The following is a 103,275-nucleotide window of genomic DNA, read 5'->3' on the forward strand; positions in this document are numbered from 1 at the left end:
TCAAATGCCCGTCAAATTAATATCTAAACATTTTTGAGAATTTTTAGAATGTAAGCATTAAGGGATAACTTATTATCGAACATATATGCAAAAATGTGTCTGTTACATTGGATGTATCAAAATTAGTGGCCAAATTAAATTTCTATCAATGTCACCCCGGGCTATCAAAGTCACCCCAGTTTACGGTACTACATACTATTTCTTTGTACAACGGTAAAAAACACGATTAAAAACCATTTCTGATCACTTTTTTCATTTTAATGCAAAAAAATATTGACATAGATAACATTTTTTCGATGGATCAACTATGGTCCCCTTGGAACGAGCTATCAAGTAGGAACTTTTCTGCCAAGAAGGACCGCGAGGTTAATTTTTCCAAATTGATTTAAAAATTCATTTTAAACTCTTTGTGGTCGTACAAAGGGTCATTGTACTCAGAAAAATAAGCTTTATCGCTGTAAACAAAAATATCAGCAATCTAAGCTTCATTTTAGGACCCTATTCTGTCGTGAAACTACTTACTTTTCGAGCGACGAAGTGGTCACTTTTCTCTACTAAAAATCGCAGAAGATAGTAAGATTTTTCAATATTTTTTTGTTTTGATTGGTGAATTTACTTAGCACATGGATGTTTGGTATAAAATTCCATTCAAAAGGCGTTTTGGAATTGCAAAAAATGTTGTAAGTTACTCTTTTTGCAACTTGTCGCATAAACTACTACAAAATAATTACAAATATAAAATAGTAGTTTATGCAACAAGTTACAAAAAGAGGATTTTTTCAGCACGAGTCGTACATTTATCCAACGAGGTTCACCGAGTTGGATAAATACGAAGAGTGCAGAAAAAATCAAGTTTTGCAACGAGTTCCATACAACATTTTTTGCAATTCCAAAAAACACACACTGAGTAAAATTTTATGTCAAACTTTCATGTATTTTGTCAATAAATCGTTTAAATAAAAAAAAAGTTGAAAAGTGCTACTTTTCGAAACAAGTGCTGAAAATTTCAACTTTTCAGCACCCATTTGAGTGCTGAAAAGTAGAACTTTTCAGCATTTATTTTGAAAAGTGTTGCTATTCGATTCTGTTATTTTTGGTACAGAAAAGTAGGCTATTTCGTCGTTCAAGAATGATAGGAAAAGTAAGTAGTTTCACGACGGAATTGCAAAAAAAACTTTTAATCTTGAAAATTGCGAAAAAATATATTTTTATAAATTGTTAAAAATAAAAAAAAATCTCATAATTTATAATAATTCCAAAATTCAAAAAAGCCTTAAAATTTAATCATTCTTAAATTCTTCAAATTCTTAAAAAGTTTTAACATGTTATAAGCTTAGAAAAATTTGTAAAATGCTTAAAACTTTAAAATGCCATAACTATTTCAAACCCTTTAGAATTCTTTTTATTTACTTTCAAAATTACATATTATTGTTTTTATATTTCACGATATTAAACAGTTTTTTTTCTTTTAGGGTGTTTTTGAAAATCCCTGGATTTAAGACGGTTCAAGAAAAACTATTAATAAGCAAAAACATAATGTTTATTGGTCCCTTGAAAAAAACTTTGGTTTTGCTTTTGCATTCTTCAAATAGTTTTTCAATTGTAAACTAAAAAGATTAAATTGTGAGAAATCTTGCTCACTTGTACATAGGCGCATTGGTTGTTTGAAAAGAAATCTAGAAATAATTGTAGAATTTTTTTTCTAAGTTTTTCTTAGCATTTTTATTTAAAAGATTGTTTAATTTCAGGATATTTCACGAAAATTTACAAATTTCGCGATTTTGACGCTCTTTGTAAAATTGTAATAATTTACTGATCCCAGTTATTTTCAATAGATATGATAGGTATATGACGGTTCATATTTTTTTTGTTTAAAATTTAATAAAATAGTTTTTTAGATGATAAGAGTTGATAATATTGAGCTTAATTAAATAATGCCTCAGAACAAAGATTTTTTTTTAAATTTTAAAAGCAAGGCTTACTTTTAAAAGGCTCAAATAATGCGATTAAAAGCTCTTTTGGAATGTTTGTCGTAATTAAAAAATTCTGTAATTTTTTTGAATCGATGAGAATATTTGTATGATGTAAGCAAATTGCTCATTTTTTCAAATTAAATCCCAAAACATGCAGTTATAGATGAAACAAAACACACAGTTAATCCTATGAGTTGGAAATTTAATCTAGATTTTACTAAGCTAAATGTTGGCAAATTTGCAAAGCAAGATCGCGAGTACCTATGATATACAGCCTTGAGCTTGTACCGCAACAAACCCCGCAAATTTAAATCCCAAAACACAAAACCGAACCGAAGTTCTTTTGTTCCATTTAAATCGCCTCACCCACTCTCACGCACACACTTCCATTTCGTACGGTCCGTTTTGTTTTCCTTGCTCCACCTTGCTCTTCGAGTACGTACGTCCGTTCTCGCTTCCCTTTTGTTCCTCTCTCACGCTCACTCTCATTCACGCTGCCCGAGACGAATCGTTCACCATCTTTTTCATTCATCCGTTCGCGCACGCTTGTGTGGGTGTGAGCAAGTGCGTGCGATGGTGAAGGTGGGGCGATTTATGAAGTGGGGTGGTATTTTTGGCTGTCAAAGTTGATACATTTTAAGTAAGTTTTAAAATTTGTTCACTAATTTATACAAGTATTGATTTTTTTTAACAATTTTAGTTAGTTTAATTTAGAGTTTAGTGTTATTTTGAAGATTTTACTGTTTTGCTCGAAGTTTAGACCCCCCAACCCGGACACACCAACACACCCACCCCAGTGTGAAAAGTCGTAAGTCGAAAAGTCGACATCCGCGCTGGTGTTGGTGTCGAATTTTCGGGTTGATTTCCAAGAATAAAGTGCACCACACTGTCCGTGTGCCGCATTCGTCGTTTGGCTCGTCGTCGAGAACCTACGCCGTGTGAAATCCGCTGCCGTGTTCCGTGCCGTGACAACCCGTGCGTGCGTGCAGTGCCAACAAGTGCAACCAGGAAAGAACTTGCTCCGGGAGGAAATTTGGGTGAAAACGAAAAAATTACGAACAAATAAAAGTTCTGGACCCCTTCCAAAGGGTGAGCGAACATCGTGCTGTAAGTGTGCGTGTGTGTGTGTCTGTATTGCGACTCGGGTGCCGAGTTTCCGGGTGGCCACCGTCGTGACGTAGATTCCGTGGGGCACAGGTGCCGCCTGTCTGCCTGGACCGACCGAACTGTCATCGCGAAATTTGTCCCTGAAATAATACAGATCCAAGGAGCCAAAGAAGGTGTTTTCTTCTTGCTCACTCCGCTCTCTCTCACGTCGTCGTCGTCGCCGCCGCCACTCCCGGTGTGGTCTGTTCTGTTGTTGTGTGTGCAGTTCGGTTCCACTTTTGCCTTTTTCGACACAATCACAAACATCGTCCAAGGAGGCGCAGAAGCAAGGAGGTCTCGCACGAAGAAAAACGTCAGAGAAAAGAGTGACAACAGGGAGAGAGAGAGAGAGAGAAAGCGAAAGAGTTCTCGCGAAGCAGTAGCAGGCCAGGCCAACAGCAGGAGTTCCTGTCCTGAAGTAGCAGCCGCAAAAAAAAAGTTGTAAGTGTGTTTTAGTTATTTTTCTTAGTGTTGTACTGCTTTCACGCACACGGCCATAATGAGAGTGTCGAGCGTGCACTGGAATAAATCCACCCACAAAAAATAAAAACAAAACCGAATCAGCGGGATTTGAACCAACGACCTTTCGATTAGGAACTTGACATGTTATCGCAACGCTGTGCTCGTCCCAGACTTGTGTTGCTTATTTTATCAAAATTTTACGCAGAAAATTTAATTTTTGTTGAAAGAGCATAATAAAGTCAAACTGTCTAATTTTTTTACTACATACTTTTTAACCTTCATCATAAATAAAAAAAATCTCGTATAAATGATTTCTTTTGTCGATCAATTTTTTTTTCAATGTTTATTTTTATAGGTGTTTATTAATTTCAGTGTGTAATAGAGTTGACCACAACAAATTAAAAAAAATGCTTTTTGGAAATATAGCAGTTCTCTACGAAATCGGCCGATTTCGACCATTTTTATTTTTTGTATTTTTTTTATTTGGCTCAAATTTTGTGAGGGCCTTCCCAAGTCTCCCCACAATTTTGGCAGCTGTCCATACAAAAATGATACGTACATATTCGAAAATCTGTAACTTTTGAATGAACTTTCTGATCAATTTTGTGTCTTCGGCAAAGTTGTAGGTATTATAGGTTGAGGGCTTTTGAGAAAAACAAAGGTACACGGAAACAAAATTTGCCGATTTTTTATTTTAAATTTTTCTCACAAAAACTCAATTTCCCAAAAATTGCTATTTTTTGATTTTCGAAATTTTTTGATATGTTTTAGGGGACAAACACTCGCAACTTCTGAGCCATAGTGAAGTATGGTCGAAAAATCTGCCGTTGAGTTATGATTTTTGAAAAAAAGCGATTTTTTGAACTTTTTTATGTAAAATTGAATTTTCAATCGAAAAATACTTTGTGATAAAGGGCTCCGTTTTCAAGATATAGATATAGTTAGATTTTAGCGGAATATTTGCAGTTTTTCGATTTTTAAAAATAGTGACCATTTCTATTTTTTTTAAAGTTCCGAAATTTTGCTAGAAAATTGTCTAAAATACATTGAAGATAAGACCTCTGCTAGCTGAGATACAGCGGCTCAAAGGAACAGGAAAATTAATGTTTTCTAAGTCTTACCCAAACAACCCTTTGTTTCGGTTCAATTTTCAATGTTTAAACATGAAATTTTCCGATCTTATCAAAAACAAGATTAAAAAAATAATAATCAAGACTAACATTTTAAAAGAGCCGAACATTCAATATTACGATTGAAAATTCAATTTTACATTAAGGGACCATCCACAAACCACGTGGACACTTTTTTTGTAAATCCCAAACCCCCCCCCCCCCGTGGACAATTGTCCATACAAAAAAAAACTTTTTGGAGCGTGGACAATCGCCATACCCCTCCCTAAGGTGTCCACGTGGTTTATGGATGGTCCCTAACGAGAGTTACGTAATTTTTTTTTGTATGAAATTTCGATTTTTTGAAAAAAATAAAAATTTACCATGCTTCTTTATGGCTCAAAAGTTGCGGGTTTTTGTCCCCTAAAAATTTGAAAAAATCTTGAAAATCAAAAACACGTATTTTGGGAAAATTTAGTTTTTGTGAAAAACAAGTAAATTGAAAAATCGGCATTTTTTCCGTGTACCTATTTTTTCTCAATAGTCCTCATCATGCCGAAGACACCAAATTGATCAGAAAATTCACTCAAAAGTTACAGCTGTTTGAATATTTGTATGGAGACTTGTAAGGGTGAACCAATGACACGGAATAGCTTCTTTGATAATAGAGAAGGCCTCCACAAAGTTTGAGTCAAATAAAAAAATACAAAAAAAAATTGTCGAAAGCGGCCGATTTTATAGAGAATTGATCATAGATAAAACTTTTTCCACATTTTCTAAGAAATTTTTGGTAATGAAAATGTCTTAAATCTGCATATTTTTGTTTGTATATCTGTTTCAATAAAACTCAAAAATTGTTTAACAAAAAACATCATCTAAAAAGACAGAAGTTGATTAAAAGAGGTGGTTGAACAAGCCAAATACTATCAGAAACAAACATAATCGAAACATAAATGGAACAATAAATTATAAAAAAATAAGAGAAATTTATAATTTCGAATAATGTTTTAGCCAAATGTGAAAAAACACATTTTTTTCAAAACTAACATATCTAGGGAATATTCTCGTATATCTGGCACGTTAAGCACTCGCTCCTAACTTCATCCAAATAGCTGATTTTCACTACTTTTGTAAAACTATTGATAGAAACCGGCTTGCTCACTTCCCATTGAGCTATTTACGACTCGATTTCAGTTGGAAACACTTTTTATGAGCTGTAATCGAACGTCAAAGTGCTGATATGGCTCATTAGAGGCACGATGGAGTTAGATGCCGTTCCCCTACTCAGCCTAAGATGTTCGATAACCTATCATCAAGGGTAGATCTTTGCGGAACTTGTATGATTTTTTTTCGTGGTGGGATTCCCCGAGAATCTCGAGATAAAATTTGGGGATTCCGCGGGTTATCTGTGAATTTTGGAAGATTTTTGTTGGGGCAATGATTGAACAAGTTCCAGAAAATGAGAAGACACATACCTGATTAAATCAAAATATCTCGACATTCCAAATTGACTCACGAAGGTTAGAAAATATAACTCTATGATATTTGTCCCTTTGGATTTTTTTCGAAGTATGTTGAACAATCATTTATTTATTTTTGTTAAAAAAAATTACTGGATAATTTTTAAAAAAACTTTTTGTTACACTATGTAAAATTCATCTAAGCGAGCATTGACAACTGTCTTACACTTCATACAAAGAAAAAGGTTTTGAAGGTGTCCGTTACGTAATAATCTAATAATCACAAGCAAGGGCTGTTATCTACACTTCGCGTCACAATATCAATGTCCGCAATCGATACGGTTGGCGTTCCTGGTAATTACAATTTGTGATAACAATTTCGATGGACCCACGTTAGAGTGACGTTTGCGGAAGAGTTCAATACTTTTCGCTTATGCTTGTAGCTCCCAATCCAGAATTGGGTACTAAAGCCCTATGCCAATTTTTATGTACAACGGTAAAAAACACGATTAAAACCATTTCTGATCACTTTTTTTTCATTTTAATGCAACTTTTTTTTTGACAAGACAACATTTTTTCGATGGATCAACTATGGTCCCCTTGGAACGACCTGTCAAGTAGGAGCTTTTCTGTCAAGAAGGACCACGAGGTTAATTTTTCAAAATTGATTTAAAAATCCATTTTAAGCTCTTTATGGTCGTACAAAGGGTCATTGTACTCAGAAAAATAAGCTTTATCGCTGTGAACAATAATATCAGCAATCTAAGCTTCATTTTAGGACCCAATTATGCCAGGAATTTTTTGTTCAATTCACAAGATTCGAGGGAACAAGCCGGGGTTTGATCCCCGAACCTTCAGCTTGTGAGACAAAACGAAGCAGGATAATTCAAATCCAATGTTTAATCATAAAGTGTGATGGTAATTTTCAATTTAAGCTCTCTTGAGTAATTTTCAATCAAATCATGTACTTATTGATAACAATCCGTAAAAATGCTAACATTGTTTACAATGTTTTGCCTCGCAAAAAAATTAACTGTCTTCTTAGTGGATCAAGCAGTCCTGCTCTGAAAAACACTCCCTTCGTCACCTTTTTTTGCCAAGAATCGCCAGCGGTAATCTTATCGCCACCCCAAATTGCCTCCACCAGAGATAAGATTGCACCTTAAAATTGTGACTCAATCGACTCTATTTTCGCGCCTGGTTCGCAACACCGCGCGGTTAGTATGTTTGCCTTCAAGCTCTCACCAATACACTCACAAACCGCGCGCGCACTCACTCCTCTTAAGTAATGTGAGTGCCAACCCCTATCGCGCGCCGCGCGTCCGCTGGATATAAACTATAAATAAAGCAAACACTCACCCGTCACGCACACACGCGCGCGTCGCAGCAGGCCGACATCTACTAACGAGCAATTCATAAACTGCGCCTTCGAAAAGAATAGAAACAAAAAAAAAAAAAAACACGCGTGCAAATATCGAACGCAGTAGGCGAGACTAATTTTGTTTTGATTTTTCGCCCTCTCTCTCACTCTCTCTGCCTCTCGCGATTCCTCTCTTGCTCTCTCGCTTGCGCGATGCGATGCAGCAGCGGTGGGTTTTTCCAACCTTTCGGTGCTGTACTGACAGTGTTGTTGTTGTTGTTTACATGTGTTTTTGTGGGTGTGTGTGTGTGTGCGCGCGCGATTTGACCTTTAGCCTTAAGATTGTGTAAACACTGATGCGTGAACGTGAAAATTGATTTTTGTTGGGTTAAACAAACGCTTCTTTTTGGTTACTTATTGTTTTCAGTGCACGATTGACAGCTGTCAAGCGTAGAAAAAAAATGGAATTTTTGGCCGCAAGATTGGAATCTCTTTCGACCTTTCGTTTCCGGCATTCTCCGGGCACTCTCATTTTGCGCTGTAATTTGCCGTAATTTCGAGCTCATCAATACACGTTGCCAATGTAATAAGTACACAGCGCACGTAGTTACCCGCAAATGTTTATGTTTTGCCGTGTGTCGTGCCAAAATTGGCGTCGGGTAAACGTCCCCATTTCGGTCGACGTTTTTGAGCTGTCAAAGTTGCACGCTAACGGAATCCTAACTGAAGTTGAGTATAACTCACCACTTTTGCTGCATGGGCTTGGTTTAAGTAACGAAACAATTTAAAGTAGTGCAAGTCAAAACGTCACCGGAGGGCTCGTCGTCGCTCAGATCGTCAGATTTTCAAGTGCAGCAGCACAGCTTCCCTTCCTTAAGGACAGAGGGAAAAAAGCCATAAAAAAAAACAAAGTTTTTAATGACCGACGAACAAACGAAGCTCAATGGGGCGAGGAAAGGCAAAACAAAAGCTAGGAGAAAAAAAAAAACAACAACGAAGAAGATGTCATTCTGTTTCTGCTCTCCCGGCCCGGTTGAACGAGCAATTTCGAGTGAGATAACAATCGTGTTTATGGGTAATATAAGGATGGGCTTGTTAAAGGTGCATCTTCTAGTCGAGGTTCAACTTAAACACACACATGCTCGAGGAGGGGGTTTTAACTGGGGCACAGTTGAAAAACACAATTTTAAATATTGTAAATTTTGAAAATTTAAAAAAAATGAAAATTTGGCAAATTTTGTAATTTTTGTTTAATTTGTAAATTTTGTAAATTTTGTAAATTTTGTAAATTTTGTAAATTTTGTAAATTTTGTAAATTTTGTAAATTTTGTAAATTTTGTAAATTTTGTAAATTTTGTAAATTTTGTAAATTTTGTAAATTTAGTAAATTTAGTAAATTTAGTAAATTTAGTAAATTTAGTAAATTTTGTAAATTTTGTAAATTTTGTTAATTTTGTAAATTTTGTTAACTTTGTAAACTTTGTTAATTTTGTAAATTTTGTGAATTGCAAATTTTGTAAATTTTGTAAATTTTGTAAATTTTGAAAATTTTGTAAATTTTGAAAATTTTGTAAATTTTGTAAATTTTGTAAATTTTGTAAATTTTCCAAATTTTGTATTTTTTTTGAATTTTTCAAATTTTGTAAATTTTGTAAATTTTGTCAATCTTGTAAATTTTGGCTAATAAATCGAATCAGTCTCAAATATTATACAATATTTTTTACAGTGCATCGATTTCTCTGGCTGAGAGCACTGCAGTTTGAGTGCACTTTTCCAAGTGGATGACTCTGTGAAGTGATGCCAGTTAACCCTCAAGTGACCAACTGGGGATTTTTTTTTAAAGAATTTAGAATTTATTTTTTGAATTATTTTTACTGCCATTAACTTAGCGTGTGTTTCGATTTTAAAATCAAACAAATTTTCAAAACAATTACATTTTTCCTCCAGCAGCAAAAATGGGCTTCTGGTCACGGTTTGTTTTTTGTTTTCTTTTTTTAATGATTCTTGTTTTATCATATTCTCTTCCCAAAACCGAGAACGGAGCTCCACCACTCAGACAACACCCGAAACGAGTCGAGTCGAGTGTGTCTGTGCAGCCTCTGTCATAGTGCTGTTGGCTCTTTTTGAAGTATGCTGAATAATTAACGAAGGACGATGACGACGACGGCGGACTGCCATGGTGACGATGACGTTGGGAACGTGGGTGGTTGACGGAGAGTGAGAGCGAGCTAAAATGTGAAAATTGGAAGGAAGCTGGCTCTATTGTTGGCAGTATGAAGTTTTATTGACAGTTGGAAGCCCCTGCAGCAAAAGTGGCTTAAACACAATTTTTTGGTGTTTTGTTTCAGCGTGTACCTTGTTTAAATGTTTTTTTTTCGTTTGACGTTTTGAAATGCCAGAAATAGGCTGGTCTACCCTAAACCAGCTAAACCCGATAAGTCAAGAGTATGGCTTATTGTAGAGAAGCTGTGCATATCGTACAGCTCCAGACTCGAACGAAACGCCAACAGTGAACCTGTTTGGTTCTAATTAATTCAATCAATTGTGTCAATGGAGAAGGTCTCTCGGTTGTTTCGTTAGACGTGTATCGTCTGTGACATTCGATGCATTTTGCTGGAGGTAGTCATGTTGCAAATGAGCGATTATTTGCAATTCGTCTTCGTACGGATATCGATTGGGATGTTGAAGGATTTTACAGACAAATTACAAAATTTACAAAAATTACAAAATTTACAAAAATTACAAAAATTACAAAAATTACAAAAATTACAAAAATTACAAAAATTACAAAAATTACAAAAATTACAAAAATTACAAAAATTACAAAAATTACAAAAATTACAAAAATTACAAAATTACAAAATTACAAAAATTACAAAATTACAAAATTACAAAAATTACAAAAATTACAAAATTAAAAATTACAAAAATTACAAAAATTACAAAAATTACAAAAATTACAAAAATTACAAAAATTACAAAAATTACAAAAAATACAAAAATTACAAAAATTACAAAAATTACAAAAATTACAAAAATTACAAAAATTACAAAAATTACAAAAATTACAAAAATTACAAAAATTACAAAAATTACTAAATCTACAAAAATTTCTAAATCTACAAAAATTACAAAAATTACAAAAATCACAAAAAATACAAAAATTACAAAAATTTCAAAAATTACAAAAATTACAAAAATTACAAAAATTACAAAAATTACAAAAATTACAAAAATTACAAAAATTACAAAAATTACAAAAATTACAAAAATTACAAAAATTACAAAAATTACAAAATTACAAAATTACAAAATTACAAAATTACAAAATTACAAAAATTACAAAAATTACAAAAATTACAAAAATTACAAAAATTACAAAAATTACAAAAATTACAAAAATTACAAAAATTACAAAAAATACAAAAAATACAAAAATTACAAAAAATACAAAAATTACAAAAAGGACATAAAATACAAAAAACTACAAAAATTACAAAAATTACAAAATCTACAAAAATTACAAAAAATACAAAAATTACAAAAATTACAAAAATTATAAAAATTATAAAAATTACAAAAATTACAAAAATTACAAAAATTACAAAAATTACAAAAATTACAAAAATTACAAAAATTACAAAAATTACAAAAATTACAAAAATTACAAAATTACAAAATTACAAAATTACAAAATTACAAAATTACAAAATTACAAAATTACAAAAATACAAAAATACAAAATTACAAAATTACAAAATTACAAAATTACAAAATTACAAAAATTACAAAAATTACAAAAATTACAAAAATTACAAAAATTACAAAAATTACAAAAATTACAAAAATTTCAAAAATTTCAAAAATTTCAAAAATTACAAAAGTTACAAAAATTACAAAATTTACAAGAATTACAAAAATTACAAAAATTACAAAAAATACAAAAATTACAAAAATTACAAAAATTACAAAATTTACAAAAAATACAAAAATTACAAAAATTACAAAAATTACAAAAATTACAAAAATTACAAAAATTACAAAAATTACAAAAATTTCAAAAATTACTAAAATTACAAAAATTACAAAAATTACAAAAATTACAAAAATTACAAAAATTACAAAAATTACAAAAATCACAAAAATCACAAAAATTACAAAAAAATTACAAAAATTACAAAAAAATTACAAAAATTACAAAAATTACAAAAAATACAAAAATTAAAAAAAAAATAAAAAAGTACAAATATTACTAAAATTATAAAAAGGACATAAAATACAAAAGTTACAAAAATTACAAAAATAAAAAAAAAATCAAAAATTACAAAAATTACTAAAATTGTAAAAATCATAAAAATTACAAAAATTTCAATAATTAAAAAAAGGACAAAAATTACAAAATTTTGTTCCAAAAATCCAACTTATATTGCTACGCAACTCTGGCAACCCTGCCGTAAAATATCACTACTTTAAATTAAACGTGGATTGTTGAAAATTTTGATAAAATTTTATGGTTTGTATTTATTTACATTTCAGTAGGTATGTGAGTTAGTTGGATATTCAAAAAAAATAAAAAAATCTGTCAATCTGGTAGCACTGCCAAATGATTTCGTGTGTGCAAAGCTTTCAATGAAATAAATATTAGTTTTCGATCAACATTTGGGAATTTTCTTCAAATTTGTATCAGCTTAGGTTGGAAATGAACCAAACTCGGAAAAGGAACCCTCATGTTGTTTCATGATATCCCAATATTGTGGCTGCACATGAAACTAAAACATTCCGTACATATTGCGAATTGTGTGCACAATTTCCGACGTGCCATTCTCCACTCGGTCCCCGGCTCTGTCCCCTTGGCACCTGACATTTTCGCTAGTGGGCTTCCGGAAGCGAAGATCACAGGGGAAGAAAGCAAGCAAAGAGCATTTCAGGGAAGCCAACCTGTGCTTTTGAAGCTGTCAATATTAATTCCGACATTCCTGGCCCCGTCCATCTTTCTTTTGGAAACTGAAAATAGAACCAGTCGGATGGCTCCATTACACGAGCCAGAGTTGCATCATCATCGTATTGATTTTTCCAGGCTTTATCACGATGAACTCCGAGTGTGTTGGACATAATTAATTGAGGGATGAGCCTGATTTCCGATAGTGAAGGTACTTTCAGCATTCGAGGGAATCGACTTTTCATCCTAATGAAATTCAGCACTCGGCAAATATTTGCAGAAGGACGACCTAGATTTGCCCAGGAATATTTCCACGAAAATTGAGTGATTTTATTGACAGCTTTTACCTTTTACCATCCCCCAGTCCAAACACATGTCACTCACACCGACTGATCAGATTCCGAACCGACAGAGAGAAGAGGATAATTATGTTCACCAGCAGTTCTGGGAGGATCATCCCCATCACGATTGGGAAGCCTTCCAACAATTGGACCATTGTTTGCCGATAAGAGAGAATTTGTGATGAGGCAATTTCCCGAAGGCTCAATTTTACGCAGCAAATTACATTCCAAAAAATAAATAAACGAGAAATTTCGAAATTTATTGGCTTCAAAACATTAACTCGAATTTAAACCCCGCAAAATTTGATGCAATTTCGATCACGCGTTTCCACTAAAAATTCTCGAAAAAAAGTCAATCAAAAGTGCGGCGGGAATTTCGCAATCAACGCCGACCCATCTCCACGTGGACTGCGGAGGTGGAATTTTGCTCATGGTCCACGTGTGGAAGCGAGTCAGCACGGTTACGAGTGTTAAAAAAGTACCTAAGCAAAATAAGAGTCTGACTTCATAAACAAATAACAAAATTTGTAAAACTTTTATAATTCATAAAATTCTTAAAATTCCTCAAATTCAAAAAATTCTTAAAATTCCTCAAATTCATAAAATTCATAAAATTCATAAAATTTATAAAATTCTTAAAAATCATATTTTTTTTTTAATTCTTTAAATTCTTAAAATTCGTAAAACTCTTAAAATTCTTAAAATTCTTATTTTTTTTAAATTAAAATTCTTACAATTCACAAAATTCTTAAAATTCTTAAAATTCTTAAAACTCTTAAAATGCTTAAAATTCTTAAAATTCTTAAAATTCTTAAAATTCTTAAAATTCTTAAAATTCTTAAAATTCTTAAAATTCTTAAACTTCTTAAAATTCTTAAAATTCTTAAAATTTTAAAATTTTAAAATTCTTAAAATTTTAAAATTCTTAAAATTCTTAAAATTCTTAAAATTCTTAAAATTCCTAAAATTCTTAAAATTCTTAAAATTCTTAAAATTCTTAAAATTCTTAAAATTCTTAAAATTCTTAAAATTCTTAAAATTCTTAAAATTCTTAAAATTCTTAAAATTCTTAAAATTCTTAAAATTCTTAAAATTCTTAAAATTCTTAAAATTCTTAAAATTCTTAAAATTCTTAAAATTTAAAATTCTTAAAATTCTTAAAATTCTTAAAATTCTTAAAATTCTTAAAATTCTTAAAATTCTTAAAATTCTTAAAATTCTTAAAATTCTTAAAATTCTTAAAATTCTTAAAATTCTTAAAATTCTTAAAATTCTTCCAATTCTTAAAATTCTTAAAGTTCTTAAAATTCTTAAAATTCTTCAAATTCTTCAAATTCTTCAAATTCTTCAAATTCTTCAAATTCTTCAAATTCTTCAAATTTTTCAAATTCTTCAAATTCTTCAAATTCTTCAAATTCTTCAAATTCTTCAAATTCTTCAAATTCTTCAAATTCTTCAAATTCTTCAAATTCTTCAAATTCTTCAAATTCTTAAAATTCTTAAAATTCTTAAAATTCTTAAAATCTTTAAAATTCTTAAAATTCTGAAAATTCTGAAAATTCTGAAAATTCTGAAAATTCTGAAAATTCTGAAAATTCTGAAAATTCTGAAAATTCTGAAAATTCTAAAAATTCTGAAAATTCAGAAAATTCTGAAAATTCTAAAAATTCTGAAAATTCTGAAAATTCTGAAAATTCTGAAAATTCTTAAAATTCTGAAAATTCTGAAAATTCTTATAATTCTTAAAATTCTGAAAATTCTGAAAATTCTTAAAATTCTTAAAATGCTTAAAAATTTTAAAATTATTAAAATTCTTAAAATTTTTGAATTTCTTAAAATTCTTAAAATTCTTAAAATTTTTAAAATTCTTAAAATTCTAAAAATTCTTCAAATTTTTAAAATTTTTAAAATTTTTAAAATTCTTAAAATTCTAAAAAATCCTTAAAATTCTTAAAATTCTTAAAATTCTTAAAATTCTTAAAATTCTTAAAATTCTTAAAATTCTTAAAATTCTTAAAATTCTTAAAATTCTTAAAATTCTTAAAATTCTTAAAATTCTTAAAATTCTTAAAATTCTTAAAATTCTTAATATTCTTAAAATTCTTAAAATTCTTAAAAATTCTTAAAATTTTAAAATTTTAAAATTCTTAAAATTCTTAAAATTTTAAAATTCTTAAAATTCTTAAAATTTTAAAATTCTTAAAATTTTAAAATTTTAAAATTCTTAAAATTCTTAAAATTCTTAAAATTCTTAAAATTCTTAAAATTCTTAAAATTCTTAAAATTCTTAAAATTCTTAAAATTCTTAAAATTCTTAAAATTCTTAAAATTCTTAAAATTCTTAAAATTCTTAAAATTCTTAAAATTCTTAAAATTCTTAAAATTCTTAAAATTCTTAAAATTCTTAAAATTCTTAAAATTTTTAAAATTTTTAAGATTCTTAAAATTCTGAAATTCTTAAAATTCTTAAAATTTTTAAAATTCTTTAAATTCACAAAATTCTTACAATACTCAATATTCTTATAATTCTTAAATTTTTTAATTCATAAATTTTATCGACTTTAAGCTTATCGACGATGACGGACAACATAAATATCATGTTAAATTTTCAAATGCTTTTTTTTAACAAAATGCTCAAAGTTTCACAAAATACCATATTTTTCAAAAATACTGATTTCAAAAATTTGCAAAAAAATGTTGCATCCAGTTATTTTTTTTTAGTTTTTTTTTGTGGGTTAAAAACTGAACTTTTCTAAAATACCGTATTTTATTAAAATACTAAATTTTTCATTATTGCCAAAATTTAGTATTTCGTATCAAACGAAACGTCTTTTGGTATGCTTTTTAACTTTTAACGGTTTGAAATGTTGGTAAATTCTTTCGCCGAAATTGGCAGCAGGCTGCCAAATATGAGAATTTGAGTATTTGAAGTCTATTTGTGAAAATTTTCGTATTTCATTTAAAAAAAAAACTCAAAAACAGTGAAAATTTCGCTTCGTTTGATATTCACATTGTGAATTATAAAAATTTAAGTACATTAAAAAATACAGTATTTTGTGAAAATGTCTGTATTTATTTTTTTTAAACTGAAAAACAGTGAAAATGTTTGCAACTTTTGTTTGCTTCTTTTGATACAATGATTGCAAATTATAAAAAATTGAATGTTTTAAAAAATAGGGTAATTCGTGAACATTTCAGTATTGCATTCAAAAACTCTAATACAATGAAAATTTATGCAAATCTTTCAAAAATATTTGCAACGGCCTTTCAAATTTTTCCAAAATATTTTGTCAAAAAAAAAAAACATTTTAATTTTAAAAACTTTATGCATCGTTTATTTTTTAAAGATTGATCAGATCTGGCATTTTTCACTTAAAAAAATGTTTTAAAATTCGTTGAAAAACTAGGATAACAAAATATTCATAAATTCATCGATGTTTTGATTCATCGATCGACATTTTAAATAATATTTGAAGCATTTTGGTAACTATGTTTCCAAATTTAATAAAATTTGACATATTTGAATTTTAAGTTGCCCTTACCAATATTTTCCAATTTTTAACCTTTCGAAAGAAACAGAAGTTCAAGTCGTTTTTTTCTAATATTGTGTAATTTTACCACTTTTCTGGTGTAATGTAACTTTTCCAGTCTAAATTGAGGTAAAATTACTTCATAAAAGAGTTATTATTCAACCTTCCAAAATTACAGCTTCTAAATTTATACCATTTTTACTGTGTACAGTATTTTGTGGATATTGAAGTTTTCTTTTTAAAATACTGTATTTCTAGAACAAAAGTGAGCTCTGATTAAAAGAAAAAAACATATTTTATTTTTTTTAAGTTTTCTTTGGTTTTTATTTGCCTTAAACTAAAAAAAAACTAATGAAATTAAAATAGTTTTTTTCATGATTTAAAAAAAATCCTGTTTTGTTTTATTTTCCGAAAATACAGTATGTTCACCATAAAAAAGGCATCGACAAATTTTTTCTCAATTTTTAAAAACGGCATTTTGTAAAAAAAATGCATTTAAAAAAAGAAACTAACAAATCAGCGTTGCTGAAATCCACATAATGTTCAAAAATTTCATAAAACAATATTTCAAAAAAATCAGGTATTTTGTGAAATTTTACTTTTTTACGCTAAAAACTGAAATGTTGTGAAAATCCATTTAAATTTGTGCCTTCTATTCAACGGGTACTAAGTATTGTTGATCTTGATTTTAAAATACGGTTATTCTGAAAACTTGCTGAGATTTGAAAAATAAATTTTCAAGCATTTATTATAGTTTTTAAATAAATCCAAGTAAAATAAGAAATAAAAAAATGAGATTATAAACGAATGAGAAAAATTGAAGAAACTAAATAGAAACAACGAAAAAAAAAACAGAAAAATGAACAAAAGTAGGCAATACTTAGCAAGAGAAAACTTACCTTCTCAAAGCATTAAACTTCAATTTTATTCCTCACAAACGCTAGAAGAGCCCTTCCCTATTCACAACCTTTCAACTTTTGCAAAAAAATCGTTCCAGCGTAACTGCACGTGATCCACTTTGCCCCACTTACGCGAGGATATCAAAGCTTGTGTTGTGTAACGGTTTCGGGAATCGAGGACGAGGACCTGCAGCAGCAGCAGCAGCACCGGTCCACCTCGAATGACGTCGACGAAGCGGGACGGAATTTTCCTCTGAAAACCATTCATAACCCGGGCACCATTCATAACTTCATAACTGCAACCCCGATTTATAAGTTATGAAACTGGAAACTTGTGAAAAAAACTGTCAGTTTTTCGTCAAATGACAGATTGTTGCACGCTCGCAGGGGCTTACTCAATTTTGAGTTCAATTTTTACCCAAAACTTTTTGCAACGTTTCAAAAATGAAAAACTCCAACCAATTTCACGGCGACCCCCCGCGGAGCTTCACCATCAAAGGACCAACGAAACCTGGCAACGGCTCCTCTCCAGGGGAGTGTCACGATGACGACGACGGGGGGGATGATAACGTTGTCATGGACCACCACCACCCGACGTGACGTGGCGTGGGAGGGGGGGGGGACCTACCTACTCACCCAGTGAGCGACCCCTGAATGGCTGCAATCGACAGAACATAAGAGTGATGAGAGAGTGAGTGACCGAGTTTTGGGCGGTTTCCTGGAAAAACCGAACCCGAACCGAATACGATAACGAGCTCCGGATTTTCGGAAGTTCGCCGGGCTCTGCTTTTCGGCAAAACCGTTCCGGGCGCAACTGGTGGATTCTGGCGAGGAGGGGGGCAGGGGCGTCCGGAAATTGCAAAAAAAAAAAATCTAATTTTGATAATTTAAGTTACTAAAATACAAAAAAATACTAGCAAGTTGAAATATTTCAAGAAATGAAATATTTCAAAAAAAAATCAGATATGAGACAAGCCAACCCTTCTAACAAAGCTTGATTGTGGAAATGTGGGACAGAAAAACCGCTTGGTTAAACAAAAAAAATGTGTGAGGCAAATCAACCTTTTGGGCAAAACACACCTTTTAGCAATATGAGACACGATTGTCACGAGGCCATATCAATTGAGGTCACTTTGAGACAAGTTAGCCATTTGGTCGTTGATCTATTTAGAGAATCATGGGACAAGAAAATCCTTAGGTCATAGATAAATGGGACAACTCAACTACTTGGACATTGTGAGAAATGTTAGACAATACTAACAGCTGAAAACAAGCTAACGATTTTGCTTTTTAAAGATTTCTTCAATATGAGACAACTTTGCCATTTGGTCCTATAAATGGGACACGATTGCCAATTGACCAAACAAATTTCGGTCAATTTGCGACAGGTTGGTAGTTTGATCGTAGATCTATTTAGAGAATTATGGGACAAGAAAATCTTTATGTCATAGCTATGTGGGACAAATGAACCATTTGGGCATAGAACGATTGTGAGAAATGTGGGACAAGACTAACTTTTGGAGACAAGCTAACGAATTTATCTTGAAAAGATTTTTCGACAGCTTTTCGTCTTTTGAAGATTTTTTCAAAGTGAGACAACTCAGCCATTTGGTCATACAACGATTTGAATCAATTTGAGACAAGACATTCGTTTGGGCACAGCTGATTGTGCAGATTGTGTGACAGCTCCAAAATTTGGCCTTAACACATTGAGACCATTTGGCTAAAACCCAAATGTTGGAAAAAATGGGACACGATTACCATTTCACCATACAAATTCAGATCAATTTGAGACAAGATAGCCATTTGGCTGTTGATCTATTTAGAGAATCATGGGACAAGGAAATCAATTTGAGACAAGTTAGCCATTTAGTCGTTGATCTATTTAGAGAATCATGGGACAAGAAAATCTTTAGGTCATAGATAAGTGGGACAACTCAACTACTTGGAAATTGTGAGAAATGTGAGACAAAACTAACAGCTGAAAACAAGCTAACGATTTCGCTTTTAAAGATTTCTTGAATATGAGACAACTTTGCCATTTGGTCATATAAATGGGACACGATTGCCAATTGACCAAACAAATTTCGGTCAATTTGCGACAGGTTGGTAGTTTGATCGTAGATCTATTTAGAGAATTTTGGGACAAGAAAATCTTAATGTCATAGCTATGTGGGACAAATGAACCATTTGGGCATAGAACGATTGTGAGAAATGTGGGACAAGACTAACTTTTGGAGACAAGCTAACGATTTCTTCTTTTGAAGATTTTTTCAATGTGAGACAACTCAGCCATTTGGCCATATAACGATTTCAAGCAATTTGAGACACGACATTCATTTGGCCATAGCAGATTGTGCAGGAAGTGAGACAGCTAAAAAAATTGATTGAAACACGTTTGTTAGAAAAATGGGACACGATTGCCATTTGGCCGTTGAAATTAAGGTCATTTTGAGTCAAGTTAGCAGTTTGGTCGTAGATCGATTTAGAGAATTATGGGACAAGAAAAAAAATTCCTTAAGTCATATATGTGCGGGACAACTCAATCCTTTGGGCAAAAAATAAATGTGAGACACGTGGGATATGACTAACTGTTAGAGACAAGTTAAACAGTAGACCTTTTAATGATTTTGAGAATAGTGAGACAACATATCCATTTTGCCAACATTTTTTTTTAATTTGAGACAACTTAAACAAGATTTCAAGCAATTTAAGACACGACATTAAATGTGGGACAACTCCAACTAGATCCATTTCGCCACATAAATAAAATAAAAGTGAGACAAGTACACAACTTGTGGGACACGACAAGTACACAACATGTGAGACACGACAATCACTTGGTCATAGGGGAGTAGTGACTGTGAGACAAAAAAAACATTTGTGCATAGAAACCCGTTAGTCCAAGTCAAATTTGCTGTAAAGGTGAGACAACCTGACCTTTTGGGCGTGCAAAAATTGCGAACCAAGTGGGACAAGAAAACCATTTGAAGACGGCAAACTTGTTGGAAATTTGAGACAAGTTTTATTCTTTTTTTAAGAAATGTGGGACACTAAATCAATTTTACCACATAGGCGTTCTAATAAACGTGAGACAAATCAACATTTTGGACACAGCTCAAATGTGAGCAAAGTCAGACACGACAGTGTCCAATTAAACATTTGACAGCCAAATTTAAAAAAAAGTGGGACAAAATAGTCAACTGAACTTTTTTTTTTTTGAAAATGTGAGACAACTCGACCATTTTGGACATGTTAACTCCATAGCTCGATTTGCATAACTTGAGACAAAATACCATGAAATCCATTTGGCTACAGAAGCATTTAAGCAAATGTGAGACTAATAAACAATGTGGACATTGATCGATTGTGAGAAAAGTGGGACACGACAGTGTCCACTTAACCTTTCCGCAATACCAAAATTGCTAAAAATGTGAGACAAAAGAATCAATTGGACATGTTTTTTTTAATGTGAGACAACTAGACCGTTTTGGACATGTGGGACATGATAACTATTTAACTTCGAAAATGTGGTGAATGTGAGACAAGTTAACCATTTGGCCCTCATAGCTCGATTTGCAGAACATGAGACAAAATACCAAAATAACAAGTTGTTTTATCACTTTGCACTTTTTTATAAAATGTGGGACAGGAAATCCATTTGGCCACAGAAGCATTTTAGTAAATGTGAGACAAATAATAAATTTGGACAAGGCTCGGTTGGGAGAAAAGTGGGACACGACAGTGCTCAATTTACTATTTGGCAATACAATGATTGTAAAAAAAGTGGGACAACTCAACAATTTTGGACATGTGGGACAAGTTATCCATTTGGTCATATAATTATTTGCTGGGACAAGAAAGCTAATTGGGCAGTATTTTTTTATGGTGGGACAACTAGATCATTATGGACATGTGCGACATGACAACCAATTTACACCAGAAATGTGGCAAGTGTGGGACAAGGTAGCCGTTTGGCCATAGCTCGCTTGTGAGGACTGTGGGACACGACCAACATTTGTCCAAACTTTGTTGAAGTGAGACAACCGTACAAAAACAAAACAAAACACACGATGCCTAACAAAAATCGCACGATGCCCAAGTGGTTGAGTTTGTCCCATTTTTCCAAAAAAAATATGCTCAAATTGATCTTTTGTCCCAAATTTCCCACATTTTTTCTTTGGTTATCGTATGGTTGTCTCACCTTTAACGGATCATCTTTTGTCCGGACGCCCCTGCCGAATCGATTTCCGAAGGATGAAATTTTCCCTTGCCTTTTCCTCCCAGAAAAAAAAGGACCGGCGACATAGCAACAGGCTGTTGATGTCCTTGTTAGCCTCACTCTCCCTTCCCTACCACCCTAACCTCAAAATCAGCTGCTTCTGGCATTAGCCGAAAAACACGACGAAGGAATTTTCGTGTCGCTCGTTCGGAACCGACCCCAGCCTGGTTCGCTTGTTGTTTGTAGCTGTTGCGTATCATTTCACAAAGGTGGGGGTCGCGGGAAATTTTGGAGAGATGATGTAATTTGGGCTAGGATTGCCGCCGGGGCTAGGAACGCTGCCTGGAATTGTTGTCTTTCAAACTCCACGGGGAACGCAATTAGCCGTGTGGAGGAGAAAGGATGACGCTGTGAAAGGTTTTATGATATGTCAACATTTTACGACATTTGACCGGTTGGTTCCATTTTCGAAGTGGAAGGATTGTCTGTGGGAAGGAGTTTTGGCAGGGTGAGACAAGGTTGGACTTTTGGACACATTTTTTTTGTTGGGAGTTTGATTTGTAAGTTCTACTAGCCAAAAAGAGATTGTGAGACACGTTCATCTATTTGGTCATAGTAAGATTGTCGGAAACGTGGGACAACCGTGTTTCGTCCCAACGATATTTGGGACAAGTGGGACAAGGCAACCAGTTTATTTGAAATTTGATGTGAGACAAGATAACCATTTGGACAACACAAATTGTTGCTACTGTGAGAAAACACAATCATATTTTCGTCTTAAAAATAGTTGGAGCGTGGGACAAGTCAACCATTTGGTCATTAATTTTTGTTTGGAAAAGTGAGACACTCAAACAATTTGGCTTAGTGTGAAATGTGAGACGCAACATTTATTTGGCCACATTGAGTTTTTCGGTTTGTGTGAAATTTGGGACAAATCCAACTTTTTAAATTAAAAATTGTGTGGGACAACATAGAATGTTGAAAATGTGGGACACGCCCACCATTTGGCCACCAAATGATTTGGTTGAATGTGGGACAAGATGACCATTTGGACATTTAAAAAAGTTGCTTCTTTGAGAAACACAATCATATTTTCGTCTTAAAAATAGTTGGAATGTGGGAAAAGTCAACCATTTGGTCACATGTATTTGACATTTGGGACATCGAAGCCGCTCGACTATCAACAGATTTTTTTTTGTTAGTGAGACAAGATAACCTTTTGGACATTGAACGATTGAGTGAAATTTGGGACAAACGAGCCATTATGCCGTAAGTGCAAAGGTGAGACAAATCAACTGTTTAAATGAAGAATTGTTGGAAATGTGAGACAACCTATAGAACGATTGTGTAGAAAAATGGGACATGTCAACCGTTTGGTCACATGATGATTATGCTGAAAGTGGGACAAGAAATCTTTGGACCATTGCACGATTGGGTGAAATTTGAGACAAACAAACCATGTGACATTTGAAAGCTGTACAAATCTGAGACAATCTTGAACGATAATTGATGGAAGTGTGGGACAACTCATTGGGACAAACAAAAAACAGAGAAAAAGGGAAAAATGTGAGACAAGCCAATTTTTTTTGAAAGTGTGAGACAACTCAAACTACAATTTTGAGAAATGTGGGACATTACAGCAATTTAGTCGTAGCAAGGTTGTAGAAAATGTGAGACAAGTTATGTCATTTGGTCACATTGGGAAAAACAACTCATACATAAAGTGTCAAGTAAACTATTTGGCAAATGAAAAATGTTAAAGTTCAAATGAAAATTAAAGCAAATACAATCAAGTTTCCGTTGTTGAATAGTGGATGCTGGGACAACTCTTCAATTTGCCACTAGAATACTTTGTGAATTATAAAATTATTCAGCTTGTTTCCTTATAAATTTGAAATTTTAAGGTTTTCCCCAAACGAGTTGAAAATTTGCACTTTCCACCGAAATCATCACCATTCAATCAATTTCCTCCCAGTACGACCACAACCAACATCGAAAAAATAACAAATTATTACCAATTCATGAGTCGAACCTCCCCTCCCTCCAATCAAAAGGGAGCAATTTGGAAATTTCCTCTCAGTGTAAGAGCCCCTGGTGGTGGGGGAGGAACCAAATTCTTCATTTAAAATGATAATGAGTTCTCGAGCCTCTCCGGAGGAAAGCACCCAAAAAGCGGTCGTCGTCGCTTTCTCTACTCTAGGTAAAAGCAGAATTCTTTCTTTTTTTTGTGGAATTTCAAGCGAAAAATTAATTGGATTCCGGCGCGCGGAATGCGAAACCGAACGCTGCTTTGATTTCGACGCTGCACGCTTATTCAGGCGTGGGCGACGGTTGAGTTAAAGCGGCCACTTTTGCTGCATGGGCCGCGAGAGCTGTCAGTTTCGTGCACGCTGACGAAATCGAAGTCAAAGTTGGGTTGAAATCAAGATTTGTTTGAGGGAAAATTTAAACTTAGACTTTCTTTTCAAAAATTTCACACAGGAACCGGAAACGGTTCCTTGCCTCTCAAGTGCCGTACTTTGGCAACAACCATCGGAGCAGAACGTGTCGACGACTGCGTCGGTTTGCGAGTGTGAAATCAGATGGAAATTGCTATTCGGGTGGTATTTCTCTATCACGCGTTTCCGTTCGACTGAGCGTGCAATCAGTGGAAAGCCGATTGCGGCCGCAGCCTCTCCGGTTCCGTGAAGGTGTGAAAGGGATCTTCCTTTTAACTTTGACACTTTCGGGAATAGATCTTCTGCGGAGATTTCGGCGTTTTCTGGGAAGTTGGGAAGCAGTTTTAAGGTTCAATTTGATGCCTTATGAAAAGTGAATTGCTTTTAAAAACAAATAAGAGTGTGAAGGTGACAGTTTTGAAATGTTTCAACTGTTCTGAACGCTCTTTTCAAATCAGTTGTGAGTTGTTTTCTGTCAGATTTCGTAAAAATGGAAGCTACTTGCACTTTTTTCACTCATTTCTTGGTGAAATTTAGCTTGAATTTTGAGTGAAATTTATATTCTCATTTCTGAGTAGGTTCGGTTTTGAAACAATCTGGGTGAAAATTATTCTCAAATGAGTTTTTTGAAATGAGCGTGTAGGTTGAGATTGAAACATTTCACTGAATGTGTAAAGTGAAATGTTTCAAAATCAAAAACAATATTACTCAGTTTTCTGAGTAGGCCGAACCTACTCAGATTTGAGTAATGTAGGCATCTGTCAGATTTAATTTTCGATAAATTCTGATTGAAATTTACTCAAATCTGACAAATTTCCACTCTACTCAATTCTGGGTAGGTTCGGCTTTGACAAAAACTAAGTAATTTTGAACGTGCGTGCACTTTCGCATCCTTAAGGAAACGTTTCATCAGCCAATATTGACAAACCATAGTAGCATTGTTAATTTGATTTTGGTTAACCGTGGAATATTTTCTTGAAATATTTCACACACAAAACTGTGGTAGCAAAGTATCCACCGCGATCAATTTTTGACAGTTCGACGCCAACGAATTATTTCAAGAAAATTTATTGCGGTCAACCTAAATTAACAATGTTGATTGAGAAGCTCACGCCATTCGACTTTGTTTTTACAAATGAAGAAACAGGAAAATAAGAAAAATGTTTTAACAATTCTTCAATCGTATTTCAAACAAAACACAAAAGTCTCGTCCCCGTGACCTCATCAAAGTCGGAAGAAATTTTTCCGGTTCGGGGAACCGGAATTTGATTATTACCTTCTGGCCACCCTCCTGCTGCTGCCACTCTGCCCGGTGTCAGATCCTGTCCGGCTTGAACTGAGTCGGGCATTGTTTTCATCTCTGGACGGTTGTCAGGACGACGATGTATCCTGCAGGGCAGTGTAATTTGCCGGATCGTGTTCCAAATCTAGAGTTGGAGTGTAGGGTAAAGGGAGCAGGGTTTGGTTCAGTCAAAAATACGTTTTTTTTTTAAACAGTAAAAATGCATTGAACGTTTAGAGAATTAATTTTCTTTTGATTCCTTGTGTAAGATGTATTGTTAAACCTAAAATTTTAGTGGATTTTTTGAAATGTTGTTTTTTTGAAAACGTCCAATACACCAAATTTTCAGTTTTTGTTTTTTGAGTATTTTTAATACCCCTGACTCAAGGCGATTAAAAAACACTCTAAAAGCTTAAACTGGAAATTTGATTTTTTGGACCTCATAAAAAAATAAAATAAAAAAAATCCAGATGTCATGTCAATGAAAAGTTTGTCGGGGATTGACACTTTTTCGCCGAACGTCATTCTGACATGCGCCATTGGTATAATTAACAACAATACAACTTCGTGGTAGATTTTCATGAAAAAAATCGCTTGCTTTGAACTGTCAAAAATATACAAATTCATTTACCACATTAATCACACAGAAAACTGTGGTAGATAAGTATTTACCGGTATTTACTGCGTTAATTTTTTGACAGTTCGACGCCTACGAAATATTTCAAGAAAATCTATCTCAGTTAATCAAAATTGAGTTGTATAGTAACGCTTACAATTTTGGTGGATTTTGTGGAAATATTTCATCGCACAAATTTAACGGCACATGTCAGACTTACGTTTGTCGAAAAAGTGTCAATTCTCGCCAAACTTTTCACTGACATGACATGAGAAACCTTACCGATGAAACATTTCAAAGCAATAAAAAAAATCTATTTTTACAATACAACTCAGTATTGTTAAACTGATAATTTTGATGGATTTTTTGGAAACATTTCATCGAACAAAAAAAGAGGCATACTTCAGGCCGATCCCTGCCAAAATTATCACCGACCTTGCATGCGACAACTTACTGACGAAACCAACCAAATTATCAGTTAAACTATCCGGCTCAGTTGATGAATATAGAATGAAACATTTCATTCGGCCAATTTAACGCAATATGCGGATCATTGTGGCTAATTTTTGAAACATTTCATCGAACACTTTAACCACCCCATGTCATGCTGACATTTGACATAACAGTGTCGATCCCTGCTAAGTATCCCACCGTCATGGCCTGTGCATGCTATCAGATGAAACGTTTCAAAATATTCTACCAGATCAATTCTCATCAAATCCAAGGCTTGCCTTGAATTGATCATTTTCGCAGATTGTTTTTCCGTAGCCTAAGCATTTAAGGTTACGTCTTTTTGAAAAAAAAAAACGTAGAAACGTTTGACGTGAATCGAGTTTTGACGTCAGGTCGACGTGCGTAGTTGAAATATTTCATCCAACAGATAGTTTTAAATGTTTGGTGATACAGTTTAGTTTTCTTTAAATCGAATTTTAAACTCAGGGTGGTCACTCGAGTCGGGAAATCGGGAAAAAGTCAGGAATTTGTGATTTTTTTTGTGTCAAAAGTCGGGAAAAGTCTGGAGTTCAAAGCATACATGTTTAAAAATTATTGTAGGTCTCTTAAGGTGAAGCCGTTGATCGTCTTCAAAGAAAATTGATCATCACTATAAAATATTCTGTATTAAATTCAATTTAACGAATTTCAGCACAAAAAGAAATCGGCATGCGCTGGTTGCTGCCTTCTTGAAGCCCCTGAAGGATTTTTTGACCTAAATCAATTGTGCTTCAAAATTTATATAATTTTGTGGCACAGTCATTGACGTCCTAGTTGGCAATCCTTGATTAATGATGATTTCCATTACTTTACTAGGAATGGGATAATCGTTACCAAAAGGAATCAGCATGTGTAGGGCACTATTCTAAACAACTTGTTGAAAGAATTTTGTCAAAAATATTGAAAGCGACGCAAAATTTATATCTTTGAACGAAAAATCATGACAATGATGGAAGTCTTCACATTAATAGATTTTTTTTGTAATTTCAAAAAAATTATATTTTCAGTAACTTAATTTAAATTTAAGATTTCTTTCACTATTTTAACCTATTTGAGGCAATAAATATTGGATGATTACTTGACAAGCATTTGACACAAAAAAAAATTTGAATCAAATATTTTTCCATATGTTTAATTTCAAACTTTTTGTGAATATGGGTAAATAACTTTAAATAAAGCTTTTCAGTTATCGGATAAATTAAATATCGAATAAAAGTCATACATTTTGCGTTATCAAAACTACTTTAAAATATTAAAAAATATTGAAAATTTTACGTATTTTGGTTTAAGTTATTGCAAATATTTTTAAAGGATTTGTCTTTTCAATCATTTCGCATAAAATTATTGGTTAACATGGGGTCTTATCAATCTAGCTTTTTGATTAAAAAAACAATTAAAACATTTAAATACTGACATCGCGCTAAATCAGCATTGGCTTAAAAAAATACGAAATATTAAAAGGGAACCTGATAATTTTTGCTAAACGAACTACAGATATTTTGATATACTTCGATATACTGTTATCATGTTTAATGCGATAAAAATAACTAAAATTTTGAAAAAAAAAACATTTAAAATTCAGTTATTTTTATGTTTTTCATCATCCTCTTTTTAATTTCCAGTAAAAACCAAGTATAAAAATCTTAATGTTTGACATTTTTAAAAATAAACAATGAAATTTTTTAAAGACTGTTTGTTAGTTTTCTCTCAAAATCATTTGCTTCTAGTTTTGAATTATTTTTTTAGGAATAAACGTCATGATTCGAAATCCGGAGAAATATCATCAGGATGTAGCATAAACAGTCAGTTTTAAGAAAATGCATACAAAACATGTATTTTCTAACAATTTTTCATCATGATTTTGAAATTAAAATAACTTGTTGTGCTTCGAATCCCGGACACTGGTAAAAGCTGATTCGAAATCCGGACACTCGATTTTGTTTATGAGTCGCACGAATTTGGAATGTTAGTGAATGGCATTCTTTAGGTCTCAAATAAACTGTTAACATCAAAACAATCGATATTTTATATAAAAATTTGCTACAATTTAAGGAAATCAAAACCATAAATTTCTGCTTTGCCTTGCCGATGCTTCGGACGCCTTTGAAATATTTCAGTAAAATGTTTCACATTTTTGGTAAATTTCTAATTTTATTTTATTTAACTGCTTTGGTATTAACTACAGCTTTCAAACCAACTTTAATTGAAAGTTGATGTTAGAATTCATCAAATAACACAGTGTTGACATTCATAATGAGATTTTTTATCCAAATAATTGATAAAACAAGATGAGGTGTCCGGGTTTCGAAGCGTCCGAGAATTCGAATCATGACATTATTTTTTTCTATTTTGAACTGAAAATTTTAATACTTTGTTTTTTTTTTATTTCTTTAGAAATTTTGTTCGATGGTTGAATTGACTTTTTATAATGAGCTTGGAAATCGTACATAAGAAATGCCTATTGGTGCTGGAAAAGTCGGGAATTTGAAAATGGGATTTGAGTGGTCACCCTGTAAATAATTTTGAACGTTTGTTTTTAATTTGGATGTTTGTTTTCTCGATTTTGTTTTTCTTTTTTATATGAGTTTGATTTTTTTTTCTTTTTGACCTGACATTTTATCCTGTGGCTTCAGCTTGAGTTTAAGATTTTTAGTTTTTTGATTTTTTTGGCTAAAATTTGTTTTAGTTCTGAGCTGGAGTTTTTTTTACTAGTTTGTTACGCTTGAAACGTAGATTTTTTGTTTTTTATTTAACTTAAGCTTCACCTTAAATTTTTGGACTTCAATTAATTTTAATCCTTTTTGAACTTTAAACACATTCAACATGCGTTTTGGACCAGGCTTTTTCAACATAACCCTCTACAACTCAACCCCGTCTTTTGACGGCCTTCGATTTTTGATCTTTAAAAAGAATTGGAAAGAAAAACTCTTAAAATTTTAGAAAATGTATGGGTTGAAAGTTTTATTTGTTTTATGCGACGTTGCCAATGTTCATAAAAAAATCTTTTTTTAGGGATCAACTTTGGCCGTGTTTTTTTTACTAACATTTCCTATATTTTAAGTAAAAAGAAGTATGCATTATTTTTTCAAGTGCCCCAGACTATTTTTCTACGTATTTTTTTTTACAATTTAAATGATAATAGTTTTATGGCAGAAAATGTGAAAAACAAGCAAAAAATTGAAAAAGTGGCTATAAAAACATGAAAAAATTAGATAGACAAAATGTAATGATGGGAGGTGGTAGAATAGGCCAAATACTACCAAAAACAAGCATAAACTTAACAAGATAAATGCAAATTAAAATACTAAAAATGAAACAAGAAAAGCATCAACCAAGAGAAGTGAAGTTTTTCGTAGAACAAAAATTGCTCAAAATGACCTCCTGAACACGGAAAAATAAAAAAAAAATCGAAAAAAATTGGGCATTTGAGGGTTAAATTTTAGATTTCACTTTTGAACTTGAAATTTTTATTTAAACCGATTTTTGAGCTTTTTGTGCAAGTTTTCACTTTTGAATTTTGGCTTTAATTTAAAGTATATTTTAGGACTTGAATTAGACTGAGATGATGTGCTTAGGGAGCGTTCATTTATTACGTAACACAGCTGAAGGAGGGGGAGGGAGTCGAGGACCGTGTTAGGGTCCATATAAAAAAAATAAAATAAAAAAATGTGTGAAAATTTTGTTACAAGTTGAAATCTTTTTTGCGTTACCTAATTAAAGAACGCTCCCTTAGAGCTTAAAAGTTCCAAATTGTTTTTTTGGTTTGGGCTTCGGTCTTTTAGCTTTTACATAAATTTTTATCTACACGGTAAAAAAATCATGGTTTTATTACATCTGGAAGTGGGTACATCTTTTATGTTAGAAAAAATGTGTAATTTTACCTCCGAAAACGTGTAATTTTACCACTTTTCTGGTGTAATGTCACTTTTTCAGTCTAAATTGAGGTAAAATTACATCATAAAAGAGGTAATATTCCACCTTACGAAATAACAACTTTGAAATTTACACAATTTTTTTATGTGTGTAAGTAAAAAAATTAGTTTTAGAGTTGTTTTTTTTATGTAAGTTTCCAAACTTTTGAATGGACTTAATTTTTTTCGATTTTTGTTGGTTTTTGGACCTGACACTGACCATTAAATATTGAAGTTTTGAAACGTAATTTTTATCATAATTTCTTAAACCTGTTGAGCTTTGCCTAAAAGAAATTTAAACTGTGAACTACGATTACAATTTTTTGCTTGCATTTTTTGACAAAGTTGCTGGCTTCATTTTTTCACTCATTGACTTGAGATTTCAGCATAAAGTTGTTAGATTTGAGTTTGGAACACGAAAAAAAAAGATTTCCGGAAAACATGAATATTCTATTATGAATTGGTAAATGGACTTTTTCACGATTTTGTGATACTTTTCAGGAATTCATGAGCATCATTAATGAAATCGTGAATAAATTTTCATGAATTTATGAATTATACTCATGACATGAAACTTTTATGAAATCATGAATATCATTCATGATATTCATGATATCATGTCAATCATATTCATGATTTTACGAACCTTTATGCATGCATATTCTTGATTTAAAGATTTTGGACTAGTTAATTTTGAAAAAGTAACTTTGACTTGCCGAAAATAGCTACCCTTACCCTTCATTTCCTTCACCCGAAAAAAAAACTTTCTCGTCCGGACAAACATAATATGCAAACTGAGTGAATAATAACACCCGGGATTAGATTGGAAAAGCGGCTGGATTATATTTTCTTTTTTTTTTTCCTCGCCGTTCCACGTGGTCCATCCTGCTGGGCAGTGGGCGCCGCCGGTCTAACCCAAAAAAAAAAAAAAACACTGGATTTCACGGGAAATTGGTGTAATAATCTGCGTCCACGCGCGCTCCGGAACGCCACCATCCGGGCTTAGGTCCAATTTCGGACGTTTTTTTTTGTTTCGAGAGGAAACCAAAAATGAAGACGCTTTCTTTTCGTGGAAACTCTTGCAAACTTTTCCTGCGTTATTACGGTTTGATTTGTTTTTTTTTTTTGTTTTCGTCTCTCAATGGTGCGAGTAATTTATTCATCGCAGATTTTTTTTTTCTCCTCCTTCGGAGGACCTTTCCGTTTCCGGGATGTTTTCGTCGGGTCGTCGTATGGAAATTGGCCACCTGTTGAAAATCGGTCCGGTTTCCGTCGTCGTCGTCCTGTGATACAGTGATTATGATGATGGGTTTTTTTATTTGCTTCCCTGTTTCAGTTTTCTTTGGTTTTTTTTCTTCTGTGGTTTAAGGAGGGTTTTCCGGGAAGAGTCGGGCAGGGTTTTTGGGCCCGGTGTTTATCTTGGAAGGAGGGCAATTTTTACGCTAATTTTTACATCATTGTGTTGTTTTGTTGTTCGGGGGGTGAAAAGTCCCAGATTACACGCTGGATTAGAAGTAACCTTTTTCTTTTATTGCATTATATCAGTAAATTGAGTGTCATTTTTTTAAGTTCTCGATTACGTTCAATTTAGATAACAGCCTCATACAAAAATTATTAAATATCACTACGATTCCTTTTTTGAATTAATTTAAAGACATTTTTTTTGACTAATTTTTGTCGTCAAGTATTACTCCATAATCATGAAAAAAAACAAATCAGCATCTTTTGTATCTTTATTGAACGCTATCGGTACTTTACAGCCCACAAACTTGCAATCGCCTAATCAGTCAATGAACCATGGCTATGGGCGCCGTTTTTTATGGCTAGTCATAATTTTAGTATCGATAGATTATGAAGTGACCATTTGGGACTTATAACTTTTATTGCATCGTAAGGATTCGTTTTACGGGTCATAATAATGAAATTTAAATAAAAAATATTCAATTATATAAAACAAATAAGCTTTTTAATGCTCTGAGATTTATGTCATTCGATTTTTTTTTGTATTTTTAATCCGGCTGAAACTTTTTTGGTGCCTTTGTTATGCCCAAAGAAGCCATTTTGCATCATTAGTTTGTGCATATAATTTTCCATACTAATTTGAAAATTCAAAAATCTGTATCTTTTGAAGGAAGTTTTTGATCGATTTGGTGTCTTCGGCAAAGTTGTAGGTATTAATAAGGACTACACTGAAAAAAAAAAATGATACACGGTAAAACATTTTTTGGTGATTTTTAATTTAACTATTTGTCACTTAAACTTGATCTGCAAAAAAAAAAAAAATTTTTTTTATACGTTTTAGGGGACATCTAATTTCAACTGTTCTGAATTTTCCAGGTTGTGCAAAAATCGAGTTATGAATTTTTGAATCAATACTGATTTTTTTTATTCAAAAATTCGAAATATTGGTCGCAAAAATTATACAACTTCATTTTTCGATGTAAAATCAAATTTGCAACCAAAAAGTACATTTTCCAAACAGAAATTTTGGTAAATTGCACCATTTTCAAGCTATAGCAATTTTGAAAGTTACTTTTTTTTATAATATTCACAGTTATTTTTTTAAATTAGTGAACATTTTTGGACATTTTTGCAAAACTAGTTTTGAAAAGCTGAAGAAATTCTCAATATTTTGCTTTTTTGAACTTTGTTGATACGACCTTTAGTTGCTGAGATATTGCCATGCAAAGGTTTAAAAATCGGAAAATTTATGTTTTCTAAGTCTCACCCAAACAACCCACCATTTTCTAATGTCGATAGCAACTAATGGTCCGATTTTCAATGTTAAAATATGAAACATTCGTGAAATTTTCCGATCTTGTCGAAAAAAATATTTTAAATCAAGACTAACAAAAGAGCCAAACATTCAATAGTACGCCCTTTTGAAATGTTAGTCTTGATTCAAATTTATTTCGAAGAGATCGGAAGATTTCATGAATGTTTATATTTTAACATTGAAAATCAGACCAAGTCTTATTTTTTTATTGACATCAACTTTTTTTTATGAAAACAAAAAAAATGTTTTGACTTATTTTTGGACTAGGGATGTGAGGGGAATCGTTAATTGAATATCGCAATTTTTAGTATTGGTTGAGATTCCAAATTTTTCTAAATTGATCAGTTTTTTTTTCAAAAAGTTTTATCAGAAAATTTAACTTTTATGAAAATAATAAATACTCGCTTTTTTTTTATTTGCGAGTTTACTTTAAAAGCAGGTTGGCCACTCAAGTCGGGAAATCGGGAAAGTCGGAAAAAAGTCGTGAATTCGCCAAAATCCGCCAAAAATCGGGAAAAAGTCGGGAATTTATGATTTTTTTGTCAAAAAGTCGGGAATTATAAGCATGCTTGCTTAAAAATTAGTTTTTTAACTCTTGAATAATTTTATAATATTTTGTACAATTCTCAAATTGAATTCACTCAATTCTGCTTGAATAACTTACTTTAAATTTAAGGTTCTTTTCACTATTTCAATATATTTGAGTATGAAAAAGCTGTTTAAGACATTCAAAATCTTAATTAATATTGGAGTCTTTGACACAGATCTTCATAATATTTTTCATGAATCATATGATCTCTATAAATTTTTTGTTTATCATACAAGAGGTAAAGTTAATGAAAAACTAATAAAAAATAGAGCCTAATGGCCAGCTTAGAGTTATGATTCTATTTCATTTTGTCACATAGATTGAATGAATATTTGCAAACAGATTCCAACTTAAGTTTGGCAATGGTTTTTTGGTAAATATTTTTAATTGTTTAACTAAATTCTTTAAGTAACTAAAATATGTTTTTTTTTAATGTTGCCGTTAAACTTTTTTTGTGAGTATGGTTAAATTACTACTATACATAAAGCTTGATTTTTAGTTTTTGGAAAACTTAAATATCGAATAAAATCCAAAATTTAAAAACTTTTTTACGTTTGAAAACATAAAGAAAATTTTTAAATTGCAAAAAAAATAATCCAAGAAATTTAGAGTTATTGCAAAACTGTTTAAAAAAATTGTCTCTTCAAACATTTTGCTTAAAATAAGTGGTAAAACATAAAATCATATCTAACTGAATGTTTATTGAAAAAAAAAAAAACAGTTAAATACTGACCACTAGATAAATTAACATTGATTAAAAAAAAACAATATCAAAAATTACAAAATTAAAAAGGAAACCAAGCATTTTTTTTTAATGAATTTCTTGACATTTTTCTAAATCCTTTGAATGAATATTTTTTGCAATTATGTTTTAATCATTCTTTGATTTAAAATGATGATGAAGTTTAAAAAAAATAGGAACGAAATTTTAAGTTCAGTTATCTTTAACATTTTGTCATTTCCAGTTGAAACAAAGTATCAAAAACTTTACTTTTGCCAATTTAAAAAATAACATGAATGTTAAAAGTATTGTTGAACTTTAGATAATTTTTTCAAAGACTAATTGTTTGTGTTTCTACTCTGAATCATAATAATGAAGTTTGTGAAGTTTTTTTCAATTGTTGTTTAGTTTCTGTATTTATAAAAAATGCATATATTTGGATTATTTTTAAATTCATTTATTTTTTTTTCGGTGGTTAATATTGACTTTTCTTATAAAATGTTTTTTGTTTGAAATCATTCTTTAGATGAGAAATGCGTTTTATTTGAGCATTCTGGAAAAATCTGGAAAAAGTCGGGATTTTGAAAATGAGATTTGAGTGGTCACCCTGACTTTATTTTCAATAATGCGAGTTTTTTCAATCATTCAAGCGTGTGCGTTCCCTCAAAAAGGTTGATGAGGTTTTCTTTTTTAATTTCAAAGATATTTTTATATAATTCTTTCAAAATAATATCATCTGGTTTCTGGATGTTTTTCTAAGTATTTTCATGCTTTCTTACGTGAACTTTTTTAAAGTTCATGAAAAATTAATGAATTTAGACACATAGAAGGTAATTTTAAAATTGTCTCAAAATAATTTATGTTTTAATAAATTTTTTAATTTTTCAATCATCACCAGACTGGATTTAAACATTTTTAAAGAATTTTATTTTTTTAACTTTCTTATTTCGATGAGTTTTTTGATTTTTTTCCATTTTGAATTCTAAACTGTTTAGTATTCTATTTTTATGATTATTGACTCTAAGTCTTCAAAACAACTTAAAAAAATTATTCAAAAACCAAATAATATTACTTTTAAGTAATATATTCAGTGATTTTTAATATCTCTTTTTGTCATTTTTTTTCATTTTTTGATATGTTTTAGGGGACATCAAATGCCAACTTTTCAGAAATTTCCAGAATGAACAAAAAATCTTTGACTGAGTTATGAATTTTGAAATCAATACCATTTTTTTCAAAAAATTGAAATTTTTTGCAACCAGAAAAATTTCAACTTCATTTTTCGATGTAAAATCGAATTTGCAATAAAAAAAACATTAGTGAAATTTTGATAAAGTGCACCATTTTCAAGTTATAGCCACTTTTTTGAAAATAGTGGCAGTTATTTTTTTTTTTAAATTAGTTATCATGTTTGCCCACTTTTGAAAAAAAAAAGTTTTGAAAAGCTGAGAAAATTCTCTATATTTTGCTCTCTTGAATTTTGTTGCTGAGATATTGCCATGCAATGATTTAAACACAGGAAAATTGATATTTTCTAAGTCTCACAAAAAAAAAAAAACAAAATTTTCTAATGTTGATATCTCTGCAACTAATGGTCCGATTTTCAATGTTAAAACATGAAACATTCGTGAAAGTTTCCGATCGTTTGGAAAACAATATTTTCAATTTTTTAAATCAAGACAAACATTTCAAAAAGGCCTAACATTCAATGTTTTTAAATAGCATATCAAAATCTTTAGCGCAAAAAATAGCTTTTTAAAGTAATTTGAAAATGTTGACTTCTTAAGTGTTTAATAGTAAAAAAAAAACAAAAATTTATCGTGTGCCTATTTTTCGCAAAAATCAAACAAACCTACAACTTTGCCGAAGATAGCAAATCGATCAGAAAATCTGTTTTTGTAAATTTCTTATCTTTTTGTAGTTGAAACTGTTGTTTTTTTTCAAGCTTATTTGTTGCATCTTTATGCATTTTCAACTACCGTCCAAATGTTTAAACGACATAAATTTCTAATCCAACTTTCTTTTCCAACTCATTTTCAGCCCCTGACAAAAATCGAACCCAGCCCTAACCTTCAATCACCATAATTACGGTAAGTCACTTCTTTTACAACACACACACAGAAAGCCACACTTCGTTCGAACGTTCCGACTTTTCCTCCCCAAAACTACTTCGGTGCGCGTGTGTAATGTGGAAATTTTCCCAACAAAAAAAAAAACTTTGGCCCTGGGAAAAGCCCAACTTTTTCTCCCCACATGCTGGGTGTTGGATGTTGTTTGCATCAGGCCTGTCAAACGCAACCAAACTCACCAAAAGTGAACAAGGGGAGGGGGGAAATAAACTCCCGCAAAGAAGGGCCGGAAATGAACACGTCAATCACTCGATTGGGGAGGGAAAAACGGCGAGTACAAAAGTTTCTTTTTTTCCTTAAGGAGCCACCCTATGGGGAGTGGGGTGGGCACCCCAAATTAATATTTCATTCGTTTGCAGCGACCAAGTCGGTACAATTTTGTTTGTTTCTTCGCAAGTTGCTGCTTTTTTGTTGTTGCTCGAAATGCTTGAAAAAGCTTCGAAAATAAGCTAGAATGTGCGTACGTTCGTTCGTCCAGAAGTTTTTCTTGCGTTTCATTTTTGTGCAATTTTCTGGAGATGGTCGAACATGACGAGGTTGATTTGATTTGACAGCATCCAAGGAGGCGATTTTTTGGCTCTTTTTTTTGCTGGTGCTGTGGAAGTCAGTGGAGCGAAAGCTGAGGTTAGATTTTTTGTCCTAGCGTGTAGACAAATTGCCACTTTTTGCATTGCATCTATTTTAATCAGCGTTTCTTTCATTTCATTTCATTTCTTTTGAAATTTTACGTCGGTTTTTATACTTAAGATGTCCCTGGTAACCCTAATACTTTTGTAAAGAAAAAGAAATTTAAAAAAAATCTTATTTTAAACCAGATCAAATTCATTTTTGTCTCGTAAGAGGGCCGTCCATAAACCACGTGGAAACATTTTTGGAAATTTTTTACTCACGCTTTGTGAGAACTACTTGGGAACAATTATCCGTATAAAACATTTTTTTTGTATGGAAATATGGACATTCGCAAGGGGCCATCCATAAACCACGTAGAAACTTTTTTGGTAAAATCTTAAACGCCCCCCCCCCTTCCTTCGTGGACTTGTCCATGCAAAAAAAAAACATTTTTAAAGTGTCCACGTGGTTTATGGATTTCCCCTCCTCGTGTGGCCACGTCGTTCATGAATGGTCCCCAAAATTGCGGATTGAGTAAATTTCCACTGTTACCAACCTGAAAATTTGTTTTTTTTTTCATAAAATTATTTTTATTGGGTCCTTTTCGGTACTGGGACCTGGTTATTGTATGAAAATTTGTCTGACTTAAAAAAAGAAAATTAAAAAAAATCATTACATTTATTAATTTAAAAAAACTAAAATATGGATCATTCCAGGTCAACTGGATACACTTTTGGACTCGAACTTCACCGATTTTGACCAAACTTGGAGGGAACATTAATCTCTTTGATAGTTAACAGAAATCCCAAGTTTGGTGCTGATTGGATCATCCCTTTTGGCACCGCCCTCTTTTTTGACGATTTTCTAAAAACTTTTTTTTTCTTTCAATCGTAACCTTTTTGAGCAAAAGACCTTCTACAGGTTGCATTTTATAGAAAATTGTCCCAGGAATTTTATAAAAATAAAATTTTAACCCTTAAATGCCCCCTTATATTATATTTTAACTTTTTAAGTATTAAAATTCAGTTTTGACCAATTCCTTATATTTTTATTTTTTGTATGTTATCACCATCGTGTTCCCCGGCCAATTTTACATAAAAATTAATGTTAACCTCAAACTAAAATGAACTACTGACGAGAAACAGTGATTTTACTGAAAAAAGTTTGATTTGTCCTATGAATTCAAATCCGAAATAAGTTTCTCACATATAAAATCCGATCTATGCGGAATTCATCTCTTTTTGTTGAAGAGTACACCATGTACTTCCGAGTGCGGCGCAAAATCAAACTAAAACCGCTGTATCTCGCCAATAGTTACTTTTAGTTTGAGGTTTACATTGATTTTTATGTAAAATTGCCCGGGAAACACGATGGTGATAAAAAAAATATAAGGAACTGGTCAAAACTGAATTTTAATACTTACAACGTTAAAATATAATATTAAGGAGCATTTAAGGGTTAACATTTTATTGTTATCGAGTTCCTTGGACAATTTTCTATAAAATGCAACCTGTAGAAAGTCTTTTGCTCAAATAGCTGGTTCAAAAATTTTCAAAATATTTTTTTAAAAAGAGATCCTACAATTTTACAAATGTTTCCTTTTTAAGCATTTGGCAATAGAAAATGTGGGGATGTTTAGGGACCATTTATAAACCACGTGGAGTCTTTTTTGGAAATCTGACTTTAAAAACTGAAATTTTCTTGTTTCTTTTATTCGCTGTATTTCAGCAACTAGAGGTCCAATTTTCAATGTCAATGTTAATGGAAATTTTTTGAACCTTTTGAAAACAATATTTTCAGGAATGGACAATCATGGACACTTTTTTTTTAAATCGAAAATCGGAATTTTTTCAGTGAAAATTTAACTTCAAGGGGCTATAGCTTGAAATTCGTGCATTTTATTAAAAAAATCTGTGAAATATTTTATGATTGCAAGTCTAATTTTACATAATTTTTTTTTGAATTAAATTTCTTTTTTTTTTCAAAAAAAATCATAAAAAATCATGCATGGAAAATATGATTTTTTGGATTTTTTTTTTTGTGAAAAAAGTTTTTTTTTCTGTCCTCAATCCTTAACATATCTACAACTTTGCCAAAGACACCAAATCGATCAGAAAGTTTCTTGAAAGGTTACCGATTTTTGGTTATTTACGTACCATTTTTGTATGAACAGCTGCCAAAAATGTAATTGGAGACTCGTATGGGCATAGGGAAGGCCGCTTATAAAGTTTGAACCAAATAAAAATTAAAAAAATAATGGTCGAAATCGTCTGATTTCGTTGAGAATTGCTCAAAAGGGACCCTACATAAACCACGTGGACAATTGGATTTCTCAAACCCTCAACCATACTGAAAATATTTTTATTTGTGGACATTGTGGACAATCAACATCCCCTCCTCCCTCCCCCTCTCCTATTTAAGTAGTTACGTAGTTTATGGATGGCCTCATATGGGCATTTTTAAATGTAAATAGTAATTTTGTTTTGAAAAATCGATTGATCATATTAAAGCAAAAAATTATTGAGCTTTTTAATTCCTTAATTTTAATATTTAAAAAAAAATTAAAGTTCTTAGATCGGAAGCTTTTGCCATCCCTTCAATGCTTTTTAATGCAAAATCTGGATTTTATTTTGTATTTTTAATTTTTGGTTAAAATCTTAAAAATTTTAAATATATTGTTTTAAAATAGTAAAAACACTTCAGTTAATTAATTCAAATAAAAATTTCATTTTTTCTATGTTTTTGTTCATTTTAAAAATTTCTCTAAAAACAGTAAATTATTTTACTTGGTAAAATGATTTAAAATTATTATTTTTTGAATATTGGAACTTTAGTAAATTAACAAAACTTGACCAAATTGACAAAATTGTCAAAACTGTCAAAATTGTAAAAATTGTCAAAATTGTCAAAATTGGAAAAAACTTAAAAATTGTAAAAATTGTAAAAATAAAATCAAAATTGTCTAACTTTAGTTTGTGAATTTCATCTTTTTAATGTTTTTTGTTTTATTTAAAAATTTCTCTATAAACAACTTAAAATCAGTTAATTATTTAACATGGTAAAATTATTATTTTTTGAATATTGTATTCTAGTAAATTGACAAAATTTGACAAAATTGACAAAATTGTCAAAATTGTCAAAATTGTCAAAATTGCAAAATTGTCAAAATTGTCAAAATTGCCAAGATTGTCAAAACTGTCAAAATTATCAAAATGGACAAAATTGTAAAAAATTTCAAAATTGTCAAACTTTATTGTGTTATGTTTTTATTGAACATGTCAAAAAATTTCACTAATAATAAAGAAAGAAACAACTTGATAAAAAATCATTCTTTCAACATTTGTTCAATGTGGGTTACTGATTTGCTAGATCTTTTTGTCAATCATTTTGCGAATACCCTTTTGAAATATTGCTTTCTGTGAAATTGAGTAATTTTTGTGAGCTTGGCTCAACCCAAATGTAAAAAAAAATGTTCAAAAAAATGTCAACAAATATCACGTGTTCAAATATTTTTAAAAATTTGCAATAAAAAAAACAGTTCTGGGCTTAATTTCTTCTTAATTTTTTCGTTTAAAATTCAAAAAAATAATAATTCTACATTTTGACCACCTTATCCCACACTCCTGCCCCACTGTGGCTTAATGTTTGCCCTAACAAACTTATCGTTCCGCTGCTTTCTTTGCCAACTTGTACAAATGTACACATCCTCCTGCTGCTGCCACTCCCACAAGATCAGACGCAGGCCCCAGGAAGCCGGAGCCGGAAGCTACTGTCAGAAAAAAGGAAGGAGAAGGAGAAGGGTCGACCAAGCACCATTTTCCGTCGGAAATGTTTCACAAGAAGCCCACCTTTTGCGAACTTGCTGCTCAATTACAGGCAATTTGTGATTTAAACATTTTTTGCTTAAAAAAAGCCTTAAAATTCAAAATATTAATTTCTTGCCGAAATTTTCAAAAAATGTTTTCACTGTGCAAGCCAGTGTCGATTCCATTTTCCAAGGGAGATTTTCCACATTTTAAAGTTCGTTCGTTCAAGTAGAAGCAAAGAAAGGCGAAGGAGACCCTCTCGAAGAGGATTTGCCAAAGAAAATTGAGAACCGAAAAAAAAATGTCGGCGTTTTACTGGCCTCCCCTTAAAAGTTACCTTCTTCACAAATAGGTTTAAGCCTAATGGTCGTCGACGAAAGTTTGGGATCCCAGGTCTGATTTTCAAGTGGCTTGAAATGAACTCTTCACGGTGAAGCACGCTCTAAGGAGAGTTGTCCAAGAAGCGATAAACGTGTATGTTTCGTGGGGCCACTTGGCTAATATTTGCGAAGCTGTTCGACGACGCTTTTATTGGATCAATGGCGAAGTTTTGAAATTCTTCTCCGGCGCGAGCGCGGAGCAAATTGGTTCGACAACTTTGTGCTATTTTAAACCATCAATATCCGGCGTAGCTTTGAGTGGAGAAAGTAATTTCCTGCTAAAATTACCGGTCGAAAATTAGGCTAAAGGATGGTAAGGATGTTACATAATTTCTTTAAATTATTTAATTTATTTAAATTAAAATTAAATTTTAAATTAATATGAAAATGAAAAAAACCTTCTTATAATATTCTATCAAATGTGTTTCAAATAACATAGAAGAATAAAATTTAAAATTCACGTCATTTATGAACATCCCTAGTAAAAATTGTCAAAATTGACAAAATTGTCAAAATTGCCAAATTGTCAAAATTGTCAAAATTGCCAAAATTGCCAAAATTGTTAAAATTGTCAAAATTTTCAAAATTGTCAAAATTGACAACATTGTCAAAATTGTAAAAATTGTAAAAATTGTCAAAATTGTCAAAATTGTCAAAATTGTCAAAATTGTCAAAATTGTCAAAATGGTAAAAATGGCCAAAATTGCCAAGATTGTCAAAATTGTCAAAATTGTCAAAATTGTTAAAATTGTCAAAATTGTCAAAATTGTCAAAATTGTCAAAATTGTCAAAATTGTCAAAATTGTCGAAATTGTCAAAATTGTCAAAATTGTCAAAATTGTCAAAATTGTTAAAATTGTCAAAACTGTCAAATTGTCAAAATTGTCAAAATTGTTAAAACAGTCAAAATTGTCAAAATTTTCAAAATTGTTAAAATTGTCAAAATTGACAAAATTGTTTTTGTTGTCATTTGTAAACTTTGTATATTTGGTAAATTTTGTAAATTTTGTAAATTTTGTAAATTTTGTAAATTTTGTAAGTTTAATAAATTTTTTTAAATTTTGTAAATTTTGTAAATTTTGTAAATTTTGTAAATTTTGTAAATTTTGTAAATTTTGTAAATTTTGTAAATTTTGTAAATTTTGTAAATTTTGTAAATTTTGTAAATTTTGTAAATTTTGTAAATTTTGTAAATTTTGTAAATTTTGTAAATTTTGTAAATTTTGTAAATTTTTATAAATTTTGTAAATTTTGTAAATTTTGTAAATTTTGTAAATTTTGTAAATTTTTTAAATTTCGTAAATTTTGTAAATTTTGTAAATTTCGTAAATTATTTGTAAATTTTGTAAATTATTTGTAAATTTTGTAAATTTTTAAATTTTGTAAATTTTGTAAATTTTGTAAATTTTGTAAATTTTGTAAATTTTGTAAATTTTGTAAATTTTGTAAATTTTGTAAATTTTGTAAATTTTGTAAATATTTTAAATTTTGTAAATTTTGTAAATTTTGTTAATTTTGTTAATTTTGTAAATTTTGTAGATTTTTTAAATTTTGCAATTTTTTGAAATTTTGTAAGTATTGTTCGTTTTGTTCGTTTTGTTCATTCAGTAAATTAACAAATAATAATTTTGTGATTTTTGTTGGTTTTTGAAACAATCTTTTTCGAATCCTATAATTTTTTTTTGCGAACCAGTGTTCCCTGCGCTCAACTGTGAAGCTTTTGATCCTTATTTTCTTCTGCATTTGCTTAATCGCTCTCTCTCCTTTTTAAAACCCAGTAATGGTTCCAGGCATTTTATTAGCATTTTTTCCACCAGGTAATTAGTAGCTTTTAAATTTTGATTAGCTTCACTCGTTTTGGCCAGGTGAAATCGCGGAAATCCATTCCCCTTTCCGGCAAGTAATAAAAATTAATAATTTTATGACTTCTTTTGATGTTGATGTTTGAAATTGACAGTCTGACAACACTGGTATGCTATTTAAATACTTGAACTAAAATTTTGAATTTGAAGAAGTTTTTTTCAAAGAAATTTTCCAGTTTCGAATGTTGCAAGTTTTGTTTAAAATGACTTCAGAAAAAAAAAATTTTTGAACAATTTGTGAAGATTGTTAATCTGGCAACACTGTCGAAATTTCGAAATTTGCAGACATTTGCGAAACTTTTAGAACTTTCTATAGACAGATTTTTAGTGAAAAGAAAATTGCAAGAAATTTTTAAATTAATCATCAAATTTGACGATCTGGCAACACTGTTTGAGGTCGAAAATTGTTAACAGAAGTCTTCAAATCGCTTTCCCAAAACAACTTCAACGGCACCAATTTGATTTCGAAAAATCGCTCAACAAGTCCCAAATTCGTCTCAAATTTGTCAAACGATATGTTGACAAAGCCCGCAAAGTTAAGGGGGGATGGAACGCGTTCACAATTACATTAGGCTTCCCCTTCAAACATAACCCCAAAATTGGGCAGACTGATAGGTTTGTGTTTACCCAGCCGGGGAAAGCCTCCACACTGTAGCTTCTATTTTACCCTGCTAGAAGAGAGGGTCGAGATGAATATTCTGTTTTCTAAATCAACAAATAATCACTGTAATGATGCTGTTGCTTCTCGTTTTGGGGCGGTGGCAGGCGGCCATGTTCTCAGCTCACAGTTTATGTGTTCAAGATGATGACGACGATGATGATGATGTTGCCAAAATACACACCCAGAAAATTGTGCGTGGGGCTCGAGTTTCGTTCGGGGGTGGTGGAGTGAGGTTTTAACTCAACAAATGTGTGATAAGTGGCTGGAAAAAGGTTCACGGAAGGACTTGGAGCTCAATTTTCATGAATTTTTCGATCTCTAATTTAAGGTTATGTTAAATCTCGTTGGTCTACCTTTTGGCTAGGCCGGCGCCGGTATTGGTCAAAATCGCGTTTTTTTTTGCAATTCAATTTAAACCTACCGTGAACGTTTCCATCGAGACGAGCCTCGGAGCTGGAAAGAAAAACAAGCTCTGACAACATAATCTTTGTGGGGGGAAGGGGGAGGATTCTGTGAGCCACCCCTCTTCTATACCAACACAACAAAATATAAACACAAACACACTCAGCCTGCCTGCCCGCCTGCCAGTTGTTGCTCTTTTCGTTTGAGCTTTTCCTAAAAAAAGAAAAGAAAAGCAAAAAAAACATGCGAAAAAACAACCAGACAAAGTAGAAAGAAAACAAACATGCCTGTAAGTGCACCGTCCGTAAAAGACGTCACGATTTATTAGGGGAGGTGGCGCAAACTTCCCAATAATCACCCCCAAATGGTCAATTTCGGTCGCAGGCAAAAGGTCAATCGTAATTCCCGGCACATCTTTTTCTTTCCTCTCTCGCCGGGCGATAAAACAAACATTAATTCCGCCGCACCCCACACCACTTACCCCTCGCTAAAATTTCAGCCCTATTTGTTCATCTGTTGTCGTCGTCACGGTTTGGAGAGTGAACAAGAGTTCCCTTTCCCTGCCTCCCGCTCTGGCAACACCGGCAGCAACAGGCCCTGGAAAAGGCAGCTCGCCGAAAATTTGCCCCGACGACGACGACTATTCCCGGAATCGTGAGGCTCGTGAAATTTTCGTTAACCAGGGTGGGGCTTAACCCTCGACGCACATTTTTGTTGAATTTAAAAAATATATATTTTAAAAATAATTTAAGCAAAAAAAAAGTTGACACATAAAATATCAAAATAAATAATTTTCATGTTGTGAAAATTGGCATTTCTGGCAACACTGCTAGAAAATGTTTGCACCTAGTTATTTTAGAACAATTTATAGATAAATTTAATGCTGGACTACTTTTCTTTAATTTAAAAATGAACTAAAAAAATCAATCAATGATAAATAAGTAAATTGTACCCAAATCTAATATTTCAAACCCAGCTGGGAATTCGCTCGGCGATAGGCTCTTTTGAAAAATCCTAAGCTTAAATGTATGTTCCATGACAAAGTGGCATTAGCGCCTAAATATCTTTGACACTTTTGAGATTGAACTTTGTGCCAGAAAAAAAATCAATTTTGCAGTTTAATTAGCATTTTTTGCCTGCGACTAACTATGTCTGAACGTACGCAAAACTGACTTTAGTGACAGTTGTCAAAATTGGGTGTTTTCAAGGTTCGCTGAATAATAAGTAAAATTCGTCCTAGTCTGCAGGCTCTATTTGAACTTTGCTGAGTAATTTTTAATAATTTTAACATTTTTTTTTTAATCAGAAACATGGTTTTTTTGACAAAACGACATAAACGCCAAACTGGTTTGATTATAAAACGATGTAATTTTGCTCATTTTCTTTTCGAAAAAAATTCCATTATGTATTATTTCAATTGAACTACTTACTTTTTCAAAAACCTTTAAAAAAAATTTTAGTTACAGCTTATTTTCATAAAATTATTTTTATTGGGTGATTTTCAGTACTGGGACTTAGTTAGTTAGTTACAGCTTTTGGCGTTTACGTCACTTAGTAATGTGTAATTAATTTTCAGTGTAAATTGATATTTACACTTAGATGACAGTTTAAGCTGTTTTTAATCAAATTTAATTCTTTAAAACAAACGTGACGAATTAATGGGATTTAAAGGGCTATCCATATACCACGTAGGCACTTTTTCTGTTTTTTTTTTGGAAATGTTATTTTTTTAACTTTTTTTATTTTTTGTGTTTTGAAAAAGATTCTTATAGTTTTTTAAGTAAATTTTCAGGAATTTTATGATTTTTTTTGAATATTTTTTTTTAGAAGAAAACAAATAGACACATTTTAAAAATCGAAAAACTCTTCTAAACAAATAAAATTTAATGTTATGGGAAATTGTGTTTGGTAAATGTTTTTTTTAAGGTCGAAGCAAACTTCATTCAACATTTTTGACCCTCGGATCTGTCCAATTTGAATAAAAATATTAAAAAATATGAACTGGTCAGAATTTGTACATTCTTTAAATTACATTGAAATTTCTAAGTTTTTTGAAAAATAAAATAAAAGAGCCCCCCCCCCTTTTATTTTTTTTTCATAAAACTAAAAAAAATCAATGTAATTTAAAGAATGTACAAATTCTGGCCAGTTCATATTTTTTATATATTTTAAAATTTTAATATTTTTTTTTATTTAAAATTGTAAAAAAATGCGTTTGCCTATTTTTTTCTTAACAGTCACATTAATACCTACAACGTTTCCTAAGGCACCAAGTCGATTAGAAAATTACTTCAAAAGTTAGTCCAGTTTGATTGTCAGGCGATTTAAAAATGCAGTTTTTTTTCAAACTAATCAAAAAAAAAAATATTGAAATGAACAAGAGTTGTAACTAAATTTAACGATTGATAAGCATACAAACAAATTTTGTTGTATTGGTGCCATCCACAAATGACGTAGCAAAAAATGCTGCGTCATTAGTAAATTACGCCATATCAAATAATAATAGAATTAAAAATCAGCAAACAATTTAACAATTTAAAACTGCTGTTAGATATTTACCTTTTCAATCATCACATTCTTCTCCTGATTTTGAACATTCTCTGTCGATTTTCTCAGCTTTTCAATCATTTTTGTTTCAGGGGTGCTTTTCTTTCAAAAAATATTTTGAAAAGCCAAAAAACGTAAAAAAAATCAAAAATTTATACCTGAAAGTAGCTATTTCTTGGAAACGGTAAATTTTATTTAAAAAAAACTTATGAAGTCCTTTTCGATAGCAAATTCAATTCTGCTTAAAAACTGATTTTTAATATTTGTTTGTCCAAAATTTTGATATTTTCAGATTTTTTTTTATTCATATCTCCAGAACCAGATGATGTCTTTCTTAGTCCCGTAAAACATGTAAAAAATCTAAAATTAAATAAAAAATAAAGTAAAAAAATACATATTTTGGGAACTGAACTATTAGTGATACAAAAAACGGTTTTTTTCCGTGTATCGTTTTTTTCCGAAGAGTCCTACAACTTTGCTGAAGACACCAAATCGATCAGAATTGTCATTATGTAACCCATGTTGTATGACAAGCCCAGAAAATTGTATAGAGAATCACATAAAAAAATTCAATAAATATTATAATTAAACAATCCAACAATTATAGTTTTTATATCTCTTTTTTCAAATACGGTTTAATAAAAATAAAAATAAGACAAGAGCAAAAGTTGTGAAAAATGGACATTTCTTACAACACTGCCGATCAATTTTTTTTCCGACATCGTTTCCCCCTTTTCTTTTTCTGTTGTTTCCGGACGAATCGATATTAATAAAAATATCAGCTACTAAAGTAGCTACTAAGTAGCTAAATATATCCTACTGACGAAGTGGCGTAAGCGCCATTTACTAAATTTTCACTGAAATCGACTCTAAAATGATAGAGATTTTTAAAATCGGTGGTGTGAACCATAAGAAAAGTAAGACATAATTTTTGCCGCATGTGAAATGGAATGTGCCTGTGAAATGACGTAAACGCCAAGAGAAAATCTGTCGTTGGAAAAATAAAGTTAGTTACCCAATTTAGGTAAGGATTGAAATTTTTATCATTTCTTCAAAAAAAAATTTCTGGTAGGTAAAGTTTCATCATTTAGATTTTACCATCAAAAAGTTCATAAACATTATTTGATTTTTATTTTAAAATAACTAGCGAATTAGTTACTTCTGGCAACCCTGCCAGAGCAATCAAACATTAATTCAAAACTTTTTCACGAGTATAATCTAACTTTTTGTAGCCAAATGATATTTTTAGACTAATTGATCTCAATAAAAATATACATTTAAAAACAAATCTGCAGTTAAGTGGCAAAGTGGCTTAAGCGCCATGATATTGATTTTTCACTGCAATTGTATTTTGCTTGTAGTTTGGTAATTTTGTAAGTAAGTTTGAAAGTTGATGATGAGAACCACCCTAACAAAATTTAAAAAAAAACAACATTAAAGTGACGTAATCGCCAAAATAATTTCTGCAGAAGTAATTACAAAAAAATATTATAATTTTTTGAAGAACAAACATAAATTCTAGTGTCACCCAAGGGTTAACCGGCCCCGTTTCGGGTCGTCCTTGTAATGGTCCTTGATCCATTCGCTGCTCCAAGCCTCCGAAAACCAAAAAAAAAAGAAAAACACTGAAAAGAAAGTGAAAAAAAAAAACCATCAGCCCCACCCAGTGATGTTGATTAAAATTTAAATGCTAATAATTACCTGTTGAGTGGGACAGGTGCCCGGTTTTGAACAACGCGAAGAAGGGGCGTGTAATTGGTGTGTTTTTTTTTGTGGAGGGGGTGGTACGATAATGGAAGACCGAGGGATTTGGAGTTATCTGGGAGTAATTACTTTAAAAATTTAACATGGAATTAGGGTTGCTGAAAATTTGAATTTCCGAAAACTTCGAGTGTTCTTCCAAATTTGCTCTCAAAGGACTTGTAATATGGTTGCCAAACTCCAATATCTCCATATGACATGCTTCGAAAATTTCCTTCAAAAAAGCTCTTTTATTGTTTGCTACTGCTTCTTCCAAACGAGCCTAGTCCCAAAATGTCTTCACCTGAAGAAAAAAGGAAAGTTTGAAATTTGACTTTGATGATCCATTCCCATTTGGCCGGGGCACGTTTTTCGGCTGTTGGTTCCTCCCGAGGCAATAACATCCAGAAACCAAAAACCAGCTCAGGAGAAAAAAAAAGCCTTCCAAAATCTTCCCATAAGAGTGGGTGTTCGCGCATCACCAGAGGAAGATGGATTCGTACCCATGACAACTTGCTGGAGATACTTGTTTCATTCTTTTTTTTCTTTCTTTTTTATTTCAAACGAATTCATTGAACAGCACAAATTTGCGCTTCCTCCAGGGAACCTGACGTCAATAGGAAAAAAAAATCCGGTAAACAAGCAAACAGCGCGACACTTTTTCCTTTGGGAGGAAAAATAATTTTGCCTCCTTAAAAAAATCAGAAATTTTTGAACCACTAAAAAAAAGTTTGAAAACAAATTTCCCAAGTGTTTAATCCGGAAAAAAATACAAAAAGAAAGGATTTGCCTCCTCCTCAGACAACGCGCAAAAGCTGCCGTAAAAAAGTCTCGGAGAAGTTATGGAAAGTGGCTTCCCAACCGGAACACGTTAAAACAAAACCGTGCGTTCCGGGAAGCGTATTAACGCCCAAAAGTGGCTTCGAAATAATGTGTGCTCTCTGAAACGGCGAAGAGTGGCAGTTACTTAAGGATTTTTTGGTGCATTGCTAGGAACAAAATTTTCCAGCATGGCTTAAGCGTTTTTTAGAAAAAAAATAATTTTGTCTGTTTTTTGTTTTCTACAACAAATATAATCATAATTGTTTTGGTAACTATCTAAATCTTCGAACGAAGTTTTAATTTATGATTTCATCGTTGTCGTGCTAACTTGTCGCACTTGCATTTTAAGTCAAATTGTGCCAAATTATGCAGCTCTCAATTCATAACCTTTTGAGTGTCAAAAACCCCAAAATTGATTTTAATCTTGAAATATTCAATTGAAACCGAAAAAAAAACCATCGATTTTTTTTATAAGCGTTTCAAAAGTCTGAATCTTTATCACACAATTTCTGATCAATTCGGTATCTTCTTCAAAGTAATAGATAAGGGCGAATCGGGATTTTATTTTATTTACTATTATAGATAAGAGCAGTTCTCTCAGATCATTTGATTTTTTTTTGTATTTTTTAATCCGACTGAAACTTTTTTGGTGCCTTCGGTATGCCCAAAGAAGCCATTTTGCATCATTAGTTTGTCCATATAATTTTCCATACAAATTTGGCAGCTGGCCATACAAAAATGATGCATACATCATTTTTGCATCATACATGCATACATCAATTTTCATAAAAATTAAAAAATCTGTATCTTTTGAAGGAATTTTTTTTATCGATTTGGTGTCTTCGGCAAAGTTGTAGGTATGGATATGGACTACACTGAAAGAAATGATACACGGTAAAAAATTTTTTGGTGATTTTTTATTTAACTTTTTGTCACTAAAACTTGATTTGCAAAAAAATACTATTTTTATTTTTTTTATTTTTTGATATGTTTTAGAGGACATCAAATGCCAACTTTTCAGAAATTTCCAGGTTGTGCAAAAAATCTTTGAGCGGGTTATGAATTTTTGAATCAATACTGATTTTTTCGAAAAAAAACTGTAGTGAAATTTTGATAAAGTGCACTGTTTTCAAGTTAAATCCATTTTTAGGTAACTTTTTTGAAAATAGTCGAAGTTTTTCATTTTTAAAAATAAGTGTACATGTTTGCCCCCTTTTGAAAAAAATATTTTTGAAAAGCTGAGAAATATCTATATTTTGCACCTTTGAACTTTGTTGATACGACCCTTAGTTGCTGAGATATTGCCATGCAAAGGTTTAAAAACAGGAAAATTGATGTTTTCTAAGTCCCACCCAAACAACACACCATTTTCTAATGTCAATATCTCAGCAACTAATGGTTCGATTTTCAATGATAAAATATGAAACATTCGTGCAATTTTCCGATCTTTTCGAAAAAAATATTTTCAAAATATTTAAACCAAGACTAACATTTTAAAAGGGCGTAATATTGTATGTTTGGCCAGCTGCCAAATTTGTATGGAAAATTATATGGACAAACTAATGATGCAAAATGGCTTCTTTGGGCATACCGAAGGCACCAAAAAAGTTTCAGTCGGATTAAAAAATACAAAAAATAAAATTTAAGAAAAAATACCGATTTCGTAGAGAATTGCTCTCATGAGCAAAAAAAAAAAAATGTTTTCGTATTTTTTTATTTTCTTTCTTTGAACAACAAATTTGAGTTCTGCGACCCAAATTTATGTAAATTTGAATGGTTTACTGCATATCAAATCAAAACAAGTACTTTTTCAATATTTCACCACCGCCATTTTGGCCGCCATCTTGGATTTAAAAATTCTAAATAACTACACAAAAAAAATGATGGTAAAATTCATTAGGAAATGGTTTGTGTTAAAAAAAAAGTGTAATATTACATCAGAATATGATGAATTCTCATCAGCTTTTACACATTTTTAAAAGTAATATTACTAAAAAAAGAGGTAATGTTTATCCTACCAAATTTTGAACATTCCAAAATTAAACTTTTTATTCTGTATACAGAAGGGTTGAAACCGTAAATATTTACATAATTCACAAAGTTGTTAACGATAAAATTATCGAGGTTCGATAACGATAACGATAGTTCTATCGTTATCGTCGGGACGATAACGATAATCAATCGTTATCGTCATTCCGATAATTCTATCGGCGATAACGGACGATTACTTATATTTAATATATTTCTTAATTTGACTAAAACCAACCAAGTTATGTTGAATTTTCAAGCTTCCTCTCAGTATTTTTTTATATTATGGTAAGTTTGAAAGTAAAAATACAAAAAAAATCACAAAATACTGTATTTTTTGTACTCAAATGTTTCTAATTTGCAACATGGGTATCAAACGACTCAAAATGTGGCATGTATTTTAACTTTTTTAGAATTTTTTGAATGAAAAAGCAGGTAAATTTTGAGTGGTTTCGAGAAAATACGGTATTTTGTGAAAATGTGAGTATTTCATTTAAAAAACTCTAAAACAGTTAAAAAGCATGCAAAATTTCGGGTCGTTTGATACCCATATTGCAAATTATAAAAAAATTGAGTATTTTTGATAAAATACGGTATTTTGTGAAAATTTTAGTATTTCATTCAAAAAAACTCTAAAATAGTGAAAATGCATGCAAATTTTAAATGGTTTGATACCCATATTGCAAACTATAAAAATTGAGTATTTTCATAATAATACGTAATTTTGTGTTTTTTTGTAGTATTTATGCTTAGAAAATTACCGTATAATCAAAAAAATATTTATGAAGAAGAAGCTTGAAAATTCAACATGAATTGGTGGTTTTAGTAAATTTTGGAAATATATTAAATATAAGTTATCGTCCGTTATCGTCGATTATCGTTATCGTCTCGACGATAATATTATCGATGATAATTCTATCGATTGACAACTTTGATAATTTAATTGATATAAATAATTTTGCTTTACTTTTAGCCTCTAAATTTTGAAAATCAGACATGATTTTTTTTTTCATTTAATGTCCGCATTTATTAATGCCATTATCTCAGCTCTTCATTTTCATTATTGAATATTGGGAAATTTTTGTATCTTTTCGAAAAAAAATATTTTGAAAATTTTGGAATCAAGACTAACGTTTCAAAAGGGCGTAATATTAAACGTTTCGTCATTTTGAAATGAAATTATTTTTTAAAATATTTGTTCCGAAATGGTAATAAAATTTAACAAATTTTTCGTTTTTCAACATTGAGAATTAGACCAGTGCTCAGATATTGCCATTAAGGGACCATCCATAAACCACGTGGACACTTTAGAGGGGGCGCTCCATACAAAAAAGTTTTTTTTTGTATGGACAATTGTCCACGACTTCCAAAAAAGTGTCCACGTAGTTTGTGGATGATCTCTTGGAAAATGTGGGAATATTTAGATCAAACTTTAATAACATCGATTTTCTTGTTTTATATTTATATTTGAAATATAATCAGATTCAAAACTACGAATTGTCATTTTATGAAAAAGTGGAATTTTCACAGATTTTGAGTAGTTTAATATTTGTGTAAGAAATAATCATAACAGTTCCTGAGATTGCATTCAGTCTCGATGTGGACACTGCTATGTAGGCAGAACAATGTTTGCTCTTTTCTACACTACCTAAAATTGGGTAGAAGTGTTTGCGAAACAAATGTTTACCTATTAGAAAGGTTCGACTCTATACGGTCATCGTTTGAACTGGTTTTTATTAAGCCAATATTTTGCAATAAACAATGTTATAAAAATGAGTAAAAATCGATTTTTTTTCTTTCTTTCCGAAACGTAATTACACCGGAGAATTCCCCAAATAAATTCCATTTCATCCATTCCAATTCTGACTGGCAAGCGCCCCCCTTCAATTTCCATCCCCTCAAAGCACCCCATCAAAATGTTTGACAACCCCCTTAACAAAAAAATAAAAAAATAAAAACAACAGATCAGAGAGAGGTGGTTGGGGGCCGACCGGTAACTCAACGGGAAAAACACACGACGATTCTTAACTACGAGAGAGACGGAGAGAGAATGAGTGACTCTTTTCCTCTCTTTCTCTCTGAGCACTGTAGAACACTGTGGTTCCTGTTTGAGCTCCATCCAAGCAGGCTCTGCTCCACCTGGACTGGACGACCAGTCCACTTCGGAAGCTCGCCACGTTCGGACGGGTTTTTTTCCGCTGCACTCTTGACACATTGGGGGGTTTCAACAGTGTGATTGTTTATTGTTGGAGTAAATTGGTGCAAATTTTTTGAAAGTTAGTGTCAAGTTTGGTTAAGAGAGTGTCGAACGCGGTTTAAAGTTGACTCCGTCAACAAGCTGATCGAAGTTACCTGAAAAGTTTTTGCGTTCGAAAATAAAAAGAAGGCCTGATAAGATTGTGTTTGTGTTTGTGGTCGACGCCGACTTATCAACTGACAGCTGTCAGCGCGCACCGCAAAGTCGACGACGCGAAAAATTTTGAGCGATTGAGGAGTGTCACGGCAGTGATAAATTTGTCAAAACAAAACAAAAGAGAGCGGCGACTGCCGCTGGTGGTGCATTCGTTTGGTAATCTTAACGCAAAAAAAGGGAGGAAGGAAAATTTTGCGTGAACAAAAAGAAGAAAATTACCTAGAATTAAAAGCAAGAAATAAAAAAACAGCACAAGTCGAGTTGTTCATCGTCGCCGTCGGCAGTTTGAGTTAGCCTTCAGTGAGAGTGAATAAGACGCGAGTGTCGACTCGCGAGCGATTAAATTTACATAATTGACCACGCTCAACGTCGTCGTCGATTAGTTTTGTTTGGTGGTGAGGCACGGGGAGACAACACACAGGACGACATTTGCTAAATACACACACACACACAGGAAACAAGACGACTGGTTTAAGCCGGGAAAGAGAGAGTGGAAGAGATAGAGAGGTGTGAAGGGGAAACTAAAGTTTGCTGGAAAAATATTCAACTCTTGCAAGTAAGTTTGCCTGGATTATAGGGTAAAGGGGGAGTTTTTGGACTTGCTGTTATGCCGATGAAATTGAAATATAGTAACATTATGCCTCTGAAATTGAAGAAAAAGAGTTTATTTGTCGCAAGAAAAGTTGGAAACAGAAATGTCAAAAATTTCCCGCAATGGAATACCACCTTAAGAAATTCTTCTGTAGGAGATCAAAATCGAAGTTGGGTTTACAACGAAAGATCTGTCTTAAAAAGTCAGTTTTGTTTTCAAACGAATTGTCAAAAATGAAATTAAACTTTTAAACCCTTTTTAAAAGTTAGTACCACAATTGCGGAGGGGGACCAATGTCGGCAACTCTGTAAAGGTTCCCCTCATAGATTGATATTTATGGGATATTTTCTTCTCTGACGACGCGCTCCATGGATTGTGCCTACTATCACAGCTGGTGGGCTTTGGCAATAATGTCTCTTTAAAAATCGCGTGTGAAGACTGATGATACATGTTCTTAATTTATGACTAAGAATTCGAGCAATAAATTCAATTGAAGAAATTTTTGCTGGGATTTCGTAGCGTATGGCTACGAAGATGATGCGGAAATGATTTTTTTTTAAATCTTGTAAGTGAACGGTATTTTTTTTATTATTGGCAATCTCCAAAAAAAATTGTTTTGATTGAATTTTATTAACTGTTTTTTTAATTGTCTCAAAAATTCTTTCAACTTTTAGAATATTCCTTCTAAAGGTTATTTTCAAACAATTGTATCCAAAGGACGGAATTTCCGATTCAAAATTCAGCAAAAAATCCGATGGTAAAATCGCATGCAAAAGCATGCACATCACTTTTGTGAGAAAAAGCATGTAATATTGTATGAGAAAACGTGTACACAAAAAGCACATGGGTGTATGTGGGGAGCATACAGCTACATCGGTGTTGATCCAAACAATTTCACAGCGACGAGATAGCCGAGAGGGTTGGGGCGTGGACCTGGTAAGCTGGAGATGACTCTCACCGGATTGATGTTATTTTTGGAGTGTGCGAAATCTTTTTTTTTGTGTACATGCTTTTTGTGAACACGTTTACAAACAACTATTTACATTTCCTGTTGTTTTCGAATAATGACACGTCTATTTTTCATAGCCAAAAATAACTGTACTAAAAATACATCTTTTCAGCACTTGTATCGAAAAGCAATAGTTTTCGAAACTGTTTTTAAGTTTTACACTTATCTTGATTGCAAATTGCTAGTGGGAAACAAATGTTTAACTGAACAAAAAAAAACACAATTCGAAAAGTGTTTTCATGAACCACAAAAAAATAAAGCTTGATTTTTTGTAAGATTTGTAAAACATGTCGATTTCTTTTATAACTTCATTTTTTGTGCACATTTTTTATATAATACCATAAATTTGTTTAGGAAACTTTGAAAATTTGACATCTGCTTGCTTTATATTAAGTAAAAAACAAAAAAAAAACGAAAATCTCTAAATTTTGGGAAATCATTTAAAAAAAGCTCAACAAACAAGGCTGATATCTCAATAAATTTTGTACCGATTTTCAATGTTAATTTATTTCCGATAAAAAATTATTAAGAATTTTAATTTAAGGCTATCGTTTGAAAAAGGATAAAAAATCGTTTTTAAAATACAGATTTTTGAATATTTAGCTATAGGTAACCAAATATTTACTTAAACTCAGAAATTACATTTTAAAATTTTTGCTGAGGTAGTACAATTATATTTTTATATTTTTATCAGAAATGTGTCTGAAATTTAATAGAAAAAAGAAAATGGCGAATTTACAAAATTTCCTCAAAAATAATAACTTTATAATCTGATTTTCAAATGTTTCGATTGAATCAAATATGTACTTAGAAAAAAATAGAAAATAAATAAAAACTTCTCTTATTTTAAAATCACTAAAAATGATAAAAAAAACATTTTAGTTTTCAATTGAATCAAACAATTCTAATTTTAAACATTTTTATCATGAATTATAAGAAATTTTAAAGAAAAAAAAACTTAATTTTTGCCATTTCCTAAAAATAATAGCTTGAAAGATCTGTTTCTAGAATACAGATTTTTCAATATTTAGATATAACCAAATATTTATTTACAAAAAAAAAAACAAAATAAATGGTTTCATCTTTTGTTTTACAACCGTTTGAAATGAACTAAATGGCATTTAACTTTTTTTATGTAATCAAACAATTATTTTTTCCATATTTTTTATCAGAAATGTATGAAAATGTACATACAGGGTGACCACTCAAATCTCAATTTAAAATTCCCGACTTTTCCATAAACTCAAAAATAAGCATTTTGTATCTAAATAATGATTTCAAACAAAAAACTCTATGAAAAAAGTTAATACAAACCATCGAAAAATATCTAAACAAATTAAACAAAAATCAAACTATTTACAACTTTTGTAAAAAAAAACTGAACTGAAAAACAAACTTCTAAAAAATACTTTGATAACCTTTCAAAAATAACTAAAAGCTAAGAATACTTATAATTTCAATTGTAATTTAAAAAACTGAGAGCGTATAGTTTTTGATACTTCATTTCGACTCGAAATGGCAAAAAGTTAAAGATTATTAAATATAACATTTTATTTCTATTTTTTCAAAATCATAAAAAAATTGTCATGAGTTCCCTTCTAAATTTTGTAAATTTTGATTTGATTCATCCAGTTTTCAGTATTTAACAGTTTTAATTTTTTCAATGAAAAATTCAGTTTGATAGGATTTTATGAATGTTCGAAGAGAAAAAAATTTTAAACATACATATTCGCAATAATTTTAAGGAAAATTTATTTTTCTTTGCTTTTCCAAAAAAAAATCATGTTGCAAAACGTAATAAAGATTTTCAATTTTTTCATTCAGAACGAACAATGATTGGATTTTATTCGACATTTTAATTTTCCAAAAAATGGAAATCTAGCATAATCTATAGTAATTTATCTGTACTCACAAAAAAGTTCAAGATAAAACTTTGAAAAAATATTTGAAATTACTTAATGAATATTTTCCACCAAAAAAACTATTGCCACATTCCTGTAAGATTTTTTTTTTTTCAAATATTCAATCAATATTAAAACAGAATCATAACGTTGCGTTGGCCATAATCGTTTCTATTTTTCTATTAGTTTTTAATTGACTTAATTGTTGTTTTTAATTGCGTTTGTTCGATAAACAGATCTTGTTTGATAAACAAAAAATAGTAAAAATCTGTTGTTTCATAAAAAAAATGAAAATCTGTGTTAAATGAATTTACAATTTATTAGAATTTTTAATGTCTTACATGGCCTTTTCATTCTGAAATAGACTGAAAAAGTGAAAAAAACCTTAAATTTAAATTATGTTATTTAAGAAAAATTGGGTAATTTTATTTTGAAAATTGTAAAAAATATGACAAAATATTTCAGAGTTAAAAAATAATTTTTAAACACGTATGCTTGAGATTCCCGACTTTCGGACAAAAAATAAATCCAAATTTCCTGACTTTTTCCCGATTTGTTGCGGATTTTGGTAAATTTCCGACTTTTTCCCGATTTCCCGGCTTGAGTGGCCACCCTGCTTAATAAGTTATAAAAAAAATAAAATGATAAATTTTAAACATTTAACAAAAATAATAACTTTATAAATTCGATTTTCGAATTTTTTGATTGAAACAAATATGTACTGAAAAAAAATAAATAAATTAATACTTCTTTTATTTTAAAATTTTAAGTTTTTGCTAAAATTAAACAATTATATTTTTTTCGACCCGCAGTCCTTTGGATTGGTAAGCAAAAATGCTAACCACTAGACCATGGCGACTTGGTGAGCTTTGACTGAAATTAGGAATACTATACAACGAAAGTCTGTTTTTTTTAATTTCAGGTAAATGGTTGATTTTTATATTTGTTTTTTCCTCTTCAATAAAGATTTGTTCTTATTTTATTTGTTTTTGAATTGCAAAAAAATATAAATCCTGCTTTGATTGAGCAAGATAATATTTTTTTAATATGGGTTGAAATAAAAACATTAAAAGAAGGTACAATGCTAAAAGGAAGAGTGAAAAATAGTGTTGCAAATCAATGCTAGTCGATAAGAAAAGGTGGAACCTTGCCGCGCAAGGTAAAATCCGTCGATTAGCAAGCTTGCTAATGCCACTCCTAACGCTCGACCGCAGAAGCTGTTTTGAAATATATTTTTACGCAAACTATTACTTCTTATCAATTGCAGACGACCTTGCGTTCGGCACTGCACGCTCCGCCGTTCATTCTGGCGTTTGATGTTGCTGATATTGAACTGTTCCGGAAATCGAATTTGCACTTAATTTGCTCTCATTTTCGAAAATTCGCATCACTGAGTTTATTCGGAAACTTTGAAACACGCGGGTGCAAATTGATTCCAATGAGGTTGATCTCTGGCAGAAAATTCGATTGGAATTTATTCGCACCTCGATTCTGGCTGGATTGACAGTGCGTGTCGATTCAATAACTTTGTCGACGATTTTAATTCGATCCGACCTGTCCAGGCAAAGTTACTGCTGTTTAAACGTCAACCCTAAAAAGGACTAAAGCTTTTCTGGGTTACGCCCTATCGAGTTGCGGTCTTCGACGAAGTTGTTCACTTTTCAAGTATTTTCAACCGTTGGTGATGCGTGTCATTTTACTTGTTTATTGTTACCAAATTTTAAACAACGCCTTCTTGAAACCCACAACAAAAGGGCCAGGATTCCATTACAAGCCACATTATGAAACTTCTTGGATACAATTAATTCCAGAATGAGTACGAACTGACGAGGAGGAGGAGGAGGAGGCTGCCACAGCGTTGTCATGTCACCGCGATGATACAGAAGAAGATCTCCTCTTCTTGGGTGACATCGTCATCGTTACGTACTTGCCAACCACCATCAACCATGTAACCACGTGGGATGTGATGCTGTGACAGTTGGTGTGGATTCTAATTTCAACTAGAGGGTTGAGAATAGAAAAAAAAACCAACGAGTTATGTGAAACTCTAACAATGTCAATTTCGCTGGAATTTCAAGGCAACAGGATTAATCTCCAGTTGAAACAGTTTCCGTTCCCATAAATTACTCCACAAAACGAATGCTCTTTTCACTCGCACACAAATCACACCAATTACCTTCTTCATTGACTAACCTTTCTTCTCTTTCTCGTTTCAATTCCAGGTAAGCATCGCATAAATTCCACCGGATTACAATTTTCTCCGTCCTCGAGGGTTAGAGCTCTCTCTCTCTCTCCTTCCAATTAGAGGTTTGACATTTTCAATTACACAATTCATTAGGTCGCCACAAAGGTGGCACTTTCGTGTGAGATATCGAATTGTCCTTGCCACGCTAGGGTGGTTCTCGAAAGGGACGTCAAGGAGCAGCACAGTGGTCTTCAAACTGAAGAAAAATTGTCTTTTCCATATTTATGTGACTTCTAAAAGACTATTTATCCATTATTGGCAGTGTTCCCAGATTTTCAAAATGTCTAATGCCCAAAATATTAGGAATTTTTGGTTCCAAAAGAATATTTTTAAATAGAAAAAAAAATATCTTGAGTGGCGATAATTCCTGTCAGGGCTGCCAAATATTCAGAAACAAAAACCATGAAAACCTATTGCAAAAATCATTTTCCAATTACTAACAAAAATACAAAATTAAAAAAAAAATAACAAAATACAAATATTAGAAAATTGAAAAAATTGAAAAAAAAATTGACAAAATTAACAAAACTGACAAAATTAAAAAAATGACAAAATTGACAAAACTGACAAAATTGAAAAAATGACAAAATTTACAAAATTTACAAAATTTACAAAATTTACAAAATTTACAAAATTTACAAAATTTACAAAATTTACAAAATTTACAAAATTTACAAAATTTACAAAATTTACAAAATTTACAAAATTTACAAAATTTACAAAATTTACAAAATTTACAAAATAACAAAATTTACAAAATTTACAAAATTCACAAAATTTACAAAATTTACAAAATTTACAAAATTTACAAAATTTACAAAATTTACAACATTTACAACATTTACAAAATTAACAAAATTTACCAAATTTACAAAATTTACACAATTTACAAAATTTACAAAACTTACAAAATTTACAAAATTTACAAAATTGACAAAATTGACAAAATTGACAAAATTGACAAAATTGACAAAATTGGCAAAATTTACAAAGTTAACGAAATTTACAAAATTTACATAATTTACAAAATTAAAACAAAATTTACACAATTTACAAAATTTACCTAAATTACAAAAATTACAAAAGTTACAAAAAAATACAAAAATTACAAAAATTTCAAAAATTTCAAAAATTTCAAAAATTTCAAAAATTTCAAAAATTTCAAAAATTTTAAAAATTTCAAAAATTTTAAAAATTTAAAAAATTTAAAAAATTTAAAAAATTTAAAAAATTTCAAAAATTTTAAAAATTTCAAAAATTTTAAAAATTTTGAAAATTTAAAAAATTTCAAAAATTTAAAAAATTTCAAAAATTTTAAAAATTACAAAATTACAAAAATTACAAAAAATACGAAAATTACAAAAATTACAAAAAAATACAAAATTTACAACAATTACAAAAATCACAAAAAATACGTCAATTACAAACATTACAAAAATTACAAAAAAAAATGCCGCCGGGACCTTATGGAATTGAACCCAGGGCGACTGGGCTAGAGGCATCCACGCTTACCCCTTTACCACGGGTCCCGGACAACAACAATGATCGATAAACTTTTTTTTAAGTCATTTTCCAAACTTTAGTCTCTCTTGAAAAATTCTGTACAAATTACATAAGTATTGAGAAATTGAGGCAGTGTTGCCAGACTTTTGAAACGCAAAAGTCTGAAATATAGTTTAATGCTTGAATTGAATTGAAAAATCGCCCCTCAAAATTCTTCCTGATTATGTGACGTTATTCCAGCGCAGGATTGCCAAACGTTTTAATTTAAATCAATCTTTCGATCGAGTTAAAAAGACTTTCTAGATAACCATTAATCTAAACTCAAATTACAAAAAAAAAATTGCTTTAATCCATGTCAGGGTTGCCAGTTCTGAAGAAACTACAACAATCGTTTTTCAACAAATTTTCTTTGGATGTAAACAAAATTTAAAAAAAACTTCAATATCCTATATTACTTGCTGTGCTGATATAAACAAGTAGTTTTTGAAAATGTTAGTAATCAATGGCGTGTGTCCTATTCCTGCGTAGATGGAGTCATGGATATTTTTGTTTTGTTTATCTAATGATAACAGTCTGACAACACAGCAAATATTGAATGCTTCTTTTCATATCAGAACATCTTTTAGCGCACTTTATCGTTTGTTCGGAATCGAAATTCTGACAACAATGATTTGCTTGTTGTTATGTGTAAAATTTACGATACTGAAGCGCCACAATTTCCAGCAGTGAATAGCTGAACTAATAGGCTTTCACAAACATATTTTCTAAATTTAACTGAAAATTCGACATAATAATAAATGACTTTCTTTTCAAACATACATTTCGTTTTAAAATAATTTTTAGAAAGCAAATCTAATTCAAAATCGGTTGACAACCACTGGTCAAAGGTAAACAAAGCACTCTCCCGTTAAACCGCTACAATCTGGTAAACTGAATCAGCTCTCAAATCGCACTTGGGAGAAGAGCTCCCCAACCCCCTCTTCTAAACCGAATAACTATAATTGCATCTACTCACACTCAACACGGCGACGACGACGTCAATGATGCAATTTGTGAAGCGCCATCTACGCCCGGTTAACTCGCAACGACTGTAGCGTCTGACCTAACCTGGCTGGATCTCCGATAGCGTAATTATTTCGCGCAAAATCAGAACATCTCTACGCGAAGACCAACAGTGAACAGTATCCGTTTCGGTGGAAAACTGAACGCGGAACCAGATCCGGACGCGGCAATAGTTGCGCTACCCACCGCGAGAGGGCACCTTGATTGGCCGGTAATTGATTCACTTAGAGTGGCATTCCTCCGGCTTGTTCGCTGAATCACGCTCGAGTTTGATGAGCTCTGAAAGGATTTGAGTGCTCAACTTAAATGGATAAATGGATATGCATCGCTAGTGCAATATGGAGTAGGAAGACGTCACTGGAGTGGGGAGCTTTACAAATGTTTTTAAGGGGGAATTCGCGGGGCCACAGTCAAATTAGGACCGCAACCAAATTGGTTGAAATGACGAAAAAAAATGATTCAATTTGTCTGTAAGAAGTTCGTGGAACACTACAAATGTTTTTGTAGAACTTTAAACGTTACAAGCTAGTCGTCTAGTCGACACCTGCATCGCTGCTATGTTCAGAACGTGCATAATTTCTCAAAATGCAGCAATTTCCAGACTAATCTAAAAAAAAAAACTTCCATCGAATGCGTTACGCATCGATAACCAAACATGACGTGTCGCTTCCTAAGTAAGCAAGATTCCTTCTAACAGCTTCTGATCATAATTCCAATTTATTTCACCCAGTTGGTGTAGTTCTCACGAGCCTTTCCAGCAAACATGTATGCAAATCCGAGTGCACCAATCGATACCGAGAAGCATCCGGAACGGTACAGCTGTGTGACGTCGTCGTCGGGCCCGATGAACATGTCACATCCAACTAGAGACTTGAGCAAAAGTGCACTTGACACTTGAGACGAGGAGGAGTTCTTCAGCTGACGTGTAGTTGAGACACGACGGAGTGTGTTGCTCCTAGCTATTAAGGGTGCGCTAGAGGGTGCGCTCGTTCTAATCACAAGTTGTTTGGTCGGGGTGTAATTTGGGCACGAACCGGTCGAGATGATGGTAAACATTGGCGGGAATGGCTTTGTTACGTTTTTGAAACTTGTGATTTTTTAGCAAAGCGTCACGGACACACAGACAATTGAGAAAAAAAATGCCTTAACTTTGCTTGCAATTTTCTTTTAAAAAAACATATCAAATACCCGCTTTAAAATGGCATTTTTCATCAAATTTAGAAAATTTTCCTCAAAAAAGAACTCGTTACGCTGGAATTGCATCAATTGTAACAGACACACAGACAAGGCCTTCTAACCATTTCCGTGTAGGCTCCGGAGGGCATACATGGCGAGAATGATATTAATTAATGTGCATTGAATTGTATTCCATGTCGCCTATGGGACTAAAATTACCAGGAACTGATCAAAGCCGTCTCCAGGATGGCAATATGGAATCGAAAGCCGGAAAGAGTTATTGTCCTGCAATCTACAATCTAGCTTTGAGTTGGGGGAAAACCCAATCAGATTGTGTAAATCTTGTTGGAATGGATAGAATGATTACAATTGTTTCCGTTCATTCATTTTCCCTCTGTACAACTGAAATCACTCCTAAAAATACAAAATTAAAAAGTACAAAATTAAAAATTACAACAATACAAAAAAACAAATATAAAAAATTAAAAAAAATACATACATCAGAAAACTTACAAAAATTACAAAAATTAAAAAAAAAACAAAAATTAAAAATATTACCAAAATTGTAAAAATCATAAAAATTACAAAAATTTCAATAATTAAGAAAAGAACGAAATTATAAAATTTACAAAATTTACAAAATTTACAAAATTTACAAAATTTACAAAATTTACAAAATTTACAAAATTTACAAAATTTACAAAATTTACAAAATTTACAAAATTTACAAAATTTACAAAATTTACAAAATTTGCAAAATTTACAAAATTTTCAAAATTTACAAAATTTACAAAATTTACAAAATTTACAAAATTTACAAAATTTACAAAATATACAAAATTTACAAAATTTACAAAATTTACAAAATTTACAAAATTTACAAAATTTACAAAATTTACAAAATTTACAAAATTTACCAAATTTACAAAATTTACAAAATTTACAAAATTTACAAAATTTACAAAATTTACAAAATTTACAAAATTTACAAAATTTACAAAATTTACAAAATTTACAAAATTTGCAAAATTTACAAAATTTACAAAATTTACAAAATTTACAAAATTTACAAAATTTACAAAATTTACAAAATTTACAAAATTTACAAAATTTACAAAATTTACAAAATTTACAAAATTTACAATATTTACAAAATTTACAAAATTTACAAAATTTACAAAATTTACAAAATTTACAAAATTTACAAAATTTACAAAATTTACAAAATTTACTAAATTTACTAAATTTACTAAATTTACTAAATTTACAAAATTTACTAAATTTACTAAATTTACAAAATTTACAAAATTTACAAAATTTACAAAATTTACAAAATTTACAAAATTTACAAAATTTACAAAATTTACAAAATTTACAAAATTTACAAAATTTACAAAATTTACAAAATTTACAAAATTTACAAAATTTACAAAATTTACAAAATTTACAAAATTTACAAAATTTACAAAATTTACAAAATTTACAAAATTTACAAAATTAACAAAATTTACAAAATTTACAAAATTTACAAAATTTACAAAATTTACAAAATTTACAAAATTTACAAAATTTACAAAATTTACAAAATTTACAAAATTTACAAAATTTACAAAATTTACAAAATTTACAAAAATTACAAAATTTACAAAATTTACAAAAATTACAAAATTTACAAAATTTACAAAATTTACAAAATTTACAAAATTTACAAAATTTACAAAATTTACAAAATTTACAAAATTTACAAAATTTACAAAATTTACAAAATTTACAAAATTTACAAAATTTACAAAATTTACAAAATTTACAAAATTTACAAAATTTACAAAAAAATTACAAAATTTACAAAATTTACAAAAAAATTACAAAATTTAAAAAATTTACAAAATTTACAAAATTTACAAAATTTACAAAATTTACAAAAATTACAAAAATTACAAAAGATTACAAAAATTACAAAAATTACAAAAATTACAAAAATTACAAAAATCACAAAAATTACAAAAATTACAAAAATTACAAAAATTACAAAAATTACAAAAATTACAAAAATTCCAAAAATTACAAAAAATACAAAAATTACAAAAATTACAAAAAATACAAAAATTACAAAAATTACAAAAATTACAAAAATTACAAAAATTACAAAAATTACAAAAATTACAAAAGTTTCAAAAATTACAAAAATTACAAAAACTACAAAAAATTACAAAAATTACAAAATTTACAAAATTTACAGAATTTACAAAAATTACAAAATTTACAAAATTTACAAAATTTACAGAATTTACAAAATTTACAAAATTTACAAAATTTACAAAATTTACAAAACTTACAAAACTTACAAAATTTACAAAATTTACAAAATTCACAAATTTTACAAAATTTACAGAATTTACAAAATTTACAAAATATGCAAAACGTACAAAACTGAAAAATTTAAAAAAAAATATTGTTTTTTAAATTTATATAAATTTACAAATTTACATAAATTACAAAAATTTCATAAATTACAAAAAAAATACATAATTAATCGAATGCAAAAACAGAAAAAAAATAAACGTTTATGTTCATGAAATCATGATAAATATCACAAAATCGTGAATCCATTTATTCACGAATTCATGAAACGCAATTCACGATATCTGGAAAACTTTTTTCTCATAAATTTACTTGTGCTTTAACCGGAATTTCATCTTTCAGCTTGCTGCAACAGCAAACACTTGCTTCAATGTTTTATGCATAATTTCATTCGCAGAATCACTGCCAATGGGGTGCATCCAATCTCTCTCTGTGTGTGTTTGTGCAATTGTGGCGAATGGTGTCACATAACGCTCATCGGGCTGTAATTATCGACACCGAATATGTGGATTGTGGCATTTTCATGGAATTATCACATGTTATGGAACCGCGATGATTTCAAATTTTGATTTGTTTGGCAGTGTTGCCAGCCCTTTCTTTCGAGTAGTTTTACGGCGATTTTAACAACATAATTTGATGAGCCGGTGCTGACACCCGATAAAATAAACCGTTCTGGACGTTTATGAACTTGTTATACTTCAGAACAAGCCAATCTCGACCGAGACAAGTACACGTGTAAAGAAAAAAAACTGCAAACGAGAGAGAAACTGAAAAAAAAAACAAGTTAAAGACCTGCAGCCGAAGGCAAGATCGCGGAAACAGCGAGAAGAAAAAAACCAAAAGGCATAAAATAAATAACTCGTCTTGAGAGGAGAGCGCAAGAAGGGAGAACATTTACAGAAACTAAACGCAAGCAATTCAGAATAATTACCACACGAGAACTGACGCAGAGTCGAGCGCGCGCGCGCGCGCCACGTTTGAAACTGATCCGGCTCCCGGTCTCCAGCAATACGGTTGGCTACCCAAGTTTTTGCCAGGATGACGTACGGGCTTCCGAAAGGTCGCTCACAAATTCCTACCCCACCACAAAGTGCGACAAATAAATCAATTAATTTCCCGCGTTTTTTTTTTTTGCATAAATTAAACTTTTCCCGCGAATGCCGCCGACTCTATTGCAGAGCCATGGTCAGCAGTTTAAGCCGGCGACGACGACTCTGGCTAGCAAAACGAGCCCGGCCGGCCGGCACACTCACTTTTTGCTTCCTCCAACACTTCGCGGGAAGTAGGGTCGGTGGGTTGACTGTTGTCCCAGGAAAATTTGTGTCAAAATTTGAAATTTGTGCCCATTTGGAAAATTTGTGCCCAATAGTGCAATTTGTTTCAAATTTTGTAATTTGTGCCCAGTTGTGTGATTTGAGCCAAATTTTGCAATTTGTGCATATTTGAACTATTTGTGCCCACAAACGTAATTTGTGCCAAATTTTGCAATTTTATCATATTTGAAAAAAAAAAATGTGCCAAGTATTGCATTTTGTGCCTCATGAATAATTTGTGTCATTTTTTCAATTTTTGGTTTTTTGAAAAATTGTGCCCAAGTGCTTTTTTCCAAACATTGTAATTTGTGCAAAATTTTGCAATTTGTGCTTACTGGAACTGTTTGGCCACAAGCACAATTTGTGCCAGGTTTTACAAATTGCACATATTTAGAAGAAAAATGTGCCTATTTTTGCATTTTTTTATTATTCGTGTAGTTTTTTCCACCCATTTGTGCCCTGTAATGCATTTTGTTCCAAGTAATACAGTTTGTGCCCATTTGTGCCAAAATTTTGCAATTTGTGTTTATTTTATCTATTTGTGCCCACTTGCACAAATTGTACCTTTTTGAATTATTTCAGCTATTTTTTTTCAATTTTCGCTTATTGAAGCCGTTTGTGCCCAGTAGTGTAATTTGTTACAAGTACTGCAATTTGTGCCTATTTGTACAATTTGTGCCAACATTTTTTAAATTTTGTATTATTTGAACTTTTTGTGCCCACAAGCGCAATTTTTGCCACGTTTAGCATTTTGTACATATTTTGAACAATTTGTGCCCAGTAATGCCTCCTGTGCCAAATTTTGCAATTTGTGCCCGGTAACATTTGTTTCAAATAGCTGTTTTTCAATATGTACATATCTGGAGTTTTTTTTTTGAAAAGGTCCAATTAACCAAATTTTCAGTTTTTGCTTTTTGGGTGTTTTTAATAACCCTAATTCAAGGCGGTTTCAAGAACACCCGAAAAGCAAAAACTGAAAATTTGGTTTATTGGACCTTTAAAAAAAACTCCAGATATTCAAAAAATTGTGGTCAAGAATGCTTTTTGTAACGAATTTTGCAATTTGTGCCTCTTGAATAATTTGTGTAATTTTGTTCAAGTTGTGCTTATTATAACAATTCGTGCCAAGTTTTGCAATTTGTACATATTTTGCCTAGTTTGCCTAACTAAATATTTTTTTTCTTCGATTTGTGCTTATTTGAGCAATTTATGCCCAGTAGTAAAATTTGTTCCAAATATTGCAGCCTTTCAATTTGTACATATGGAACGATTTGTGCCCAGGAATGCATTTTGCGCAGAATTTTGAAATTTGTGCCTCGTGAATAATTTGTGTCATTTGTCATTTTTTGTCAAGTTGTGTTTTTCTAGCCATTTTGTGCCCATTTGAACAATTTGTGCTTAGTTAGGCAATCAATGCCTAGTTTGTAGAAATTAAAAAAAAATGTGCCTAGTTTATTATTTTGTGGCTTTGTGAACAATTTGTGCCCTTTGGTATATTTAGTGCTTATTTGTGTAATTTGGGCCAAATTTTTCAATTTGTGTCAAATTTTTCAATTTGTGCCCAGTAGTGTAATTAGCGCCTTTTTGAAAAAATTATAAATTTGTAAAATTTTGTTTTTTTTTTTTCTATTTGACCAATTTGTACCCAGTAGTCTAATTCTTGTCAGATTTTTAATAATTTGTGCTGAGTTTTTCAATTTGTTCTTTTTTGAACAATTCATGCCTAGTTGTACAATTTGTGTTTATTTTAACAATTGGTGCAAAGATGTGTTATTAGAGCCAGATGTTTCAATTTGTGCCCATTAGTTTGCGCCTTTGTGAATAATTTTGTATTTTTTTTTATGTCTATTTGACAATTTGTGCCCAGGCAGATTTTGAATAATTTACGTTGAGTTTTTCATTTTATGATTATATGAAAAAAAATGAGCCAAGTTGTGCAATTTGTGTCTATACAATTGGTTCTCAAATGGGCGATTTGTGACAAATTTGGCATTTTGTGCCCAGTAGAATAATCTGCCCCACGTTTTGTAATTTACGTCTTTTTGAAAATTTGTATCATATGTTGCATTTGTGAATGTTTGAAGAATTTGTGCCCAGTAATGTTATTTGTGCTGGCTATATATAGCAATTTGCGCTTATTTGAACAATTGGTGCCCAATTGTGCAATTTTTGCCCAGCAGTGTAGTTTGCGCCAGATTTTATAATTTATGGCTTTTTGAATAATTGGTGTTATTTCAACAATTTGTGCTCCGTTTTGAAATCTGTGCCACATTTTGCAATTTGTGCCAAGTAGTGTAATTTGTGCCTATTTATATAATTGTTGTCGAATATTACATTTATTTGAAAAATGTGTGTGTGCCAAATGTTGCAATTGGTGCCCAGTAGGGCAATTAATGTCAAATTTTATATATTGTGCCTATTCGAACATTTTGTGCCCATTAGAGAAATTTGTGCCCAGTAATGTTATTTGTGCCGGCTAAATATAGCAATTTGTGCCTATGTGAACAATTGGTGCCCAATTGTGCAAATTGTACCCAGCAGTAATTTGCGTCAGATTTTGTTATTGGTGGCTTTTTGAATAATTTGTGTTATTTCAACAATTTTTGCTCCGTTTAAATATTTGTGCCTTATTTTGCAATTTGTGCCAAGTAGTTTAATTACATTTATTTGAAAAAAATGTGTGCTCAGTAGTGAGCTGAGCCAAATGTTGCAATTGGTGCCCAGTAGGGCAATTAATGTCAAATTTTATATATTGTGCCTATTCGAACATTTTGTGCCCATTAGAGAAATTCGTGCCTGTTCTTAAAATTTGTACCAAGTATTACAATTTGTGTCAAATTGTGCAATTTTTAGCAATTTGTGCCTGTTTGAAAAATTGGTTGTGTCTTTTTAAGTTTTTTTTTAAATTTTGTAATTTGTGTCTTTTCAAATAATGTGTGCTCAGTTGTGCAATCAATGCCTAGTTTGATAATTTGTAAAACATCAAACAATTTGTGCCTAGTTTAGTATGTTGTTGCTTTTTTTTTAACAATTTGTGCCCAGTTATGTAATTTGTACTCTATGGTACATTTATTGCTTATTTGAACAATTGTGTAATTTGTGCCATTTTTTGTAATTTGTGTGAATTGCGCCTTTGTGAATAATTTTGTAAAACTTTGTTTTTATTTTTGTCTATTTGACTAGTTTGTGCCCAGTAGCCTAAATTGGGTTCGATTTTGAATAATTTGTGTTCAGTTTTCAATTTGTTGTTATATGAAAAATTTGTGCCCAGTTCTGCAATTTGTGTCTATTTAAACAATTGGTATCCAGATGTGCGATTTGTACATAATTTGATATTGGGCTTGTGTCTTTTTCATTTTTTTTTTTTTGATGTTTTGTAAGTTGTGTCTTTTTAAATAATTTGTGCCCATCAGCCCAGTTTGTGCCCAATCGAGCATTTTGCGCAAAAAGTAAAATTACAAGTTCTCTGTCCTCAAATGGTGCCCAAATTAAATTTTTCGATCCCAATTGTCACGGTCCACTATCGGCCCACCTACCCCTGCCCGTTTGAGGTCTTTACCATCGTTTGTGGCGCGCAAAGTGCATAAATCAAAACGGGCGCGGCGTGCGAAGCCGGGTACAACCATTCTCCGTGACCGCAAACGACGACCACCAGGTTCTTGGCTCCAGGGGTCCGTCCGTGCAAACTGCAACCGATCGCAATTAATTGCAAGGGCGTGTTGTTTTTTTTTTCTTCTTGCTACTGAGCTACGTGCGAAATGCGAAAAAGTGCACAAACAAAAAAAGACCTTAGAAGTGCTGCAGCAGTTCTGGAAAAAGAGGCAGGAAATGTGCTGCCGGTTTTGGTGGGCAATGCTGACAAAAGGGTGGCCGATTTTTGCTAAATTTAAAATGAATGTTATTTTGTGCTTTATTTTTATAACTAGGACACTTGAGTAAAAAGTACAAAGATTGTATTAATTTGTGCCGTTTAATTTTGAAAAAAGGGCACTTGAGTCAAAAGTGTTTTCTGTTGTGCCCTTAAATTTAAAATAGGGCACTTGAGTCAAAATTTGTGCTCCTTTGATTTTCCTTGTTTTTAAATGTTTTGGGAATCCTCATTTTTTTTTTGTGTTACAAATTTCCCCACAAAATAAAACGAGGTTTGATTCTGTCGCATTGGTGGCAAGATTCCAGCAACTGCCGAGGCCGCACCCCTAAATCTATGACAACAACGGGCACTTGGCATGCATAAATTTGAATCAAAAGCATCGAAGCACGGAGGGAGAGAATTTCCGCGGAACGGAACCACCGGAAAGCTCACGAGTCGGTATTTGGGGTATTTTCCGTGATTTATTTGTTTTTAGTGGAATTTTGTGGCAGTGTTGCCAGATCGGTTGAAAAATAAAAGTGGAAATTTAAAAAAAATCTCATCTTTTTTTGTAAACAAATCTAAAATTTTCTATCTTTTTGAAAGAAACAAATCGTTCAGCCTAAACTGGCAACACTGCCTGCCACCATTTCTGTCAATTTAACTCGCAGTTTATCAACAGCAAAACTTCAGGATTAGTTGTTGTTTTTTCGCTCAAAACATTTACCAAACTCATTTGCCGGAAGTGCTGCCAGTTTCAGCAGCATTGAACTCGCGTTGGCTCGGTTTGCGAAAACAAAAACACTCTGGCAGTTCCCGGAAAGTGGTGCATTCGGTTTGAGAGTGCAAAACAAACCGCCATAAAGTTTAACGCGCCTGGTTTTGCATAACCTGGGGGTTTTGCCACGTGCACAATTGTGCCCCCTCGAACAATAAAGTTGCAGGATTTTATCCAGGGAAGCTTTTAAAGAGAAAAATGTGACGTTCTACGAAAATTTCCATTTCCAAATTGAAGTCCGGTGGAAAATTTAATTATGCTATTTGATATTTACCACCGGTGGCCAACATCAAGGCAAAGCCACAATTGGCTCACCCCCCTTTAATGAGACTCTTTAATTAATTACCCGTTCGCGGTAATCCAGTGGAACAAATTTTAATTACTTCATCATTGTTTGGTGTATGGTTTCATAACGAACTCCCGGCAAATTTCACACCCAATTTGGTGTCGATAACTGCAGTAGCTCGACGTGCGTAATGTGACACCGAATCCGTCGCTGATTGCACCAGGGTAGAACAGATTCTGCGAAGCAAAACAGCAAATTATGCATGAAATTGTTTGTGTTTGTAATTGTCACTGCAGCGCGACGTCAAATCTTCGCTGGTTTGTGTAAAATTTCAAGATTTTTTTTTGCTATTTAATTTAATGATAAAGTTAACTTTTTCCTTAAATCTAAATCAAATCCAGTGTTGCCAGTTGCTATCATTATTTAAACTGAATCAAGATAACTAAAAAAACTCACAATTATGCGCGTCTCAAATCAGCCAAATCCGACTTAATCTCAAGATTAGGATATCGGGGTGCTCGGCACGTGCGTGTTATCTTCTTGTCATGTGAGAAAAAAGAATAACAAAAACAAGTGTGACGTCATATGGCAGCGTTGCGGATTTCTCAATTTTTTTAGTTTTTATTCTATTTTAAAAAAGCAAGCGAGCAATTCTCTACGAAATCGGTCTTTTTTATTTTAATTTTTGCATTTTTCAATCCGGCCGAAACTTTTTTGGTGCCTTCGGTATGGCCAAAGAAGCCATTTTGCATCATTAGTTTGTCCATATAATTTTCCATACAAATTTGGCAGCACAAAAATGATGTATGAAAATTCCAAAATCTGTATCTTTTGAAGGATTTTTTGATCGATTTGGTGTCTTCGGCGAAGCTGTAGGTAGGGATAAGGACCACACTGAAAAAAAGATAAACGGCAAAAAAAAAAAAAAAATTTGGTGATTTTTATTTTAACTTTTTGAGCATGAGCATGGTTGACTGCCAATGAGCTGCTACTCCGTTATTGACAGATCAGCTGAAGTTAAACAATGAATCAAAAATTATCAGTGGGAGCCAACCATCACTGTTTAACCTCTGAAGATCCCTACTTTATTAGTCAATACCGGCGCCCTCCCAAGAAGCCTGCAGTTCAACGAAAGGGAGGAATGTTAGTCCGATAGTTGAAGTTGCAGACTCATCAAGCACATAGTTTTTCGCTATATACTTGTTGATACCGCTTGAGACCGTTGAATCCACAGCATCTCCTTCAAGCATTACGTGATTATTTTTTTTTTTGGGTTAGTAGGATAAAGTATTGGCTTTTCGATGCCTCCCGAGCTACGACGCTGTGGGGAGGACTTTCATAACAGACCCGTCGGCGAGCCTTCCGAGCAACGATGCTATGGGAAGGTCTTTCTGGTTAACACACAAACTCACTCACACACAGTTATTTTGCTCCACTATTAACTCAACGATCCAAATTGTCAGTGCGTCTTTCGTTCATTTTATAGAAATGGCTTTTATTTCCTTATTCGAAAAATTTAAACACAATCCACCCGACGCTGTGCCTTCCGATCAACAATGATATAGGAAGGTCTTTGAAAATCACAAAAAAATCACTTTTCACTCCGAATATTTTTTACGACCACGCGCTCCCTTTGTCAAATATGCACTCTGATTTTTATTTTAACCTTTTGTCACTAAAACTTAATTTGCAATAAAAAAACACTATTTTTATTTTTTTATGTTTTAGGGGACATAAAATGCCAACTTTTCGGAAATTTCCAGAATGTGCAAAAAAATTTGACCGAGTTATGAATTTTTAAATTAATGCTGATTAAATAAATCAAAATATTTGTCGCAAAAAAAATTCAACCTCATTTTTCGATGTAAAATCAAATTTGCAATCAAAAAGTACTTTTGTGAAATTTGATTAAAAAAAAGCAAAATATAGACAATTTTCTCAGCTATTTACAACTATTTTTTTCAGATGTGGGCAAACATGGGCACTAATTTCCAAAAAAGTTACCTAAAAATGGCTTTAACTTGAAAGCTGTGCGCTTTCTCAAAATTTCACTAAAGTACTTTTTGATTGCAAATTCGATTTTACATCGAAAAATTAAGTGTAAAAAATTGTGCGACCGGTATTTCGATTTTTTTGAAAAAAAAAACAGTATTGATTCAAAAATTCATAACTCGGTCAAAGATTTTTTGCATAACCTGAAAATTTCTGAAAAGTTGGCATGTCCCCTAAAACATATCAAAAAATGAAGAAAATAGGGTTTTTTGCAAATCAAGTTTTAGTGACAAAAAGTTAAATAAAAAATCACCATTTTTTTACAGCGTATCATTTTTTTCAGTGTAGTCCTTATCAATACCTACAACATTGTCGAAGACACCAAATCGATCAAAAAATTCCTTCAAAAGATTCAGATTTTTTTTCATAGGTACATCATTTTTGTATGTACGGATGCCAAATTTGTATGGAAAATTATATGGACAAACTAATGATACAGAATGGCTTCTTTGGGCATACCGAAGGCACCAATAAAGTTACAGCCAGATTAAAAAATACAAAAAACGAATGACCAAAATCTGAGAGAATTGCTCAACTTATTCTTTTTTGTCGTAATATTTTTGAGATTTTTTTAACTCTCAAAAAAATGTGACTTCTAAAATTTGGAATCTATCTTTAAAAATTATTTTGTTTTTGAAAACAGCCTTTTGTACATTGTCATAGTTCTACATGAACATTTCTTTACAAAAATCAACATTTATTTTTAAACTTTTTATTATGTTAAAAAACAACATATTCTTGTTTGTCTTAATATTTCTTTCACTCTTTAAAACATGAGCAGTTCTTTAAAAAAATGTTCGACCTCTAAAATATTTTTTGAAGTTTTTGTAAAATTTTTGTGATTTTTTTTTAATATGAGGGGATTGTAAAAAAAAGTTAGACTCCTGAAATATTTTTTTTTGTTTTATTTTTTTTAAATAGACTTTTCTAAATCATTGAAAAAATGTGACTACTAAAAAAGTTTTGAAGTTTATTTTAATTAAGAAAAAACTACCTTTTTTGTGGTCATAATATTTTTGTGAGTTTTTCCCTTTTTCAAATATGAGCAGTTCTTCCTAAATAAAGTTCGATTTTTAAAATATTTTTCAAGTTTTTATGTTAAAAACCTAAATTTAGAAAAAAAAATCGACCTTTTGCCCTTTTGACGTTTTGTTCATTCGACCTTTTGGCATTCGATCTTTTGTCATACTGTCGAAAAAAAAAATATTTGAAGGAACAAAAAAGGGTCTCTTTTAAGCTATGAATATAAAAAAAGTAAAGAAATATTAAATGAATTATTATTATATTTTTTAAAAAATCATCGCGATCTTGAAAAATAAAATTAAAATATTGTCATAAAAAATTAATCATTCATTTCTAGATGCAAAATCATATGTGCAACCAAAAAAGACGTAGCATTATTTTTTTTTCATTTTCATAAGTATTTAAGATGAAACATTTCGAAAAATGTTTGATATTTTTAAATATGTTGTGAAAAAGCACTCCTTAAAATAATATTTTCTAAAAGCTGAGCAAATCTCCAAACAATTTTCCTTCCAAGACCTTAGTGATGTAGCGCTGCATACTTGTAGACACTTGAAGTTATTTTTATTGTGAACACTGAACAATCAATACTTTTCAGTATTGCCTTATCAGCCCGCATTTTTTAATTGGCGAAACTTCAGGAACTAGCCGTCGATTTTCAACGATACAAAATAAAATGTTAATGTTCCCTTTTGAAAAAATAAAAATCTCCCAAGAGTGCGCAATTTTTTGTTTGTTTGTTTTTTTTTTTTGTATTTGGATTAACTACTTATGTGGCAACTATCCATATCCTTAAGGTTAATAAAACAGTAAAAAAAAAAAACAGTATCGATTTGGTGTCGTGGGCAAAATTTTAGACTTCTCAGAAAAAATGTTACACTCTATAAAAATTTGTTGTCTTCTTATTCCAAAATTGTCAAACTTACGGAACCAATCCTACAATAACGGGATTGTAAAATTAACCAAACTTTGTTGTAAATTACTTTGGGGATGAACAAAAAAAAGTTTCGATAGTACCCGTAGTTTTGAAGATACTAAAATGTCTGTAACAAAGTTTTGGGTGCAAAAGCTCTGGTTGATGTGTACCGTTAAGATTTGAAATGGTCCAAAACTGGATAATTTTCTTTATTTCATATTTTACACTAAATTATTATTTTTTAAATGTTTTAGAGACCGTCCAAAAACAAAAAAAAACGGTAAATATTATTGAAAAAAATAATTATTAAGTATTTTCGATTTAAATTCTATTTTCCTTTAAAAAATGATCTTTAAAATTTTCTTATTAAAATTTTCCAGAACAATATTTTTTCCAAAATTTTATCACTCCTAGCCAGATTTTACAACATCAAAGTACTATGGCTCAGAAGTTGTCTTTTTTATGTTCACTAAAACATATTAAAGAAAAAATAGAAAATTATAAACTTTTTCCGAAATATCCTGATCATAACCTTCAACTTTGCCGAAGATACCAAATCGACCAGAAAATCCTCACCCCTTAAAATTGCATAGAGTTTTGTATGGAAAAAATAATTATGCTTGCGAAATGCATGGACAAAGCTTCACTCAAATCAAAGATACAAAAAATTGATTTGCGAAATCGTAGATAACCATTTATGTAAAGTGTTTCTACACTAAACAAAAAAAGTAGCAACCAACGCGACTCAAACCCAGTACTCACAGAAAGGTCTGGCGCCCTAGCCCGCACGGCTATCAACCAACTGAAAAGTAGAAAGAATAACCGCTTATGGATGAGCTCGACATTTCGGTGCTTATTATGCTTATTTCGAGATAGCACACTAAACAAAACTCCGTGCAATGTTGCCACACCCCATACAAATTGCGAAGATCAGTTGAAAAGTGTTTCTGCTAGTCACTTTTAATTTTTGTCAATGTTTTGAGAAAAAGGTACACAGTGATTTTTCATTGTTTTCGATTTCTAAAACTATTTATAATAATCCATTTATGTGAAGTGTTTCTACACAAAAAAGTAACAACCAACGGGATTCAAACTCAGTACTCACAGAGAGGTCTGGCGCCCTAGCCCGCTCGGTTATCAGAAACGTTGAAAAGTGGAAAGGATAACCGCTTATACATGAGCTCGACATTTCGGTGCTTGTTATGCTTATTTCCAGGTAACACACTTAACGAAACTTCGTGCAATATTGCCACACCCCATACAAATTGCGAAGATCAGTTGAAAAGTGTTTCTGCTATTCACTTTTAATTTTTGCCAATATTTTGGAAAAAAAATAGAAAAAAATTGTTTTCGATTTATAAAACCAATTATAATTAACTTTACAAGGTGTGTTGAATCCTCCAGCTTTTCCAGGTGGAGCACCAAAATCCTCATGAAAGTGTGATAAATCTTTTCGGAATTCGCAGAAACCCCTTATCCGAGTGTGTTCAAACATTGTAGTCTAGGTTGTGCTTGCTGATATCAGTTTTTGCACCAGTGAGATAGTACGGTGTCTAGCCACACTCACACAAAACTTCTTCACACAATGTGATCCATTGATAAACCCACTCGAGACCGATTTGTGTGTGTGTGCATGTGCGAGATCTTTCCACGAAGATAACTCCACCGCTGAATGGTGGGAGGGCACACACTTTTTGTGAATGAAAATTTTGCCACCTTTTCGAGCGAACTGTTGTGTTGTGTTTGTTCTCGTCTTAGTGGTCAGAAAGGCGATAATGGGACCGATTGATTGGTTTTGAAAAGCTGCTGGTTGCTTTTTAATTAATTGATGTTTCAAGAGTGTGTCAATTTGTGCTGCACGACGTGATGTGATAATTACGTGATTGAATTGGTTTAGGTCGATCGGATCTTAATTAGAAAATTAAGTTCTGTTATTTGCAATATTATTTAAAACTTTTACTTTCCTCTCCGATAACCTTTCGTTATCGGTGCAAATGGTGGGACTTTCCAGTTTGTTCAACTTTTTATTTACAGTTCACTGGTTGTTTTCATTTTTTAGCGTCTGCTGAACAGAACAGAAGTGTCAGAGAATCACGTGTTGACTCGTCTTATTTACCAACAAAAAACGTTCGCTCGATAGTAAAAGTCAGTCATAATCGATGAAAGGAGCCCTTAAGTTGTTACGATGTTGAGACTGAAGTGTACTGTAACAAAAAGCCGCGTGTTGATGCTCTTTTACCGGGGAAAAAAGCTCCGGTGGCATTTTGATGCAACAATATTTACGACTTGGTGCACCGACTGGCTGTTTTTGTCTTCCCGCGTGTCCCGGGAATTGTGTTGTGTAACGCGTAAGAAGCAATTCACTTGAAAGTGTTGAGAACCTTAACCTTGGGGTGTTCCGCTTCTTAAACTCTGATAATTTAATATTTTTCAATAACTTTGTAGCCGGCCTCAGATTTTTCGTTTGAATTATTGAAATTCTTGATTTTTTTTAAATCCTTAAAATGCTTAAAATTTTTAAAATTCTTAAAATTCCTAAAGTTCTTAAAATTCTTCAAATTCCTAAAATTCTTAAAAATCTTTAAATTCGTAAAATTCTTAAAAGTCTTTAAATTCTTAAAATTCTTAAAATTCTTAAAATTCTCAAAATTCTTCAAATTCTAAAAATTCTAAAATTCTTAAAATTCTTAAAATTCTCAAAATTCTTAAAATTCTTTAAATTCTTAAAATTCTTAAAATTCTTAAAATTCTTAAAGTTCTTAAAATTCGTCAAATTCTTAAAATTCTTAAAATTCTTAAAATTCTTCAAATTCTTAAAATTCTCAAAATTCTTAAAATTCTTAAAATTCTTAAAATTTTAAAATTCTTAAAATTTTAAAATTCTTAAAATTTTAAAATTTTAAAATTTTAAAATTCTTAAAATTCTTAAAATTCTTAAAATTCTTAAAATTCTTAAAATTCTTAAAATTCTTAAAATTCTTAAAATTCTTAAAATTCTTAAAATTCTTAAAATTCTTAAAATTCTTAAAATTCTTCAAATTCTTCAAATTCTTCAAATTCTTCAAATTCTTCAAATTCTTCAAATTCTTCAAATTCTTCAAATTCTTCAAATTCTTCAAATTCTTCAAATTCTTCAAATTCTTCAAATTCTTCAAATTCTTCAAATTCTTAAAATTCTTAAAATTCTTAAAATTCTTAAAGTTCTTAAAATTCTTTAAATTCTTAAAATTCTTAAAATTCTTAAAATTCTTAAAATTCTTAAAATTCTTAAAATTCTTGAAATTCTTGAAATTCTTAAACTTCTTAAAATTATTAAAATTCTTAAAATTCTTAAACTTCTTAAAATTCTTAAACTTCTTAAAATTCTTAAAATTCTTAAAATTCTTAAAATTCTTAAAATTCTTAAAATTCTTAAAATTCTTAAAATTCTTAAAATTCTTAAAATTCTTAAAATTCTTAAAATTCTTAAAATTCTTAAAATTCTTAAAATTCTTAAAATTCTTAAAATTCTTAAAATTCTTAAAATTCTTAAAATTCTTAAAATTCTTAAAATTCTTAAAATTCTTAAAATTCTTGAAAATTCTTAAAATTCTTGAAAATTTTGAAAATCTTTGAAAATTTTGAAAATCTTGAAAATCTTGAAAATCTTGAAAATCTTGAAAATCTTGAAAATCTTGAAAATCTTGAAAATCTTGAAAATCTTGAAAATCTTGAAAATCTTGGAATCTTGAAAATCTTGAAAATCTTGAAAATCTTGAAAATCTTGAAAATCTTGAAAATCTTGAAAATCTTGAAAATCTTGAAAATATTGAAAATCTTGAAAATCTTGAAAATCTTGAAAATCTTGAAAATCTTGAAAATCTTGAAAATCTTAAAATTCTTAACGTTCTTAAAATTCGTCAAATTCTTAAAATTCTTAAAATTCTTAAAATTCTTCAAATTCTTCAAATTCTTAAAATTTTTAAAATTCTTAAAATTCTTAAACTTCTTAAAATTCTTAAAATTCTTAAAAATTTTAAAATTCTAAAAATTCTAAAAATTCTTAAAATTCTTAAAATTCTTAAAATTCTTAAAATTTTTAAAATTCTTAAAATTCTTAAAATTCTTAAAATTCTTAAAATTCTTAAAATTCTTAAAATTCTTAAAATTCTTAACATTCTTAAAATTCTTAAAAATTCTTAAAATTCTTAAAATTCTTAAAATTCTTAAAATTCTTAAAATTCTTAAAATTCTTAAAATTCTTAAAATCCTTAAAATTCTTAAAATTCTTAAAATTCTTAAAATTCTTAAAATTCTTAAAATTCTTAAAATTCTTAAAATTCTTAAAATTCTTAAAATTCTTGAAAATTTTGAAAATCTTTGAAAATCTTGAAAATCTTGAAAATCTTGAAAATCTTGAAAATCTTGAAAATCTTGAAAATCTTAAAATCTTGGAAATCTTGTAAATCTTAAAAATCTTGAAAATCTTGAAATTCTTAAATTTTTTATTTTTTTCATAATTTTTAATTAAAAAAAATAAAGTTCGTAAAATCCTTAATATTGTCAATATTTTTCAAATTTAAAAAGTTGTTGAAATTTTAAAGATTTTTAGGTGTTTGAATATAATGAATTGTCAAATTAATTAAAACTCGATCGAATCTCAATCCATTCCTTCGAAAGAACGACAAAAAATATCCGCCCAGAGTCTTGTCGGATTTATAACACTATCACTTTCCCCTCACGGCGGAGATAAGAAGACCCCAGTGTTGCGTCGGATCTCGCCCAACCGGGGGTTTTGTGTGGAACGCAAAATTCGCAGGAAAAGCTAGCTCTATGACGGAGCAGCCTGGACAGGATGCTGCATTTTCCTCGGCAACGGTGATTTATGGCGTGCGCCACTGTGCCTCCCACAAGCTTGAACAGATGGAAGGATTTTACGTACTCTTTACCGGCGTAAAGTGGCTCAAACGATGCAATGTAAAGGGTGAAATGAGCGCGTTCGAGTTGGGTCGGCCGTGGCGCAGTTGGTAGCGGGCAGGTTTGCACGCGGAAGGCTTGGGTTCGAATCTCGACGCGAAACTTTTTTTTTTGTCAGATATTTTTTTGTTGCGTGATCAACATGCTTTTCAGCTATTCTAAACTGCTCAAACGTGGTACTCGTAAATTTTAACGGCCTCCTGTTGTTCTGCTGGTGCATCATTTTTACGATGCAATCACATCGTTTGATTGTTGGCGATAAAATGCTCGTCGAAAAGCTACAAAAGTGGAAACTTTCCAAATGACAGCTTTGTGAGTCAGTGTGAACAGGTGGAGGTACCATTTAAGCTTTGAGACTGATTGTGCGCCAGCTTGTTAAGCACCTTTAAGCTACAAAACTCTACTTTTGAGATTAGTTTAATTCAGTAGTCGTCTGATGGTAAATTCCACTAGTTATTTTGGGACTTTCAAAAGCAGAAATCAAATATTGGCACATTCGCGTGTACTGATATCGAATTCAAAAGATAAGCAACAATGTTGCAATCGCATTTTCTTATGATAGGTCAAACTTTTTATCAACACTCCTAAATCTTTACAGGCTGATAAAGCTTTCAAATTAAGCATTTTGAGGAATTGACGAAAAATTGTCGAATCATCATGCAATTTATAAATTAGGTTTTGTCGATAGCAAATGATTAGTTTTAGAAGCCTTCTTATCGTTTGAATGTTGTCTAAATTCTCATAAATGATTAGAAATTTTGTAAACTAATGATTGCCAAACAACTGGATATAAAAAAAACCTTTATCATTCAATGTAGAAACCATAGCTCGTAATTTTTATGTCTATACTGATTTATTTTCTTAAAATTCTTAAAATTCTAAAAAATCTAAAAATTTCTAAAATTCTAAAAAGTGTTAACATTTTTAATTTTTATAAATTTTTAATTCTTAAAGTTCTTAAAATTATTAAATTTTTTAAATTTCTTGGATTTTTTAAAGTTCCTAAAATTATTAAAATTCCTAAAAAACAATAATTCTTAAAATTTTAAAATTTCTCAAATTCTTAAAATTCCTAAAATTTTCAAAATTATTAAAATTTAAAAAAATTCAATTCTTGATTTTTTTTTTAATTTTTAAAATACTTAAAATTCTTAAAATTCTTAAAATTCTTAAAATTCTTAAAATTCTTAAAATTCTTAAAATTCTTAAAATTCTTAAAATTCTTAAAATTCTTAAAATTCTTAAAATTCTTAAAATTCTTAAAATTCTTAAAATTCTTAAAATTCTTAAAATTCTTAAAATTTTAAAATTCTTAAAATTTTAAAATTTTAAAATTCTTAAAATTCTTAAAATTCTTAAAATTCTTAAAATTCTTAAAATTCTTAAAATTCTTAAAATTCTTAAAATTCTTAAAATTCTTAAAATTCTTAAAATTCTTGAAATTCTTGAAATTCTTTAAATTCTTGAAATTCTTGAAATTCTTAAAATTCTTAAAATTCTTAAAATTCTTAAAATTCTTAAAATTCTTAAAATTCTTAGAGTTCTAAAACTCTTAAAATTTTTAAAATTCTATAAAATTCTATTATTTTTTTTAAATTCTATAAAATTTTTAAAATTCTATAAAATTCTATAAAATTCTATAAAATTCTTAAAATTCTTAAAATTCTTAAAATTCTTAAAATTCTTAAAATTCTTAAAATTCTTAAAATTCTTAAAATTCTTAAAATTCTTAAAATTCTTAAAATTCTTAAAATTCTTAAAATTCTTAAAATTCTTAAAATTTTTAAAATTCTTAAAATTCTTAAAATTCTTAAAATTCTTAAAATTTTTAAAATTCTTAAAATTCTTAAAATACTTAAATTTCCAAGTAATAATTTGTAAAATTATTTCAAACTCGAACAAATTTTATATATTTGACTAATGAAATTATATTATTTAATTTTTGATTAATAATTTAAAATTCACAGTAAAGCAATGAATTTAAAATAACTGACATTTTGAATCGCGAGTTTTGCCAATTTTTAATTTAAAAAAACGGAACCACCAAATTTCAGACAACCATCAAGAAAGAGCCAAAAAATAGTCAAGAAAAAAGTCCAGAAAGAGTCTAAAAAGGCAAGAAAAAAAAACATTAAAGCAAAATTTAAGAAAATAATGTTCATTTCCGACGTAAAATTTTGCATCCGCAAATTCACAAAACCTGTCAGCTCGCAGAGCTAATTTCCTTCTGATCCTTTCTTCAAAAAGGGCAGTGCGTGGCTCAACCCTCAAGTATCCACGTCAAGCTCAGCTCACGCTCACGCCCAACTGATTGATGTAGGTCACCGCCCTTCCAAATCAAATCCACTCTTCAGGAAAGCTTACAGATTTTGATTATTATTATCCCCCCCCCCCCTCTCCCTCTAGCTTGCTCTAGCACTACAAAGATCCTGTTGCAAATCCAGCGAGCGTCAATGATTGACAGCACCGCCAACTTTGATGATGACACTGTCAAGTCGGCAAAACTTCAAACGCGATCAAATGAACGCACCAGCAACTTCCCAGTTTGTCACGCGTTGAAATCGAAGCTATTAATTAAAACTCCTTAAGGAGGGCGGTTTTTAGGACGGGGAAGCCGCCTCCCCTTCTTAATTACAGATAACGACAACGTTTGACTACTTGTTACTTGTTCCCTCGCTTTGAAAAAGAAAACTAGAGTCAGACAGAAAAGACAAAACAAGAAATCAACTTCTAACTAAAAACGAGGTGGATATAATGACACCCGGATTCGGGGAAAATTTAATTTCATAATTCCAACTTCGAACGCACCACCACCACCGTGCAGGTAGCGCCCCAATCAATGGGTTTGTTCCGTCAGTGTTGGAAGTTGCGGGAACGACTACCGTGACGACGGTGGCGGCCAAGAAGAAAGTGATCGAATTTCACTTCTGTGAGCCTCATTTGGATTTCGAGAGAAGCAAAAAACATGATTTTTAAGAAAAAAAATGATGAGAACAATTCCAAAAAAATCACCGACAATATTAACAATTCACGATTTCATGAAAAAAGTTCATGATATCTTTAGAAAACTAATGATTTCAAGACGGATATTCATGATTTATTTTTGATGGCGTGAATGCATTTCATGATTTTATGGCCACATTTCATGGAATCATGAACCGAATTCGCGAAATCATGAATCAAGTTCATGAAATCGTGATTCCAATTCATGAAATCATGAATCGAATTCATGAAAACGTGAAACCAATTCATGAAATCATGAATCGAACTCATGTAATAATTAATCGAGTTCACAAAATCATGAATCAAATTCATGAAATCGTGAATCCAATTCATGAAATCATGAATCGAGTTCACGAATGCATGAATCGAATTTATAAAATCATTAATTGCGTTTATGAACTCATGAATCGAATTCATAAAGCTAAAATTAATTATTTTTTTCGAAAATCGAAAATGTTAAATTTATTGTACGTCACACAATGTCTTAAAGTTTCCTTTGTTTTGCCACATTTCATCACAATTGCAAGCATTCCCCAAAGTATTATTTGCATTCTACCCGTCAAACACCGTCCCTTCTTTCTCCGACACCTTTTTGCCCGAGGAGGAGCAGCCCAATGTTGACGATGAAAAACGCTTTCCTCTTTTTTCCCCCCCTTTGAGCCTGCCTGCCTGGCGATATGTTTTCATTCTGCGGAATAATAAATAAATTTTCATCTCGTTTTCCCGGGAGTCGCTCAAAACGGTGCTCATTTTTCGTTGCTTTCGCAGTATAATTCAACAATCGCAAAACCTTTCCTTTTTGTGGAAAATGGAAATTACTGTGCGGTTTTTCCTTTTTCCCTCGCTCGGTTTCCACGATAAGGAGGCGGGTTTTGTCTCGGTTTGTTCTCTATTTGGTCAGGATAATTGCTTCGAAGTATTTTTCGACGCACTCAACCTCACAACGCTGGACACACTGGAGTGGGGTCGGCCGAAAATTCCGGCTAGCTAATCAAAATCAGCTTACCTCCGCTCCGAGGAGAAGCACTTATTCAATTCCGGGACTTTTGGGACCGGGACGAGTCTATCAGGGCTGGTTCGATTGACCAATTTAGGTTTCAGCTAAAACAGCTTAGGCAATTTTTGCTGGGATTGTCGGAACTAACCTATCGTTTCTGGAAACCGTGAAGGTTGTGACCGTTTTTTGGGCCTAATAAGCTACATATCCTTCTGTTTTCGAAAATTAAAGATGAAACAAAAATTAAATAGAAAAAAAATAATAGATCAGAAAATTTCACTTATGCTTTGCTGGCCGGCTGCGTAATTATGGAAAAGTATAGTTTAAAAAAGAATTTCTTTCAGGAATAAATATTACGGTCTTATAAAAAAATTCAATTAGACTTTTCACAATAAAAATTTAATTACGCAAAATAACCAGTTTTTCAACATCTCATTTTTGGATATGATTTAGATGCCAAAAAATTGCATATTTTGAGTTATGGCTGGTCAAAATCAATTTGGCAGTGTTGTCAATTTTTCGAAAAATATTATTTTATGGAAAACGTGGAAAAATAGCAATCAAATAGTTATAGCCACCTGAAATTATTTTTTTGATCAAAGACGTATTTTTTAAAACTTCAGAAGTCATGACCAAGCTTGATCATACCTAAAACATAGTTTCTTTCGAAAATATTTTTTTCGGAGATATTTTTTACCAAAAATTTCAACTAATGCGTTTGAAAAAGAATCATTTTTTTCAGAATTTGTAACTCAACGCTTACATTTGATTTGATTAAAAATAAGTGTTTGGGCCTTATCAATTGTTTAGGTAGCCTACACAGTAAAAAAAATCATAGTAAAAAAATGTGTAATTTTACCTCTGAAAATATATAAAGTTATCACTTTTCTGGTGTAATTTCACTTTTTCAGTCTAAATTGCAGGGTTGTTACGGATGGCGCGGATCGCGCGGATGGCGCGCGGATGGCAATTTTGAAAATGTTTGTTTGTATTTTCTTGGTACGAAACGTCGAAAAATTAAGATAAAGATTATGTAAAAAATATTTTTTATCTGTTTCTTGTCATTTCTTAGCAGTGTAGTGTAGGCTCTGAATATTTAATTTCTTTTGAGTTTTAAGTAATGATTTTTCAACTTATTTATTTTTAATTTTATACTGGATTTATTCAATTTTCAATTTTTTAAATCAAATATTACAAACTTTTCCCTTAGATATAGACATTAGAATGTGGAACAAAAACTATTATTGGGGTTTGTTCTGGTGGGCGCCAAATATGAGCTTGATTGGACGTAACAGAAGCTGGCCTCCACTTTCGAATTTTGGAATGGAATTTAATCGGTAGAAATTTTTTTTTTCTAAATTTAAACATTGTTGGCGAATATAAAAAGATCAGAACATTCCAAATTCAAAGCTTCAGAAATTCAAAAATTTGAAAAAAAAATGTTTTAATAGTTTTTTATAATAACAAAACAATCAATATACATATTATTTTTTTTAGAAATTTCTAAAAAATCTGATATTTCGAAATTCAAAATTTTAGCAATCTGAAATTCAAAATACCAAAAATTTGGCTAATCGAAAATTTGAAGATTTAAAAAAAAATCAAAATCAAAAAGTCAAAATTTAAAAACTAAAAAATATCAAATTCTAAACAATATCAAAAAAAAAAATCTCAAATCTAAAATGATTTTAGTATCCTTAAGCTTATAAATTCTTAAATTCTACCATCCTAAATTCTTTAATTCTTGAATTTTTAAATTCTAAAATTCTAAAATTCTAAAATTCTAAGATTCTAAAATTCTAAAATTCTAAAATACTAAAATACTAAAATTCTTAAATTCTTAAATTCGTAAATTCTTAAATGTTTTTATTTTTAAATTCTTAGATCTTAAATTCTTAAATTATTGAATTCCACAATTTTTGAAGTCCTATTTTATGTAAGAGATTTTGAAATTATGAGATAAATAATGTTATTTTAAATATCAGAAATTAAATTTCTTTCTGAGTGAAATTTTAGCGAGGATTTTGGATTACAAACAATAAAAGTTATAAAAGTTCTTAGATTTTGAATATTTAGACTTTCGAAATTTAAAATTTTATCATATTATAATTTCAGATTTTGATTGAATTTTGAGGTTATATTTTTGAAGTTAAATTTTTAGGTTTTTAAATATTGTATTTTCTATTTTGAAGATTTTTTTTCATGACCCTTGCCTTGACCGTCTCTTGAGGATTTTTTTTTAAATGGATTTATTGCTTTCATTCTTTTGGAGCCTTTAACCATAAAACGAGTTTTTTCTATCAAATACTTTCTGAATTAGTTTTTCTTCATTTAAAAAATAAAATTTCTTAAATGTTGGTCGCGATATTTTTTATATGGCGTGGATTTTGCGCGGTTTCGGATTTTAGGTCGGCGCGGATTTGGCGCGGATTTTTTTTCGACTCTCCCGTAACAACCCTGAAATTGAGGTAACATTACATCATAAAAGAGGTAATATTCAACCTTCCAAAATTACACTTTACAACTTTACACAATTTTTTACTGTGTATTGCCTTAAAGATCGTCATTTTTGGTCGTCTTTACCCCTTCCCGCCCAGAGCGAAATCGAGAGTTTTCTTTATTACGATCCACTGACTTGACCAAAATAGCTGAAATTTAGATGGCTGAAAGGTAACATTCTACATAAAGCAGTTTAGGTTGATTCAGGTTGATAAAATGCATTGCCGTTGCATTTTGAAGTTAAAAACGGGTGAAGCTCTGGAGTAACCATGGGCGTTAGAGGGTTAAACAAATCGTAAAAAAAAATAAAAAAAAGATTATTTAGGTGTAAAGTGTTTTTCAATATGCGTAAAAAGTTTAAGTTGAAAAAATGTATTTTTACTATATTTCTTGCATGATTTCTTCTTGTTTATACACAATAAAAAAAAAAAACACGAAAATATTACATCTGGGAATATGTAAATCTTTTATGTCAGAAAAAATGTGTAATTTTCAAGGTTGTTAACGATAAAATTATCGAGGCTCGTTAACGATAACGATAATGGTCGGGACGATAACGATAATTTGTTGTTAACGAAGCAAAATTTTGTATGCTTTTTTTACTTTTTTTGTAAAATACTAAAATTTTCACAAAATAGCGTATTTTTCGAAAATACGCATTTTTTTTAAATGTGCATTATGCAATAAAATTGTATATGATATGAAGCATGCAATATGAATGCATGTATGAAGCATGCAAAATTTTGCTTCGTTTGATATCCATATTGCATATTTTGAAAAATTTGAGTACAGTCAAGACTCGATTATCCGAAGGCATCGTAAAATTTTCACTTAGGATAATCGAATCACGAAAAAAAAATTTTTTTCGTTGTCTAATTTTTTACCATTGAGCTTAGGTATGACCCCCAAACTACCCTAACATGATTTAGAATTTTTAAATCCAAGATGGCGTCCAAAATGGCTTTGATGTAATATTGAAAAAGTGCATAATCGAGGTTTCGGATCATCGAGTCTGTATATTCGAAAAATACGGTAATTTATGAAAATTTCTGTATTTTCAAAAAAAAAAAAACTAATAATTTGAAAAAGCACCAAAAATTTAAATTCGTTTGAGACCCATACTACCAATTTTGAAAATTTGAGTATTTTCGAAAAATACGGTAATTTGTGAAAATATTAGTATTTAAAAAAAAACTCTAATAAAGTGAAAAAGCTTAAAAATTTTCGCATCGTTCGATATCCATATTGCATATTTTAAAAATTAAAGTTTTTCGAAAAATAGGGTAATTTGTGATAATTTTAGTATTTTCCAAAAAAAAAAAACTCTAATTAATTGGAAAAGCATTCGAAATTTCGCTTCGTTTGATACCCATATTGGAAATTATATCACCTTAGTAATTTTACCGTTAAAAAGTGTTATTTCACCGCTATTTTAATGTGTTATTTTTTAAGCCTAAATTGAGGTAATATTACGTCATAAAAGAGGCAATATTACACCTAGAAATTTCACACTTTCCAAATTTACATTTTTTTACTGTGTAACTTTTCCGACGACATCGAATCGGTCCGAAAAACCGAATGTTGAATGTTTTGATAGCATTTTTGTGTGGAAAGCTGCCAACACTGTATGCAGATTTGTTGTTGACAAAATTACAGACAATGGCAAGCAAAATAAATCATATAAATTGCGCATTCATATACACTCAACCCCCGTTTGTAGTTTGTACCCCGTGGGTTTGACAAAGTCAAACTAAAAAGTGACGAACTGTCACTTTTTACACGGCGCACACGCACACTACCAAAACAAACGTTTGGTAAGATGTGTGAACTCCGTGTAAAAGGGGTGTCAAACTAAAAAGTGACCCCGTTCGTTTGACAACAGTTGGTGTCAAACCATCAGGGTTTGAGTGTAATTTGAATTTTTATCTTATTTTGGTACATTTTTGAGATGATCAACAATTACGTCTTTTGAGCTTTGGCACAAAGTGTATTTAGGATTGTATGATTTTAGCAAAATGTCGAGATTTTGATGGAAAAAGTTTTTGATATGACTTTTTGATTTAAAATTTCAATTGCTGTCTAACAGTTTTTTTTTTCAATAACCCATTTGGCGTATTGCAGATGTAAAAAGTACATAAAATTTCCCATGAAATTTAATGTTCCACACTTTTTTTTAAGCTAAGTAATTAAAACTGTCAGAAGTTGAAAACCTTTTTTTTTTGTTAATTGATTTGATAAAAATTACGTCAATTTTAAATTTCGAAATCGAAATTTCAAAAAAAAAAATGTTAAGTCAACTTCTTAAGGAGGTATTAGACTACGACAAACAAACAAACGAGCACTTTTTGACAACTGTTTTGTTTGCGAGTTTTGCAAACTGTCAAAACTGCTAGTTGGTTTGCCTGTTTGTCATAGTGTAATACCTCCTTCACTCTTGATTCAGTTACAAAAAAAAACTAAGTTTCGTTTATTTTCGCTGAGATAGTTTCAAATCCCCAGAGAAAAACCCAATATAAACAGGTTCATTTCCTTCAAACAATAAAAAAAACAACAACAACAACAGTATCCTTGATAATTTCATTAGAAAAGTTTTGTTTTCTACTGACTCCGCATCTAACCGAACAGAGAACGTAGCACGCCATGAAGTCCAAGCCGTTCGCCCAGCTCTCTGCCCCCGGACGGATGAGTGATGGGCCGACGCCATGGCAACCAGCGCCGAACCAAGTCAGAGCCTGCTCTGCTCTGCTGAATTAATTATGTGAGCCGCACCTAGTAGTGGGCCCCTGGAGCTGGCGAAAAACTTCAAGCCCTCCTTCTCGTTTAATGAGATTAATGCGAATTGGCAGGATCAGTGAGGAGTGAACGGAATTGCCAAGTGGCCAACCGTCTCCCGTTACGTCACACACACACACACGCACACGTTTTGAGAGATGAAGGAGAAAGTTTGGGGCTGACTACATTTTTGATATTCTGTTTGATGTGATTGATTAATTCCCAAGAAGAAGCTGCGCGCATTAATACGCAGGTTAGTTTTGGGCGGGAGTGCGAATGAATGTGATGAATTAGAAATTATGATGAAATTTAGCACAGTTGCTCTAGTTTTGATTGGCTGTACGTAAAACGAAACTATTGGCACTACGCCCCCCGGGGCATGGCCTTCCTCTAACGTGGGATTTCTGCTCCAGCGCCTCTGACGAGACAGGAGAAACCGGGACCGACGTTTTACTTCACCATCCGATAGAAGCTCAGTGGATAAGGCTGTACGTAACACTCTGATAAATATTGAAGAAGTTACCAGTCGTGAAGAATACCAACGAGGGCGCTTCTAGGAAAACATTGCTAATCATAGTGAATATAAGCTCGATCTATTCAACCAACCATCAAACAATCAAGCTCTAAAAAGTCGAAAATTTGCGTTTTAAGGGGCGTTTTCCATCAAATTTTAAAATTTTCAATCTAATTTTTAATTGGTGTAACGACGATAACTATTTACTTTTTTTACCAAGGGGCGTTTCTCAATAACCTCTTCTATCTAATTAATTTTGGACGCTATTATTCTAAATATTATTGTTGGGTTTCCATGTGTGAAAAGGGGCGTTTGTAGAAGTCTTTTTATCCAAATGTGTCAGGGGCACTTCCAGTCCAATTTTTTTTTTCGAGGGCGCTTCTGAAAAATCAAAAAAATATTGCGATTTTTCTTTCTATTTCCATAAAAATTTACGATTTTTCATTTTTTTTTTTTACTTTCATTAATTCAAATCGACCGGTTTTAGCACGAGGACGTTTCTCACAACATTCTGAATCGTTTTAAACGAATGAAATCCAAAAATCGAAACGCCCTCCAAATTTTCTATTTTTGTGTCTAGGGGCGCTTTTGATTTTATTTGTATAAATGACGTCTTCGCTGTAGTAAAGAAGATTTCCCAATTTATTTCGTAAATATTTTTCAGAGGTGCTTAAAATATAACAAAAGATTTTTTTTTCTATGAGTCTCGTTTGAATTACAGGGGCGTTTGAAAAATTTAAAGGGCGTTGCCAGATCAATACAAAATCTCAGGAGAATTTGATGAATTATTGGCGTGTCCAAGCTATTTTTCATATTTTTCTACGCGGTGTTTGACAAATTTGAGGGGCGTTGCCAGCTGAACACAAAATCTCAGCGAAATTTGAGTAATTTTAGGAGCGTTTAAGTTTTCTTAGTAATTTAGTGGCATTCCAAGCTATTTTAAATATTTTTTCAAAGGGGCGTTTGACAAATTTGAGGGGCGTTGCCAGCTGAACACAAAAATTTTAGGAGAATTTGTGGAATTTTAATTGCATTTAAGATTTCCTAATTTTTAAGAGGCGTTTCTAAGTTATTTTCAATATTTTTTTAAGGGGCGTTTGAAAAATTTGAGGGGCGTTGCCAGCTGAAGACAAAACATTAGGAAAGTTTGAAAAATTTTAGATTCTTCAATTATTAATGGGTGTTTCCAAGCTACTTTTGATATTTTCAAAAGGACGATATACAAATTTGAGAGGCGTTGCTAGCTGAACATAAAATCTCAGGAGAATTTGAAGAATTTTTTGAGCGTTTAAGGTTTCCTAATTTTTAAGGAGCGTTCCAAGCTATTTTCAATATTTTTTTTTCAAAGGGGCGATTGACAACTTTATGGGGCGTTGACAGCTGAACACAAAATCTTTAAGGGATTTTATGAACGTTTAAGTTTTCTTAATTGTTAACGTCATGATTCGAATTCCCGGACGCTTCGAAACCCGGACACTTCATCTTGTTTTATCAATTATTTGGGTATAAGTTCGCATTATGAATGTCAAAACTGTGTGATATGATGAGTTCCAATATCAACTTTTATTTAAAGTTTGTTAGAACGCTATAGTTAATGTCAAAACAATTAAATACAATAAAATTATAAATTCACCAAAAATGTGAAACATTTCACTTGAAATATTTCATAGGCGTTCGAAGCACCGAGAAGGCATTAGAAATTTATGGTTTCGATTTTCTTAAATTCTAGCAAAATTTTTTATAAACTATCGATTGTTTTGATTTTAACAGCTTATTTGAGAGCTAGAGAATGCCTTTCACTAACATTTCAGTCCAAATTTGTGCGATTCATATGTAAAATCGAGTGTCCGGAATTCGAAGCAAAAGTGTCCGGATTTCGAATCAGCTTTTATCAGTGTCCGGGATTCGAAGCACAACAAGTCATTTTAATTTTCAAATTGTGATGAAAAATTGTTAGAAAAGACATATTTTGCATGCATTTTCTTGAAACTGACTGTTTATACTACATCCTGATGATATTTCTACATTTCAAACTTATTACATGATTTTTTGCCAGCTATAACAAAAATGATATGCTACTAAGTGTCCGGATTTCGAATCATGACGTTATGTGAAGTTCCAAGTTAGTTTAATATTTTTTCAAAGGGGCGTTCAACAAATTTGAGGGGCGTTTCCATAGGGTCACCCAACTAATAATCGTTTCTTCTCCCTCTTTTATTCCAGAACCGTAAGCCCCGCGCCCTTCTAGGAGTTAGGAGCTGGTGCTGCCCTCTTGCCGCGTGCACTGCAGCCGCCGCCCTCCGCCCTTCACCTCCGTAAGCACACACGTAACGGCCCCGCGCGCCATGTCGCTGTGGGCCCGCGTCAACCAGCTGCCGCCGCCGGTGCTGGAGCAGATCCGGTACATCTACGGCAACAGCTTCCCGATCGAGGTGCGCCACTACCTGGCCGAGTGGATCGAGGATCGGCTGCTGTGAGTTACGATCGAAAGCAAATTTGGCGGGGGTGGACTGAGATTGAGGTTATGTTTGTTTGGTTTTCAGGAACGCCCCATCTTACCAGCATGAGCAGGATGCGGCGTACGAGCAGGAAGCGGCCACTTTTTTGAACCAGCTGATCAACGAGCTGGAGCGGACGGCGATAAATTTGCCCGAGGACAACGTGACGGGGCGGATCCGGTTGAACGAGTCGGCGCGCAACTTCCGGCAGCTGTTTTCGCACAATCCGTCGCAGTTGTACTCACACCTGATCAATTGTCTGCAGCGGGAGCGGCAGTGTATAGCGTACCCAAATGAGTGCGTCAACGTGCAGGATCCGGAGATTGCGGAGGTCATCAACGGGCTGCAGGAGTTGCAGATGCTGGTGCGGGTCAGCGAGAACGACAACCGCAACTTGGTGAAGGACTACGAGCACCTGCAGCTGGAGATCCACGAGATCACGAAGAATAAGGCGTTGCTGGAGAACTTGGACAATGCGGCGCTGCGGGAACATGCCCGGACGACGCTGGCCCAGCAGGAACGGCAAGTCAACGAAATGGTCAACCTCATCACCGGCAAGCGGCTCCAGCTGGTGGAGAACTTCCGCAAGACGATCCAGCTGACGTCACAGGTCCAGGAGAAGGTCCTCCACAAGTACCTCACCAACTGGAAGATCAACCAGGGCTTCGCCGGCAACGGAGCGTCCGGCATGAGCGCCAGCAATCTGGACACGATCCAGGCCTGGTGCGAAAGTCTCGCCGAGATCATCTGGAACACCAAGGACCAGATCCGGCTCGCGATGAAGAACAAACAAAAGCTCAACATCGAAGAGCCCAACCTGCCCGACTTCCTGCCCCAATCCCTGGTCGAGGTCACAAACCTCCTGAAAGCCCTAATCACGACGACCTTCATCATCGAGAAGCAGCCGCCGCAGGTCATGAAGACCAACACCCGGTTCGCCGCGACCGTCCGCCTCCTGATCGGCAACACGCTCAACATCCGGATGAGCAACCCGCTGGTTCGCGTTTCAATTATTTCAGGTACGAGCTATGACCATAGTAAGTTCGCCTTGGTTCAGCGGTCATCGTTATCTCCACACAAACACCTCCCTTTCATTCTTCAACGCACGCATTCTTTCTCTTCTTCTGCAGAGGCCCAAGCCCAGGCCACGCAACAGTCCAACAAGGCGTCCGAGCAGTCATGCGGCGAGATCATGAACAACACCGGCAACCTCGAGTACAACGAAACCACCAAGCAGTTATCGGTTAGTTTTAGGTGAGTTGCGCGCGCGTCAACAATTAGCTGCTGATTGATTCTAACCATATATTTTTTTTTTGTTTTGAAACGCCATTCACAGAAATATGCAGCTGAAGAAGATCAAGCGGGCGGAAAAGAAGGGCACCGAGAGCGTGATGGACGAAAAGTTCGCGCTGCTGTTCCAGTCCAGCTTTGCCGTCGGGCACGGCGATCTGGTGTTTTCGGTGAGTAACTCAAATCATTCATAAATGAGACACCAAACATATCAATTACTTTCTCCGGGAGAATTTTCCTTTTTTTTGCTTGCTAAGGTGAGTCCAGCTCGATAAAATGAGATTCTAGCAAAAAAGATGGTTGGATTAACTAAAAGTTGTGTTTTTTTATTTAAATTAAAATTTTGTCAAAAATTTCAAAATTTTTAACTTGTTTTTTGCAGTGTAAAATTTGTTTTTAATTTAAGTTTTTTTTTTTTTTGAACCTGTTAACCTTTAGAAAAACTTTAAAAAATAAGTTTATTTTGGGAAAAAAAAATTTTTTCATTCTCCAATTATTTTTTAAATTTCAGTAAATTCGTTCAATGAAATAAAAAACATTTTCAAAATTTGTTAAATTATAAAATTATTCAATTTCTTCATATCTTAAATTTTGGTGAAAATTTGTAAAATTTGTGTATTAAAAAAATAAAAATAAGACTTCAAAAAAACACTGCAATTAAAAAAATTAATTAATTTTTTTGAAAGAAAAAAAGATTTCTTCCGATTCTTAAACAAATGTAACAATTTAATTCTTCAAATTTATAAAATTAAGTTTTTTTTTTATATTTTTCGACTTCTGCTAATTCTTTGAATTTTTAAATTTCTTTATATTCTTCAAATTTATTAAATTAAAATATTTTTAAGAAAAATCAAAATTCGTTACATTCGTAAAATGAAATGATTTTGAAAAAAAATCTTGATAAAAAATTGCAAAATTCATACAATTCATATTTTTTTTAATCTGTATCATTTTTAAATTTGTGAAGCTCTTATATTTGCGACATACGTGTAATTCGTAAAAATTGTAATGTGAATGTAAAACAGTATTTTTCAAATAAAAAAAAATAAATGAAACTTTTACAATGCATAAAACTTTTAATTTTTATTTTTTTAGTATTTTTAGAGGTCATACAGTTTTGAAATTTTTTAACATTTAAAAAGATCAATTTCTTTGAAAACTAAAAAGAAAAGTTTTAAAATAATTTCATTTATATTCTGAAAATTTAAAAAATGTTTCAATTCTACCAAATCTTAAAATAAAAAAAAAAAACAGTTTAGGTTATGTTCTCTTAAAAAACAATCCTCATTGTACCTAGTAATACAAAAATCATAAATCATATACTTTTAATGTTATGAAAATGAACAGTGTTTAAATCATGAAAAATAAACTTAAACTGAAGAGCCACATCTGACCACTTAAATCGAGTAAATCGAGTGTAATTATTATAAGAAAGATTCAATAAAATAAAATAATTGGAAAAAATCAGTTTTTTTTTGGTTTTTGCGAGTTTAAATTTTTTTTCTAGTTTCTTTGAATTCCTTAAATTCTTTATATTCTTCAAATTTCCAAAATTTTAAATATTTCTAGAAAATTAGGAATTCGGAACATTCGTCAAATAAAACTGTTTAAAATTCGTTTAGTTTGTAAAATTCACAAATTCGTTAAATGAATCAGATTTTTTTAAATGCGTAACATTTGTGAAGCGCTTAGGCTTCATCCATAAAGTACGTCACGCTAAAATCAGCCAAAATTTACCCCCCTCCCCCCCTATTTTTAAAAGTTTTTGTCACCCCCCCCCCCTTCAAAATTGGCCCGAAAAATCAGGGGGCAAAAAAAATATTTTTACAATAAACTTCAAAATTTCAATGAAAATTCAAGTGCAACCAGCTGAAATCAAATTAAAATAAATTCTTCTGCGTTTTAAATCATTTTTAGCATGTTTGGGTTTATTAAAAAATCTTAAGATTTTTGGAAAATTTGCGATGCAAAATCTTTTTTTTCGATACAATTTTTGTTTTTGTCAGATCTTAGATTTTTTGAAAACTAATGATTTCAAAACAACTGAACTAGTGTAAAATGCTTTTTTCATTTAAATGTGAAGACTATGGCTTGTTATTTAAATTTTTTTTATTTTTTTATTTTTCTGCCCCCCCCCCCCCCCTTGACCTCGGCCAGGGCCGAGGGACAAAAACTTTTTTAAATATTGGCATCGGCCTAACACGCAATGTCACACTCGCCCAGACCCCTCCTCCCCCCTAAAGCGTGACATACTTTATGGATGACGCCATTATTGGTGCGAAATATAATTCGTTAAATTCGTTAAAAATGTGAAATTTAATTTGTAGAAAAAAAAATTAATTATTAGAAGTTGTAAAATACAAAAACAAATCTTAAATTCTTTAAACAATGTACCATTTTCAAATTCTCGAAATTTGTGCTGAAACGATAATCTAAATTCTTAAAATTTATAGTTTTTACAACTTGTTATATTCGAAGAAATCTTAAAACAGATTTGAAAAATTCTAATAATTCTAAAAAAAATTCAAATCATTAAAATTAGGAAAACTCTTAAAAATCCCTCAAATTCCTATTTTTTTAGAATTCTTAGAATTATTGAAATAAGGCCGTTGCAAATAATTTTCAAAGTTTATGTCGCCCCCCTTTAAAATTGGTCTGAAAAATCAGGGAAATTGAAAATTTTGGCATGTTTGGGGTTGTTTAAAAATGTTTTGAATTTTTATGTTCCAATGTACAGCACCGCAAAAATTTTATTTTTCGCAAAAAATAAAATTTTCGTCAATACTTAGATATTTTGGAAACTAATGATGGCAAAACAACTGGATAGGTGTATAATGCATTTAAAAAAACTTTTTTCATTAAAATGTTAAAACTATGGCTCGTAATTTTAGTTTTTATCCTTTTTTATTTTTTTAAAATAAAATAAATTCTTTACTCTCAATATTCTTTAAATTATTGATACTCTTTAAATTTTTAAATCCGTTAAATTAAAAAAAAAATCATTAAATTCAATGAGTTTTTTTACCATTTATATTAGTTTTTAACACAATGTCAAATTCGTGGAATTCGTAAAATTCTTCAAATTGCAAAATTCGTAGAGTTTAATTTTTTTCGGCCTGTTCGTTACATTTGATAAAACGAATAAATGCGTTTCCAAAATTCATTAAATGAGTTCAAAATTCAGTTCAAAATTAATAAATAATTAGTTCTTTTTAAATAGTTTTCGTTCGATGGTACGTCTTTTTTTTAGAAACATATTTTTAAACGGCTGATTTCTTGCGTCAAGGGGCTGTTAGTTTTTTTTATGACTGATAAATTTCTAAAAATATAACAATACAACCGATCTTTTTGGAAAGATACCGTGGAGAATTTCCCTTGTCCTCTTAAAAAAGTGTAACATTTTAGCTGGGTTTATCAATTCTTCCCTCTTCCAAAGGTCTGGACCATCTCGCTGCCGGTGGTCGTGATCGTGCACGGCAACCAGGAACCGCAGTCGTGGGCGACCATCACGTGGGACAACGCGTTCGCCGACATCAACCGCGTCCCGTTCCACGTGCCGGACAAGGTCTCCTGGAACCTGCTGGCGGAAGCGCTCAACACAAAGTATCGCGCCTCCACCGGACGCTCGATGACCCAGGAAAACATGCACTTCCTCTGCGAGAAGGCGTTCCGGGCGAACCTGCAGTTTCCGGTGTCGGACGATCTGACCATCACGTGGTCCCAGTTCTGCAAGGAGCCGCTGCCCGACCGGACGTTCACCTTCTGGGAGTGGTTCTACGCCGCGATGAAGGTCACCCGGGAGCATCTGCGGGGGCCGTGGAACGACGGCAGCATAGTCGGGTTCATCCACAAGACCAAAGCCGAGGACTACCTGCTCAAGTGCCCGCGTGGGACGTTCCTGCTGCGGTTCTCCGACAGCGAGCTGGGTAAGTTGGGGGTGACCCGGAAGACGATCTGCCAGATACGTGTTGTACTAACTGATGATCACTTCCAGGTGGCATCACGATCGCGTGGGTCAACGAAAGCAACGACGGCCAGCCCCAGATTCTGCACATCCAACCGTTCACGGCCAAAGACTTTGCCACCCGGTCCCTCTCGGACCGCATCCGGGACTTTGAGGATCTGTACTACCTGTACCCGAACAAGCCGAAGAACGAGGCGTTCGACCGGTACACGAGTCCGCCCGTCCCGTCCCGCAACCGGAACTACATCCCGTCCGAGGTGCGGGCGGTCCTGATGGGTCCGAGCAACAACAACAACTCCACCATCAACTCGTACCCGAACACACCGAACTCGTACAACCACCTGCAGTCGCCGGACGCGTCCCGAGATACGCCCTCCAGCGGGTAAGTTTGGCCAACTCGTGCCTTTCCAATCTAAACATGTTCAAGTAGAGCTTCTATTAGTGCTTCTGACAACTGCTATCTATCGTCCCATCACCATTCAAACTGCTTTCGCCCACTAACTCACCCACCCACCCACACACTTTAATCTAAAACAATCGAAAGTTTCACCCTTTAATATCCCCGTAATCTGCTGCAGAAGCTTAACTTTTAGCTGGGTTGATTTATCCCAGTGTGGTCAGTCGACCGCCCGGAGGGGGATTTGAGAATTGCCAAGTTTGGTTGAAATTGTGCAAACTAATCTCTGTTATTATTCGTTGGAAGCAGAATCGGTGCGCGTTTGCTAGTCGACTGAAGCTTTTTATGTTGTTCTCGACGACACGTACTGCTGTTCGCCATGACCGGTAAATCTTAAGACACAAGGAGTTCACGCTGAACAGCAGTTTATGCTAGCGTTCGTGATGAACTGCGCCGTAATTATTGGGAATCATACTGACCATGATAGAGAAGTGTTCAAAGTGTTTTAAGAAGAAGTTTGCATACAATTTAGAATAGTTTAAATAGTAAGTTAACTATAGTTAAGAAAATGTTGATGAATCGGATTATTTAAATATTCTGAAAGTGTCATGATTTCCTCAATGAACGTGATTTCGATAATCTAAAATAAGCTACAAATTTATAGGCATTACTTTTGGATACTGAAAAAGCACACATTGTATATAAAACGTGAAAACATTCGATTCGTTTATCGAATTCAGTTCAAAATGCAATATGAATCGATAGCATTATAAACAAAACTAGTTTCATCGATTTCAGGCAGAATTATGAATTTTCACGATTATACCTAAAATTGATATGTGTTTTATTAAAAAAGCTTATAAACTAAGTTAACCAAATATAAACATTGATTTTTTTTTCTTTGAAACGATATCAGCAACCTTAGCGATGGTAAATTTTACATAAAAATAAAATTTTAACGCTATAAATCTGATTTTAACAATGATATTCAAAGTCGCCCCGGAATTCAATATAAAAATTTTCAACGAAATTATTTTTCAAAGCACTGCTGAAAAAACTTTTTTTCCAAAAATAGTGTGTGGTCCTCGTGTGTCACCCCGGTTTACAGTATTCTTATTGAAAATTAAACAAAAAAAATCAATAAAATTCAAACAGGAACTGCCATTTTCCGCATAATTGTCCCATGTGCAATTTTATGGATTTGGGAACAACGAGCTTGATTTTTTTGCCATTTTGCTGTTTAAATTTTTTAAAATATCTGAATCATTGCAAACTATTTTGGGCCGTTTATTAGGTATCTAAATCATTAGTTTTGGTGTAAAACTGAAATAATTGCCCTACATTTTTGTTATTCCAGTTCCAATGTAATTTGCAAAAAAGCTCGACATAAATCTAATGTAGTGTTACTAAAACCTATTTTGAAAGTATATTTTACCTTATCGAAATAGATTTTGGTAATGTATGTTCACAGCTTGATTAAGCCATTTTAAAAAAGCATTGTTGTCCTAGAGGAAATTTTAGCACATTTCTAAGTTTTTTCTCTAACACACTGTCGGAATCTGACTTTTTTTTCAATTTTCTTATCAATAACTATTCGAAATAATTTTTCTGTGCTAGAAATGCTTGCAATATAAATTTAATGATTAGTAGAAATTCTGGTTTGCTTTTAAGGTTACTCATATCAAATAGGACTTATAAAATTGAATCTTTAGAGCGAATGTATTTAAACATAAATAAAGCAATTTAGTCTGAAAAAACTAGACAGCGACTAAAAATCACATAGAACAAATTTACTATTATGGTCAATATTAACTTAAAACTGTTCCGCTTCAATAGTGAAAAATAATGGTAAAATTAAATCAAGGAATGTGCTCATCTTTCATGCCACAGAAATGAGTAATTTATTCTCAAACAATGCATAAATTTACCACTTTTCTGGTGTAATGACAATTTTTACCCATATTGTGGTAATATTACACCATTAATTTTCATACCTTCAATTTCACACTTGTTTTTACTTACACATAGTAAAAAACCATGGGAATAATATATCTTCGAATGTGAACAAATTTTGCATCCAGAAAAAATTATAGTATATTTCCTCGAAAATATGTAATTTTACACGTTTTACTGTGTAATTGCACTTTTTCCACATAAACTGATGTAAAATTAGATCAAAAAGAGATATTATTTTATAATTTAGAATTTGATATTAAAAAAACTATCAAAACATGTGAAATATCAACAAAAAAAAGTTACACTATTTTAGAGATAAAATTACACATTCCTGTAACATAAAAAATACTCATTCCATATGTGATAACATCATGATTACATCCAGAAGAACAAATATTCAAAAAAAAAAAAATTTTTGCAAGACTCCTAAGTCCTATTTTGAAATCTTAATTTTAGAAAAATTTAAGAACAAAGCAAAATATTTTGAACTTTTTTGAATCATGGCTACGCCGTTAAAAATAAACTGTTGTGGCACGTTTTCCCGATCAAAATTTTAAATTTATAAAGAAAAGGTGGTTTTGTGAGTAAATTTATTATTTAATATTCTTATTTTTTTCTTTATTCTTTAGGTTAAATGGAAAGTGCAGTGTCTTACGAAGACGCTAATTAAAGTTCAACAGAAGTTGACCAAGAACCGGTTCCCGATCATTTCAATTTTTTTTTCAAAATTTCCCCTTCAATATTGGCTCTAAAAGGAGGAAAATGAAAAACAAAACTACCTACTTCAAAATTTAAATGAAATTTTTAACTATTTTTTGTTAATTATATTTTTTTTATGAAATTTGACGTGCAAGCACATCCGTGGAACTCTGAACAAATTTATGCTCAAAAAGTGTGACGAGAAATCAGTTCATTAGTGTTCTACGATAAATTTGTCCTGGATGATTTCTCAGCACACTACGATCTCATAAAAGAAAATGTATACCAGTTAGACTGACATTCGTGGCAACGAATCAAAACAAACAAGTTCATCACGATTTGCACCTTATCAACTAAAATTGAGTGAAAATGTGTTTCCGTTAAACTGGCCATCACACGCAATGTTAAGCGTTTTGCGTTTTGCGTTTTGCGTCTTCCATAAACAACCATCTTAACAAGAGTACAGATTGAAAGTTAAAAAATCTTGGCCTGGTGACATCAACTAAGACAACAGAAGTGATCACTTGGAGGCACATTCAAAATTGCTTCATTGAACCACTTTGTTTCAACTAATGTACCTTTCAAGCGTAATGTTTATTTCAGTTCAACTTATGTCTTCTTTGTACAAGATTCATAAAAATAATGCTCGTAACAAATCCAACTATCCCCAACCACCGGAAAATAATCCATTCAGATGGAACTTCTCTGGTTCTCGATCAAGTGATGTTCACACTAAACATTTTTCATCAGATTTTTTTTATGGAAATCCGTTTCTTCTAGGACGCAATGGAATATGAACGAAAATGGTTCCTGAAGATGGACGGAAATTTGTAAACATTAGAAAATTGTTTTTTGCATGGCCAGCTACGATGTTGTTTTCTTTTATGTGTATAACAGTTTATGCCAGTTTCTATCAGTCAAGGGGTTCTAAAGTTGTGTTTCGAGTTATTTGCTCAGGCTGAAGAAAAAATCGTGCTGTTGATCAACCCCTCGGTTAAATCTATTATAAAATCTGTTATAAAAGTTGGAGCTCTCCACCGCTAGAGGCAGCACTGTATAAATCCCTCTTTTTGAATCTCAAGTTCTACCGATGTGGTGCAAGTCAACTGTTAATTAAATTTTGGATATATAATTCAGGAACTTTTTCAAAGATTTTGTTTGCATCACGCAATTTTTTTTGCGGTTTTGATTCGAAAGTGACAAAATGACCTAAAATAAAACGTTGAAAAGTTTATTATAGCACTCATTTGAGTGTTGAAAAAATCGACATTTCAGCATTCGTATCGAAAAGTATTACTTTTCGACACAGTTTATAAAAAAATCCATTTAAATGTGTATCAACTCGCTGCAAAACTCGATTTTTTTCTGCATGTGTTGTAATTTTATCCAACAGGGTTCTCCCGGGCAGACGGTAATAACAAAATTCATGCCATTTCAATAACAAATATTGTTAAAATAACAGAATTCGTTATGGAATCTTCTTGAAAAATCCATTTTTGCATTAGTGTTTAATAACAGTTTATGTTATCATAACAAAATTTGTTATTGGGCTGATATTGATTGAAAGCCAAAACAACTTTTGGATAACATTTTTTGTTATGAAAGAATACCTCCAACTGTTATTGGGTTGATCGGATAAGTTGTTAAAAAAAAACAAAAAATAATAACACAGATTTGTTTGTAGAATAACTTAAAATGTTATTAGTCTGTTTTTACAATAACAATTCAATAACAAAAAAAATCATAACAACCAATAACAAATCTTGTTATGAATAACATAAAATGTTATTGGCTTAGTATTTTCAAATATCAAAAAATGTTATTCCCAAGTTATTTCCGTCTGCTCGGGCTGCCGAAAAATCATCATTTTGCGACTACTGTTTTCTATTCCTGTTTTATTGTATGAGAATATCATTCAATTTTTAAAATTTAGATTTTTGAAATTTAAACAGTGATTTTAAAGTTTAAATTTTTCTGCGATTTAAATCGAAGTTTTAG

General features: G+C 31.7%; 1 protein-coding gene across 3 annotated transcripts; it reads left to right on the plus strand.

Annotated features, from left to right (window-relative positions):
- The first annotated feature begins 2,820 nt into the window (after nucleotides 1-2,820).
- LOC6049919 (signal transducer and transcription activator) lies at nucleotides 2,821-98,628 on the plus strand. 3 transcript variants are annotated; one of them, XM_038258261.1, is made up of 8 exons: nucleotides 2,821-3,560; nucleotides 36,307-36,356; nucleotides 92,697-92,946; nucleotides 93,017-94,008; nucleotides 94,102-94,225; nucleotides 94,308-94,431; nucleotides 97,698-98,187; nucleotides 98,256-98,628. In XM_038258261.1, the coding sequence occupies exons 3-8, from the start codon at nucleotides 92,819-92,821 to the stop codon at nucleotides 98,609-98,611; spliced, it is 2,214 nt and encodes a 737-aa protein (XP_038114189.1). In that variant the 5' UTR covers nucleotides 2,821-3,560; nucleotides 36,307-36,356; nucleotides 92,697-92,818; the 3' UTR covers nucleotides 98,612-98,628. The 3 variants fall into 3 exon arrangements, with proteins under 3 accessions (XP_038114189.1, XP_038114198.1, XP_038114194.1); XM_038258270.1 differs by having other exon boundaries at nucleotides 2,822-3,560; nucleotides 93,017-93,990; XM_038258266.1 differs by lacking the exons at nucleotides 2,821-3,560; nucleotides 36,307-36,356 and adding an exon at nucleotides 53,421-54,221.
- Nucleotides 98,629-103,275: the final 4,647 nt, after the last annotated feature.

Source organism: Culex quinquefasciatus, chromosome 1 (assembly GCF_015732765.1).
Source record: "Culex quinquefasciatus strain JHB chromosome 1, VPISU_Cqui_1.0_pri_paternal, whole genome shotgun sequence".
NCBI classification, from domain to species: domain Eukaryota; kingdom Metazoa; phylum Arthropoda; class Insecta; order Diptera; family Culicidae; genus Culex; species Culex quinquefasciatus.

Excerpts from the sequence above, each read along its gene's own strand:
- LOC6049919 (XM_038258261.1), top strand. The coding sequence starts at position 92,819 with ATGTCGCTGTGGGCCCGCGTCAACCAGCTGCCGCCGCCGGTGCTGGAG. Across the intron at positions 94,009-94,101 it reads AGGTACGAGCTATGACCATA|AGGCCCAAGCCCAGGCCACG; the intron begins GTAAGTTCGCCT and ends CTTCTTCTGCAG. Across the intron at positions 94,226-94,307 it reads CAGTTATCGGTTAGTTTTAG|AAATATGCAGCTGAAGAAGA; the intron begins GTGAGTTGCGCG and ends CGCCATTCACAG.